This window comes from Asterias amurensis, chromosome 8 (genome assembly GCF_032118995.1).
Source record: "Asterias amurensis chromosome 8, ASM3211899v1".
Lineage (NCBI taxonomy): Eukaryota > Metazoa > Echinodermata > Asteroidea > Forcipulatida > Asteriidae > Asterias > Asterias amurensis.
In genome coordinates, this window is record NC_092655.1 from 21,856,725 (window position 1) to 22,000,903 (window position 144,179).

General features: G+C 37.8%; 2 protein-coding genes and 1 long non-coding RNA gene across 5 annotated transcripts in view; 2 read left to right on the top strand and 1 right to left on the bottom strand.

Moving 5' to 3' along the window:
• The first annotated feature begins 637 nt into the window (after window positions 1–637).
• Window positions 638–81,172, top strand: LOC139940511 (inositol polyphosphate-5-phosphatase A-like). 3 transcript variants are annotated; one of them, XM_071936804.1, is made up of 19 exons: window positions 639–838; window positions 11,868–12,343; window positions 12,697–12,738; window positions 31,940–32,040; window positions 36,766–36,853; window positions 61,536–61,599; window positions 61,927–62,024; window positions 62,859–62,911; window positions 64,426–64,489; window positions 65,440–65,495; window positions 65,688–65,772; window positions 66,415–66,504; window positions 67,343–67,417; window positions 68,214–68,287; window positions 68,619–68,730; window positions 69,550–69,612; window positions 70,554–70,590; window positions 73,771–73,826; window positions 75,759–81,172. In XM_071936804.1, exons 2-18 carry the CDS (start codon window positions 12,278–12,280, stop codon window positions 73,794–73,796), a joined length of 1,194 nt encoding a protein of 397 aa, XP_071792905.1. In that variant the 5' UTR covers window positions 639–838; window positions 11,868–12,277; the 3' UTR covers window positions 73,797–73,826; window positions 75,759–81,172. The 3 variants fall into 3 exon arrangements, 2 of the variants coding, with proteins under 2 accessions (XP_071792904.1, XP_071792905.1); XR_011786461.1 differs by having other exon boundaries at window positions 640–838; window positions 70,554–70,707; window positions 75,759–75,842; XM_071936803.1 differs by lacking the exon at window positions 73,771–73,826 and having other exon boundaries at window positions 638–838.
• A 6,413-nt stretch (window positions 81,173–87,585) lies between these two features.
• LOC139940832 (uncharacterized) lies at window positions 87,586–93,292 on the bottom strand. Its single transcript, XR_011786502.1, has 5 exons — window positions 92,951–93,292; window positions 91,798–92,063; window positions 90,653–90,861; window positions 88,888–89,077; window positions 87,586–88,452 (listed from the first exon to the last, which is right to left on the bottom strand). It is a non-coding gene; the product is annotated as an uncharacterized lncRNA (long non-coding RNA).
• Window positions 93,293–128,672: 35,380 nt separating this feature from the next.
• LOC139940985 (homeobox protein Nkx-6.2-like) overlaps window positions 128,673–144,179 on the top strand; it is a 19,442-nt gene continuing 3,935 nt past the window's right edge. The window contains exons 1-2 of the mRNA XM_071937391.1: window positions 128,673–129,446; window positions 135,509–135,693. Of these exons, the coding sequence (XP_071793492.1) occupies window positions 128,969–129,446; window positions 135,509–135,693 (663 nt within the window). The 5' untranslated portion in view covers window positions 128,673–128,968. The remainder of the gene's footprint in view (window positions 129,447–135,508; window positions 135,694–144,179) is intronic.

The following is a 144,179-nucleotide window of genomic DNA, read 5'->3' on the forward strand; positions in this document are numbered from 1 at the left end:
GTAATTACCAAGCGTGTACCTTTATTCCCTTTAATCAGAAATGTTTGCTTTAGCATTTATGTGCTCTGCTCAGAAAAAATTAGCCGACTATGACACACCGGACGGACATAGTCACTATGTTCTGAAAATGTTGTTGTGCTAAGGGGCCATTCAGAAAAGTCATTGTTAAAAAAAAAATAATAATAATAATTTGTTTTATTCACCATAAGGTAGGATTAAACACACACCCACCCGGCCCCAAATTGTTATGGTTTTTTTTTTATGACAGAAATAAACAACTTTGTAGTTAAATCACTAATGAAATTGATGATCTTGGCCAGCTTGGTATTTATCTTCTTCTTACATTTTGTCTTAATATTTAATTTCGATTTTCATTTGATTCCTTTGATTCATAGTCTCCCACCTTGCAAACCAAAAAATGGGACAAGAAAAAAAAAAACCTAGTCAAGAGAGGGCGCCGTTCAAGCTAACCGGTAGATATAAACAATAAACAGCCGTTCAGAATAACCTATTTAGTTTCATAAAACAGTTATCGACAGGTGCCTAAAACGGACGTATTGACGTCATAATCCTGTCCTATAAAAACACGTAATGAATGCGCAAGACATATACCCCGTCCCACCTGCAGAAAAGTCACATACTACAAGGTAAAGCAGCTTGAATGGTGAGGGCACCAATCTATCCCTGTGTGTGTGTTGTGTGTGTTGAATGTGTGCGGTTTGTGTACAGTCAACACTACGGAACGGATTCTAACTTCAGCTGACTGGGTAAGCCTGTAAGTGCCAGCCGTTTACATCGCTGGGTTGTTTCTGACATTCACTGTTTACCCCGGAAAAAGGTATGTACTTAATTGATTGATTCATGGTCTTAATTTACATGTAAACTTTCAAATCATGTTTTTTTTTGTGACTGAGTGGGAAAAGAATGCGAAACATGATTGGCGATTTTGTCGAGTGTCATTGGAATTTCGATACTGTTTACGTGCACGACCCTCATCAAAAAGTGCTGCCTGCCGTGTGACTCTGTGAGTGAATGTGGGTGAATGTTGTGAGTGATACAGTACACACTCTGCTCTAAAACTTTACATGTTGGTTTTGCCAGGTACATATTGCCGCTGTTTGTTTGATTGTTTGGACCGATTGTTTTTTGTTGTTGTCAATTATAATACTTGGCTGTCAAAACTACAATATTGTATTAATTAATGTTAGTTTAACTGAAATTCAATGTTATGTTACTGTTTCTGGAGTGTAGAAACATTGAAGTTGTACATGTACTTTCTTCTTGCTTGCAAATAAAGTGGTTACACTTTAATAACAATCTTTTTCTTATTACATTTTCAACAAACTACATTGGCTTTCGTAGCAGCAACTACTGGCTGCATTGGAAGTAGTTGCTATTGAAAGCTCGTGCAGTTTTATGTTGTTATTAAAAATATCAGACTAACACAGCTGTTTTCATTACATTTTTATAATTTTCTTGCAAATAAATACAGTTTGAAGGGGCTGTGTTGTCATCAGCAAAGCGGGCCTGTGGTTTGACTCTCAACCAGGTACTGCACTTCCTTTCATGCCCTCCATGATATGATATGGGAGGGCACACCCACACATGCATTAATTGGGTTGAGAGTTCGCAATGTTGAACCCGTTCAGCTACAGGCTTGTACTAATCACGACAACAGCCCTTTTAACAAATGAGGCTTTTAGTTTGCAGGCCTGTATGCTTTGTTTTTGAAAGGGTAAGGGCAAGGCATTTTCTAGTTGGTAAAAAAGGTACTGACTATACTATTACTACTCAAATGAGCAAATTTTCAATTTCTCCTGCGGCATTTCAAGGGCACCAAGGCAATGACCAGGGGGCGTCACAGAGGCCATCGCCTTTTGTCTCTACGGCCCTTTTCTAACTGACGGCTTCAGCTTTGGAATCGGCTCAGGCAAGCTTGGCCCCCGCCGGTTGATTTGACAATTGCGCGTGCTTTGCGTATACACGCTCAGGGCTTCAGATGAGAGAACGGAGTCTCAAGCCGAATCCACAGCCGAAGCCGTGGTTTTGAAAAGGGCCTACGTTCCGGATTTAGTTAGTTGCTCCGAGTGCTCATCACAGGAATGGTTGAATGATAGCAGGCTGGATGGCACCTGCTGGATTGATCTGGTTGAGATCATATAAAGCCTCATAGGTCATCAAAGAACAGCAAAAACTGGGTGGTTTAATTTTAAGCCATCAACTTCAGGGAGACTTAAAGGAGTCATAGATTGGTTTTTGACAACGTAATGCTGATTTATAGGCCAAAGAAAGTATAAAGAAAGACACAACTTCATGTATGTCACCTGTGAAAGGTTCAGCCTAGTAGGCCTACAGTATCCCACTTGTCGAGGAAAAAAAAAAAAAAAAAAAAAACAGCCAAAAAACGGTCACAGTATTTTCAGCAAGAACCTTGAATCCATCCACGTTTAGCGAGTGACAGCAGGTACCAACTGCATCTCTAGCTGCAGCATTATACGCTACAGACACCAATGGGAATGTTATTTATTATTTAATAATATTATTATTTATTCGGCATAAAAACACAAACAAAATACAAACATAATCAAAACAAAACAAAAGCCAGGGATGTATGCCTGGAATTAAAATAGTTTACCTAAAAACTGTAGCCCGAAGGCCTTCAATTCCAATTCCAATGAATACTTTCTGTTGAACCTCAGCAGAATTCTGGGAAAGGTTGAATGCAATTGCATTTATCTTTTCTCAAAATGAAATGTTTCGAGTTGAAAAATGATCCAAACCAAAAGGGAATACTTTCCCAGAAAGGTTTGTACTATCTACAGCTGCAGGGCTTTTTATAGAGCAAGTTTTTATAGTCAGTGAATTTTTTGAGTATTTACAAATGTATGACCTTACCTTGTAAGTTAAAGGGAAGGTACACGTTTGGGAATTGTCAACGACCAGTCTTCTCACTTGGTGAAAATTTGGGCCCAATTGGTCATCGAAGTTGCAAGAAAATGATGAAAGAAAAAACACCCTCTTTTTGGATGAATTTGTGTGCTTTCAGAATAGGAATAAAAGACTTCTAGCTAGAAGTCATTTGTTATTTTAGTGAGAAATAACCTCTCTCTCAAAAACTACGTTACTTTAGAGGGAGTTGTTTCCCACAATGTTTTATACTATCAACAGCTCTCCAATGCTCGTTACCAAGTCAGTTTTAAGTTAATATTTGATTTGAGTAACTACCAAATGTGTACATTTCCTAGAGTGTTGACACCTTATTTTTGGCAGTAGAGGTGATGCACCTGGGACAGTACTAAGCTTGGGCGATATCATGATAGTATCGTATATAGCGATATTAATTTGGACACAATTTCGATATCGGATGGATTTGGTTTTAATCGAAATATCGATATATCGCGATATATCGATTAAATATCGCGATGTATTTGCTAGCTGAGACATCTTGCACCCCATAGGTTTGGAGTAAAGCCAGAAGAATAGGTCATCATTAGAAAACCTCTCTTATGCTATGACTGTCTCTTCTACAACTTTCACTTGGAGTTTTAAGACTGATGATGTCAAATTTCATTTATCGCGATTATATCGAATATCGCAATATATTGTCGGCGATAAATCGTGAATAAAATAAATCGATATCGCCCAAGCTTAGACAGTAAAGCTGCAGTATGACACACAGTAGACTCAGAGCCAATGTCATGAAGCTGTCCCAATGTCATAAACCTGTTTAGCAGAAAATATTGCTTTTAGAAAACAAATTTCTCTGCCGTAACCCAATAGCAACTGCACGTATTAGGTACAATGGTCATTTACTCACTGACGGAATCCTATATAATATACTTGGAAACCACTCTCAACAAACATCTCAATATATTTGTTTATCATCTGTGAACAATCTTGTGTTGCAAGTTTTATTTATTTGATAGACCATAAGATACTTCTACTCACAGGAATTTTTCTCAATTTGACCTCCCATAATTGACCTTTGACCTCTTGAGTTTCCAACATTTTTGGAAAACGATAATGATTTGCAACATTCCTGCATGGTGATGCTTATTGTTTTTCCTCATCAGCTTTTTATGCTTTTCGATACTTGACCTTGCAATTGGTTGAGGATTTTGTAAATGTTTTCAACGGCAATTGTATACAGTAAATGAGAAAAAAAAAAAAATGATTGCTTATCATTATGGCTTTTAGTGTCGACATGTGAAGAGAAAAGTATGTGATTGTGAAGAAAAAAATTGTGTTCAAAAACCCTCATTATTACATCATTCAAATTGCACTATTTATTAATCACATTTGTGTTTTCTGGTGATTCTTGAAATAACTACACATTGGTATAATTTAGGGGGAAGAAACATGTTTTGTGGATGATAAAACTAGTCTAGCATGTTTATTACAAACATAAGAACATGGACATGACATCCCAAAACTTTGTTTTTACGATGAACGTACAACCATGACAACAAACTACACAACAGCGACGGTAACTTTTATTCATTCAAATCAAAGATGGAAAACACCGTCTTTAATCTTTCAAATTTTGAAGCTTTGAATATCACAAAATATAGTAGATGGTGGCAAAATATTTACTTGTAAAACTTCAATGTCACTTGAATCCAAATTCACCGTCGTCAGAATCATACACGCAAAGTTTCTTGCAGCGTTAGTGGACTCTGCTGTGTGTGTGAGCTTATGTACATGTAGGGTTTGTTGGGTTTCTGCACTTTATGCATTAGGCCGAGTAAATAAAAAACATGTTTCACGTCCGGGTTTTTCAAAAAAGGAGGAAGAGGGGCTTTTTATTTTTTTATTTTTTTTTTCAAGATGGCTGCCATTCTTTGTTAAAATGTCAAATATCCATTGTTTTTTCTACTGCTGAAAAGCACAAAACATAAATCAATTTAGTCGAGGCATTCAGACTAGACATTCAGATTGTTTTTGCTGAGATCATTTAAAATAACCCTATTTAAAAAAAAAAAAAAAAAAAAAATGTGCATAAAAAAATGTGCATAAAAAATAAAATAAAAAAGGAGGCGGCCTGTAAAAAGGAAGGGGGCGGGGATGCTTAACATGTTTCTTTTTATACTTGGCCTTATATCTGGGCCTTGTGCACTGTATTTAGTGTGTTCCTCAGTGCTTTTTGGCCAAGTAAAAACAAATACCAGTTGATGACCGGATGTTTCCAAAAAAGAGGAGGATGAGGGCCTTTTTATTTTTTGTTTCTTTCAAAGGTGGCTTTTTATTCAAATTGGCCACCAATTCTTCAGTTTAAGGTCACCTGCTTACTTTTTTGTACTATGTAGTAAGTTACAAGTTCTTAAAAGATAAGTAAGTATAATGAGAAATACACAGAATTTTATTTTTTTAAATTGCAAATTAAAAAAAAAGTAAAAAAAAGGGTGCAGTCTCAAAAAAGATGCGGGAGGGGATGATTAACTTGTAGGACTGTGGAGTCCCACTGTGCTATGCTTTTTCAGCCTAGTAGCACTTAATAATTTACATGTAGCAAATGGGGAGTCAAAAAAGCAACCTGGTTTTGTACAAATCCCATAATTCTTCAGTCACTCTTTGAAAAGAAATTTGATCAAAAATCCCTTAACCATCCAAAGTCACAAGGTTCAAAAGTTCACATCTGAGACAATTTCACAATAAAACCACATTATATAAATAAATTGAAATTTTCATTATATTTTTGACTATACAATTTTCTTGTGTCCATCATCTACTCTTGAAATGTTTGGCCAGAATTGGGAACATTTTCTCTAAACAATTAAAATAAAGAATTAGAATCCATCCTTCGTTCTTGGAAGTCCAAGTTTATTTAATAAAAAGGTGATTCATAAAATTATTTTAATTTTAATAACCAATAATGACAATCAATGTGGGATGTGAGGTTAATCGTGCAGATGTTTGAAATCATCCCACTTTTAAACCGGAATTGTTAAATGTTAATCTGTTTTTCAAGCACCATCCAACAGTATTACCTTTCAAATTTGCTATCAGTTCACTGAAGCATGACATACACTTGTGGGCGTACAGAACGAAATTCTATAAGCGCATTCCTCCCACTTGCAATATTCCTTTGAATTAAATTGTACTGTTTTGTATCATAATCTGTGATGGTTTTCAGGGTTTGCCCTTAAAGACACCGGACACTATTGGTAATATTGTCTAAGACCAGTCTTCTCACTTGGTGTATCTCAACATGCATAAAATAACAAACCTGTGAAATTTTGAGATCAATTGGTCGTCGTGAGATGGTAATGAAAGAAAAAACACCCTTGTCACACGAAGTTGTGTGCTTTCAGATGCTTGATTTCGAGACCTCAAGTTCTAAATCTGAGGTCTCAAAATCAAATTTGTGGAAAACTACTTCTTTCTCGAAAAATACTCCACTTCAGAGGGAGCCGTTTCTCACAATGTTTTATACTACCAACCTCTCCCCATTACTCATTACCAAGTAAGGTTTTATGATAACAATTATTTTGAGTAAATACCAATAGTGTCCACTGCCTTTAAATTATTTTTATACTAGCCATCTGGACCAGTTAATTTATTGTCATTTTACTAATACTAGCCAGTCAGGTTTTTCCACCGGTCCATATTCCATATTGAATAGGGTATGCTTCTCAACACTGAACTAGCCAGCCTGACCACTTGGATTGAATAGACCCTTCCCATGAAATAATTTATGTAAATTGCACGTAGCGCAGGCGCACTAACGTTTTGGTTGGCAAAATGAGGGAACATCGCGCTGTTTTGTACACGGCTAATGGGTGCGTGACGCAGACGCGATTGCGCCTCTGCTTAGTGCACAACTCTATGGCGTTTGCCAACCAACAGGGTCTGTACGCATGCGTGAATGTAATTAGCATATTTCATGGGAAGGGTCCATTGTGACGGGTCCTTGGGTGTTAAAGGAAAAGTTATACCTACAATGGTTTTTGCTTTTTTGGAACCGTTCAATTAATTTAATCTTACATGTATAGGCCCCCCCAAAGTAGTTGTACAATAAAATTAACCTGTCAACTTCTTTTGAGATTGCAGACTGTTGCAGCGAATATGTCCATGCAGGCAGAACAATCTCTAATTACACATCTGAGAACGTACCTCGAAGATTCAAACTTTTAGGTATAAAAACATATAAATTTACACGGAACCACATTACTTCGAAGTGAAATGTTTTTCAAAATGCTTTAGGTCTATACTATCCAATGCTGCTAAAGGCTTCTAACCAAAAGATTTTATTGCCATTTATTTTTAGAGTGATAACCAAACGTATACCTTCCCTTTAATCGGCATTTGGCCTGCAGTTTTCAGAATGCTGGTTTTCAAAGTTGATGAGGGAGGGATGGGTGGGGATATGTCAGTCTATGGTTATTTTGGTTTGTTGTTTGCTAATAAATGGATAAGACATACCAGTTCATTTTTTTAATTGAACATTACTTCTATAGAACTTGTTTGCATACGTGTGTACCACCATGATAATCGTGTACGTCATGAATCTACCGGCACAAAATACATCCTGTGTTTTTCACAGTAATTATACAAAAACAAACTTGATTACGTAAATTGCAGTTCACTGTTTGCGTTATGTGGAAATTTCATGCAGCAGTTTACCAGTTCCATTCAAGTGTACAAAATATCTGTATTTATTTATATTTATGATGTGTCAGTATTGTACAAATTGCCAGTGTTGTTGAGCTTCATTGCTTCATACTATTATAATGCCATGCCATTGCAAATCCTCAACTTTTGTTCACCAAGTACAATGTACGTTCGTTCACCCTTGTTGACAAAAAAGTGACCTTCTATTTTGTACATTCCATGGGCAAAATTCATCTTAGGGCTGCCCTTTGTAAATTAATCCCCCTTTTAAACGGTTTGCACACAAAGAAAAAAATTACTGATTTTTTTTTATTTTTGTATTTTTAAAAGAATACAAAAAACATATTTTGAGCTACACATACATCAAGATATTGCATCATTCAAATTATCTTCTTATTATTCATAAATAGTATTCAAAGTTTTGTAAAAATCACTAGTGAAGTACAATCTCCATTAAAACAAGCTTTTACTCACTGAGCCGTGCACAATTTGTGTCCGCAAGAAGTCAAGATCCTGTGACTCTCACAAATGTATGATGTCACAGGTCACATGGTTCATTAAAGGAAGTGTAAACTGTATTAGGCCTACATATGCATGATTTGTGTAATATGTAGCCTAATTTCAGTCAGTGCAATTTCAAATGCTAAAACTTGCGAAGCGCATTACAATATTGCTTACATGTAGCTGTAAACAGGTTAACAGCCAAAATTTCATGAGAGTTCACATACTGCCAGTGGCTATCAAGTCATTTGTTTGCTAAGCAGAGAAATCTGTATACAATGTACCGTATGCTATATTTATGCTTTAACTTAGGCCCAATACAATTTAGCTAAGCTGAGCTTTTCTAAAAGCACAAAAGCTAGCTACGTGTAACACAATTTTGCTTACCAAATTTAGATTACTTGCAAAACCATCATGTCATATGTAGGCCTATCCTGCTCATTTTTGCTCGGCAGGAAATATTGTTAAGCACTATTTTATACCTTTACCAGGGGTTGATTTCAAAAAGAGTTAGGACTATAGTCCTAACTTTGGACTAGTCCTAGGATATTAAATCGTAGTTAGGACGAGTTTAGGACGAGTAACTCGTCCTAACTCGAGATAAGACAAGTCATCCACTCCAGGTCATATACATGTAGGGTGTACACAGGTACATGTTGTAAAAATTCAGCTTTTTATACAATAATCCAATGGACATTCCTGTAATTCCATTTGAGTATATATAATTATTGTGTGTGTGTGTGTGTGTGAGTGGCTATTCCGTCAGTGTCAGTAATACCATCAATGAAGAGTCATTCCACTTCCTCGGTCAGATTACAGTGAGCAATTTTAGTCAAGGACCAATTGAATCAAATCCATTTAGTCCGACTATTAAGGTATCAATGTCCTGTGTATTGACTGCCACCTGCTGACTTTGTCTGAATTCCGGTACCTGATTTTGCTATTTCTGCATGTCATTGAATCACTTAAATCTTTTATCATCGATGTACATGTATAAAACCACAAGGGAAACTGACTGGGTAAATTTTAAAATGATTTTGGGGGTTGAACAAAGAATTGACTAAGGTGATCCCCTGGCTGCCGCTTCCCCGGTTGTATCGTAATTTGGGTGTGATGCCTGGCTACATGGCAGTTAACGGTTGTATATGTATGGCTTCTGACTGGTACCCAAAACAAAGAAATTGACAAAATAGGGACACCGCCAATATAGGGCTAGATAGCTCAGTTGGTAGAGCGCCGGCACGTTAATCCGGAGGTCTTGGGTTTGAATCCCACTCTTGTCAATTCTTTGTTCAACCTCATAAATCTTTTATTGACATTATTTACATAAAGCATTGTTTACAAGCATCTATCCTGGACCCATTTTCATACAGTTGCCTAAGCACAAAAACAAGCTAAGCACAACAAAATAATGCTTACCAGAAAAAGGTTACCAGCTAAAATACCATTTCATATCAACAAAATGTGACTGGTATACTGTTTTTTGTTGCTTAGCTGACAATTGGTTAACAATATTTTCTTCTTAGGCAGATCTATGAAATCAGGTCCTGCCCGGGACTGTTACACTCATTGTAAAATTTGCATGACCAGTAAAGCAATTATACAAATATATGCAAAAACAGAACAAAAACCTTAGTTCATTTTGTAATGAGCCACAACATTATACTAAAAAAATAATTGATATCTTCATGCTTTGATTGACATCCTCTTCTGTATGAAATGACAATATTCAGACCTTGCAGCATTGATTTAATCCCATCTGTAAATATTGAATTTAATAATGTCTTCATTGATAAAGCACTGACAGCAAAGTACATTAAGAGTGAGCCGTAAGTGTGATCACTGACAGCCTTTTAGTCTAGTCAAACAAAAAGCATTTTGTGCATTTGTTTGAAAGGCATTTAGTTGAAGAATGTCTGCACAAAATATTATTAATAAATAAACAAAAAATGAAAATAATAAACCACTTACACTCAATTTGTAATCATTTCCAGTGGGTAAATTTCAACTACCTTTTTGAAATGAAATTTTCAAAAGGTTTGTTTTATTCTACACATTACAGGAAAACAAAAACGCTTCAAAAAACCAAAGGTAGGCCTATACGTTCCCCTTTAAAGACAGTGTCAATTTTGATTATTGATATTTAATCACCGCTACTTTGAGAGGTCTATAATTATTGGTTTTAGAAAGGGAAGTCCTTCAGGTTTGTTCCTGAAGTTACAAGAGGGTTTATTTGACCCCAAGGTCACCTCAATGGGTGCGTTCGTTTAGCTGCCCTGGGTCTACCCCGGTGTGTGGCGTTTTTTTTTTCTTTCTAGGACGAACCGAACGTGGGTAATTTTCTGCACGTTCGTCCTGAAAAGAAAAAACGCCACACGACTGGGTCGACCCAGGGAAGCTAAACGAACGCACCCATTGACTATGATGGATTTACCACTTCCTATTACAAAGTTGTATAGTTCTATACAAAGGGCAACAGGGTTAGCGTAAAGGGCACCCAGGGCAATTTGATGTATTTGATGTATTAGACAATTTATAGCTTGGGCTGGAGGGGCGTGCAACCAACCTGTGGACATTTCATCAGATCAGGTGATCACGTTTTGGAGAAAATGGCCAGTAATGGTTGTTGTATTGAAAGTGATGCCCCCCTTATTTAATTTAGTTACATGTATCATGGCTCAATTGGTTTAGGGGTTGGGGGACACATTTTTTTATTCAAATAGAATGATTTGATTTTTTTTTCATCAAGAGAGTTGGTTTCACTTCCAGTACCAACTCTTGAGATACCTTTAAAGTCACCTGGAAGTGGTATTTTTTCAAAATAAAGCTTTTGTCACTAATATATGTGTTTTGATGAGTTGAATGTGAATAAACAGTTAACTAAGGTTTTAAAAGTGCTTATGTTATTTACAAATTTAAGAGTAGACCCCGACCCGAGAGGGCGCTGTTCGTGACGTCAATCGAGGCAGACTATGCCTGTAATGCGTATAGTAAACACAATTGCAAAGTACATGTACTTTTTTGTTTTTTTCCGGCAATGCCGACCAGGTGTATTGCTGCTGAATGCAGAAAAACACTTTTTGAAATGTACCAACTCACGACTTGGACGTACATGTACTTTGCACGTGTGTTTACTATACGCATTGCAGGAAAAGTCTGCCTTGAATGACGTCACAAAAGGGGTAGGCGGAGTCAGCCCCCAAACAACTTTATATATTTTTTAAACATATAAATCGTGACAAACAATTACTAAAAAAATTGTTTTATTGTTCGTAAGCATATACTCTTATGTTTGAAAGAAAAAAAAAATTATTTCCAGGTGACTTTAAGATTCAAATTTTTTGTTATAAAAATGATTTCTCATACTGTAGGTTTAGAAAAATTGTCATAGATTATTGGAATTAAAAAATTGAAAGTACATTCTATGATGGGATGTAGAATGCTTACTCTCCTTGCAGTGTTTATTCCTTCTACCCACTAGATAGACATCAAATTTAGCACAGGTGCTGGTTAGAATAAGTTGTACACAGTGGCATAACCAGTGATAAACCTCTCATAAACCATGCCCCGCCCTCGCCCCTCAGAAATGAGATTTACAACAATCCACAGATGAGTGGTTGATACAGTAAATAGCCCCTCAGATTATGCCTCAGCTTACCACCCCAAAATAAAAATATCTGGTTGCCCAACGGTTCCGAATATTTCTGAAGAAGTCACTTCATGTTTCCTTTTTTTTGTCTTTTTATTTCCACTAGACTTGTTGGTGATCTACAGACCGTGTGAAGTCACGTTTAGTAAGATGCAAGACTAATACGGAAAATCTCATCCTCGGGGCAAGATGATTGGACAACGGTTTACCTACTTCTTATGAGTTTATCATCTACGCTGATTCTCACCCAGACTTCCTTGGTACCCTGCTCTTGACTTGGTCACCAGTGCCAGTGACTCCCATTTGCCACCGGAGCCCAGTCTGGTTGGCAAGTCTACCTCTGATTTTGAGATTGTTACCGGCTGTCGCAGTATTATAGAACTGAAGTGTTGTGTGGAGTGTGGACTTGGTTGGTGAAGACAGTTCGTACCGGGGTATCATTCGGGCATCTTCTCACTAATTGCCCTGTCTTCTGGAGTTTCCTTTTTCTTGAACGGGGAAGAACAAGGCGTCGTCATGGCGTCTGAGAGCTTGCCATCCGTCATGCTGATCACTGCAAATGTAGGATCAATATTTGAAGATGTAAGTAGTTTTTTAATTTATATGTTTTTCTCAATATAAGAATTCATGTCGGGTAAAACTTATTTTATTGAGAAATAAATTGCACGCATTGAATATTCATCAGCTTGAATAGTTGAGATTTTTTTTTTTTTTTTCTTCAAGATTTTGTACTACGGTTGATTCATTCCAATCTAAGAGTAGAAACAGAATTCAGACATTTTAAAATTGTATTGATTTAAAGTTAAACGACTTTAATGTGTGCGCTTGATAAGAATGATCAAGTTTGTTTTGATTATATTATCTTCAGTTCATGTAATTAATAATTAAGACATTTTAATACAAGTTTGATTTATTTTACTGTCTTCCTCTTATAGCCTGAGAATATGTTACAGGGATGGCTACACAAGTTTTTTGAGGTGAGTACAAAAACAATTTGATACTAAGTTTAAAATTAATATTTTCACCTCACAATTTTTCAAGATTAAGAATATTTTGATAGCCAGCAGGGGTCGAAATTAAGTGTATTTCCATGGTAGTCAGCAGGGCTAGTGACCAATTATGTTTAGTAGCCCTGATTAGATTTTGGTAGCCCAAAAGCCACGTTATGTCTCGCGTCACGGCTCAAACTTTACAACACACCAATAACATAGTTCTTTATTGTTTGTGATGATGATTTTTGCATTATTATTCAACTAGCCCGTCGGGCTATCAAACTGGAAAAATCAGTAGCCCGGATGTTAATCTGGTAGTAGCGGGCTAGTGGCAATTTCGACCCCTGGTCAGTAGAAGTGACCCCTGTCTCATACTGTTCATTGTCTGCTGTGGCCGAGCGGTTATGCGCACCGGACTCGAGCTCTGTTTTTTCAGGTCAGCTGTGTCTGGACACTATTGGTATTTGTCAAAGACCAGTCTTCTGACTTGGTGTATCTCAACATATGCAAAAAATAACCTGTGAAAATTTGAACTCAATTGGTCGTCGAAGTTGCAAGGTAAAAATGGAAGAAAAAACGCCATTGACACACAAAGTTGCGTGCTTTCAGATGCTTGATTTTGGGACCTCAAAATCTGATTCTGAGGTCTCGAAATCAAAATCAAATATTATTTTAGTCAAAAATTATTGTTTTTCTTTTTTTTAACTACGTTACTTCAGAGGGAGTAGTTTCTCACATTGTTTTATACTATCAACAGCTCTCCATTGATTGTTACGCTGTAAGATTTTATTCTAACAATTATTGTGAGTAATTACCAATAGTGTCCAGCCTTTAAGCAAGATTTTTCCTTCAGATGGGACATAAAGCCATCGATTCTATGTACTTGGATCGGTAGTGGACGTATAACAACCCAGGGGTCGATTTCACAAAGAGTTAGGACTAGTCCTAGAAGATATACAAATTACATGGATAGTCCTAAGTTAGGAGAAGTAACTGGTCCTAACTCGAGATAAGACTAGTCCTTACTCTTTGTGAAATCCACCCCAGAACACTTATCAAGGAAGAGTGGGTTAACCCCTGTAGTTCACATAGCAAGCACTCTCGTTCACAAAGTTTTCCTCAGGCTTGAGAGCTACAGTGATTAAGTTCACTCATTAGGCATCCTTGATTTCATTACCAAAATTACATAATAATTATAAATACCATTATCCTTATCATCAATAGGGTCATTATCCATCCGTTTTGTATCTCGCTGATTGTTTCCGTAATCCCTCCAAATTATATTTAATTACTACAGGGAAATATCAAATGATTAGTATTAGATTGTATTATACTAATCAAGGGTACTGTGCACTTTTGATGTAGAATCATTACCATTAGTTTCTCTTGTTACCCCTTATCTTAGGCTCATTGAAACCTATTCAAGCATAAAATTGCACTTATGTAGAAGTCATGCTTGACTGAACAAAACGATTAAGAATGGAACAACTCTGAATAGATAGAAGCATTTTAATTGCATTCATGAATAAACCAAGAAGGGCACAGAACAAGACAATAATATGCAGACTTTTTTACAGTATTTTTGATTGATTAAAATTTCGGTTTAAAATTAAAACAACAAATACACAACTTGAAACAACAACAACACAAATAGCATTTAATTTTTGTTTAAAGGAACATTACAGAATTGGTAAGAAACAAAAATCGTGAAGCTCACAGATTTACATAAAACTTACACGGTCTGATGATGATGATAGTAGAAAACATCCCTTGAAATATTTCTGTCTGAAGTGTCATGTTTGATGAGAAATAAATAGTCTAGCTTCGCATTTGGAGTTTATCGCTCAGTGAGCGTTTTATTCATTGATGCAATGCAAAATTTTTAATCGTTTTTTCACTATTTTCTCCTGGACCCAGATGGCCGATCGATCCCAAACTTCTACAGGTTTGTCAGTTAATGTATATATGGTGGATTACATAAAGTGCTTACTCTGCCAGCAACCGTGTTGTTAGCAAGAACCAATTCTGTAATGTTCCTTTAAATATAGATAAATGAGAAATAAGGAAAACAATACATTTAAAAGAAATTAAATTTATCTGTGTTAATTTTCCCTTAAAGTTAGGGTCATACTTTGCAAATGAACCCCCCCCCCCCCAGCCCCAGTAAAACAAAAATGTGTGTTACGTAGTTCTCTCTCAAATCCTCCTTGATGGTCTTCTGAAATTACTGTGACAGTTATTTGCTGTTGTCTCAACAAGAAGACACTGTATTCAGCTGACATTTTCACAGGTGACTTTTATTGTTTTTTTCCTTGATTATTTTGCCCATATGCCTACATGTATGTCAGCAATACCTCAACAGAAGACCCAAAGTTTAAAATGATCAATAGCAAAAGAAAAATGTCAAAAGTTAAATTCCACAAACATTTGTACGAAATGATAGATTTTAAGACAGGAAAAGTATAAAGTTCTCAGGGCTCAAAATTGACACATGGACCACAGGCTGAGGCCAGTGATTTTAGCTTTGGGCCAGGAAACTCCTGACCGGAAAAGCCTGATGGTCTTGTGTTTTTTCAATTGAATAACATTAGGCTACCTCATTGTGTACTATCTTTGTGACCAAAATCTGATAATATCTTTCAATTCTCTTGAGTATCAAAGCGCCCTTACACATAAGACAAACAAGATCTACATGTATCTAGATCTTTTTCAACTCATTTTGATTCTGTTCTTGTCAAATAAATTCTGGTTTTGTAAACATTTTGAGGTACAAGCTGTGCAGTCTTGATCGTCATATGTTTTTCAATTGAATAATATAAGGCGACTTCATTGTACGGTATCTTTGTAAACAAGATCTGATAATATCTTTCAATTCTCCCGGGATTAAAATGCCCTTACACATAAGACAAATGAGATACATACATGTATCTAGATCTTCTTCTAGTGCTACACAACTCAATTTGATTCTGTTCTTGTCAAATAAACTCTGGTCTTCTTTTGAGATACAAGCCCTACAGTCTTGTGGTTTTTACCATCAAATTCAAGTCAAGATTCTCTTGATGCAGCTCTTAAAGGCAGTGGACACTATTGGTAATTACTCAAAATATTTATTAGCATAAAACCTTTCTTGGTGACGAGTAATAAGGAGAGGTTGATGGTATAAAACATTGTGAGAAACGGCTCCCTCTGAAGTGCCATAGTTTTCGAGAAAGAAGTAATTTTCCATGAATTTGTTTTTGAGACCTCAGATTTAGAACTTGAGGTCTCGAAATCAACCATCTTAACGCACACAACTTCGTGTGACAAGGGTGTTTTTTGTCTTTCATTATTATCTTGCTCGTTCGATGATCGATTGAGCTCAAATTTTCACAGATTCGTTATTTTATGCATATGTTGAGATACACCAACTGTGAAGGCTAGTCTTTGACAATTACCAATAGTGTTCACTGCCTTTATAGACAAGGACACTATTGGCAATTGTCAAAGACCAGTCTTCTCACTTGGTGTATCTCAAACATATGCATAATATAACAAACCTGTGAAAATTACAGCTCAATTGGTCATCGAAGTTGCGAGATAATAGTGAAAGAAAAAATACCCTTGTCACACGAAGTTGTGTGCTGTCAGATGCTTGATTTCGGGACCTCAAATTCTAAATCTGAGGTCTTGAAATCAAATTCATGGAAAATTACTTTATTTTCTCGATAACTACATGTACGTCACTTTAGAGGGAGCCGTTTCTCACAATGTTTTATACTATCAACCTCTCCCCATTACTGGTAACCAAGTAAGGTTTTATGCTAAAAATTATTTTGAGTCATTACCAATAGTGTCCACTGCCGTTAAACGCATGGAGAACAAAAAAACAACCGAGGCTGTATCCATGATACATATTTAAATGATAAACAAGTTGCAGGCTTGTATGCTTCGTTTTTTGAGTAGGGCAAAGGCACCAAGGCATTTTCTCCTTGTTAAAGGGCACCCTATGGGGAAATTGTAAATGTCTACTTGAGCATTTCAAGGGCACCAAGGCAATGACCAGAGGGCATGGAGGCAATCACTTGCGTTGCCTCCGTGATCAGGCCTGAGTTGATTCGGGCGTTAGTTGAAACTTCCCAGTTCCCAGTATATTGCTAAAGCATGAATGACTGATGTAGCTACTACTGCGTGTGTAAGATGTACATATGGGATTGCCTCGCCACTAGCTTTATATGTAAAAAGCAACTTACTACAGACTGCTGTCAAATTCCCTTTTGTATTGTAATGACTGACTGCCAGGCAAGCCCTAGCTATTATGAATTATTATAATACTCATTCATAGAAGGGAGAGACTAGCATGGTAATCTGTGGATAGGTTTATATGTCACGCTATTTGACAGTCGAGCCACTATGCATTAACATCAAGATGATGATAACAGTGTACTTTTATTCCTTGTGTATATAAGATTTACTATGGTGTGGTGACTCATGAGCGCATCTCAGTTTGTTTGGTTTTCTCTAATGAGGTTCTATATTTTTGTTACCATTTTTAAATAAAATAACCCCCGATTGCCCTTTTACGTTCATTCGTAAACTACTGAAATATTTGTGAATAACCCCTAATTGCTTTTTATTTCATGTCTAAATTGTCTATGTCCTGAAATATTTGTGAACCTATTGTATATAACACACACACATGAAGTTCATCATACTGTATACTTCAATAAAAGTTAAAATTTATTCAATTTATTGGATTTATTAATGGAGAGAAATGTTCTTCAATACATAACAACATTTAAACAAAATATGGTAAAATTTAAATTAATTCAGTTTTAGGTGAGCAAAGGATCTCATTAGCATTCCATCCGTCAAATTTAAAATAAAATCTCTCATTTATTTTACCTGACCATATCTACATGCCATTTAAAACCTGCGCAATCTTTAAGAAAGGCAGCCATTACAGTTGCGCATTAAAGGCGCACCTCTGGAGTTTAATCAAACCTAAGTATCCAAAAAGGAAACGCAGAGTGGTTGTTGAGCATCGACTCTTCCTTCCGCTGTGTGCAGTTTGCCTCTCTCAGCTTCAGACCCAATTTATCGCAAATGCTTTTAGTCCTGAATGTTACGTTTTTTTCCTGGTTTGTTTTAAGTGTACATCCTATGACTGTTCAATGCTTTGTGTCCATAAGTGAAATTGGTATGCCATTGTTTTTTTTTCTCAATTATGTTTAGCAATGGAGTTGAAAAGCTGTGACCATGCATTCTCTCAAGAAATTAAAAAAAAATTTGCTAGAAATAAAAAAAAATAAGACTAGAGATGTAATTAATAATAAAGAATAAGAAATCATTCTCATATAGCGCACATTACCGTGAGGTCCCTATGCCCTGTGCTGTCAGTATGTTCCCACAAGGGAAATATGTGAAGCTACATAAGCACCATGTAATGGTTTACAAGATGCTATGGCGCAATATGCTGCAAATCAAACCTGGAACGTCGGGGCGAACCCCTTCTCCTAAAATTCTTACTTGCAATTGCATTCACAACACACAGGACCAACAGCTTGACAATTGTACATCCCATCCGAAGGATGAAGCTGTGGTTAAATGTCTTTCTCAAGGACACAAGTGTCATGACTGGGATTGGAACCCAAACTCTGCTGATCAGAAACACAGAGCTTTTTTCTTGCTCTTTTCCGCTCGGCCACAACACGCTACACGAAAGAGATGAGCACACTTTTGTTTCATACCGGTTATAATAAGAAAAGCAGACATTCTAAGTACTTGGTGATTGTTTTGACTCTTAATCACATGGTGTGGCCACCTTGTGAATAACAAAAGATATGATGAACTTACAGAACACCTGACCAAATACAATAGAAAAGTGACCATTTCATCTGTATTAATAGCCCTGGCGGTCTTACACTTTCGTATTGTACTACAGTGACGTCCTGGACATCGGGGTACATTTCTGGGGCGGAAAATTTTCAAAGCTTCATAACTCAAATCTTACCTGCAAGAAACCACTAATTTTCAACAGATTCACATTCCATGGTAGCATATATTTTTCTGCGGTGGGTTTTGGTCGTCATATATTCTTCACGAATCCTAATCCGTCATTTTCATGAAATAATGCAGCTCCCAATGTTAAGGAATTCCCATTTTTGTTTGTACTCTCACAGTCTGCTGTGTGTACGCAAGACGCGCAAATCTTGCGTTGCGTTTGCGTGTTAATGCAGCTGTGCAGTCAAGATATGGTGACCAATAATTCATGCGTCTTGCATCTTGCGTCTTGCACGCGAATGTATACGCGTACGCACGGCAGCCGACAACACTGTGAGAAAACGATCAAAACGGGAATTTTTTAACGATGGGAGCTGCATTATTTCACGAAAATGATGGATTTGTGAAGAATATATGACGACCAAAACCCACCGCAGAAAAATGTATGCCGCCATAGAATGTGAATCTGTTGAAATTAGTGGCTTGTTGCAGGTAAGATTTGAGTTATGAAGCTTTGAAAAATTTTCGCCCCAGAAACGGGCCTTAAAGTCACCTGGAAGTGATATTTTGTCAAAATAAAACTTTTGTCACTAAAATATGTGTTTTGATGAGTGGAATATGAATAGACAATTAACTAAGGTTTAAAAAAATTAGTTTCCATGTTATTTACAAATTTGAAAAATTGTTTGTGACGTCAATCGAGGCGCGATGAATCGCATGCAGTGCCAACACAAGATAGTGACGCTTGGCGCAAGCTAAAAACATGCCCTCAAAGTTGAAACAATACCTGATTTTTTCACGTTAGGCAAATGCTCCTTTAGGTTCATTACGTTTGTCAGGTACCTTCGGGTAGGCGGAGTCACCCCCACACAACTTTATTTGTTTTTTTTAATCATATAAATCGTTAAAAACAATTACTCAAAAATTTATTTTATTGTTCACATACTCTAATGTTTGAAGAAAAACAAATTCTATTTCCAGGTGACTTTAATAAACTGCTCACAAAAAGTAAGGAAATTTTTTTTAATACAGTATATTTGTTATTATTTAATACTCTCTTTGTATATGGTATATATCAATGGAAAGCTGAACTGTTCCTCTTTAAAATGATACCACATTTGCAATGATTACATGTTGCTGGACTTGGCTACACGAATAACAATGAGGCAAAGTCACAAATCAAATGTGCCAAAATTACCATTGTCTGTGAATGGTCAATAGGTTATGCTCAATAATCGAAACGATCAAGCTTTTCAGAACCATTAATGGGTTACACGATGATTTGCACCAGTGAGCTCATGGACCCAATTAACCCTCATCTCATGAAAAACACCTTGTTTGATGGGTATTTGCAAAACGATATTCTACAGCCAAATGTAGTCCCATACTTGCAGACTCTTGGATCAAATGCCATATTTTAAGATGACAACGCTCGCCCCCATCGATCCCTACTGGTGACTGACTACCTGAAAAATGTTGGGGTGCACTGTGGAGCATCTGTGGGACCAGCTTGGCCTCGCTGTCCGTGCCAGAACCACCAAAACATCAACTGTGGCTGACCAAATCAGGTTCCTTAATAAAGAATGGAACGCCATCCCTCATCATAAGCGCATCACAAGACTTGTGTGCAGCATGAGAAGAAGGTGCCAGGCTGTCATCAACGCCTTCGGATCATCCACTCGTTACTGAACTTTTTGTATCAATAAAGTGTATTAAGATCAGTAAGTTGTCTTGCTCTATACCAAACTTCTTGTCTCAATAAAGTGGATTAAGATCAGTAAGTTGTCTTGCTTGTTTGAATTACAGTGTCAATTTGATTGTTCACACAGTAACACAAATTGCTAATTTTGGCACATTTGATTTGTGACTTTGTCTCATTCTCATTAACGTGGTCAAGTCCAGCAACATGTAATCATTGCAACTGTGGTATCATTTTAAAGAGGAACAGTTCAGCTTTGCATTGATATATACCATATACAAAGAGAGTATTAAATAATAACAAATATACTGGATTGAAAAAAGTTTCCTTACTTTTTGTGAGCAGTTTAGTTAGAACTCTGTATCTTTGTACAGAGAAAGAGTCCTATATAGGGCTACTGTACATGTATTTATAGTAAATTTATGCATTAACAGATGCTCAAATTAAGCATCTGTAGAGAATTCGTAGAAATTTATTGGCATACTCAACAGAATTGTACTTTTGAAACTCGTGATCGAGTGATTTACTTTTTGACAGTGCTGTCTCTGAACAATAAAAGGCAGTGACCTCTACATTTGAACACTTCTGATGGCTCATTTTGAAGTACATATTAACTTGGGTGTGGGTTGTCACATTCTGTTTTTTCATTAATCACTTAACGTCACTTCAGAGGGAGCCGTTTTTCACAATGTTGTATACTATCAACCTCTCCCAATTACTCGTTACCAAGTGAGGTTTATGATAATAATTATTTCGAGTAATTACCAATAGTGTCCACTGCCTTTAATGCTAGGTCCTAATTTTGGCTGATTTGTTCCCAAAATTTGCATTTAAATTTAAAATTGCTGTTTTTGACAGATTCAAGAAAAGATAAGTTTTAAAAAGAAAACCCTGCCAAACTAAAAATGAATTATTGTCCGGAGACCGACATTATCTCATTATCCATCATGCAGCATATCAAAAGTGTTTTTTTTTTTTCGTTTTTTTTTTTAAACAGCATCATCTGTCATTTATTTTAAGAGAACAAATTAATTATAAAAGAAAAAAGGGCAAGGCAACTGTTCTGTGGGGGAAAAAGAAAGATACTGAGATGGAAAAATTATAACTGTGTAATCATCAAACATTAATTACGATAATTACCAGTCTTGTCAACCTTACCTACAGTATAGGTAACATGATTGACTAACCCTCTAGTTAATTTGTATGATTGACAGACCTGCGATTGTCTGAGTGCTTTTGCAATTATTAAGCAATGTACAAAGACGGTTCAATCATGCAAAACCGTTGCTATGTTGTAGAGTCTGGACATATGCTTCATCTCCATAACGACCACAGAAAATACTAAACAGAGTTTCTAGGCAAGGCATATAGTATGGATAAATAAAGTTACTTTGTTCACAATTTTTTTACATGATCAATTTTGTTGATTTAAAAACTGGTAATGAAATTGATGTGAGTCTTATCTAAGAGTTTTTAAAGTTTGTTATTACCCTTAGGGAGAGCGTCTCAAAAGTCGGGCACGTTCCTAGCGCAAAAGAACGTTCCTGCGGGCATATGCCCGCAGGATCGCAACATCATGACAAAGTATACGCGGAGCGTTCCAAAAGACCGGTCCTGTGGAACGGACAAAAGCGGCGGGGATACTCTTCCGATCCAAAAAGAACATTCCTACCGTTCCGACTTTTGAGACGCTCCCTTAAAGGAAATTTATGCGCTTGGAAACCGCTCTAAAAAAAGATTAATTGCAATACAAACTTTCTGTTTGAAACCTATTGATATATTTTTTTCATATTAAAGCCATTGGACACTTTCGGTAGACAGTATTGTCCAAAGGCCCACACTTCGTGTATCACAACTTATGTATAAAATAAACAAACATGTGAAAATTTAGGCTCAATCGGTCATCGGAGTCGGGGGAATATAACGGGAAAACCCACCTTTGTTTCCGCACGTTTCGCCGTGTCATGACATGTGTTTACTATAATCCGTAATTTCGTTGTCCAGAATAGATAATTGTTTTAATGTTTTCTAAAAAAGTAAAGCATTTCATGGAATAATATTTCAAGAGAAGTCTTTCACCATTACCTTATGTAAACCCTGTAAGTTAATTGTAAATCTGTGAACTTTGTTTTGGTTTTCTGTTCCGAAAGTGTATAATGGCTTTGACCACTTTACTTCAAAGTGAAATGTTTCTCAAAATGTTTTCTATCTAAAGTTGATGTGTAGACTTATAACCAAAAGTTTTATTGCTATTGATTTTAAGAGTGATTACTAATTGTATTAACTTCCCTTTGAACGATCGTGTTTTTGTGATGAATAAAATGTCCCAGTGAGCTACCTCCTTGAAGATATGAAGAAGTTAACTGATCAATATATTTTATTTCAAAGTTTCACTTATATAAAATCTAGATCCTCCTACGATCATTTAATCAGATTTTAAGAACTGCGTAGGATCCTTGGGTCTTTGCATTTCAGAAGTAGAGCATCTTTCCGTAAACAAATCATTCGCTAGAACCCTCTGAAAGCATTTCTCAATTTGATTATCCGCCTTTCTGAATTGATTCACCTAGTTTTCGGTTTGCAATAACATCTTTCAACCTTGTAAATTTCTCTCAGCGTTGAGAAATGCTCTGAAGACTCAACATGAGATTGTATAAAATCTAGACTACCGTGGCTGCCCATTTACATGTACAATATGTGGCTCATTCTTATAATAAACTTAAAATAACATTTGTTTAACCTTGTGGTGTTTTCGTCTTCACTGAATGCGGGACGAAAGATATGAATTTGTCCTAAATTGGTATCATTCGTAATGGTTCATTGAAAACATTTTTTTTGCATTGAACAGAAGCCATGACATTAATTATTGATATTATTTATCGAGTAAGTGTCTTCTCTACTACTTACCAATGGCTAGTAATCCGTTGCCTTGCAAAGTTGATATCATATTTAGAGTGACAAAAATAATAGGAACTGCCCATTAAAGCCATTGGACCCTTTCGGTTCAGGAAAAAAAAAAAGTTCACAGATTTACAAATAACTTACAGGGTTTACAGAAGGCAATGGTGAAAGACTTCTCTTGAAATATTATTCCATGAAATGCTTTACTTTTTGAGAAAACAGCAAATAAATATAAATTCTCGTTAACGAGAATTACGGATTTGTTTTAAACACATGTCATGACACGGCGAAACGCGCGGAAACAAGGGTGGGTTTTTCCGTTGTTTTCTCCCGACTCCGATGACCCGATTGAGCCTAAATATTCACAGGTTTGTTATTTGATATAGAAGTTGTGGTACACAAAGTGTGGGCCTTGGACAACACTGTTTACCGAAAGGGTCCAATGGCTTTAAAGGGTCTATGTACTTTTTCCTAACACAAAACACAATGTCAACAGATTTACATGAAACTTACACAGTTTGAAGATTATGATAGTAGAAAGCTTCCCTTGAAATTTTACTTTCTGAGGTGCTGTAGTTTTTTGAGAAATGAGTAAAACAAATAATTTCCGTCTCAGTTTTAGCATGTAAAAAGGTACTAACCAGTTATGCTATGATTATGGTTTAAGTTCATAACTGGTTAATGGGATTTTACATGCTAAACTAATTTTCGTCTTCCTGAGACGAAAATTATTTTGTGACTTAATTTTCTCATTTCTCAAAAACTACAGAACTTCAGTCAGTAATATTTGAAGGGAAGCTTTCCACTATCAATATCTTCAAACCCTGTAAGTTTAATGTAAATCTGTGGACATTTTGAAAAAGTACCCAAATCCTTGAAGGGTGAGTAGTTGTTCTAAAAGTCTTTGTAATCAAAAGTAATAACTTTTAAGAATTGTAAACATCACTATACCCATGTTTAAAAATAGTAATAAAACGCTCCCTGTTGTGACATTCGAACACATCTATTATCAGTCGGCTCTTATTAGCAATTCAAGGGAACTAGAGTAGAAGAAAACTCATTACAAAAGATAGAATTGTCAATACGGCTCCCTACTCCTTCAAATACTATAAAACAAGTTATCATGATTGGAAAACCGTTTCCATGGTAGTGTATAAATAACACTGAAATGTCCCGCTGTGTGTCGGTTGCTTCCTTAGCAACCAGAACCAATATGAGATAGCATCTTAAAAACTTCATTCCAAGCAATGTATGTCAATAAGACTTTTCCCTGTTTGTGCCGGAAGGCACGTAAGAAAAGCTGATGATGAAGATAGAGATGGGGTCTATTGTCTGACAAAGAATCTGGGTAAACTATGAGAAGAACTGATTGCCTCGTTGCAGCTGAGCTCTCTTAAAGGAACACATTGCCTTGGATCGGACGAGTTGGTCTTTGAAAAGTGTTTGTTATGAAATGCATATGGGTAGAAAGATAATTTAAAAGTAGAATACAATGATCCACACAAGTTTGCCTCGAAATTGCGTGGTTTTCCTTTTACTTCGCGAACAAACACGGTCGGCCATTTGTATGGCCGACCGTGTTAGTCGACGAGGTAAAAGGAAAACCGTGCAATTTCGAGGCATGTTTGTGTGGATCATTGTATTCTACTTTTACAGCATCTTTCTACCCATATGCATATTATAACAGACGCTTTTCAAAGACCAACTCGACCGATCCAAGGCAACGTGTTCCTTTAAGAATCAGGGTTTCATGGTGAGGCAATTTAAAGGGTTTGGGTATTTTTGTGTTTGACACAAAACACAATGTCCACAGATTTACATTGAACTTACATGTGTTGAAGTAATGATGATAGAAAGCTTCCCTTAAAATATTACTTGCTGGGGTGCTGTAGTTTTTGGGGAAAAAAAAGAATAAAACAATGTAACAAAATAATTTTGGTCTCAGGAGACGAAAATTATTTAAGAACATATTTACGCGACTCTCCTGAAAACAATTATCTATGATTTTCACCTTTTTTTTCACAAAAAACTTAATGACTAATAAAGCTAAGCTGAAACTTCTACAGGTAAATTATATTAAATACATCTTCATTCACAGTCACAGCCAAAAACAAAAGGTATCAAAACCCTTTAAGCTCAGGGTTTCTTGGTTAGAAAGTTTAAGGGTTGCAGATTCAAAGATAAAGTCTGGCAAACAAGAGATCCCTATCTATTCAAACATGTAATGAGATTGGTGAGTACTAGACTAACATGGAGCTTGCGGGGACAAACTTTGTTTGAAAAAGGAAAGTTTGAAGTTATAATAACATTAGGTTCTTATGGGTGGGTTCGTTTAGCTTCCCTGGGTCGACCCCGGTCTGCCCCGTACGTTTGAATAGCTTTGACGGGGGCTCACCCGGGTCAGCCCCCAGTACCCTGCTTGTGGAGTGGGTCACTTGGGGGTGACCTGAGGTGCATGCCGTCACCACGAGAAGGCGAGTGTGATCGTTCGATTAGCTCTGTCAGGGGCTCACCTGAGTGAGCACTGCGGGGTCAACCCAGAGAAGCTAAACGAACGCACCCTATACAGCGCCTTATCACAACCTAGGTGCGAGTCAAAGAGCAAATTTGAGTGCGCACCGTGGTTAATAACTAAAGATTTACCATTTTTACCCAAACCTGGTCGACCAGCCAATGGTTGACTACTTTGGTCAACCATTTGAAATAAGCTTTTTGACCATAGCTTTTTCTGTGGTTTTGATAGCCTGTTTCATGCTAACATGAGTAAAGTACAGAGGGGAACCAGTGACTCTACATGCACATGTACATGTAAAGTGAAAAGATCGGAGGGCTTCCAAACAAGTTATTGATTGAGTGCGTAACTGCGCATGTATGGTACGCTGCTGGTCAGTAGTCGACCTATAATAACATGCGCACTCAAATGTGCTCAGTATTTTATCCTGCAGGGTACATGTGTATGTGAAGCTACGTTTTGAGACCTATTACTTTGCAGCTCCATGTTATTGTTTACAAGGTGCTGTGGCTCAATATGCCCTCTCCAAAACAAAACCCCAAAGTATCAAAAAAGTATGCCAATAAACAAATCAACAACATGGAATGTTGAGCTAGGTCTATAGTCTGGGAGGGCACATCTTTTTTGATGACAGTTTTTTTCACTTTTGCCGTTCCCTGGACGGCCTGTGCTTGTTTTATTGTTTTGCTTGTCCGAAGAATTAAAATAAATAAATAAAATAAAATAAATGTACACTATGTCGGAAACGGGGATTTTGGCTATACAGCTTCGACAAGTGTTTGTTCTGCCAGTGTTTGAAGATTAGGCAGACATGGGAGATGCAGCAGTAGCTGTAGCCGAAGTCGCTAAATCAGACTTGGCTAAAGACTAGACCGTGATAGGAGTTTGATTTTGTGAGGTGGGATGTATATTGGATTAAACTACATAAATAATTAAATGGGTTGTAAAAAACACACTTATATTCGCCACCACGTCACGCAGGGTAAAAAACACAGTAGACAGGTAGGGCTCGAGGGGACATACAAAAGAAAATTTAATATGAATATACGAGTCCTTTATTCAGTTTACCTTTGTGTATCCTTGGAGACCTATCCGTCAACTCACAGTTATAATCAACTTTTTTTCTTCATAATGGCATGTTTGGAAAGAACATTCATTTCTGTATATTCATCACAACAAGCCCAGACTATCCTATAAGTTATATTATTGTCCATTTCCTTAAAGGAACACGTTGCCTTGGATCGGTCGAGTTGGTCTTTGAAAAGCGTTCTGTAACCGTTTGTTGTAAAATGTATATGGTTAGAAAGATATTGTAAAGTAGAATACAATGATCCACACAAATATGCCTCGAAATTGCGTGGTTTTCTTTTTACCCTGTCGACTAACACGGTCGGCCATTTATGGGAGTCAAAATTTTGACTCCCATAAATGGCCGACTGTGATAGTTCGCGACGTAAAAGGAAAACCGTGCAGTTTCGAGTGATACTTGTGTGGATCATTGTATTTTACTTTTACAACATCTTTCTAACCATATATGCATTTCATAACAAACCGTTTCAAACGCTTTTAATATACCAACTCGTCCGATCCAAGGCAACGTGTTCCTTTAAAGGCACTGGACACCTTTTAAAATTGTCAAACACCAGTATTCTCCCTTGGTGTATACCAACATATGCATCAAATACAAAATATGTGAAAATTTGGGCTAAATTGGTCATCGAAGTTGCAAGAGAATAATGAAAGAAAAAACAACCCTTGTTGCACAAATTTGTATGCTTTCAGATGCCTAATAAACTAATATTTCAGTGAGAAATTACCTCTTTCTCAAAAACTATGTTACTTCAGAGGGAGCTGTTATAAAGTTGTATACTATCAACAACTTTCCATTGCTCATTACAAACTAATTTTGTTCTGCTAAAAATTATTTTGAGTATTTACCATCAAAGACTAACTACATGTAATTACATACAAAAACTGCACAAGCTTTCATAGCAAAAACTACGTAGTGTGTCTACTTATTTTTTCAATATAATTTATATATAGCCATTGGAAACACCATTTCTGTATTTTGAGGATGTGGAGAAATAAAACACTGATCGTATTTTCTTAACTTCACTGACTGAAATGTAAATGTTATCATATTTTAATTGTAAATATTAGTGTAGTCAGCTTAGTATGTGTACTTAGTTCTTACTTTTTAAGATAATTTATAGCCATTTGAAGTCACATTTCTGGGTTTTATTTCTGATGAGGAGAACACAACAAAACATCTATTTTCATAACTCCACTGTCTGATGGTAAATTTTATTGTATTAAAATTAATAAATAGTAGTGTATTCAACTTGGTATGTGTACTTACATGTAACTACCTAGTTATTACTTTTTAAGGTTATTTATAGCTAGCGGAAGCCACATTTCTGGGTTTTCATTTGATGCGGAAAAAATAAGTAAAACGTCTTATTATCATTACTCCACTGTCCGCGTGATAGGCTTTCTGGTCTGTTCTGCGAGGGCATCATTTGCTTCTCTCTGGGACTGTGACTGTAGCCTTTACCCGTCTGGGAACAGCAGTAGATGATTGATGGTAATGTCACTAACGGAATTATTTTCAGGAGTAAACAGCCACATTAGGCTTTGCTGATCCAATAAGAGGAGACTATAGAGGGAGGGCTGAATCTCTTGGATTCAACGAAGGAGTGAACAAGCCTCAAAAACGCCCACGGCACCCACAGCAATGGCTGTGGTGCCCTATGTTTTTGCCGTTAGGCCTGGGCGACTAGTTATTTTTACTACTCGACTATAGGATACATTTTAAAGATCTCGGACAAAAAAAATTAAAAATATGAAAAATAGCCCAACTGGTTGTCCTTTGTGTCATGCGGCCATTTTTGAAAAAAGGCCCTCGTCCTTCCTTTTTCATTAGGCCTTAGGTTTGTTTTTATGATGTATTTTTAAAGAAATATTTTTCCTATCAATAACCAGCAATGAATCTCTGTAAAAGGCAGTGGACACTATTGGTGATTACTCAAAATAACTGTTAGCATAAAAACTAGCATTTGCTTATTTCATGCATTAGTTTCTCTTATAATCTCTGAGTACAATTTGTCATTGTTTGGATTTCCATTTTGTCCAAATTTGCACTCAATTTATTTCTCCTTGGATCTCAGCCAGTTGAAATAACGGGAAATGTGAGTTCCTTGTGGCCTCGTTAGGTTGTCATGGCAACTGTGAGGTGGCAAATATATATCTTGAATGTAGTGACAATTTTACGTTGACGCATGTCAAAAATATGTCCGTGAAGTAAACTGACAAAAATACAGGATTGTAAAAATTCATAAAGTAAATAATTAAGTTAGACACTACTTCGGATAAATTGGTCAGTTTAGAAAACTAATACTTCGCTGGTTTTTAAGTTAAAGGTAAAGCATCATTTTAGGACAAGAAATCTTTGGTTTTAATTGAATTGCTCACTGTCTTTCACTTGTGAATGTCTGAAATAATATCCAAGATGTATTTAAGTTTATACAGAATCTTGAAATTTGATGAATTATGTAGAAACTATGGTTTTAAAACATGACTTTTTAAGTTGAAGACAAACTCTTAAAAAGCTTGTTTTCACGATTTTCAGACGTTTCTTTAATATCTTGAGACTTTACTTGACACTAACCCTTATATTGACTTTTAGGTCAGCACACAAAATCAAAAGAATGGAAAATGTTTTTTAGGCTTTATTTGTTAAACCCATAAACATAATTTTTGAACTTCGAAATTTAAAAGATAGTCAAAGTTATTCAGTTACAAACAAGACCTTAGCAATTAATGGAATGCATTGTGTTTTACTAACATTACGTTTTTTTAAGGGTTAGTTAATTATACTAGCTTGCACTTCTCATAGACTGCCAATCAAATTAGAGTATGCCTGAGCTTGCATAAAGTGTTCGTTTCCGAACAAAAAACATGTAGTGTTCATCAGCAATTTAATAAAGGGGAAAGAGTTGCATGCGATTGTGATGCTATTAGATTACAATTGAGGCTTTTAACTGGTCTTAGTCAAGTAGATCTCTGCCATGTTTTGGTTAGCTGGGTGATCGTGCGCTGCATTTTTCCTTCATCATAAAGGACAAATTATGGCGTGTTTTTGTGGTTCTCTGAGCTCCTAATGGATGCTTATGTGTTTTGTGCATGCACAGAATCAACGATTGTAAAGGATGCGTTTTTGTTACTTGTATATTACTCATGTGGCTGTCATGAATGGCACTGTAATTAATTTGATGCTGTGCTCATTTCAGACTATTCTCGTGTCTAAAGTACATGTATGTGTACATCATGTGTGCCAAATAATTTGCAAATTAACTGTGGAATTTTTGTCTCTTAGTTTGATGGGGAAAGTACCTGATAGCTCTTAATGACATTTCAAAACAGTGAAATATTAGTCTGAATAAATATTAGTCTGAATAAAGTCCATTGTACATCTTTAAAAGCACTGGACACATTTTGTAATTGTCAAAGACCAGCATAACAACTCTGTGAAAATTTGGACTCGATTGGTCATCAAAGTTGCAAGAGAATAATGAAAGAAAACACCCTTGTTTCACAAGTTTGTGTGTTTTCAGACGCCTAAAAAGGGCTATAATTGTAGGAGAAAGTATCTCTTTCCCAAAAACGTTGTTACTTCTGAGTGATCCGTTTCTTGTTTTATACATCAACAGCTCTCAGTTGCTCGTTACCAAGTAAGTTTTTATGCTCACAATTATTTTGAGTAATTACCAAAAGTGTCCAGTGCCTTTAGAGGGAAGGTCTGAATAAAGTCCATTATAATAATAATAATAATAATAAACTACATTTATATAGCGCATAATATGAATAAACATCTCTATGCGCTGTACAATACATCCTTTTGGTAATCATTTCTAAAAATAATGGCAATTGGCAATAACAACTTTAGATGTTTATGTACGCCAGCTTTCGATAGTTAACAGTTTTTGTGTGTGAAAATTTCACTTTGCCTTTAAGATAATTAAAAAAATTATTATCAAATACAGAAACTCATTAAAGAGAAGGTACACGTTTGGTAATTACTCAAAAACAAATATTAACTTAAAAACTGACTTGGTAATGAGCATTGGAGAGCTGTTGATAGTATAAAACATTGTGAGAAACGACTCCCTCTGAAGTAGCATAGATTTTGAGAAAGAGGTAACTTCTCACTAAAATAATAAAAGACTTCTAGCTAGAAGTCTTTTATTTCTATCTGAAAGCACACAAATTCGTCCAACAAGGGTGTTTTTCTTTCATCATTTTCTCCCAACTCCAATGACCAATTGAGCTCAAATTTTCACAGGGTTGTTATTTTGTGCATATGTTGAAATACACCAAGTGATCTTTGATAATTACCAATAGTGTACCTTCCCTTTAAGGAACTTTTCCTTTCAGTTTTCCCAATTCCACTGTTGATAAGGGTTAGATTCACCTCGACCTTCTTTCTTGTATTGTCATCCAAACTCTGTATTCTGAGCATGCCTATCGATTTTATCGTTGTTATCTTTGAGAATGTATTGGGAATTTTTTTGTTTTTCGTGTATGTTGGGAACTCTGTGTGTTTGCTCTTGTAAGGGCAAGGTTTTTTTCTCAAAGTATAAAAGGGAACTGGTATGGGAGAAATGTAAATGTGTGCAATATGCAACATTTCAAGAGGCACTAAGACAAGGGCAAGGGGTATGGTAGGTGGTCAACAAATATTATTATTAATTTTTATGTATTTATGGATTTAATAAAACAAAGGACGCCTCACTGTCTCACTCATGAACTTCATCACAACGGAGGACGATTCTAAACCATAAACATCAAGGTTAACATTTCTATGATTAGTGTTCTGGGTTCTTGGTGTTCCTGGTTTGATTGGCTGCATATTGCGCCACAGCACCTTGTAAACCAAATTCAACTTCGTCCCACATACCTTGCAGGAAAATACATACTGTTGAAGGGCCTTGAGCCTCACTGAGTGACGGAGATGAGTGCTATAATGAGAAGCCACTATTGTTATTATTATTACTATTATTTACTTTTTCTTTCTGTTTTTCTTGTTCTGTTTGCAGACTGTACAGACATTGAAACCTCAGCTCATTGCTCTCCATATGCAAGAAGTGGGTGGTAAAGATTATGAACTCTGCATGGGTAATGTCAACATTTTTATACAGTGAGTATTTTTCAATTATCAAATTATAAACCACAAGGGAAACTGAATGGGTAAATTTCACTGCTACTGCCGCTTCCCAGGTTATATTGTTATAAAACTTGGGTGTGATCCCTGGATACACAGAAACTACAGGTTGAATGGCTTCTGACTGGCACCCCTGAACAAAGATATTGACAAAATATGGAGACCACAAATATAGGGCTAGATACATTAGCTTAGTTGGTAGAGCATCAACAGGATAATCTTGAGGTCATTGGTTCAAGTCATAGCTCTAGTCAATTTTGTTTTTCAACATGAGAGTAAAGTTTTTTTCATGTTGAAGAATTCTTCTCATAAAAAAGTTTCTTGGGAAAAGGATGTTTCTTCTTTTTGAATGTAAAACCTCGGCAGTCCTAAACCTATTCTTAAGGTGCAGGCTACGTGTCTTAATTTTTTTTTTTTTAACAGTCAAAATTATTAATTTTTACAAAGGGCACTTGGAACATTTAGCTTAAAATATTTGTTTAATTTTTGTTTATAGAAAATCTTCCCGTCTTTGGAAATTTGCAAACTCCAACAAGGGGACATGAATGCCAAGTTGGCAATAACCAATCTCTCTCATACAAACAAACGTCTATGAGTATGAATCACACAATTGTGTTTAAATAACTAGACAACAAAACTTATTCCAGTCATTGTGAAATCAGCAGTTAGCTTGGGGATTCTGACCCATCACCACAACACGGTTTTTTCTACCTTTTTATGCCTAGTATACAGCCTCGCTACCATGGGCAGCGCGCCGTATCGATACCTCTCGTTAGTAACCCCTGGGAGGGATGTACTACGAAACAACGCTGATTGGCTCAGGAAATTGGTTATGCATTAGATGTCAAGTGCGTGCGCGCGTGTTTTTGAGATGTTTGCATGTTGATCACGCCCGCGTTTTTTATGACACGAACACGTTTTTAAAAAACAAAAACATAAGCATTCTTTAAGACGAAAGAAATGCGTGCGCGCATAGAAAGGATCGATTACATGCCTAATTTAAATGTGCTGGGATAGCACATTAAAATTTGCCAATTCCAGGGGTTATAATCGAGCAAGGCATGCTGGGAAAAAATGGCGCAGCGAGATCGATCACCCCTGGGAACGAGGTTGCCTAGTATAGTTTTCGGTAGGAAAATGGAGGACCTGCTCATGAAGGGGACACTTCCAAGAACTACCCTGTTTAATCTGTCACTTTCTTATTATTAATCTCACACCTTGAAGACATACACTGTCTGACATCCAATACCTCGGAAATTAACTGGTATCCTGCTCTCACCTGAACATGCTGTTACAATAGGCACGGAAACCAGTCACCGGCCAGGTGCAACTGGTTCTAAATAATGATGCGACAGCCAAGCAACATCACAATTAATATTTGCACTCATGCGAATGACTCGAGGCGTTTTTTTTTTTGCATCTTTTTTTTTATGCCGTCCGTAGTCCCTTGGAAGTCAGATATTGATTTTTATTTTCGGAGCGATTGTTTTTTTGTGCGTGGGATTGGTTCATCAAGGTTAGACTAGATAAAGTGGATATCTGATGGCCAGAAGATGGGAAGATGTGTAACTTAAGGCCCTGAGGACTTGACTTGAAGGAGTTTGGACATCCAAAATTAAACCCATGAAACCCACAGATGTGTTTAAAGAGGGACTCCAAGGTCATATAATCTTTGATGACATACATGGAGCTCCTGACGAAACATTGAGACCAATTTAAGAACTGAATCCAGGGTACTACAGTTAATCACGATCCTATAAGCTAAAGTAGTAGTCCCAGCCTATTTTCTATACCATCTGCCCGGGTAATAGTTAAAAAAGCAGGACAGTTCTTTTCAGAACTGAGAAGTCTCCCGAACCCCCGAACATCTACTCCGCGATAGTAGAATAAAGGAGATCTAGGAGACATACGCCTTTTGGCGACAGTTATTTTTTTAACTTTTATGCTCTCCTGGGCACCCCACTGTTGTCTTACTTTGTTTTCTTAAATATTTTTAATGTATGTATATGTGCTTGTAAATGTGATTGCCCGAATAAATATTATTAAATATTATTATAAAGCAAGACAGTTCTCTAAGAACAAACTCTACCTGGCGAGTAGATACACACATGGTGTTACCGCAAACCAAATATATATGAATGGAGCTGTTATTACTCCTTCATTAACCAGTAATCTTTACCAAGTTGAACCTTTACTGTCTTTAACCCTTTTCACACGACAGTCATTTAGCAAGGGTCCCGTGCTAAATCTTAGCAAGGTTGTAAAATTGCACCTCGTTTGAAAGGACAACAGGGTTTATACTGGCCATAAAGGACGCCAAATTTGAGGGTTCTTTAGGGACCTTGAACAGTCCAAACATTGTTGTCTTTTCATAACAAGTGTAATTTGTAAAACTTCACAACCATGCTAAAATTAAGAAAGGTACCCCTGCTAAATTACTGTCGAGTGAAAAGGGCTTTAGCTTCTTCCCTGGACTGTTTTACAGGGCATTCCTTCCTCCATGCACTCCATGCTCTGTTGTAATTGTTTTTTTTACTAAAAACTAATAATCGTTTTATTCTTGAAAATGCCAATGGAAACTAAATTTCTGTGTGTTTATAATACGGACAATAAAAAATTCTAATTCTAATTCTAATTCTAATTCTACAACCAACAACAAAAAACTGTTAGCTAAATTCGCTAGAACAGCATAGTAAGAAAATTGCTTATCAATGCAAACTTTTAAGTTGTTATTCCAAACCCCCAAGTTGATTACACCTTGCACAATACTGGGTAATACAAACAACCTGAATGAATTACTTGTCAGCTATTGAAAATAGGTTGTGTCAATTAGTTTTCCCTGAAACTACCTGGGCACCAAATCATTAACATATAATTGCAAGCGTAGATTCACAGAAAAGGTTGGTGTTTTATTGATAAATTGAAACCCCGCAGGGCAACCAACTATGTGTCATCACATTTTCTTTTGTCTAGGCATAGTTTTGAAAACAAAATAGTTAAAGGCCTGCCTCTTTGACCATAGCAGAGTCCATTCTTGAAGACTACTAAATGACAACACAAAGCACTTAAATGGGTATAACAGAAGCTATCGAGTGGAAAGAGATGAACAGAGAGAGAGAGTGAGAAGGAGAGTGAGAGGGACAGAAAGCGTAAAGCAAAGGATGAACAATGTAAACAGAGACAGGGGAGAGGGGGGTAGAGGGGTGGGGGGGGGGGTAGAGGGCTGTAAACAGAGACAGGGGGGAGGGTAGAGGGATTGGGGGGTAGAGGGATGGGGGGGTAGAGGGATGTAAACAGAGACAGGGGAGGGAGGGTAGAGGGATTGGGGGGTAGAGGGATGGAGGGGGGGTAGAGGGATGGGGGGGGGGGTAGAGGGCGGGGGGGGGGGGTAGAGGGATGTAAACAGAGACAGGGGAGGGAGGGTAGAGGGATTGGGGGTAGAGGGATGGGGGGGTAGAGGGATGTAAACAGAGACAGGGGAGGGAGGGTAGAGGGATTGGGGGTAGAGGGATGGGGGGGTAGAGGGATGTAAACAGAGACAGGGGAGGGAGGGTAGAGGGATTGGGGGTAGAGGGATGGGGGGGTAGAGGGATGTAAACAGAGACAGGGGAGGGAGGGTAGAGGGATTGGGGGGTAGAGGGATGGAGGGGGGGTAGAGGGATGGGGGGGGTAGAGGGCGGGGGGGGGGGGTAGAGGGATGTAAACAGAGACAGGGGAGGGAGGGTAGAGGGATTGGGGGTAGAGGGATGGGGGGGTAGAGGGCGGGGGGTAGAGGGATGTAAACAGAGGCAGGGGAGGGAGGGTAGAGGGATTGGGGGGTAGAGGGATTGGGGGGGTAGAGGGATGTAAACAGAGACAGGGGAGGGAGGGTAGAGGGATTGGGGGTAGAGGGATGGGGGGGGTAGAGGGCGGGGGGGGGGGGTAGAGGGATGTAAACAGAGACAGGGGAGGGAGGGTAGAGGGATTGGGGGGTAGAGGGATTGGGGGGGTAGAGGGATGTAAACAGAGACAGGGGAGGGAGGGTAGAGGGATTGGGGGTAGAGGGATGGGGGGGGGGTAGAGGGATGTAAACAGAGACAGTGGATGTGGCAGAGGGATGGGGGTCGAGGGATGGGGCTGGTTTGACCACAAGAAGTTGGAAATACTGAAAAAGGATAGTAATTAATTAGTGAATGAGACAGACTAAACAGGGCGGCATCCATGGAAAGAGGTTAAGGCAAAGACAAAACATCGTAAATCATTTTGTTCTTGGATATTTAGACCATGTCCTTTAAATATTGTTTGCATGTATAAACAAAATAATGTCCTTTTGGTGGGATGTCGTTTGAAACAACTAATTCCATTGCTCATTTAGAAAATATTCCTTTTACTTAAAATAAAATCAATTTTGTCAGCTTTACCAATCCAATTTAATACCTGTAAAGGTTTATCCTGTGCTTAATAACAAGAACACCCAAAAAACCATATAACAAGTGCAGGTCTTGAATTAACCCATGGCACCTTCAGCAATTGCCGTGGTGCCCTACCTGTGCTTTTGCCGTGGTGCCCTTTAGAAATTTAACATTCTCCTCATCGAAGTGCCTCTTACTACCAGAGGAAAGTTGATGTGCCCCTCCAAGAACAAATGCCCACACAAGTGAGAGGTGCACATGAATCGACTTAAGTCAGAATTTGAACTTTTTGTATTTTTTTTCTCCTCAGGAAACTTATTGAAAGTGACACACTGAAAGGTTACGACAGAGTATGCGTCTTACTCGACAAAGATTTCACAATTGTGGACCAGTTCACGGTGAGTACCAAATAAAGATATTTTTTTTTCTTGTCCGGTTATTGCTAGACGACACTATTTAATAATGTTGCCAGTTTTAGCATGATCAAATTAGCGACCAGTCTGTGGTGATGAATTACTTTCAATCAACCCTGGAACTTGGTTTCATTTAAAGGAACACGTTGTCTTGGATCAGACGAGTTGGTCTATAAAAAGCGTTGTAACCATATTTTTTTTTAAATGCATATGGTTGGAAAGATGTTTTAATACAATGATCCACAGTAGAATACAATGATCCACACAAGTTATTCTCGATATTGCGTGGTTTTCCTTTTACTGTGCAAACTAACACGGTCGGCCATAAATGGCCGACCGTGTTAGTCGACGAGGTAAAAAAAAAAAGGTGCAATTTCGAGGCATGTTTGTGTGGATCATTGTATTCTACTTTTACAACATCTTTCTACCCATATGCATTTTACAAAAAAACAGTTACAAACGCTTTTCAAAGACCAACTTGACCGTTCCAAGGCAACGTGTTCCTTTAAGTTTGTAACTCAAGGATTGGAAGTATTTCCAAATCGAGAGGTTGAAACTTAATTCATTCATGCAATCTCAAACCGACGTACTTTACATCCTTCCTTGAAAATGTAAAAAACATCACAATATATTATTAACAGCATTGACTGAGGTTAAAGGGTTCTACAAATGCCAGGGAGATCATTTGACTCCTTCCACACCGATCGGCAAGTTTACCATACACTGTAAACTGACATTACTAAGGACGTAATCTTAAGACTTACTCCGTCCAATCTTGGGTATTGCTTACTTCCCCAAGCTGATAGCTGCGATACAACCCGGGCCCAGTTTCACAGAGCTGCTTAAGCACAAAAATTCGCTAAGCACAGCAAAATAATGCTTACCAGAATAATTTACCAGCTTAACATATGTACAATTGTGACTGGTGTCCTGCTCATTTTTGCGTCGCAGAAAATTGCTAAGTATATTTGGAGCTGCTTGTAAGCAGAAATTGTTGCTTCTCAAAGTCAACTCAACTTTCCGTCACGTAGAGTCATAAGGTGACTTTAATAAGGAAGCCAAGAACAAGAAGGGCCAGAGTTGACGTTGAAAACCTCAAGATGACCTTAAGGAAGACACAGTTTAGAGAAAGCTCCTTCGGGCTGGGATTCTAATTGGCCTTTAATAACTTGGGTATCGTGTCCCATACTCGCAATCAAGTGGATTTGTCGTCCCTTTTATGTGTTTTTATCCCCGGGTGATTAGCCCATCAAAGGGCATCAGGGAGGGGGTTGTTAGTTTTCAGACCTCGCCTTAACCCTTCGGAAAGGTCACACAAGGCTGGGATTAATAGTTTGATGCAACCCCTTGGTAATCTGGACTCTGCAGGCGTTGTGTTTAGCGTCCATGGTCATCGGACGGATATAACTTTAAAATAGGCTTGAGTTTTTTCGTAAATGTATCTTATTGTTGTTATAGCAACTGATGGCGTGAGAAAAGTATCTAATTTAAATTATCATTTGATCAGTAGCAAACGTGACCCATGGTTGCCATTTCTGAAATATTACAACTATATTTAATGAAGTATACCTGACAGTGTGACACCACTGAGCATTTTTATTTCCCTGTATGAGTCCCTAACCTTCAGACAATGTAGCAGAATATAGGCGGGAAATTGAACCTCTATTGCCCCTGGTCATTGCCGTGGTGCCCCCTTTCAAAAGTTTCACTTACACTTGACAACATTTTCCATTGGCAAGTGCCCTTTGCAAAATGAAAATGGCCTTGCCCTCTCCCAAAGATGAAATGCTAGTAGGTCTGATACTTCACAAACTGAACTCGAGTGTTTTACTTGATGCATATTTACACTGATATCCAGCCGAGACGTGACTTGTGGCTTTCTTAATAACAGATTTATTGGATTGACGCGCTGATAATCTTACATCAGACTAATCTTTACACGAGCCAAATGACGTCAACACAACAAAGAGAAGTTGAAAGGAATAAGCTTGGTTGTAGTCCAAAATGCAAATCACGCACGACACCCAGATCACAAAATTAGAAGTATAAAAACAAACACAACATTACTGTCTGCTACAGTTCTGAGAGGAGTAGCATGTTGAATGTTTATAGCTTTGTTTTCGCCGTACAAATGATATATTATGGGCCTATAGTTATCCTGCAAATAGGTTAATTGAATGAAAGGGCAGGTGCTATTCATTTTTTTTTTAGCCCTTACACTGATGCACTGTCTACTCAGTATTTTTCAGAGTACTGTGAACAAATTATACATACAATTTCTTAGGTGGGATTTGAACCCATGATCTATGCCATTCAAGAGCAGATGTCTTACCACTAGACCACCAAGATTGCCCTGTAGCTCTCGGGTGAATCACACCTGAGATATGCCTGTTGGTCTTTTTTCAAAAAGTACTAAGTAAACAGTGCTTGATACTTATCGATATATGGGTAAAAAACAAATCGATTCTTTATCCCCAGTGCTTATTTACGAAATATTTTCCTTGGATTAATCTCAGCATTAGGCAATTTTTTTTTTTGAGATGTCAAAGAATGCCCAAAACTGCATTAACATTTCATGAAAGATCTAGTTGTCAAAGAAGCAAGGTATTTTATCTTACATCTTGCTTCGGGCGCTCTTTTTTGCGTCTTTATTTTGGCAAATTCCTTTAAAAACATTTTCCAAGAGTCATTTCATTCACCATGTTTTTCGTCCGTTCAATAAACGAGCAATACCATAAAAGGGCATTACTTGCAACAGCGCCCTCTGTTGTTCAATGGATTCCTTGTGAAATCGTGACGTCGGATAAACGGGCGTGTGGTTTGATACGTGTGTGAGGGGGAAATCGATCTCCGTTGCGCTTTTGTGAACGTTGAATAGCACGACTGTGTTGCACCATGATTGCACTGGATAATTATTGTTGTCGACCGTAAGTAGTCGGCCGAAAACAAATCTTTGTGTCAAATCTACCATTTTGAGAGCATAAAATATTCATGAAATCACAATTTTGAAGTAAAAAAAAAAGGGGAAAAAAACGAGAAAAAAAACGCGACCAAGATTTTCCTCATTTTACGGTCGGTCGGGATAGGGCAATCCAACACATTTTTTTAATAGGCCTTATTAAAAAATCTATTTAGATTGTTTTACTGGACACACTTATCACGGTTAAACTCTTTAAGTTTTCACCCATTTGTTTTAAGGTACCCAGTAAGTCATATCCTAAAGGGTAAAACGACACCCAGTTAAAGGTCATGACCTTTTCAAAGCTGACCTTTCTGAGCTGCCCACATGATTGGTCGGTTAATAATGTCAGGGCCTGATAAAGAATGGGGCTTTACAATCAATCCTTGTTACCGCGCCTTGAAAGCGTCATTTTCGGTCATTCGCCTGAAATAACCAATTGAGAATTGATTGAAGAGTGTGCTTAGGAAATGATTAACTATTTCAATTAGTGACGTTGTGCCTCGGACAATTAAAGTGTGCCAAATTGGCCGTGAGTGTTTGGATGAGATTAATTTGTGAAGCTGGGGCAAGGCGGAGCAGAATTGCATAAATTGGTGATTGTTAAATCATATGCTTTGGCATGTCCCCTTTATAATCCAGTGAGCAAGGTTACACGTAGCCTTGTATTTAGAGCTCAAATTTAGGCCTGATACTAAATGGAGGCAACGAAGGCAATTGCCTCCATGCCCCCTGGTCAATGCATTGGTCATTGCCATGGTGCCCTTGAAATGCTCCTGTAGAAATTTACAATTTCCTCATTGGGTGTCCTTTACCAAGGTGGAAATGCCCTGGTGCCCTTGCCCTTTCAAAAACAAAGCATACAGGCCTTTACTGTGACTCCATGTTAGTTTGCCAGCAGTGCACCAACGGGTGTGTTTACTTAAAAGGCACTGGACTTAAAAAAATTGTATACAAAAATAAGTATAAAAACTTACTTGGTACGGAGCAATGGAGAGCTGTTGTGAGAAATGGCTCCCTCTGAAGTAACATAGTTTTTGAGAAAGAGGTAATTTCATACTAAATTTTTTAAAGACTTCAGGCCTGAAGCCCTTTTTAAGCATCTGAAAGCACACAAACTTGTTCAAGAGGTTTTTTTTCTTTCTTTATTCTCTTGTAATTGCAAAGGCCAATTTATTCACTGGTTTAGGATATTGTTAGGATACATCAAGTGAAAAAAATGGTCTTTGACAATATTACCAAATATGTCTAGTGCCATAAACTGTGCCAGCAAAGGGTTCTCAGTTCCCATGACTTTATTACTAGCCCGGCTCAGCCATTACAGTTTTCATGACGTGTGTGTTGTCATAGCAATGACCTGAGCAGTACTGGTTGAATGGCTTTGTTAACCTTCAGTGAGCTGTCACTTTTGTGGTTCGCCCTGTTGGGGCTAACTCCTGCCCTCCCTCTCAGTCCCCCAAAGAAACTCCCTTAACCCCCTCCCCCTTTATCCCATCCTTAAACCCTGATGGAGTTGAAATGTTCATCAGCCATCCTTCCTCTTTGTTACCAATCATAGGTTTCTTAAGGTGGAAATCTTAAGGTGTCTTTGAAGACTTCATTCTTCAGTGACAGACTCAGACGCCCCAAGGAGCCCAGCTTGGCTTTTATATAATGAATGAGAGATGGGATTGATGTCCTTGTGATGTTCAATGCTGATCACTCATACACATGTACGTAGCATTGCATTGAGTATAAGACAAACATACAGTAGCACAAGTAGTTGGATTGTTTTGCACAGAAATGTGCTTAGCATGAAATTGTTGCCTTGATAAAAACAGCATTACAAACCAAATTTCCACATGATTTTCAGGATAAGTAAACAGCTGAATACCAGTAACAAGCAATATGCAACAAATGGAAATTTGGTTAGTAATCCTGTTTTTATCAAGGAAGAAATTTTGTGCTAAGCAAATTTTCATGCTTAGCAGCTCTATGAAATTTGGCCCAGGAACTGTCCCTCTAAATTTATCAGAGTTGATCTATTTAATATAGTACGTTTAATAGTATCTACAGTGTAAGAGCCTTCGGAAACACACAAATGTTAACACACAGGAAAAAATACTTGTGGGCAAATTTCTGATCCAAGAATGTTGTTTATACTTTCAAGAATTTGGCGTTCTATTTTAGTCCGCAGTAGAAGTATACAAATTGGCGCTTGAAAATGGAATGGAATTTTTGAATTTATTATGATAGAGAATGCACCGTTTCTACTGAAGGGTTTATTTCTTTTTCTTCTTCTTAGTTATTCTGAAATGTGATTAATGCGTGTAGACAATGTCTCTCTGCCTTCGAGATTTCAGTTGAGATAATTTGAACCAAATGACTCCAGCTACAATCACATACAGTAGATCCAAAAACACCTTTTACAAAATAAGGAAGGTGCATTGGGTTATTTTTATTTTTTGCACCCCCCGAACGAAGATATTGACAAAATAAGGAGACTGCCATCATAGTTCTGGCTAGCTCAGTGGCTGGAACATTTGCAAATCCCAATGCACTAAATTTTTCAACCCTAATCAAACTTGTTTCTTATTGCTTACTATACAAGGCATAATCTGGGTGATTACTATTATTGCTATGGTTTATGTCTTAGGCAATCGGGTAGCCTTAATGTGCAGCATATTTGCCATTTTTAAAGGCAGTGAATACTATAGGTAATTACTCAAAATAGTTATTAGCATAAAACCTCACTTAGTAACGAGTATTGTGGAGAGGTTGATAGTATAAAACATTCTGAGAAACAGCTCCCTCTGAAGTGGCTTAATTTAGTTTTCGAGAAAGAAGTAATTTTCCATAAATTTAATTTTGAGACCTCAGATTTAAAATTTGAGGTCTCAAAATCAAGCGTCTAAGCACACAACTCCATGTGACAAGGGTGTTTTTTTTCTTTAATATTATCTCGCAACTCGGACGACCAATCGAGCTCAAATTTTCACAAGTTTGTTATTTTATTAATATGTTAAGATACAGCAAGTGAGAATTCAAGACTGGTCTTTGACAATTACTAATAGTGTCCAGTATCTTTAAGTGTTCTTTTTCCGTTTTAATCATGGTTCTTGCTTTGACCCAGAACCCAACTCCAAAATAATGCCAGTGAATTTCTTGATCAGGAGTAAAACTACATGAAAATAAAAGACCACGGGTGGGTTTTATAAAGAGTTAATACTAGTCTTATCTCAATTTAGGTCGAGTTACTCTCCGGAGTCCTATTCGTTCCAACTTGGAACTTGCCTTGACTTTTTAATTTCTCCTAGAAATAGTCCCCAATTCTTTGTGGAAGTGACCCAACATCACCAACAAGTCTTGATTATTTGTAATTAAAAATGCGTCCATTCACGGACTCTTAATTATATCGACCTTTACTAATGATATTGACTTTTACTAATGATTAAATTAAGGTATACTAATTAGAGTTACTAATTAATGAAACCACCTATCATTAAACAACGGCCTGCTAAGTTGCAGAGCTCCTAATTGATTCTGGACTGAAGGCCCAAGGCTTGTGTTTTAAGTGCCTGACTGTCAGTAAACTCACAACTGAATTGATTTTGTGTGTTTCAATTGAATAACAATACCTCACTGTATACTGTTCAATGAAAAACAAATGTTTTCTAGTACTGTCTTTGATTCTGATATTGGCGGACAAAACGAGTGGTTTTCACTCTTTGACATAAAAAGAGTAGCACAGTTTGTCACGCAAAAAGGCCATCATTTTTTGTGTTTTTATTAGAACAAGCACAGAAAGATAGATTTACTTCACTCATTATTCCTCCATCGAAATGATTGGTTTCGGATCAACGTCACTGTGGGATATTTCATTTTGTGTGTGTGTGTGTGTGTGTGTGAGGTATTACATTAATAGTCTCCATTGCTGTTCAGTTAGAAAAACACAAGACTGCCGGACTTGTGCAGTCGTGAGTTTACTGTCCCAACACTCAAATTACTGACCTCAGCCCTGCAATCCAGTGTACAAAATTGGAGCCCTTGTTACATGCTTGAATAAGTCCATCAATAAATAGACATGATTTCACTCTTTGGACAATTGAGATGCTTTTATGATAATCACAGAGGTGGGGGGGGGGGGGAGGGGGTCAGACACCCCCATGACGTCAGACTATCTTTTGATGTCCTTTTATAGATTTCTTAGTCAAGTTAATGTAATGATTATGCAGGAAGACCAAGGACAAATCAAAAGAGGGAAACGAAAAGGTCTCCACACGCTCATTCTGAAGCTGGGGTTCTCCATAAGGAAATTTGTACAAAGTCTACGGAGAACTGTTTTACAATTTTTTGAGCGGTTTTGGTTGATCATCAATGTTATTGTTGTTGATGGTAGTTGTCATGGTGAGTTGCAGAGTGTTTATTGGTTGTGCTGCTAAATTTAGCATGATTGACGAACCCCATTGTGGATTTTTTTTTTACGACAAGCAGGACTTGGGAAAAGCACCTGGTGTACTGTGTTAAAAAAAAAAAAATAGTTATGATAATCAGAAAAATAATAATTATCATAATGTAATAAAAAAAATATTGATGTAGAAACAGCACTTAAAAAGTGACAGTACAGTGTATCTGAAAAAAATAAATAAAAAATATATAAAATATGACATTCAAGGGCATTGGTTTGCAAAGAGAAAAGTCCAGTATTGAAAAAGCCTGTTTGATGAGACGAGTCTTGAGTTGTTGTTTGAAGATTGAAGGATTATTCTGTGTTCTTAGGTCAAGCAGAAATGAAATCCATAGATGAGGTGCAGAAAAATTATAAACAGCTATTCCTGATGCATTATAACAAACTTTGAACAATGTCTTATAAATCTAATTGTTTGGTTGTCACGCTTAGTGTTTGTAATCTGGGCGCTGCTTAGCACTTAAGGTTTCGCTTCAATCTAAATTTTATGCAAGGTGGGTGTAGGCTCGGTAGAGTGTGAACCTTATGCTGGTCGACCTATTAAACTATGCTACACTTGGCCAATGAAGCACAGACCTCTAGTGCTGAAGTGTCAAGCTGCCTCCTAAGACGCGATATCAGTTTGTGTTTACCCTTCACCCTATGGCGTTGTTCACCGGTAACCGACTCTCAATGAGACATAACGATGATAGAGAATGACGTTATTGATTAAGAGGGCACCGGTTTCCTGATTAAAAGCGAGAGCCGAAACAGACGGATGCATTTTTAATATTCGGCGGGGCCTGCGTACAATTAACATTCAATTGAAGGCTCCTTGTTGTGAGACAGCTGCAGTGCTGCGACATATTTTTTAATTTGGATGGAATCATGTTGTTTTGCTTGGAGGGATGAAGGAATGTTTAGCCCCCTGGTTATACTGGGATGTTTATTTATATACGACGAGTTTGTGTTGGGCTAACCTATGGAGATCGGCGTTCAATTTAACATGATGGGAATCGGATCAATACAAACGTTGAGGACGGCAAAAGGAAACTCAATTTAAGGCATTAGGGAGTAGATCGAGACTTGTTTGGAGCAAATTGAAGGCTTTGAATTTGCCTTTTTTTCCATTAACTTGATGGCAATGTGCGTTTGGCACAGTGGTTAGTTTACTTCCCTGGGGAAATAATGCATTTCGGATTTTGGTTTGATATTTTGTGTTGAACATTAAAAATGGGTAGTTCAGATGTTTACAAAATTGTATGTAAAAAAAAAGCAATCAATGTGTTTAAAACAAGATTATCTTTAAAAATGAATTTTGAAATGAAGCGCAGGCATTCCAGTCTCATCAAGACAGAAATAATAATAACAATAATAATGAACGGCACTTATATATAGCGTTTCACACAACAGTCCCGAAGCGCTTTACAAAAATTAATGAGTAAACAGGTACATGTTTAATTGTAAGTTTTCAGCAGATGTTTGAAAATATTCTCGTTTGGAGCAGTTCTGATGTTGCCCAGCAAGTTGTTCCAGAGTGAGGGTGAAGAATATAAGACTTCGTGCGAGTAATGTATGGGACCAGTTGAGAGGTAGAGCTGGAGCAGAGGGTACGATGAGGTACATATGGATGAAGGAGTTCTTGAAGATAATGAGGTGCGAATTGGTGGAGAGATTTGTATTAAACTGAAGCTTCTCGACCAAAATTAGGAATGGACTCGGGTTCCAAAGATTTAATAAGATTTAATTTGATTAGATTGATAAGATGTGGCATTTTGACCTTGTCCAGTTGTTGGGTTATATCATGGATTGATTTTTAAAGCCAGTGGACACTATTGGTTATTGTCAAAGACCAGTCTTCTCACTTGGTGTGTCTCAACATATGCATAAGATAATAAACCTGTGAAAATTTGAGCTCGAATGGTCGTCGGAGTTGCGAGATAACTATGAAAGAAAGAAACACCCTTGTCACACAACGTTTGTGCTTTATTGTAGATGCTTGATTTCGAGACCTCAAATTCTAAATCTGAGGTCTCGAAATCAAATTCGTGGAAAATTACTTCTTTCTCGAAAACTACGTCACTCCAGAGGGAGCCGTTTCTCACAATGTGTTATAATATCAACAGCTCCCCATTACTCGTTTCCAAGTAAGGTTTTATGCTGATAATTATTTTGAGTAATTACCAATAGTGTCCACTGCCTTTAAACACAGGCTGGGATTGAGTTCATAGGCTGCAAAGTGGGAAATGTCCTTTTTTATCAATACATTTTTTTTTATAAACAAAATTCATCAAAAAGGAATAAATACATGAAAATAATTTCATCAGGGAATTAGGTTTATGGTAATAAAAGTTGAATTAAATATACATGATTTGGCTCTTAGACATGTTTAGACTGCCCTTTGTGCACAGCAACAATCATGGTACATTTTTTGTTACAGACACCAAATGAACAACAGCTAAATATTGAGTTACTCTTTGCAGATCTTGTATTCGACAAACTCAGGCCTGTGTGCTTCGTTTTTGAAAGGGCAAGGGCACCAAGGCATTTTCTCTTTGGCAAAGGGCACCCTATGAGGATTGTAAATTTATACTGGAGCATTTCAAGGGCACCAAGGCAATGATCAGGGATATGGAGGCAATCAGACAGCAAGTATAAGGCCTGCAAACTCATGCACTTTTTCTTCACCCGTGACACACCGATTATTATTTTGATGTCACGTACACAGTCAATGATTTCCCTTGTATAACTGATCAAAATGCTACGCAAAATGTGTCATTTACTATTATATTAACATTCACCGTGCTACTCAATATTAGCATTCACAAAAATAATAATAATAATAATAATAATAATAATAATAATAATAATAATAATAATAATAATAAACAACGCTTACATGACTGGACCCCAAGGCGCTGTACACATTAAAAATAGCTGCAAACAAGAGCAAAAAAACCCAAAGAGCATAAAAGATTTCTAAAAATATAAACCACAAAATGGACCAGCCAATAGTTAAAACCACAAACCGCGAAATTAAAAAAAGTTATGGAAAAGCACTACTATAAAAAGATTAGTGGTACAAAACTGTTCAGTCAAAATATTTTGCTTTGCAAAATTACTTGATGAAATCATTCCCGGGTATAAATAAAATTGAGATATTAACTGTTTGCTGCTACATGTACATCAATGGTTTTAAAACTGTTGTTCAAAAAAATGGGACGCAAAAAGGTTTTTATGCATGGCTGTGGCTATTGGCACCTATACATCAGGCCTGTATGCTTCGTTTTTAAAAGGGCAAGGGCACCAAAGCATTTACTCCTTATAGTAAAGAGCACCCTATCAGGCAAGTGTAAACTTCTTTGGGAGCATTTCAAGGGCACCGAGGCAATCACCAGGGGGCATGGAGGCAATCGCCTTCGCTACCTTTGTGAAGTATCAGGCCTGCATAATATCTTCCTCTTTAGTATTATGACCAGGCACTTTAATAGCCACGTAACATTTTGACATCTGCAATACCTCAACATGTGCGTAGATTCAAACATCTGTTTCCATTTACGTTACATTCATCTCCCTTACATGTAAACCCAGTTGTTGTCATTTTTACTACAGCATAGCATTGGTGTATTATTTTACTGGTTGAATTATTGTGTGACGTTACTATTGGCCCAACATGTAGGTGTCAACAGTGTTTATGTGGATACATAACATGGTCATAAAATTTGGTTTTTATCGTAACATATTAAAGGGACACGTTGCCATGGATCGGATGAGTTGGTCTATAAAAAGCGTTTGTAACCGTTGGTTATAAAATGCATGGTTAGAAAGATGTTGTAAAATGAAAAAAACAATGGTCCACACAAATATGCCTCGAAAATGCATGGTTTTACTTTTACTTTGCGAATTAACACGGTCAGCCATTTATGGGAATGTCAAAAATTTGTTAGTCGGCGAGGTAAAAGGAAAACCATGCATTTTCGAGGCATATTTGTGTGACATATCATTGTATTCTACTTTACAACATCTTTCTACCCATATACATTTTATAACAAACGATTACTAATGCTTTTCAAAGACCAACTCGACTAATCCAAGGCAACGTGTTCCTTTAATGTATGCTGGACTTATTTATATGTTTTTCACTTTCTGGTTTCTAGTTGCGTTCTGCACATGTAAAGGCCTACAGTTTTAATTTTTGCTGTACTTTAATTGTAAATTCACTTAAAAAAAAAACCCCACTATGTTAGGAATGATTGTGACACCCATCAGCCAATCTGCATTGCAGAAGATTCAAAGCTCAGGGAGTATTTTTGCTCAAAAAACAAACAAACAAACAAACACGACTTATGACTAACAATACAGAAGTCTCATACCGTCATCAATAAATCATGACGAAGGTTTAGTGCCCCAAGCTTTGCCTCGCATCTCCTGAAATCAGCATTTGGAGCTCAAGAAACACTATCCTCCGTGTTGTCTGAAATCAGACCCTTAAAGAGTTCAACTCAGAGCGAATCCGAGACTCAAGTTGAATGCTTCTCTCAACCCCCCCCCCCCCTCTCCAAAGGATCTGACAGAGACAAAGTTGTTTGCGCATATTTACGGTCTTGCTTCAGACTGCGTAATAAAGTAAGTTGGTCAAGCTACGGTTTACGGTCGTGGCTTGTTTTGTCAAATAGGCGTTAGGCTTGGCTGGGATTGATAAGAGCTGGATCCTTAGAGTTGAGTCAATATTTGTACGCGGCTGGTTGTTAACCGTTCGCGTACAATTTTGCTAGACACAGATTTTCAATTTATTCCGATGCTTTATAGATCGGAAACAAAAAAGTGGATCAGACAAAATGAGTTATATTGTAATATGTATCTCAACAGCAGAGTTGAGTAGAATCAGGTTACATATATGTGTATACATGTGTAAGTGTCCATTAAATCATCACTGTGCATGTTATGCATACTGCTGCAAATTATGGGTACATGTTATATTATTCTGTACCTACCGCCCAAAAAGCAGGACAGTTCTTTTCAGAACTGAGAAGTCTCCTGAACAATATTATAAATCTACTCCGGGGTAGTAGAATAATAGAAAGACAGTTCTCTAAGAACAAACTCTACCTGGCAAGTAGATACACACATGGTGTTACCGCAAACCAAATATATATTGGTACCTCACCATGCAATGCCTCAAATGTTGTTTTGGTGTATTAAAGGAACACAATGCCTTGGATCGGACGAGTTGGTATATTAAAAGCGTTTGAAACCGTTTGTTATGAAATGCATATATGGTTAGAAAGATGTTGTAAAAGTAAAATATAATGATCCACACAAGTATCACTCGAAATTGCACGGTTTTCCTTTTACGTCGCGAACTATCACGGTCGGCCATTTATGGGAGTCAAAAGTTTGACTCCCATAAATGGCCGACCGTGTTAGTCGACAGGGTAAAAAGAAAACCACGCAATTACGAGGCATATTTGTGTGGATCATTGTATTCTACTTTTACAATATCTTTCTAACCATATACATTTTACAACAAACGGTTACAGAACGCTTTTCAAAGACCAACTCGTCCGATCCAAGGCAACGTGTTCCTTTAAAGAACAAAAAAAATCTCTTGGCCCTAGGGTCGTATTCAATGTGTACTTTATGTATGCTATTAAAACAAAAGACACTTAAAGGTACTTGTAGGGTCATAGATTGGTAGTTACACCAAAAATTAATGACCATAAAAAGTAACTCGGTGTGAAGCTCTGCAGCTGGTGATAAGTATTTACTATTTTGTGAAAGGATTCCTTCAAAATAACACATTTTGGATAATTGTTCACCCCAAAACATTTGGTTCCGAAAAAAAGAAAAAAAAAATTCATTCATGAATAATTTCTCAGACTTCAAAGGGTTAGTGTTCGCTCACGAATGCTGGGTCATGAGATGTGTTTCTTCCTTGCTATCACCTCGCTGAATCAATGTTCTTGTGAAAAAAAATACTGTGACAAGTTTTTGCTGTTTTCTTGGCAACCAGATGCAGTGTTCAGCTGAAACGTTTAGTTGTGACTTTTATTGTATCTTTCTTTAAAGCCATTTGACACTTTTGGTAAACAGTATTGTCCAAAGGCCCACACTTCCTGTATCACAACTTATATATCAAATAACAAACCTGTGAAAATTAAGGCTCAATCGGTCATCGGAGTCGGGAGAAAATAACAGGGAAAACCCACCCTTGTTTCCGCACGCTTCACGTGTCATGACATGTGTTTAAAATAAATCCGTGATTCTCGATATCGAAAACTGATATTGTTTTTATGTTTTTTCAAAAAGGAAAGCATTTCATGAAATAATATTTCAAAAGAAGTCTTTCACCATTACCTTATGTAAACCCTGTAAGTTATTTGTAAATCTGTGAACTTTATTTTTTTCTGTACCGAAAGTGTCCAATGGCTTTAAATAAGCTTTACAAGAACGAAAAGCAAAAAACAAATCCCATACCCTACTTTTAGCACTACACATTACAAGATCTCTGAAACATGTAGCTCTCAACACACATTATGTTAAACATTATGTTTGTCCAACGCATCAGAAGAAAAACAGCAAAAATATTTCTGAAATTCCGTCAGAAATAATGTAATCATCAAGCTATCCATATGATTTTAAATCGTTTGTAATTATATATCCTACCCAAACCACCGTGGTAACTCAATAATGGCTGCCACTATGGTAACTCATATCTGGAGACCACAGCTGGTTGGAGCGGCATACTATGGATTGATTCTACTAAAGTAATTATAGCTATGTCTTAGAATTTCATATCGTAAAATAACTCGAGCACATTTTATTCCTTCAAGTATTAAATTACATGTACATGTATGTATTATTTGGTTTTACCCATAAAGTGACATGTGTAAAGCACTGTGTACATGATTCTTGTGTCCCGTGAAAAATATCCACAGATAAATTGTTTGAGTCGGATTCGAACCCACGACCTTCGCCATTTTATGAAGCAGGTGTCTTAACACTAGACCACCAAGATTGCCCGGTAGCTAGAGGCAGTTCCAATTGTATATTTTAACATCTAGAAAAATGTACATTTCAAATCTGAATCTGATAGTGAAAATTCATAAGCAAAAGATATGGTAGATTATTTGCAAGTTAAATTGTTGAAATAATATTCAGCATCCTGAAGACCATCAGAGCATATTGATCGAAACGTTGAGTTGTCAACCACTGGCCCTTCTCAGAACCATCACATTACTTGAAACCACCTCCCCCACCCAAAAAAAAATAAAACAAATTATGGTCCAATCCATGGTTGTTATCTGATTATTTTTTTTCGCTGCGTCATCTCTTACTGTATGAAGGTGTCTTGATTTGCAAACATGATGTTTTTTTTCTCTCTTGCCTTTGTGTATTTCTAAATAAAGTAACAAAAAGTGATTTGTCAGTTTCTTAAAAAAACCTCATGTAGGCATTGTGGAAAACAATGACTGTCTTGTCTTGATTTAAAGGTAGTGGACATTATTGGTAATTGCTCAAAATAATTCTTAGCATTGAAGTTGTTTGCTTTTAGATGATTGATTTTGAGACCTCAAATTTTTAAGCTGAGCTCTTGAAATCAAATTCGTGGAAAAATACTTCTTTCTCCAAACTATGTCACTTCAGAGGAAGCTGTTTCTCACAATGTTTTATATTATTTGAGTAATTACCAATAGTGTCCACTGCCTTTAAGTAAGCCTTGCAAACATGGTGTATATTTGTTCTCTTCTTGCCTTTGGGTATTTCAAAAAAAAGTAACAACAAGTGACTATCCGTAAAATTCTGTTCAGTATCATCATAACAAAAACAGCATTTGAAGAGGTAACTTAAAAAATGGACCATTTCTAGGCATTGTAGAAAACAATGACTGAAATTAAGTAATGAATGGCTGCGATATCCAGCTGCACATTCTCACCCAAGACTCTCGACGTCCGTTTAATAAAACAAGCTTTCATGTTTCAAGTGCAATTCTAACTGCAGGCCATGCATCTTCAAATGGCACTTTCAGGTCAGTGAAATAGACAGAGGAAGACATCACCTCTTGCAGTTTATAGTGTAAACAAACGACTACTGGACTCCTGAAGTCATGTCACCGTTTTTTCGTTTGAGGCTGTTTACTCATAGGGTTGTTGAAATCCAGATGCGAGTTTTCTCTAGATAGATTCATCGGTTCCCTGTGCCATCTTTTGCTCTAGATTCACATCCAACATGAATGTGAGAGTTCAAGATGCAGGGCACCGTGGAGATTTAAAGTGTAATTGTTGAACGTTTAGAGCAATATTTTGTGGTCAAACAGTATGGACGATAGAAAGAAAGTACAGACTCTGGTTAGTCTTACTGTATTAAGAGTAAAACAACTCATGCAGGGGAAACAAAATCCACAAGAATTCTACTTGGAAGGGTACAACCCAAAGTAAGATCAGTGGGAATGTGATGTTTTTTTCCCATCTAATTTTCCCCTTTTGTGTTTCCTTTGCATAAAACTGAGGTTTAAAGTCACCTGGAAATAGAATTTTTTCTTTCAAACATAAGAGTATATGTTTACCAACAATAAAACAATTTTTTTAGTAATTGCTTGTCACGATGTATATGTTTAAAAAATATATAAAGTTGTTTGGGGGCTGACTCCGCGTTCCCCTTTTGTGACGTCAATTGAGGCAGACTTTGCCTGCAATACGTATAGTAAACACACGTGCAAAGTACATGTACATCCAAGTCGTGAGTTGGTACATTTCAAAAAGTGTTTTTCTGCATTCAGCAGCAATACACCTGGTCGGCATTGCCGGAAAAAAACACATTTTTTTTTTTTTTTGTAAACGTACAAACTCACGACTTGGTCCGTACATGTACTTTGCAATTGTGTTTACTCTACGCATTACAGGCAAAGTCTGCCTCGATTGACGCCACGAACAGCGCCCTCTCGGGTCGGGGTCTACTCTTAAATTTGTAAATAACATAAGAACTGATTTGTTAAAACCTTAGTTAACTGTTTATTCACATTCCACTCATCAAAACACAAATATTAGTGACAAAAGCTTTATTTTGTAAAAATACCTCTTCCAGGTGACTTTAAGATATTTGCCAAATTATTCATGTATAAATGGTGAGGTCAAGGTGCTCTTATAGATTGTAGATAAGACATTGAAACCGATTCCTTGTTAAATAAAAAACACCCAAAGGTCACATTCTTATAATATAAGTTTGACTTTCCTATAAAAATAGTCTTGTCCAGGGTGTGTTTATATTAAGGACAAAAGTAGATGGTTTCCGTCAGGGGAAAGATGGCCTTTTCAGGTAGGAAATTGTTGCTTGCTGGAAAAAAATATTGACCCTTGCTGTTTTGGGAGATAATTGACAGTGTAAGGGTGTTTCCAAGTTAGTGCCTGTGGCTGCAGTTGGCTCATCATGCGAATGGTCGATGATTTGGTGCCCTTGAAATGCACAGTAGAAATTTACAGTTTCCTGATACATGTGCATGTAGGATGCCCTTTACCAAGGAGATCATGCCTTGGTGCCCTTATTCTTCAAAGGGCATACAGTCATGTCATACCCAAGTCAATCCATACCCTTTTAGACTTGAACCGAAGTCAACCTGACCTGAGTCAACTCGTACCCAGTTCTACTCTAACAATTATGTACATGTAGACTCTTTAAGTTGAACCATCTACGTACCACAAACAGCTCTTTTTAGAGCTACACATTTTCAGAAAATTTTCAGAAATATTTTGATTATAGTCTCTCTTCAGGAATTCTTTTGAATGGCTTATAAAAGGAAGTCTAAATTCAATTAATTATTATGATAGAAACACAAATTCAATTTGAGATATTCTGCTATTAAAAAAAAACAAATCCACCAATAGACTGGAAATTTACTTCAAGAGAAAAAGAAATTGGATCTAAAAATACCGTAGATTAATCAACCTTGTTTGATGATCTACCATTTTATTGGACCTACACGTATTGACTTGACTTCCAGCACAAGAATACTTCAGGAAAGGAATGTGTATTATGTGTATACAATCGAAGAAACCAATAAAGAAAGACATTTGACGGACCAAACCAACTGTTTATACAGGTTGACAATTAACGTGGGTACAAATTGACTCGGGTGCAAGACAACAAGAGTATGTGATGGCCCAAGAACATGGGAACCCCGAGTTAAAAACGTCTGAGGAAAATGTTTGTAACCACTTCCTTATCCCGTATGTGTATGAAAACTAATTCAATTGTAGATTAAATTTCTGTGAAAAAATTTAAAAAAAATGTGAATCACAAAATTTGCTTGAAAAAAAAAGGAAAACAAATTGAGAAAAGTTTGAGGTATGACAAAATACTCCAATGAACTAACACACACTACCAAATCACTAAAGAAAAAAAACTGTTATGACAGCGAAGCAATCTAAAATCTGTCCCCTTTTGGTGCATGAACTAATTGCAGAATTGAGACATGATAGCACACTTTTGCTCATGAATATGACAGTTTTTATTTGCCTAAACTGCCAAAGGCATCATTCATAAAGTCAATTTGAAGAGAAGCACTTACAGTTAAGTATAAGTGTCATAACCAGGATTCGACCCACAGCATGATGACTAAGCCACCAAGTGGCATGTCATGGCCAAGCGGTTAAGAGCACCAGATTCAAGCTCTGGTGTTTGATCAGCAGAGTGTGGGTTTGAATCTCGGACGTGACACTTACTGTGTAATATTGGGGATGTAGTGCTTTCTGCTCTGCCAGCCAGGCTTCGGGTTGATGATACCCAAGCCTAAATCCAGATGGACTGTAAAAGGGGTAACCTAAATGTAGGAGCAGGCGGTAGCCCCCACCTTGAAGTGGCCTTTAGGCTTTGTGTGTTTGCGACTTACATGAAAAAAAAAAAAAAAAAAAGCGGAAAAAAGACTTGAATTTTATGCTCTCAACCACCCGGACATGATACCCCGTTACGTGTCATCTGAAAGATGTTAATTTAGAGTGGTCATCAGTTCATTCACTGACCAGTCACTGACCAGTCACTGACCACTATTCCATGCACTGACCAATTAATGCTGCTTACGTTTGCAATTACTCCATTCGCTATTCTATTGAGCTAATTGGCATGGAGTTTGAGTCCTGAGACACAATTCATCTTAATGTGATAATCTTACAAGAGAAGTCAAGGACCATGTCATCCTTGAGAGGAATGCCTGAAAATGTTGAGATTTCTCAACGAAACATTTAGACTGACTGTGCCCGAATTGGTGGCTAAAGCTACGGCTATGGTTAGATATATAGTGTTGAAGTATATTGTTTCCTTAGCAACACCCTTAAGCCCGGTTCATACTTCCTACGAATGCGAATGCGAAGCAAATTTATGTGACGCAATAATATTCCCTTCGCACGAAGAATTCGCAGGAAGTATGAACCAGGCTTCAGCACATCCAGTCTTGCCATTTTAGTGATATGGATTCAGGCTTCCACATGTTTACTTGTCTGTTAGTTTTGAGTTTTCAAATAACTTTGTGTTGAAAAAAGAAAAATTGACCAGAGTGGGAGTTGAACCTGTCACCTTTGGGTTAACATGCTGGCACTCTACCAACTGAACACGCTAAGCCTAGCCCTGTTGGCGGATGCACTACTTTGTCGATATCTTTCTTTGGTGTGTCAGCCAGAGGTCATGCAACCTTTAAAGGCAGTGGACACTAATGGTTATTTACTCAAAATAATTATTAGCATAAAACCTTACTTGGTAACGAGCAACGGAGAGCTGTTGATAGTACAAAACATTGTGAGAAACAGTTCCCTCTGGAGTGAAGCAGTTTTCGAGAAAGAAGTATTTTTCCACGAATTTGATTTCGAGACCTCAGAATTAGATTTTGAGGTCTCGGAATCAAGCATCTGAAAGCATGCAACTTCGTGTGACAAGGGTGTTTTATCTTCCACTATTATCTCGCAACCTTCAAAGACCAATTGAGTTCAATTTTTCACAGGTTTGTTATTTTGTGCACGAGATACACCACCAGAGAAGAATGGTCTTTGACAATATACCAATAGTGTCCAGTGTCTTTAACTGCTGTGTAGCCAGGGATCACAACCAAGTTTTTGATACAACCTAGGTAGCAGGTTTGACAACCTTTACCCTTTTTTTAAAGTATCAATAATACAACTGCTCTCTACCTCAAAAGCCATTATGGTTTCAATATTTAATAATGAGTGAATAGAAAAAGCTCTCGCAAAAGGCTCACCAACCAAAAAGGACCTTCAAATAGTAGTATGGTATTTATGCAAATAATAGTTAATGGTCTAAAACGTCAGGCCATTAACTATTCTTTTGCAAGATAATCATGTCTAGTTCTTACGGTGTATGAACGCTGAATCTCTATTTCAAAGACAGTTTTATAATGTGTCTTAGCAAAGAGTTGCCAAAACAATCCAAATAAACTACATGAAATCTTTTGCAGTTTGCAACTGGTTTAAGACTCTAAAATAATTACTGGTAAGTGGTACATGTAGTTGGCTTCTTTTGAACAACAGAGGGCAGTATGACACATTAGCAGTGGATCCCTTTCTGATCTGATAATACATTTTTATCCTTATATTATAGTTCCACGTGCAATCATGTAGCAGATACATACTGTGGCAGCATGGTTGTTTTAACTTACTAAACACTCAGTAGCCTTTACTAAATTTATTTATTAAAATAAGAATCAAATAATTCAGGAGAACAAATCTACAGATTGCACCAAGTTTCCTTCCCAAATGTTTTTATTTTATTTTAAAGTTGACTTGTTCTTAAGTTGAATCGATTTTGTTTAAAGTGAAGCCGTCTGTCAATTCAATAGTCATTGCTTTATCTCCTCTCACAGTGTTGAATTATCCTGCGTAACCTCAGTTAAATCCTCTGTAAATTGACATTGGTCTGTGGCGGATCTTTTCTAGTAGAATGACTCGGACTTGCGGCAGTTCATTGGAAAACAGAAATGATTGATTCCGACATTCATTATGCATTGAAAAGATTGCACATCCATCAATAACCGTAAAGGAATGGTGTTAGATTGTTTTCTTGATATAAGGTGTTAAGCAATATACAGGAATAAGAATTACAAGATGTTAGTTTAACAGTTACATGTACATCCAAGTTGTTTGCTTCTAACATGTCATTATGTAAATAGTAAAGTAAAACGGTCTGTTTAGATTAAAGAGAGAGGCACCCAGTGAACTGAACTTAATACCCCCTCAAAGAAAACATTAAATAAATAAGTAAGTAAATAAAACTAGCATACAAACACATCATTCAACACCCAAACATTACCAAAAAGAAATAAGCTACCTGTCTGAGGCGGATACAAAATCCACCAAGCAGTACTAACCCTGTTAACATTAACCTGTAAGGTCAGATTTAAGATATCAATTACACTTGGAAATGTATTCCTATCGAACTTGCGAGATAATAGTGAAAGAAAAAAACACATGAAGTTGTATGCGTTTAGATGGTTGATTTCGAGACCTCAAGTTCTAAATCTGAGGTCTCGAAATCAAATTCGTGGAAAATTACTTCTTTCTCGTAAACTATGGCACTTCAGAGGGAGCCGTTTCTCACAATGTTTTATACCATCAACCTCTCCCAATTACTCGTCACCAAGACAGGTTTTATGCTAATAATTATTTTGAGTAATTACTAATAGTGTCCACTGCCTTTAAGCAGGAAAAAAATGGGCTTTTTCTAAAAAGGTAGAGTAGATGAACCCTTCTGAAATCCCAGCTTTATGTTCTAAGTTAAACCATTGTGTTTTCAAAGGATTTGAACCTTTTTTTGAAAGTAGAAATGCTACAGTTTCCTAGGTATTACAGGGTTCTCCCTCGAGGGTTTATCAAAACTCTTGGGCACTCTTGACCAAAATATTTTAAGTTTGGCCGAAGCACGCTGATTTGAAACAAGGAAGGTCCTCAGAATGTTTTCTAGTTGGTTTTTATCTTAATTTGTGAGACTTGATAAATTTAGGCTTTAAAGTTGGTCCTATTTGGCTTGGGAAGTGGAGAAGTACTTCATAAAAACTGGCAGCAATTCAGTCAGGCCAAAGGCACATTTTATCAGGGGTGTTTTTTTCTTGGGTAATTAGCAAAAATATTGATTGACTGACCTGCCAAAAAAATGAAAAGAAATCAAAGTTGAGTTGTCTAATAATTAAACAGTTTGATTGGTTTTCATGAGTGTGAAAGACTTTAATATTTTGGTGTATTTTAAAATATTTTTGGCATTAAGCATTGGTTGCTACATGTATGGGAGTCTATTAGTGTGGCCAGTGCAACTTGATGTAGACCTTTGAATTGATATAGCGCCCTCTAGTGCTATTATTCACACATTCAGTATCTCTCTTGGCAACCAACATGACAGGGACTTGACGCTATTAGCGCATTAACTTAACATTGTTCGAGATAACCACCGCATTTCATTTATGACAGGCGCTCAATGAGTGATTTCAACTGTCGATAGTTCACTGTCGATGACTTCAAGGGACAAAGTGTACTGGCCGATAAGTTGCCACAGTTCCGAATGCTTAATCATTTTTCAAATGACATTTTCAATGACTTAATCAGGTTCTTGAATCTTAGTTTACTCTTTACTTAGCAATCATTTATTGGTACTGGGAGGTATATGATAACCTTTAACCTCTCAGGTGGGGGTGTTTAAAAAATAGGGTGAAGTATCATGTTCTTTTTGTCAATCACCCGAGGGCGCTATTCTGAGACAGGTGCAAGTTGTGACTTAGGTTTGAAAAAAAATGTTCCTTTGTTTTGGGCATTTTATGGTTTCTGGTTTATTTATTTAAAAACTTCATCACAGCATACTGCTTAATTTCAACATAATTCACAATCATTAAAAATGTTGCAATAATTGTTATAAGTACATTACTATAGAAAATACATTATGAAAATATCATGAAATCCCAAAATAAAGGCCTGACAGAATATGTGGTTGTAAGACATTATGAATACATCTTTGTTTCAATCGAGGCTTAATCATTTTTTAATGTTTACTCGATTGGAATCCTAAATCTCACGCTTTCATGAAATGCTTTTATGGTATTCACTCTTCCGTAAAAGTCATGCAATCTGCTTCTTGACACAACAAGATATCAGTGATCTAAGCTTAGGGCACATGAGCACAACGCCATGAATACTAAACCACAGTAATTTTTGACATTCAGGTACAGTAAAATAACTTATCTTTTCTTATCGCCTCTAGCTACCGGGTAATCTTGGTAGTCTACGTAGTTGGTAAGACACTGCTCTAGAATTGCAAGGATCGGGGGTTCAAATCTCGCCTGAGTAATATACCTGTGATATTTTTTCACAGGACTCAGGAAAGTACTGAGTATACAGTGCTAACACACATCGGTGTATGGGTAAAAACCAAAATTAATATCTTTTCTCATAAAGAAGGCTTCGGCAGACTGATATGAAAATTTACATTTCTACCTCAGTCTTACCTTCTCCATATTTTGTGTAATTTATTGAACTTGTGGAGAGAAATAAAATAATAAGAAGAAGCATTCTCAGCACCAGTTAGTTTGGTGTCTGTGTCGGGCATTGATTTTAGCCTAAAAGTCGAGAGCTTTCAAATTTAGTTAATGCTCGTTTTGTTGATAAATATATACTGTAGGGGAAGTTATTAAAAAGACACATTAAGCAAATCTGAAGTGAGTTCAGTGATTTTAGCCTAAAACTGAAGAGCTTGCAAATCGTAAACCATTAAGATTAGTTAGTGCTCGTTTTGTACATTAATAGATCCAGTTTACAGGGGAAACAAAACATAAGAAAGACACATTAAACAAATCTGAAGTGAGCGTTGAATAAACTTGGATAAATAAGTGCAGAGGTTGATGCTCATTTTGCATTCATTCTTAACTTTTTAAAAACCTTGTTAGATCATCAAAAAGGTGTTAATGACGTCCACATCGGCACCTGTGTCTACAGGTCCTCTACCATGGTACGCCTGGAGGGTGAACATCGCAATCACATCAAGCCCTTTGTCCCCCACATGTAATCTTTTTCAAATCGCTCACCGCCGTTTAAACAGCAATTACACACCAGCCAGACTTTGCACACTCTGACAAAACAGGGTGTCGAACAACTTCTTAATTGTTTACTTATTTATAAAAAAAAACACCGCTGTTTGGACTCCCCACTAGCAATACGATTGAAGTGTTTTCGGTAGTCCTTTTCGGTAAAAATGTTATCGGCAATTATTATGATTGCCAACCGGGCGTAGTTATCTTTCTGATCAATCATAGGTTGGGTTTAATGGGTCGTTTGCTCGTTGGCGTAGACCCTGGCAGATTATTGACACAAGAGGTGTGAAGTGAGCTATTAAGTGTTGACTCCAGCTGAATCAGAAATATGTCTTTGGGTATAAATAGTGAGAGATATTGCAACAATTGATTGACCTACCGAGTTATCATTTCAGTTTTTGTTTTTGATAAGTTGACACGAACAAGAGGGGGATTTGTTTCTATAAGGAGCATTTGGTCTCAGTATTGTTGCTTGGTGAGCAATTTATATCAATCCGCCTTGACAGGCGATGCTGGGAAACATTGTATGTGGAGTATTAGTCACTGTCATATTTCCGATTACGGTTATTCTCCAAAGTTGTTTGACATTGTTCAAAAGTGTTTTAGATAACGACAACAAAAAAAGCCACCCCCCAAAACACCATATTTTTTTCAAAGGGTTTTGTTGTATTCATATTTTGTGACAAATATAAAGAATGGCTGTTACAAACTGCTTACCAACCAAAATGACCGAAGGTATAAACACAAATAAAATTACGTTCAAACCGAAGCAGACTCTTTAAAATGTTTAATTTACAGAAGTTCTGCCTAACTTTTTTAACTCACTAAAACTTTTGTACATCACATGTCAATGTTAGAGAAGAATACAAAACTAAACATGTCATACTTTTGTGTGTGGGACTTTGTTTTTACGTCAGGGTTTTCCCCAAGATAAACTTGGTTACGTGATCACCCTTTAGTTACAATTTGTTCAACTTTGCTTTAACTATTAATAAATTAAATACGAATGAAAGTGTATTTTTCCAACAGTTGTGAATCCTCACAAAAACATAATGTGTCTTTTTGGTTTAGTTTCAGGACCATGGATACAAATGGAGATTTGTATTAATAAACAACTACTATGTTGTATTTTGTATGTTGTTGTTGTTGTTGTTATTGTCATGGATAAGTTGGAGTATAATGTTAACATCATCTTGTTCTTGATATTTTGCAGGCACTCGGGAATATTTACTTCGTTCATGAATCCCTTCAGAATGTTCAGATGTACGATTTCAAAGGTAAATATACAACTCACTCCTTTGTCTTCTTGTGGTCCTTTTTCGTTTGTCTTCTGTCTTAGGTTTTCTCGCTTATTGACCTTGAGGCCCTTTTGTTTGGTTTTGTTGGATGTTAATTCTGTGATTTGTGGTCTTTGTATGTTCTTTGTTGCATATTGAAAACAAATATTATACATATAAAATACAACTGATGAAACAACCAGTAACAGCCAAAGATCTAAAACATCGTTAGAAGAAAAAACACATTATGCTAAAACAACAACAACATTTGAACTCCTTGATGTGAATTGATATTTTGTATTTGATTGTTTTTGTTTGATCACACAGCTTGCAGATTCAGCACACTCCAAGGCAAACACATGGACTTAATTAGTAATAAAACAATGTTTGAAAAAGCAAAGTTTCCTCAGAACTTCTTCCCAGGAGTAAGTATTCTCAAATCAGACTCTCTATATCTACGGCTAGGCCTGATACTTCACATTGCCTTGGTGCCCTTGAAATGCTACAGTAGAAATTTAAAATTTTCTCTTAGGGTGCCCTTTACCAAGAAGCAAATGCCTTAATGCCCTTGCTGTTACAAAAATGAAGCATACAGGCCAGAGCCTCTACCATTATACTAGCCTGAACATCTGACGTCACACTGCGAGGCTTGTGAATGACGCCAGAGACCGGCATCAAAACCGGCATGTTATTTGACCTTTGACCCCATACATTTCAGATAGAGATACGCAGTCAAATTCTATTGCAGACGTGACAGGAATGACTGTTTGGGCATCTATGGAAAGCTCATGTCACTGTGCACGTTTATCCAATATTATTGTATCCAATGGAATCACTGGATCTGAGAAGCTGTCTTACAGGGGCCCAGTCTACCATTAAACAAGTTTACTCTACAACCTCTTTCCCACGTCTGTAAATTCCTGTGAAGGAGCCTGTGAGGGAACGATACCATTCACTATTCACAATCTTGTGAATTGTAAAGAGGTAGAAGTTCAACTGAGAAATTGCATTGAGACATATTTTGTCTACACAGGTGTAGAGGAGCATTTATGGTTATGTGACTCGCAATGGTTTACACTGACTAAAACTAAAACCTACACTGAAACATATGGAGTAATGTCTAGTTCCTAATACCACTGGGCCCAACATAGCTAACTGATCAGCACTTCTAAAGAAAATACTTTATTGTTGAGATTAAGATCTCCTTGATACGTCTTAGAAATAAACAAAACATTTGTTCAACTTATTTTTGACAACAGACAGTTTGGTCAAGGAAAGGTTTCTTGAGAACAAGATGGAACATAGAAAACAGGTAATAACAAAATTATAATAAAGGTGTTTAAAATTTCAAATTATCTTTAGTAAAAAATAACGAATAAAGATATTGACTAACAGGGAGACTGCCAAACGTATAGACGATGTGACCTCTGACGTCACACGAAAACCATAACATGATTCGCGCGCATACCGCCGGGCAAAACCTTTGTGTTTTGGCAGCCAGCTAGAAAGTGTACGCAATCTTACTATGACTACGCAACTCAGTGCCCGGCGAAACATGACGTATCTAGTGTTTTGTCAGCAGAGGGCGGTTTGAATGTAAATATAGGTCACATCGTCTATAGCTTGATGGTTGAGTTGGTAGAGCGCTGGTATTTTATACCGGAGTTCATTGGTTCAAGTCCCACTCTAGTCAATTTGTCTTTGTTCAAACCAAAACTAACTATACAAATTTAAATATAATTACATTCATAAATACCTCAGACAGTTTCGCTATGCCTATTGGTGGAGAGCGCGTCACGTGGGTGTGTATAAACCTTTGTTTATGACCAGAAAAAAGTGTTGAAACATGGGCGTGACACGCCAGCTTGCACCTGTGCTTTTAAGACAGTTTCTTCATTCCTATTGGTCGAGAGCAACGGCTGAAACAGTTGAGCCACATCACGCGATACGCGCGACGCGCACAGCATTCCCTTATAAGGAGTTGTTTACCCGAGGGCCTTGACTGGGCCTTACCGTTTTATAGCTGGAGGGGTGTTGTGTTGAAAGAAATCATTGAAAAATTAAAAAAAATTGCAATTATTTTACTTTTTGACCAAAAAGTGTTGATGTTTTTTGACCGAAAAGGTATTTATGAATGGGAATCAAAGTGTGTTGAATCGGTTTTCAACTAGTGGTTTAAACCCGCGAGGCCTGGTTCTTGATAATTTACCTCGATTTTGTCTCAGTAAATTATCAAGAACCAGGCCTCATTGGGTTTAAGCCACTAGTTGAAAACCTCTTCACCACACATTGATTCCCTTATTTACATGTGTCTTTACCCTTCCCACCCTTCTACAGGCATGATATTCTTTCTATTTTTTGCCCATGGATGTATCAGAATTGTTTTTATTAATAAGGCCTGAAAAGTCCATTAACGCCTACACCATATATACATGTACATGTAGGTCAGCCCTTATACTCAATAAAATGTTCCTACTTGTTTCCCAAAGGACAAATATCATCCCTGCTTCCACCAAACTCCCTCAAAAATATTATCAACTTAACTTAACCAAGTAGTGTACAAGCTGACATGGCTATACTCTAGTATTGTTCAAAGTCAAATGACCAGTTCATATCCTTTATCAAAATGTCAAAATATAATGGCTTAAATCAACACTAAAAAAGTACAAAGACTTCCAACCAACGTCTGAATCCGAGCCGTTATACTTATCGGTCCTTCAGTAGTCCCTAGAACGTTTGTTTTCATACATATGTAAAATTTATTTGTGTAGCAATGCCCGGTGGCTAAAGCAAACAGTTTCAATTCTCCGTCTTCGTTTGTCACAGGATATTTGACTTAGTTAATATACATCTGTTTCATGATGCAAGCAACATGGTCGCTATGGAAACGGTGAGTCGCCGAGTTTGTTTTTTTGTGAAGTGTTTGTTTGGTTTTGCGCGCCCCACACCAAAGTCCGTCAAAGTTTTACCGAGATCAGCTCCGTGGCTCTCATGTTTACACAAAACTAAACATGTTTGTGTTTCCATACGATGGATTTGTGTTTGCTATTACTTACTGAAATTCCCCGCAATGACATTGTTTCAGATGAAAAATAGAAGAGAGGATAGAGTCATATTTCGTTGAGAATTATGACTTTTTTATCAAATTTAATTCATTGGATTGATTAAGTCTTGACAGTTTGAGCTGCTAGGTTTTTAATGTTTGCAAAGTCGCTGTGTGGAATGTATAGTCAAAGGTTACAGGGATGACAATTTTCAGACTTTTTCCAAAATCAGATTTCGTTTTTACGTTTGCCTGGTGAAATGAAATTTAACTTTCTCCAGATAAATAAATCATGCTCTTTGATCTACTTCACTTGCACTAAGGAAGGTTTCCAAACGATCCTTGAAATTGTTAACTCTGGAAGTTAGCAAAGATGGAAATGCCGTCATTTCTACGTACTTGCTAAGATCTGAATTCAAGTTTCCTTTTTTTCAGCATGAATTCTTACAGTGTGAGAAATGGCTCCCTATTAAGTGTAACATAGTTTTGAGAAAGGGGTAATTTCTCACTCAAATATTAAAAGATTTCAGACCTAAAGCCTTTTTGGGCATCTGAAAGCACACAAATTTGTGCAACAAGGGTTTTTTCTTCTTTCATTATTCTCTTGTAACTTCGATAAACAATTGGGTCAAAATTTTCAAGGATTTGTGATTTGATGCATATGTTGGGATACACCAAGTGTGAATATACTGGTTTTTGACAATAACCAAGTGTGTCTAGTGCCGTTAACCATAGAGCAAGGAATGTAACTGTCTTTGTATATTATTTAGTTTGCTGTGGGTATTTTGTTGTTACAGTTCCCATCAACGTACAGTAAAAACAGGAGAAGAACGTTGGAGTATGTTTTACAAAGGTGAGTTGAACCAAACATTGGATTTTTAATTACTTCAAGTTGTGATTTTGTCTCCTCAGTTTACAGGTTTTGTTTAAAAGATTTGTTTGTTTTAAAGCTTTTAGTTTGTTAGAATGAAATTAAATAAATGTTAAATAATTACTCTTTACAAAACATTCTTGTTACTGGTAAATTTTTTGTTAATCCTGACAGATTATCAAAGGATAAGCACGACAAGGTTCCGCTATTTCTCTTTGGTGATTTTAACTTCAGGTTGGATGCCCAAGGAGTTATTCAGGTGAACAAGAAATTTCCACTATTATTCATCACAAACTATTTTATCAAAGTTTTTGATTCGACAAATGATTTTGAGGTTTTTCAAATACTTTTCGGGTTCTGTAAAATCTCTGAACTTGAATTGTGTCGGTCACTTAGAAATTATTTGTTATTGTTAAAACAGGTTACTTCACTGCAGGATAGAATTTCTTTTATGTTTTGTATTTTTTGTTATCTGCCTGTCAACTTTTTAAGAACGACCCAGAAATATGAAGAAGTTGTAAGTGGTTGTAAGTGGTTGTAATCTTCATAGATAATCCATTTAAAAAAGTTTCTGTAGCCTAGGTAACTAGGCAAGAGAGTAATACGACCCATGACCTCTCGAATTAAGGAATCCTCCATTATTTTGAAGGGGTGGTTGTAGAACTTTTGATTTACATGATATTAGAGTTAGCTTCTACAAGTTAACTATATTTGTTATATTAACACACTGAAAGTTAGTCTTTGTCCAAGACTTCAGTGGATTTGTGCCTACTCGTAGTCTATCATAATAGCATGCCCTTTATACACTATTACGATTTATTAAGAGTATGTATGCCATCCTCTATCCACTGACGTCTTGGGCCAAGACTAATTTCAAGAATGATGTCCATTCTTCCACTAGTCTTTGGTAGCTGAGGCAACACCCGAGTACACAAAGGAAGATAAGAACGTGACGAGGATAACGTATAAAGATGGCGATGCAAGCAAGAAGGTAAGTAGACTTGTCCTGGGATCCCCCAAATTCCTTTCCCTGGTCTTGCGTGAATGTTGTTAGAACTGTACAGCCAACCTTAGGGTTCTGAATCTTCAATGATTTTGGTTTCAAGTTAAATAATGTACACTGAAAAAGTCCACTAGAATATCTATATAGGGACCGGTTATTATTATTATTATTGTTTTTAACCTCCTCTTACTGTAAGTTTTATCTAATTTTTAAAATTTTTATACTATTATTTTTGTTTGTATTGCTTTTAACTTCCCGTAACATTCTTAAATATTTACGTAATTTTTATATCGTAATTTTTTTCGCATGATTTTATGTTTACTTTTAATATGTTTGTTTGTTTGCAGGGCCCAAATGGAAACCAGTTATTTTTTACTGATTTGGCTTACCTTGGGTAAATAAAGGAAATAAATAAATAAATAAATAAGAGAAAGTTCCAGACAACAAATAAAAATGACAATGTGAAGAAACGATGGGCTCGAGGCTGGTTCCAAACGGCCGACCACAGTAGTCAACCAATGGTCGACCAGCCTGGGTTTGAGTCAAAATGGTCAACCTTTAGTTAACCATTGTGCACACTCGAACTTGCTCTAAGCTACAGCATGGCGTCCATCTTGGCAGCTTGATTTCAATTGTAACTTCACTCAGTTTCCCATTTGAGTGAGACACTACATGTATATAAGCACAGTTCATTCGATAATGAATAAAGAATGGTTTGCTTCAGTAAAGAATTAGCGGAAAGTCTTAAGATGCCCTGGGCTGTAGATAAAAGACTTCTGCATTGAATAAAATGATCTTGTATATCTTGTCTTATTTTCTGTCTTAGGCAATACTGATTCTGGAGAAGAAGAGATTTGAAATTGACGATCCCAGCAGGTTACACAGAGATAATCCAAAATGGGTGAGATGTTTTTTTTTTTTTTTTTCCCTAAACTCAGGAAAGTACTGAGTATACCATGCTTAATACACATCGGTGTAAAAGAATAAAACAAATTATAATTATATGCAAAATTAAGATTTATGAAATTGTTGCAGGACCTGCTGCTTACATGTAGGGTTCAGACTGCCTCTAGCCCCCGGGCTAGCTCGCTGGTCTAGTGGTAAGACATCTGCTCTAGCAATGCAAAGGTTGTGGGTTGGAATCCCAACTGAGTGACTTGCCTGATGTTTTTTATTTTTTCCACAGAACTCGGTCTACAGGTCTTTACACACATTTGTGTAAGGGTACAAACAAACGATTGAGTCTAATGTGGGTTTTCAGTTCAAGTTTACAACTTTTACTTTTTAAAGGGAGGGTACACGTTTGGTAATTGTCAAAGACCAGTCTTCTCACATGGTGTATCCCATCATAACCATAAGATAACAAGCCTGTGAAAATTTGGGCTCAATTGGTGGTCAAAGGTGCGAGAAAATGATAAAAAACACCCTTGTTGGACGAATTTGTGTGCTTTCAGATAAGAATAAAAGACTTCTAGCTAGAAGTCTTTTATTAATTTAGTGAGAAATTACCTCTTTCTCAAAAACTACTTTACTTCAGAGGGAGTCGTTTCCCACAATATTTTATATTATCAACAGCTCTCCAATGCTCGTTACCAAGTCGGTTTTTAAGTTAATATTTGTTTTGAGTAATTACCAAACGTGTACCTTCCCTTTAATATGTAACCATGATATGTCTATCTTTATCCTTTCTTCAACAGCTTCTTCAGTTTGATAAGGAACTCTTGTGCTTCACAAATCAGCTTCATGAATTCGACAGAGAGTTTCCACCAAGGTGGGTAATTTCAACTTTCAATAACTAACGTCTGTTTAGGACATTTTACTCTGAATCTTTGCCCAAGTTAACATTTTTGTTTTGTATAATTGTAGGAGTGATGATCAAGAATGAAAAAATTGTTGTTATTCGTTGGATGTTTTATATCGTTTACAGGATTTTGTCATGTAAAGTTTTAACTTGCATAAGGCTTATTTGCATTATAAGTCCTTCTTTCAGACGGAAATTTAACTCTTAAATTTAGTACCTATCCTGTGTCAATTATGATATTTGAACTCTGAACCTTGACCTATGAATGTCATTAACCCCCCTTTCCCTCTCTTAAATATAGTTATCCCTACAGTGAAGATGTTACAGATGGGCGGAGCTATATGAAGACTCGAGTCCCAGCGTGGTGTGATCGTATTCTACTCTCAACGTCTGCCAAACCTCTTATCAAGGAGGTAAAAATGACTCTCAAATTATTATTATTTATTTATTTCTTATTTTTTTTACTCTAGGAAACATTTTAGTGAGAACACTGATTTTCGAAGGTGCCCAGCATTTAAACAAATTTATAAATATAGTTACAATAAAAACACTAGAAAAAATGACCTTTTATATTGGTTAAAAACAAGTAACTCTAAAAACCAACTTGATATAAAAAAAAAAAAAAAAAAAAAAAAAAAAAGGAATTTGTTGACATTGACGTTCATTATCAATCTATGGTAACAAAGAGGGAGGGTTAAGTTCGGCTGCTAGAGTGTTTTTAGAAGCAAATTGGCAACAATCTTTGGAAAGTTTTAGTCCATGGTTTGTAGATAAAGAATGTTTCAGATCCTTCAGTATTGAATTGTCAAAGTCGATTGTTTATGTACTCATAAAAAATCAAACACCTACATCAGATGTTGGGTTTGAATCCTGACTTTGCAAGTAAATCCGCCAATTTTGTTGAGCATTGTTTTTAATTAAGAACTCACTCAGCGGTAGTGAAGTTAATAACGATCCACTGTAAGCTAATTTTATACCTTCCGCCCAGGTAGTAGTTAAAAAGCACGACAGTTCTTTTCAAAACTGAGAAGTCTCCCGAACACCTGAACAATCTATTCCGCGGTAGTAGAATTAAGCAAGACAGTTCTCCAAGAACAAAAGTCGACATAGAAAGTAGATACGCTCATGGTATTACTGCAAACCAAATATATATTGATACCTTACCATGGATTGCCTCAAATCCTATACATTGTTTATTAAATAACCATTTTGATTGTGTCTTTTCCTAACAGGATCTGTATCACAAGGCAATGTATAATGTAATTGGGCAAGACGTATGTATGGGTGACCATAAGGTAAGAATACTGGTTCCCTGTTTCTCTTCTAAACAACATGTGATAGATATCAAGGCAACCAGGGATATAGGCTGGTACCCCATAATAACCTATCATGAGTGCTATGTGGATACTGGGTACCAAACTAAAATAATGCCATGACGATAACAAAATAAATTTTAAAAAAGATCTTGTGGCAGATATTTATAACAACAATAATCATTTATAATACACCGATATCTGTCTTAAGATGTTCATGGTGCAGCAACGGATCAATAACAAAAAGGGAACAATGAATACAACCGGTAACAACAATGTAGATGGAATAATCTTCTGACTTTTTCCCAAGGACCAAACACTAGGCCTGGTTGTCTCGGTCAATGCATCTAATCTATCAATTCAGTTCAACTCGATATTTGTTTTCGTACTGCCAAATGTACATACATGTACAAGTAAATATAAAGAAGGTCTATTAAACACCTGCATACATTAACTTCATACGATTGTACATTGTTGTTATCATTGTGGGTTGACATGGCCTAGCGTTTAAGAGCACCGGATTCAAGCTTTTGTGCTTCTGAGTGTGGGTTGGAGTCCCAGTCGTGACACTTAACGCAAGACACTTTACCATGATTGCTTCCTAAATGTTAGGAAGGTGGTGCGCGCTTTCTGCTCTACCAACCAGGCTTCTGATGGATGATACCCAAGCCTAGATCTGTTTGGACTGTAAAGGGGCTAACCCTGTTGCAGCCCTGGAAGTAATGGCAACAGCCCCTAGAAAAAAGTTGACTGTAGTCCACACCTTAAAGTGGCCTTCAGGCGACTTGCATAATAAAATTCAATACCAAATAAACAAAATGTTTACCAACACATTGAATCAGACCCTTGGTTGACTATTACATAATCCATTCTTCTTGCCTACTTCTCCCCCCCCCCCCCCCCCCCCCGCCTCCTCTTTACAGCCAATCTTTTTAAGCTTCAGATTAGCCACATCTCAAGGTATGCCAGTTCCCTATAAACGTTCCCCTGCTCGTAAGTGTTGTGTGATACTGTAGGAACACCCCTCCACCCCATGGGTGTCTTCACCCAACTAGCTGCACTGTATGTCTGTTTGCTGTAAGTGGTATGCTTTCAATTGCATGCATTTTCTTTGAATTTTCTCTCAGTTTTCTAATGTCTCTCTTCAGCTCGGTTCATACTTCCTGCGAATGCGAATTCAAAGCAAGTCGAAGCGAAGCGAATCTTGAGTCTTTGCTCAACTCTCTTGCGAGTATCGCAGCGAAAACAGAGTTGTGATGTCAAATTCACGTCAAATTCGCATCGCATGCGCATTCGCAGGAAGAATGAACCGTGCTTTATAGACTCTATTCACAATGCGCAGCGCACATAGGCGTGGTCTCCTGTCCCCCATTTTGTGTGTGAAAACATGCACAAAAGGATGGTACACAAGTTTACGCACCTCGGAACAATGCACATGTACCGTCTTCTTCCATTTGGGGGAGTTCATTCCTTTTGTGCATGTTTTTTAAACACAAAATGGCGGTTGGATACATGCATGTATGTGCGCTATGCGCTGCGAATAGGTTCTATTCCTTCTTTATAATATTTAGAGTTTCATGTTTTTTAATCTCTGTTTTTTATTTTTTATTCGTATTGTTTAGGTTTATGTCAGTCTTACATTTTTGTTATATTTTCTCTAGAGTTTGTGACTTCTTTCCATTCGGTCCTTTCTTTATAATTTTGAGAGTTTCATGTCTTTTAATTTCTGGTTTTTATTCTGTTTTCATGCGTACAGTTTGGGTTCATATCAGTCTAATATTTTAATCAAAATAAAATACATCCCATTATTGGTTGCTTCGTTTCCAACAAACTCAACACTGTTTTTGAATATTTGTATATTATTACAAACTGTGGCTATCTGGGTTTTTTTTTTCTTTGCGTATACAGCTTTTTATACTTTTCAAACCTTGATTGGCTAAAACTCAGGCTGTGACATTGCAATGGAAATGTCTTTACTCCTAAACCAGACAGTGCACTTTAATGGCGTTCACCATCTCACCAAGGCCACTGAATACCCCCTTTCTGGATTTTTTAAATATATTTTTTTATATATATAAATCCTCGGACATAAGTACATACCCACAGTTAATATTGTCCGCGTCAAGACAAAACTTAAAAAAATTGTGGCCAGAAAAATCTATGATAGGCCTATAGGTCAAATAAATAGTTACAAAAAAAGAAAGTGTGAAACAAACATAATTGTGGCTGATATTATTTTCTGTGTTCGTCACAACTTGACTGCAAATACCTTTCGCTAGATGTAAATGGGCAAAGCAATTAATTCTTCATATATTCATTTACATTCTATTCATGTGTTAATGTCATGTTTATTCATGAGTTGATCATCATGTAGTTTAGCCAATCATTGACAGGCTGACCTTTGATTTGATGATGTTGGGCTGGTCTTGATTTCACTAAACAAATTAGTCCCCATTCTAGATACTAAGAAATTACTTTACATTCTGACGGTCGTTTTGTTATTTATTAACAACAGTGCAGCTTCTGTGTTATACTGACATTTACAGTAACATACACTTATTCTACATGATTTTTTTTACCTACATGTAAAATTGAGGGGGGGGGGGTCGAGTTGGTGTAGTGGTATCTGTCCTCGCCTTCCACCTCTAGGACCCTGGTTCAAATCCCACCGGGGCAGTATGTGGATTGGGTTTTCAATTCCTACCTAACTGCATGGGTTTTCCCAGGAATATATAATTCTTTTGGGTTTCCCTCCCACATCTAAAACTGAAGTGGTGGTCGAGTTGGCGTAGTGGTATCTTTCCTTGTCTTCCACCTCTAGGACCCCGGTTCGAATCACTACTATGTGGATTGGGTTTTTCAGTCCCTACCTAACTGCATGGGTTTTCCACGGAATATAAAATTCTTTGGGGTTTCCCTCCCACATCTAAAACTGAAGTGGTGGTCGGGTTGGCGTAGTGGTATCCTTCTTCGCCTTCCACCTCTAGGACCCGGCTTCGAATCACACCGGGGGCACTACGTGAATTGGGTTTTCAGTCCCTACCTACATGTAACTGCCAGGGTTTTCCCTGGAATAATTCTCTTTGGGTTTCCTCCTAAATCTAAAACTAAAACTTTCTTCTTAGTAGTCTCTTGGCTAGTACAGTGATTAAAGGCAGTTGACACTATTGGTAACTAAAAATAAGTATTATCATAAAACCTTACTTGATTACAAGTAATAGGGAGAGGTTGGTAGTATAAAACATTGTGAGAAACGGCTCCCTCTGAAGTAATGTAGTTTTCGAGAAAGAGGTAATTTTCCACAAATTTGATTTCCGAGACCCTCAGATTTAGAATTTGAGGTCCCGAAATCTAGCATCTGAAAGCACACAACTTGGTGTAACAAGGGTGTTTTTGTTTCTTTAATTATTATCTCGCAACTTCGACGACCGATTGAGCTAAAATTTACACAGGTTTGTTATTTTATGCATATGTTGAGATACACCAAGGTAGAAGACTGGTCTTTGACAATTACCAATAGTGTCCAGTGTTTTTAAGTTTGCTTTACTGAGGATCCTTTGCTTCACAACTTTGCACAATCAAAACTATCTGATAAGCAATTCCAGGTTTGAAAAGAATCTTTTTACCTTAAGGACAATGTAGGCCTTAAAATTATTACATTTTTATGTTTGTGATGTTTTTGAATATAATTGTTCCTTGTTTGTCTACTATTGAATTTGTTTTGCTGTTTGTATGCGCGATTTGTTTTATCCGCTTGTCCAGTTGTTTGTTTGCCTGTTTGTGTATGTGAACAATGTAATCACAAATTACCGTCAATTTGGACCAATACGTGTCACAGAATACATGTATGTCCCTGTTTCTGTCAGTGTAATTGTCAGTGTGATTGTCACTGTGATCGTCACTGTGATCGTAACTGTGATTGTCAATCTGATTGTCACTATGATTGTCACTGTTATTGTCACTGTAATCGTCACTGTGATCATCACTGATTGTCACTGTGATCGTCACTGTGATCGTAACTGTGATTGCCAATCTGATTGTCACTATGATTGTCACTGTTATTGTCACTGTGATAATCACTGTGATTGTCACACCATGTATGCACTATCAGACACAGCATTCTCTTCTTTCCAAGCACAGTGAATGAGGACACCCAACGACCCTGATTTAGTCTCAGTACACCACGTGCAGTTCATGTAAGTCCCTCACTCAGTGTGATGTATGTTTGTCCTGCTCATTTCTCCACTTTTGTATCTATTGGTTTATCGTTCCACTAAATTTTAATAACTCCTTAAACGCAGGGGGAGATTTCACAAAGAGTTAAGACTAGTCTTATCTTGAGTTAGGACGAGTTACTTGTCCTAACTTAGGACTAAGTCTTTAATATCTTCTAGGACTAGTCCTAAGTTAGGACTAGTCCTAAGTTAGGACTAGTCCTAAGTTAGGACTAGTCCTAAGTTAGGACTAGTCCTAAGTTAGGGCTAGTCCTAACTCTTTGTGAAATCCACCCTGGTCTACATGTATGATGTATGCAGCAAATTTTTATGTTTTTTGGGGGTTTATTGTGGTTGAGAAATTATTTCCAAAAGAGGTTAAAGTAGAATGGAAATGATGGTGTTGGCAGAGCTGCCAGCTACCCCTAATTCTGCTAAAAGTTCCCTAATAATGAAACCTATCAATCCATGAGCAAATTTGTAAATCTCCCTAAAACGGATTTTCCCTGGTCATGCCAAATGCAATTCTAAATTTCCCTGGTTGTTATACAAAGTCTCCCTGATTGCAAGATGCAAATGTTGGCGGGCTGGGTAGGTGTTTTTTTTTTTTTTTTTTTTTTTTTTGGGGGGGGGGGTGGGTTTTGGGGGGATCTGGGCAGGCGAGAGGGGAGTTTGTGTCAGCTCTTGTTAAGTTATACAACCTTTTGTTGATAAAAGAACAGGTGACTAAAACAACATTTGAATCATTTGGTAGTTGTCAATTTAGATAAGTAGCCCAGAGTAAAAATTGAGACAACCCCATGCTGAGATGTTTAGATAGTCAATCCAATAATGGCCCTAATGATGCCAAGATAATGACCCGCAAAAATTCAATACTAATGGCCCTGATACCAAGGCCATTACTCCCACGATATTGTCCGATTGCTCGGCCACTGTTTATGACTCTTTATCAAAGGCATATATTAATTTTTTTCAGTCTGGGTTTAATTGTGGGTTAATCGTTGGTAATAAAATATTCCAGGCGATCATTGGGCTGATAAGCTATGGGACAAGGAGGGCAAAGTTTCAGGGTAGTAGATTGACAGCGAGGGGGGTTGTGGATTTTATGACGATGGTGGAACGGATGGTAAATAGTTGGACTTGTCAACACTGGAATCATGAAATAATGGGGTTTTGTTAGTATTTGGAGAGTACAATGGTCTTTATTACCAGTCTGATCATAGTAATAGGCTGCATTAAGGGGTTTTATATTGTTGGGTTTTGGAGTGGTCAAATAACTCCTTCAGAACCACAACAGTCGTGAGGTGAGTTCATTGGGCTATAGGTTGAACTGGAATGAAACTTGAAATTTTGGATTGGGGTTAATTTTGCCAACTCAAAACCAGTTAACGTTTGAACTCTAAAGGTATTTCATCTAATTATATCGCGTTTTTTAAAACAAGCCTAAGTAAAGCAATGATGAAGTAACTACCAAAGTCTTAGTCGAATTGAAGATGAACTTATGGTTGTATTCTCAACCTTTTTTCTGGCATTGTGATTCGAACTGCTTCTAACTACCGGGCAATCTCGGTGATCTAGTTGGTAAGACATTGCTCTTGAATTGCAAAGGTCGTGGGCTCGAATCCCACCCAAGTAATATGCCTGTGATTTACTTCACAGAGCTTGGGAAAAGTACCGAGTTTACAGTGCTAACACATCGCAAAACCAAAATTACTAAAATTTTGGTATTCTTTATCCCCGATGCAAATTTCCATCCGTTGAATTATAATTGCGCTTCAAACATGTCAAATATAATAGCTAATTAGCTTTTTGTTTCCCCTTCCACTTTGTATATCTGTTCCTTCATATCTTTGTCCCTCATCTCATACTGTCACCCCATCCTCTTTCTTTCTCGACGCCATCTTTCCACTCCAGTCACTCCATACTACAAGGCAGCAGGAGCATTAGTCTACTACCCACTCATCTACCGAGAAACATCAGTATAGCACAGGCCAACAGTCAGGGCACCAGACTATAAAGTTCGATGACCTCACTGCAAGGCCAGTCTTCAGATGCAATATTATGTAAAGAGGTATTATTAACTAGTCAAGGTCACGCTCCTTTCAAGGTGCTACTCTTTCAGCATTATTGTTTTTTTCTCATGGAGGGCTTAGAAGTGTGCCCTGTGGAACCACAACTTGAACTTTACTGGAACTTATACTAGCATCATGCTGATAGGTTTGTATTTGATAGTACCTGGAAATGGCACCAAATGAAAAAAAAAAACTTTTTAATTCCCAAAAATAGTGACTCTGGGAACCACACTTGCATTAGAAATCATTAAATGTAGATCCTGATGGGTCATTGTATGATTATATGGGCCAAGAACTATTCCTTGAGGAACAATGCATATAGTCAACTAAGCCACCCTTCCAGGATCATATCCTAAATGACAATCATCAAATCATTGGAATTCATAATTTCAATTTTTCCTGCACAGTCAAATTTTTTTTTTGTAAGCACCATGAATATCACACTTAGGGGCCAAGTATGGTGTCTTGAGGAACCACCTCCATACTTTCCATACTTTATGCTCTTATTGCCTTCCTGACCACAGATGCAATATATACACAAGATGTTAAGGTGTTGCTTGCACCTCAGTGACTACATTGTGATATGACCTAGACTAGTTTCATGTCGTATATCAATTTTATTTTGTACATGTAATTTTAATGTGTTTACGGGTTGAGTAGGAAGGATTGGGCGTTGGTAGTCCAAGATGGAGCATTTATAATATTGCCAAGCAATTTTCTTTTTTAAAAGAGATTTTAATTAAAGATGTTTTTAGAAATTTTAGTTTTTTCCTGTTTCGATTATTTATCCACTTACCTGTAGTTATTGTAAATGTCTGTGTTTTTAACAAGTATTATTAACTAAATTGTGGTTTTACTCATCCTTTTTGCTGATCTTCTCAATTCTTGAAACTAAAATCTAATAATGTCATAGGAAAACAAAATCTTGTTCATGCAGAATTCTTTTCTAGCTAGACCTTTTTGATGGTGCAGTCATTTTTCTTTTTCTTCTGTCCAACTTAATCATTATATAATGGCTCAAGGCTTTGGCTTAAGATATGACATAAGCTGCGGCCTAGGCTATGGCTTGGGTTCTGGCTTAGGATCTGGCTTTGGCTCTGGCTTGGGCTCTAGCTTCGTCTCTAGCTTAGGATCTGGCTTGCCCTCCATCTATAGCTTTGGTTGTAGCTTGGGATCTGGCTTACGCTCCGGCTCTGGCTTGTGCTCCGGCTATAGCTTTGGCTCTGGCTTTGGATCTGGCTTGTGCTCCGGCTCTGGCTTGTGCTCCGGCTATAGCTTTGGTTCTTGCTTGGGATCTGGCTTGTGCTCTGGCTATAGCTTTGGTTCTTGCTTGGGCTCTGGCTTACGCTCCGGCTATAGCTTTGGTTCTTGCTTGGGATCTGGCTTACGCTTGGGATCTGGCTTACGCTCCGTCTCTGGCTTGTGCTCAGGCTATAGCTTTGGCTCTGGCTTTGGATCTGGCTTGCGCTCCAGCTATAGCTTTGGCTCTGGCTTTGGATCTGGCTTGCAGGCTGGCTCGGGCTTTGGCTTTTGCTTTAGCTTTAGCTCTGGCTTGCTTATTTGACACATCTTACAGGCCAAGATTTCATGTCATATACATTGCTTGTGACTGTATTTAGCTGTTGTTTACTTAGCATAACAATTGAGTGGAGTCTTGGCGGTAATCTGATTTTACTAAGCATGGATTGTTTTGCTTAAGCAGAATTTTGTGCTTAAGCAGCTCTATGTAATTGGGCCCTGGTTTGGTCTCTATCTTGGTCTTGGGCTTTGTTAGTAATTTTGTTTGGTAGTGACTTCAAACAGCGGGACAGTACTTAAGCCAAAGCCGAACCCATGGTTTTGAACATGGAAAGAGAAAATAGTCTGGTTCCCTTATACTCAAATGAAATAAAGTATTCAAACTCATTACTGAGTATACAGGGAACATGTTGAATATAGTCTCTGGATGCTCAAGATCTTCTAAGGTTGTGCATCAATCAAATTAAAATTGTCTTATTATGCAATGAACAGCAAAGAGGCTGCCTGTTTTTTACATTACCAATATTTTTCAAGTCGTGCTTGAATTTTGTTTCTCTGCAATGGTTTGTGATAAGCCTACAATAGTTTGCAACAAAACTCTCTTTGTCATTCGCCCTTTAATATGTAAATTAATATCTCATGTATTCATCATTAATGATTAATATTAACCATATACTCTAAGTGGGAGTGTAAATATACATTTCTTAATATAATAACTGCATGCTGTGGTAGATTTCATGATTTTATTTCAATTTTCGGATACCATCGTTGAAAGATAAAAAGTTAAAAATTAGTTGTTTACCAGTAAACCAAAATGACTTCCACCATTTGGAAAGATTATGTAGCTGCCTGAGACATTGAGCAATTATACAAAAATGCAGCCAAATGATTAATAGACCCTTCCCATGAAATATGTAAATTGCACGTAGCGCGTGCGCACTAACGTTTTGGTTGGCAAAATGAGGGAACATCATGCTGTGTTACACGGCTAATGGGTGCGTGACGCAGACGCGATTGCGCGTCTGCTTAGTGCACAACTTTATGGCGTTTTCCAACCAACAGGGTCTGTACGCATGCGTGAATGTAATTAGCATATTTCATGGGAAGGGTCCATTACTCAACCTGGTAACAGTTGACATTATTCCATATGGGCTCGGAGCAGTGACATAACTAGACATTTTCATGTGGTGGGCAAACAAATATTTAAGGGGGCTTTAAATTAATCAAAAATGTTTTTTTTTTTAAATCGCACTTGAGGGGGGGGGGCAAGGGTACTGAGTTGGTTATACCACTTTCTGGGAGAGAGAGGGAGAGCCGACTTTGCAAAAGTCTAGCGTGCCTGGGTTTAGGGTACAAACTTTAAATAAAGGATAACAAGCCTTGTCTTAAAGGGGTTAAATCAAAATATTCTAAATCATTGATGCAATTATTTACATCAATAAAGCTCTTGCTAATGTTAAAATGTGAATTTGTTAGTGACTTGATACTATTCTATTACTTTACCACTAGTCGCTAGGCTACCTCTTTGTAAGCTAAAATAGTTGGCACAAGTTATTGAAAGTTGTTTGCCATCCACCAGTTACATAAACCACCGTATCTTAGCACAGTTAAGGAAAAAACACCAGTCTAAAGTAGAATCTAACCTCACTTTGAGTCTTGCTAGGTTGTGTATAAAGAAAAACCAAGATGGCATCTTACTCTAGCTGGTTTTTTTTTAGTCAATAAAATGAATTGTACTTAAATTATTAATAATTATTATGAATTCGCATCATACTTGTGGTAGGCCACCTGTGGCTAAACTTTACATCTTAAGTTATTTAAATTGAAGTTTATGGTTTCTTATTAGTGCTACAACTGACGTTTTATCCACCAACATTTACAACTGCCCATTTTTAATTTAAATTTTTCTTCATTCTGATTAAAATAGCTCCAATATTGTATTCTTAATTAAATATTTGATGATTTATAGTATAGATTTATATTTTATTGAAACAAGTGTGATTACTATTGTTTTATTAATTTAGTTGAATCGAATTTGATTGGTTATTGGTTTTGTTATTGATTGGTCATTGGGTTACAGCAGTCAAAGCTGTTAGAAATTAACCATGATTTATTTTCCAATTTCAAGGAGTGTAAGAATAAATGCAGTCAACATAATGTAAGCTAATGATTTACACTGCGTTTACTAAATTCTTTTTAAAGTAAACAGTATAGTAAAATCACTTTACTCATGAAATTACAAAAAAGATATGACATTTTGAAGGACCAAACATGTTTAACAAATTAAGGCAAGTTAATTTTGAATATTGTTATTATGTAAAGATCTCATAATTATGTTCTTTTTTAGAGCACAAACAAAAATGTCACCTCTGATAGTTGAATGCCAAGACACTATTATGAAACGTTGACATTTTTGTTAAACTCAGGTCTTCATTATCACATTTTAATCTTTGTAATTGATATTATTGACGCACCTTTAACTCATACACATTTTATTATTGACACCACGCTGTACACTGTGTGTTTTTTTTTTAAGGGCTATCGATTTGGAACTCAGATAGCCCTAAAGGTTCGGACCCCTTTAGTTTTATTTTGTAAAAATAATGTTACCCCCGTCTAAAATAACAACCATTTGAGTCTTGTATTTTTTAATGGCTAGACATACGAATCATGGTTTTCCAACAAATGCTTGCATTGATTGTTAATTTCAAATATTATATTTGAAATAAACCAATCAGAGGAAAGAGTTTCAACACTTTGATTTTCATCTGAGTAACAACCGTGACGTGAACGAATACCGCCCTCTTTGGGTCCTTTTGAGAAATTCCTCAAAATGTCGTCTTTATGTAATTAAGACACAGCAATGTTAACAGTATGAGGATAACCATTGACTTGCAAATGCAGAAAAAAAGTTAGTCTGAAATAACTCTATGCGATTTGATGTTTGTTAAGCGCTTCCTTTTTTTACCTTAAGTCAGAAAGTGGAATTCGGAAGTAAACGTGATGACAAGTTCAGCTTCTTAAGGAGTTTGGAAAATCCCAGAACTGCGAATTTGTTACTAATAGTTTGCGTAAAGGATGGAAACAAACCGCAATGGTTCGTCTTTTATAAAATTGTTTGAAGGGAATTCAACCTAAAAACAAACGAACAGTATTTTGTAAGTTTACTGTTTTACTGTCCCAAACGAAGACATCGTGCTGTCTTGACAAGTTCGTTAACTCGCTAAACAACCCTAAACCATAAAAGATGCTGCGCTTTATCGATTGACCAAAACTAAACCTGGTTACGTTGGGGTTCGAATAAACCAGTTAAGTTACTCATTTAACTTAAAATGTGTGCACTATTTAATCGGTTAATTCGGTCATTATATGTTCACTTGGATTATATATATATTTAAAGAAAGCCATAGTTTGAAAGCCATAGATTTGATTGGTGTTTTTCCACCCCTCTAGATACTGTGTATATTTTAGCTGTAGCTTATTTTATTGTACATACATATTTGGATCTTAGCTATTATTGTAAATTACATACAAAATGTTTGTATTATTTATGTATTATCGACCACAAAGATTTACTAATTATTATTGTTATTATGTTTTAGTGACAGTGCACAGGACGTAGTTTTAACAAATTCAGACGATGTATTTTTCCATTTTGAGGCAGTTCTTAAGGGGTGACTATACTCATTTTGTGGCAATACCCTCACTAAAGGTGAATTAAAGACTACATTATTGTCAGGAATGTTTCCTTCGTCTTTGATTGACCCCCTCCTCCCCTCCCAAATTGGATGTTGAGTGGTCTCTGTATTTCAGAGGGCCTTGCCTCACGTTTACGGGCAACTTGGAGGCAACCATGTTACATATACAGTGCAACAGGACCACTTTGGTGGCACATGGGTCATATTCCAAACAATGTCTTACGGTCCCCCAGTGACGGTATGAGAACACTCAAATGTGAATGGATTCTCTTCCTGAAACTGGTTGCCTGTAAATTGGCTCAGGTAAATATTGTTTGATCAAACACAAAACAAACGTCAATTTGATCTTGGCGAGACTGTTATTCATGGGAATAAATGAAGTCATTTCAAATTACAGTTATTCGTCTATAGGATACAGATAACCAGACTCGGAAGTATCGCTCCCGTAACCTGAACAACCGACTGGGACCGCCGGGGGCTGGCTTTTATGTTTGAAGCCCGATTGAAACGCAAGGCGAAAAGGGGGAATGGTATGTTCCCGACTGAGCAACGAAGTTTCAGAAGCAATTTTTGAGAGACAAATTTTGAGTAATATGAGTATTAGACAATGAGTAAAAGGCCTACAATGTGAGCGCAGATCGCAACTGTGGTAACATGTGGTATTTCCCTTATCGCAAAATGGCAGCATTGTATACATAGGCTACTCTGAGATTCCATACTGAATTGGAACGAGATTCAAGTTCAAGTACGAACAAAATATCCAGTCAAAAGTGAATTTTTCCCCATTTTAATTTAGCTGGAAGCCTTTCATTTGATTGAAAATAGCATAGTCATTGTGTGTTCGTATTATGAAAAATGTACAACGTGTACAAAAAACACCGCCAAACTTTCCCGCTCTCTCTCAATGATCAATAGCGCCCTCTATCTACTTTTTAAATCTCGCAAAGTAAATTTAGCGGTTTACGAAAACGCGTGTTTTCTTACACCACGCACAGCGTTTAATTACCGTAATTAAACCAAAACGGCTGCATTATTTCTCGCGGGATATCGACTAAGGACTTGTGAATGCAAGAAACTTCATCCGTGTATTTCACGAATCAGAAATGAAAGATTTGCATAAAATACCCGATATCAAGAAATCAAAGAGTTTGTCATTTTCTGATCAAAAGCCCTCTAGGGAAGGACGATAATATTCCATACTTTGTTTTCTGAAATACCCCCCTCGTCAAAATAATCATTCCCATATAAATTGGAGTGAATCCCGATGACCCAACGCGAGTCGTCTTTCCTCTGCCGTTATCTCTTCACTTTTCCCCCTAAAGGTGATCATCAGGAGAGTGCTGGCACGCTCCCGGCTCCTGTAACCCGAGCCGGTGTTTTCACGTATTCTATCTCAGAAGCTGTTAACGTGGTAATGTCCAAGAAAAAAGCAAAGTGCGAAATTACATAGCAATAGGTTGTACCTCGCGTATCATTGCGGCCAATGTTTATCTAATGTTTCCCATGCCGCGAGTGCAGTTTGATAATTTTTTCTTACCCTTTTCCGTTTTTGCTGTTCGGACATAACCACTATCGTACCCTACTGATTTGTTGGACCAGTAGCTATTTCTAAAACCACGAAACACCCCTCGGCATTCGGGCCAAATTCTCCGTAGAGTTAGAGAGCTCACGACAAAGTTTAGAGATAAGTATTTTCCTGACTACAACAAGAGTTGAAAGAAAATCACTCACTAACCTCTATGGCCTTTCATCTTTAGTATTGCTCTACGTTCGCAAACCATGGTGCCCTTGCTGTAACCTGCCTTTATCTTGCTGGCTTAAACAACTGAAAGAAAAGGACAGAATATTTCATTGTTGAGCTACTTTCCTCAGCTAACTTCACGAGTTCAAAAGAGTATTGTTAACATTATTTGTGGCAAACGGAGCTTCAGTTTCTGAACAGTTCTGAATCAGAAATATTGTTTAAATATCAAAACAGCAAATGTCATGAATTAACCTGAAAAGGTTGGAGCACCCACGCAAATACAATTACTATTTTAGCCATTTTGAGACATGGCGAATACATTACCCGATCACGACTAGGTTTGGGTAAATTTATCTGTTTGTCATCCCAACAAAATTATGCACTCCTATTGTGTACACGATCTCAAAAATGGCAAAATAAAATCATACACAAATTGCGTTATCATCACTCCATTTTGCGCTACGAAACCTTTACGTGCTCTGAGCAGCTCATCGTGTCCTTCAACTTTCACTTTTCGTTTTTGATATGCATATTGATTATGATATTTACCTGTTATTTAATTATTTGCTTTTTTGGCTGCAAGACAATAATGACATGTTAATGAACAATTCAATTTCGATTTTGTCAGCAGTACGTTCACCGGCCTATTTTGGACATGGATATTTTGCAAGCTTAGTACCATTTTCGATTTTAAACGACGGACGAACTTCATAACAATGTCGCAGGGTGGTTTTGCCTAGTCACGCCGGATATTCATTCCGCAGTGTTACTATTAAAACTTCTAGAAGCATTAGTGAGGGGGAAAATATCAAAAAAGTTACACTGAATTTAAAGGCAGTGGACACTATTGGTAATTACTCAAAATATTATTTATTTGCTTAAAAACCTTACTTGGTAACGAGTAATGGGGAGAGGTTGATAGTATAAAACATTGTGAGAAACGGCTCCCTCTGACGTGATGTAATTTTCGAGAAAGAAGTAATTTTCCACGAATTTGATTTCGAGGCCTTAGATTTAGAATTTGAGGTCTCGAAATCAAGCATCAGAAAGCACACAACTTCGTATGACAAGGGTGTTTTTTTCTTTCATTTTTAACTCGCAACTTCGACGACCAAATGAACCAGATTTTCATAGGTTTGTTATTTTATGCATATGTTGAGTTACACCAAGTGAGAAGACTGGTCTTTGACAATTATCAGCAGTGTTCACTGCCTTTAAAAGGCATAGGCCTACTACACCAAGGTTAATAACTTGATACATTATGATTTGCTTTTTTGGAATTTTAATCCTTTTTTGTTTCATTTTATTTTCTGAATCCGGAACACTATTTTCTATCAAATCATCCAATGCCATGAAAATAAATATAGGAACGATTAGACCAACCCACACAAATATAACACGTACTCAGAGACTTTAATAAAGATGCTTTGTCAGATTTTTGGCCGATTTGACCCAAACATTTTGATTTAAAATTCAATAGGTATTTTGATGGTGGTCGAGAAAGTTACAAGCTTTCATTTGAGCCATTGCTCGAAAAAGTCCGCCAATTATTAGTAGCAGTGAAATAAAGTGCTCAAAATTTTTGTCGGGATCCCGACAATATATTATATCACGTTACCAATTCTCATGTGTATTATAAACATCATTGGAAACATTTCAACAAAATTGGAAATGGGTGTTTCCAGTTTTTAATTTTGAATTTTTTCAAAACGGTTTAACTATGCTCATATTTTCGGTTTTATTCATGTTAAAAACCATGCATTTTACTCAAATATCTCACAGTCAAAAAGTTTAACAGAAATTGTTAACTTCCTTTAAAAGTGTGCATTGTTTTTTCATAAATAACTGTGTATAACACAATTGACCATACAAATACAAGAAACAGCAAGTCCAAAATACTGATCACACAACTATTTTGCTTCAAATGTAAACACAAATTGTTTATTATTTTCATAAATAAAAACGTTTGTCATGTACAAATTAAACTTGTTCTTAACTTACAACTATATGCTGTAAAAATATCCAGTTGACACAAACAATGCTTCATAGAAGCCTTTTCCACAAATAAAATACAACAATACTGCAAATCAACAGAAAAATGACAACAAACCCAAATAAAATCTTGTTACTGTGATTCACATGAACAATTTTCACAAGATCATTTTTTTTGTGGGTAAAAGTTGCCATTTTAAACACCTTGGCCTCTTAACATTGAAATGTGTGATATTTATCCATCACTTCAGTCCTGGAGTATGAAGGGAGCGTTTTTCCCCTAAAAAAACCCCATACTCAGCTCTGTTGCTGTAGGGGACATAAATTGGCGTCCCTTACTCAACCAACCTCTATGTTACACTATACATCAGAAGGCAATGGTAGGGGACATAAATTGGCGTCCCTTACTCAACCAACCCCTATGTTACACTATACATCAGATGGCAATGGTAGGGGACATAAATTGGCGTCCCTTACTCAACCAACCCCTATGTTACACTATACATCAGAAGGCAATGGTAGGGGACATAAATTGGCGTCCCTTACTCAACCAACCCCTATGTTACACTATACATCAGATGGCAATGGTAGGGGACATAAATTGGCGTCCCTTACTCAACCAACCTCTATGTTACACTATACATCAGAAGGCAATGGTAGGGGACATAAATTGGCGTCCCTTACTCAACCAACCCCTATGTTACACTATACATCAGATGGCAATGGTAGGGGACATAAATTGGCGTCCCTTACTCAACCAACCCCTATGTTACACTATACATCAGAAGGCAATGGTAGGGGACATAAATTGGCGTCCCTTACTCAACCAACCCCTATGTTACACTATACATCAGATGGCAATGGTAGGGGACATAAATTGGCGTCCCTTACTCAACCAACCCCTATGTTACACTATACATCAGAAGGCAATGGTAGGGGAAATAAATTGGCGTCCCTTACTCAACCAACCCCTATGTTACACTATACATCAGAAGGCAATGGTAGGGGACATAAATTGGCGTCCCTTACTCAACCAACCTCTATGTTACACTATACATCAGATGGCAATGGTAGGGGACATAAATTGGCGTCCCTTACTCAACCAACCCCTATGTTACACTATACATCAGAAGGCAATGGTAGGGGACATAAATTGGCGTCCCTTACTCAACCAACCCCTATGTTACACTCTACATCAGAAGGCAATGGTAGGGGACATAAATTGGCGTCCCTTACTCAACCAACCTCTATGTTACACTATACATCAGATGGCAATGGTAGGGGACATAAATTGGCGTCCCTTACTCAACCAACCCCAATGTTACACTATACATCAGAAACCAATGGTAGGGGACATAAATTGGCGTCCCTTACTCAACCAACCCCTATGTTACACTATACATCAGATGGCAATGGTAGGGGACATAAATTGGCGTCCCTTACTCAACCAACCCCTATGTTACACTCTACATCAGAAGGCAATGGTAGGGGACATAAATTGGCGTCCCTTACTCAACCAACCTCTATGTTACACTATACATCAGATGGCAATGGTAGGGGACATAAATTGGCGTCCCTTACTCAACCAACCCCAATGTTACACTATACATCAGAAACCAATGGTAGGGGACATAAATTGGCGTCCCTTACTCAACCAACCCCTATGTTACACTATACATCAGATGGCAATGGTAGGGGACATAAATTGGCGTCCCTTACTCAACCAACCTCTATGTTACACTATACATCAGATGGCAATGGTAGGGGACATAAATTGGCGTCCCTTACTCAACCAACCCCAATGTTACACTATACATCAGAAACCAATGGTAGGGGACATAAATTGGCGTCCCTTACTCAACCAACCCCTATGTTACACTATACATCAGATGGCAATGGTAGGGGACATAAATTGGCGTCCCTTACTCAACCAACCCCAATGTTACACTTTACATCAGAAACCAATGGTAGGGGACATAAATTGGCGTCCCTTACTCAACCAACCCCTATGTTACACTATACATCAGAAGGCAATGGTAGGGGACATAAATTGGCGTCCCTTACTCAACCAACCTCTATGTTACACTATACATCAGATGGCAATGGTAGGGGACATAAATTGGCGTCCCTTACTCAACCAACCTCTATGTTACACTATACATCAGATGGCAATGGTAGGGGACATAAATTGGCGTCCCTTACTCAACCAACCCGTGTGTTACACTATTCATCAGAAGGCAATGGTAGGGGACATAAATTGGCGTCCCTTACTCAACCAACCCCAATGTTACACTATACATCAGATGGCAATGGTAGGGGACATAAATTGGCGTCCCTTACACAACCAACCTCTATGTTACACTATACATCAGAAGGCAATGGTAGGGGACATAAATTGGCGTCCCTTACTCAACCAACCCCAATGTTACACTTTACATCAGAAACCAATGGTAGGGGACATAAATTGGCGTCCCTTACTCAACCAACCCCATATTACACTATACATCAGAAGGCAATGGTAGGGGACATAAATTGGCGTCCCTTACTCAACCAACCCCAATGTTACACTATACATCAGAAGGCAATGGTAGGGGACATAAATTGGCGTCCCTTACTCAACCAACCCCAATGTTACACTATACATCAGATGGCAATGGTAGGGGACATAAATTGGCGTCCCTTACTCAACCAACCCCTATGTTACACTATACATCAGAAGGCAATGGTAGGGGACATAAATTGGCGTCCCTTACTCAACCAACCCCAATGTTACACTATACATCAGAAGGCAATGGTAGGGGACATAAATTGGCGTCCCTTACTCAACCAACCCCTCTGTTACACTATACATCAGAAAGCAATGGTAGGGGACATAAATTGGCGTCCCTTACTCAACCAACCCCAATGTTACACTTTACATCAGAGAGGAAAGGTAGGGGACATAAATTGGCGTCCCTTACTCAACCAACCCCTATGTTACACTATACATCAGAGAGGAAAGGTAGGGGACATAAATTGGCGTCCCTTACTCAACCAACCCCATGTTACACTATACATCAGAAGGCAATGGTAGGGGACATGAATTGGCGTCCCTTACCCAACCAACCCCATGTTACACTTTACATCAGAGAGCAAAGGTAGGTGACATATTTTGGCATCCCTTACTCGACCAACCCCCATGTTACACTTTACATCAGAGAGCAAAGATAGGGAACATAAATTGGGGTACCCTCAGGGGGGGGGGGGCCTCAGGGGCTTGTCTATGCTGCAATATACTATATTATACTGTTTGAAAGCTTTTTTAAAGAACATACTAGAAAATTGAGAAAATGGGTTTAGCTAGGATAAAAAGGGCCACAAGTAATTATCTAATTCACAAAGATTGATCCTGTGACTCAAATCACAAAGCTTCAATCTCACCGTCAGTGACTTAATAGTCAATCGAGCTTGCATCTTGGTGACTTATCCCTCCTGTCTTCCCTTCCAGCTCAGTGTGGCATCTTGCCTTCAGGTGCTGCAGCATCACTATATTGCTGTCCATGGCAAAACAAGTATTCCGTGCCTCCTTGCAATGAGCCTAATTCCTACAATAAAGAAACAAAGTATTATTTTGTCACTTTCTTTAAACAATAGTGATGGAAGAAAAGACATTGGTAAAAAATAAAAACCCAGGCTTGGACCCATTCATTAGTTGCTCGCTGTGATGGTGTCCATGGGTTTTGTACACGCAATGAGCGAGAGGAATCTGAGGTAAAACAGATGGTGCTATTTGTCCCAGAGTGTGTGAAAAACCCATGGACACTATCACAGCATTTTGTTATGCCATGATAACAGTCTAACAGATTACAGTCAAAAAAAAAATAAAATAAAAAATTGTGCTTGGGTTACAGCATGCACTTTTGTTCATCTGAACCATGTATTCACCTTGGTAAAGCATCATGTGATTGTTATTCTACCAATAACAATTCGCCTTGGCATTACATAAACTGAAGTTCATAGATTTGTTCAAACAAAAGTACCTGTGCCTCAGCATATGTCTTAAGTCCCTGTAGATATGAAGGGGCATTTGTTCCACAACTTCCCCATCAGCCTGAAACCTTTTGCTGAAGTTGTCGTGTGTCACACTCAGAGCCCAGGTGACTTTCTTTTGCCTCCTTGAGTCCTTGTCAAGGCCAACACCAGACATAAACTGAAGGAGTAGAGGCTCCTCTGCAGAAAAAAAAGTAAACAAACATATTGAGTAATTAACCTTATTTCACTCTCCAGCTGTGATGATCGCCGAGATCCAATTTCTTCCTAGTGAAACATTAACATGGTTTGTACAAACCGCCATGACCACATATTCAAGCCATGTGGTCAATTGTTGAGCTGATTTAAAAAAATATATTTTGGTTGCTTTTTTTGGTTGGAGAGGGGATCTGACGCCCTGCCCCCCCCCCCCCCTAGCTACAAGCTTGGTGGTTTTAAAGCCAATACATGAACAAACTATTGGCATTACCAAGCAGATTAAAAAAAGTAGGCCTAAACTGAGTATGACAATCAAAATATTCATTTTCTGTTCTGGTTTGTCTTTTATTCTCACAATTACTGGTAATTACTCAAAATAATTGTTAGCATAAAAACTTACTTGGTAACAAGCAATTGAGAGGTTGGTAGTATAGCACATTGTAAGAAATGGCTCCCTCTGAAGTAATGTAGTTTTCGAGAAAGAAGTAATTTTCCACTAAAATATTTTAATTTCATATCAAGACCTCAGAATTAGATTTTGAGGTCCCGAAATCAAGCACTTTACACAACTTTGTGCGACAAGGGTGTTTTTTCATCCATTATTATCTCGCAATTTTGACGACCAATTGAGTTTAAATTTTCACAGGTTTTTTATTTGGTGCATATGTTAAGATACACTAAATGAGAAGACTGGTCTTTGACAATTACCAATAGTGTCCAGTGTCTTTAGATGCATGCACAGAAACTACCATACATACAATAGATGTTAAAGGAACACGTTGCCTTGGATCGGACGAGTTGGTCAAAACAAAAGCGTTTGTAACCGTTTTTTATAAAATGCATATGGTTGGAAAGATGTTATAAAAGTAGAATACAATGATCCACACAAGTTTGCCTCGAAATTGCGTGGTTTTCCTTCTACTGTGCGAACTAACATGGTCGGCCATTTATGGGAGTCAAAATTTTGACCCCCATAAATGGCCGACGTGTTAGTCGACGAGGTAAAAGGAAAACCACGCAATTTCGAGGCATGTTTGTGTGGATCATTGTATTCTACTTTTACAACATCTTTCTACCCATATGCATTTTATAAAAAACGGTTACAAACGCTTTTCAAAGACCAACTCGACCGATCCAAGGCAACGTGTTCCTTTAAATTTGCATCGAGGATAAAGAATATTATTATTATTTTTTTACCCATACACCGATGTGTGTTTGCACTGTATACTCAGTACTTTCCCTGAGTCCTGTGAAAAACTATCATAGGCATGTTACTCGGGTGGGATTCGAACCCACGACCCTTGCAATTCTAGAGCAGTGTCTTACCAACTAGACTACCGAGGTTGCCCGGTAGCTAGAGGCAGTTCGAATCCTATGTTTTGGCAGTGGGTACCGCAACGATATAATAGATGTTAAATACATACCAAACTTCATTATAAGAATCAGTAATAATCAATGCTTTACAACAAAAACAATGTCAATTTCAATTTTTTAAAGGGATTGTGTAGATTAGCTAAGCTAATTTTGATGCTGCTGTCATTGCAAAAAGTTACTTACCAGATTTTTTGTTTTGTTTTTAACATGGAAGAAGCTTTAACACCTGTACTGTAACTGCTCAAGTCTCATGCATTCTGTGCCTCTTTCTTGAACTGTTCGGCCTGAGAGCTGTTTTGCTTATGGTAATGGGGTCCGTCTCTTTTTTATGAGTGCAAGGGGGGTGTGTGATATCTCCTCTCCTATGCTTCTTGGGATGGCCAGTCAAGATACTGGAAAATTAAACATAAAGAATGAACAATTTCAATGTTTAAATGAAAAATGTTAAATTTTTCATGAATGCAGATTTTATTAAAGGCCAAGGAAAATGTCAAATTCATCCTCATTTTCCAATAGACATAGAGTCTTCATGTGACTGTGAATTTTTTTTTTAACCTCACGTTAAAATGGTGTAAATAGCCATTGTATTTGATAACCTTTTTCAACATCCAAAACATCCAATGACATCACTCTGAGAAAAATGGGTTTGTACACCTTAGTGGGAAAAACAAAAATTCTTGTTTGTTTTTGTTCATTTGTTAATTGTTAGTGTTTTTTCCATGAGCCAGCCAACACATTGGACACGTTGCCTTGTGTCGGAAGAGTTGGTATATAAAAAGCGTTTGTAACCGTTCGATATATAATGTATGATTAGAAAGATGTTGTAAAAGTATAATACAATGATCTACACAAACATGCCTCGAAATTGCGTGGTTTTCCTTTTACCTTATTGACAAACACGGTTGGCCATTTATGGGAGTCAAATTTTGGACTCCCATAAATGGCTGACCGTGTTTTTTCGCAAAGTAAAAAGGAAACATGCAATTTCGATGCAAATTTGTGTGGATCATTATATTCTACTTTTGAATTATCTATCTAACCATATGTGTAATTAATAACAAACGGTTTCAAATGCTTTTTCAACGACCAACTCGTCCAATCCAAGGCAATGTGTTCCTTTAAATGAAGTTCACAAACATTGAAATAACCTTTGTTTTATGCTTTTTTATTTATTTATATTAAATTATACATCTTTGTTGTTGTTGGGGGGAGGGGTTCTCGAATTATTGTTAAACCTAATGGATCATTACAGTCAAAGGTTTCATTATGGGTAAAAAACAAAGATTCTGAAATTTCATTTTGATGTAGAGAACAAAATGTAAGTTTACCTTTGACTGGGTAATTGTGTCTGTGACTCATCATTGATATCAGCATCATTACTGTCAAAGTCATCCTTTGGTGTGGACAATACATGCAACTGTTACCAACACCACCTGTATGAAAACCTTGTACATATCTCCTCAAAGTCATGAATGGGAGAATGTGATCTTAGTTTGTGGTCAGAACAGCTTGCAAAAGATGTTCATGTTCCACAAAAACTGACGGGTTGATAGTAGGCGTGCCGTGGCTTTTCACCGAGGTTTATGATGGTAACCTACATAAAAATGTACATAAATAAAATAGTTTTTAATTTGTTTAGATTGTTTTAAAACAGGCTTAAAATTTTACACTGGAACCCAGGCCCGAGGCAAGTGGTTATAATTGAAATCAATCTTCTCTTACACAAACTTGTGTAAGAGAAGATTGATGTGCTTGTTCTAATAAAATACAAACAGATGCACGTAAACTGGGTTAGGATTATTTGTCTTGTTTTTATCCTGGCTTTGTAAAATTCTGATCCAGTAAATATTCTGAGCCGCGAGAGTGAACTTCTGCATGCACACAGAAATTCATGTGGATCCCCCCCCCCCAACCAAAAAAGGCCTTTTCAATTTTTAATCTTTAGAGTAAACAAAATAGTAGTAATTCAAAAATAGTCAAACAAAATAGTGGTTCTTCTCAACCATGCATGTCAAAACTAAGTCTGATGCCGGAAGGCTACTATGCTGGGATTTCGGTTTTATTTCAGAATAAGAAGATTATTTTTTAAATATGTATGTACATTATGCACTGGTAATTGCATGGATAATCATGGAGGTAGAATAATCAGGTACATGGGACGGGTACATGTTCAACTACAAGTGCCTCCAGTCCTGGCCCACATGAGCAGACAGTGTGGCCGGCTAATAACTACGTATATGATGTAAAATAGCCCATGCAGCACGATGGACTAAACCATGGAGGTAGAAATTATACAATCATGGAGGCTATTTCTACCTCCATTGTACAATTAATGTAAAATATTGACAGCTTCGCAATTTAAGCATACATTACAATAAACATGATTTACTGTAGGCTTCCGCTGCTGATTCCCGGAGGATCCCTCCCTGAACGAAAACAGCAACACTAAATAAAACAGTGACAAATAATTATAAGGTTTACCTGCATTAGCTAATGGCTTAACCAAACGCCCACGCGTTCAGATAACTTAAAAATCATTCCACAATACTTTCGTATTCAACTACAAAAACACACGCCGGCGTTCTCCACTCCTCCGGGCTGGGCAACCAGCTCTGTAGGAGCTCCATGCAACAACAACCACGGGTATTAAAACACCAAGACATGTATATGTAGCACACACACACACCCACACACATTGGCCATTTTGCCATGCGTTATGATGCCACGCATCGCGCACATGCTGGAAATCTCTTATCAGCGTCTACGATCTTTGCTTATCACACAGCTTGTTATACAACATTCTTAGACAAAATACGCGCGGCAATTTTGTCCATTAATACATACACAGTTCACAATGAAGTTTTACAGATTTAGCTCCATGGTTGGTGCTGACATCCAGCCATCCACATCTGAAGAATGACCAGTGTTACTATAATTATAAATGTAGTAAGTGACAGTCCACACGCGCAGATAGATACCACTTTCAATGCCCAAAACTGACCCCCCCCCCCAATTCAAACTTTATTAATCCAATATTTTTTGTATATATAAATACAATTCAAAACCTATTATGGTGCTTACAAAATTATGATCCAGCAACCTATCAACAAAGAGCATCTGGGATGTGAAAATGGGATGATAGCTTACCTTCGATAGCGACGCAACAGTGTGGTTGGCACTCAACTTATTGTGCCTGAAACGTAGAGCTCTAGTAGAGTACATCGAATTCTACCTCCATGATCGAACCATTGAGGTAGATTCCAATTGGGGCGCTGACCTTCCTGATTTTTAATTGGGTGTGTCCGACCATACCGACTGATAATTGTTCCTGTAATAAGCACTTTAGCGAGTTCTGTTCGTCAATTTTTGAAATCTTACCCGAATTCTGTTGATAATAATATTAAAAGGTATGACCACTCAAACGGTGAGAAAATTGGGAACTACAAAAACGGTAGCCTAGGCCTCAATCGATAACAATAGGCCCTACATGTTTTTAATTTAATTATAACAGAACAATGGAAATGAGTTTTGCATGCTTCCGATTATTTTCTGAGTTTTAAGGGACAGGTAAACGTTGATGAGCACGCGAGTGCGGCCGGCAGATTCAAACATGAGATTTCTGGACAGTTTTTTTTTTTCACATGGAATCAAGACTCCTTTAGAATGCATAGAAAAGCACCACTGTTGATTTGTTATGTACGTGTAGTACTTATTATGTTTTTTTTTGTTTTTTTTTAAGCTGCCTGCGCAGTCATCCAAATCAGATTTCCTTGTTGTATCAACGAAAATAGAAAAAAAACATACGAGTTTCAACTGCTACTCTGTCATTTACTAGTTAAAAATTAAATAAGATAGGCTAGGGAAACAAGTCTAGTACTAGTTGTAATGAATACCATTTTAAATAGTATTATTATAGTGTATTAATATAATTATATTTTGGTATTATCATGATATTCAACTTTCATAATAGTTATTATTTTATTAAAAATTGTTTATTTACAGGCAAATTGAAGAAGAATTGATCGAACACCATGTCAATGGCCACATTAATTTTGTTTGGAGCAGCTTATAGTTAATTGTTATATACTTATAGGTTCAATAGTTGAAAATCACTTGACCACGTGATGAAAATCACTTGACCACGTGATGGCGTTTCTCGAGTCGGTCCATAATAATGTACAATAAACATGTACTGTGTATAAGTATGTACATCATGTACATGTATGTTCAGTGCGTGGTTAACGGCTGTGCGTGGTTAACGGTTGTGCGTTTATATGCGATGCATGCGACATACTTATAAAGTTATAGTTTAAAATCGGTGGAGGAAGAAATCATCGGCGCAAAAATCACCAGCTTATTGCTGGTTGCCCCGGGCTATCCTGCTGGTTTTGTGTTTGTGATCGAGCCCTACGCCACGTGCCGGTGGTGGACTAATTAGCAAAGGAGTTGGATCTCATCTTGTATATTAACATGCGAGTGCGATGCATGCAGATATCTCTCGAGGCTGACATTGACGGCGACAGCGCCATGGCGCAGCCTGACCCAGCATGACCAGTGTGGCTGGTGGGAGGTAGGTACACTAGTACTAGTAGTAGCGTACAGGCCGCCTGTCATGCCTGTAATACTAATAATAGTGTTTAGTGTGGGACCAAGGATGGAGGAATTCCTCCATGGTTGGACAGAGCAGAGTCAGTGTTCCTTGCATTTCACTTTTTCGTTTGGTAGAACTATAAGATAGGCGTACTTTATTTACTTATTAATAATTAATTATAATAATTGTAATATTAATTATTATAACACCCCTTCCTTTGATTCTATCTGTTGATTGGCCGAGAGCGTGTCACATCATGTTGTGTATTTTTACGTACTCTTGTACATGTTCACCGACCAAAGTAACTACTCAATGGACTATTCAACGACAGCCTAGCAACCGATGTACTAGTGCATGGATACCCTGGTACCCAGACTACGTTTGACTACCATTGATTTAAACGAGCTGCTTGACAACCTAATGTACAACATAATGTGCATTTTAAATACGATTTAGAGAACGAACGTAACAGCACTAGTCTGGTACTCTCTTATTTTGTCAAAACTTGGTGTTTCAACGTAAGATTTTACAGTTCTTGTTTGACGATTGATTGTGCGCGAGGCATGTAAAGTTTTTTTGACGATTCTACCAGGAAAATGGAGGACAATGAGGCCCGTCCGCGATTTGTTTTACTTACTGAAGATGAATTACGAGATTTTATAGACTCAGCAGATTCAAAGAAAGAATTGTTCAACAGTACTGTTCTGTACGCAACACAACGTTGGCGATAGTGGATCACATGAATAAAGGTGTTGTGTGAATTAATTTTTATTAAGATATACAGATAGAATCAAAGCAAGGGGTGTTATAAAACAAACAATTATTTACTGCTTTGTCTGCTTTGACTGCTCTCGGTGATCCCCGGAGCAGCCTATCTTCCCTCATCGGCTGCTCCGGGGATCACCTCGAGTGACTAGTTTTACTATGCCACTCAACGCAGTCAATATTTGTATACTACGGCCTGACGGCCTACTGTAGTGTAGTAGATAAACAGAAAAATTGTTCACAATCTAAAACTGAATGATCTTTTTTGAAATCAACTATTAATTGTGTGTTGATTCTTAAAAGTTTTGGTTTTACGTTGAGAGAGTTAGTTAGTTTATTTTAATATTGAATATTCAGGACCTAGTATTTGATTGTTGGCATAATAATGCACTAGTAATTTATACCAAAAATTCATCATTTTATTGTTTGAGCATAATTAAACCTATGACAAGAAACATTATTCTTAGGATGATTAAGCCTGAAAAAAATACAGACGGTGACTCCCGTGAGTAAACTGCAAAGTTTCTGTCACCAGTGGAGCTTTCACAGTCTCACATGGTATTAAGGCATGTAAGGAGAATCGAAGCTGGGGTTCGAAAACATGATGAGGGACGATAAAAAATGACCCTACAATACTACTAATTAAGTACAGAGGTTGAGGTCAAACAAACTAATGAGATGGGAAATCACAATCTTGCAGTGGAGTTAGAACATTGTTTTTAATTCTTCTGCCATGATGAAATTATCAGAGACACTATGTTTTACTTTAATAGTCAACACAAACCTCAATATGATAATGATATAGGTTTTTTGACCCCATTTAAAGGCAGTAGACTCTGTTGGTAATTACTCAAAATAATTATTAGCAGAAAAACCTCACTTGGTGACGAGTAATGGGGAGAGGTTGATAGTATACAAATATTGACTGCTTCGAGTGCTATGGTTAAAACTATGACTCCCGAGGTGATCCCCGGAGCGTTCTATTTTCCCGAGGCGAAGCCGAGGGAAAATAGAACGCTCCGGGGATCACCGAGGGAGTCATAGTTTTTAACCATTGCACGAGTAAAAGCAGTCAATATTTGTTTTATAACACCCCAAACATTTCTAAATACTGTACTATTATTATTAAGTTACAGACCTGAATGCTACAATCCACGGACGACGCGAATACAGATTGCAAACACTTTTACTTACTGTGTTGCATGTAGTGTCGTGCAATCCGAAATGGTTACAGACTATTAATTTATCATCCTCGTACACGCAACGGACGTCTGGGTACTGCACGCCGTGTGCTAGTCTGTCGGACTAGCGCACGGCGCCGTGTGCTAGTCTTCGGACTAGCGCATGGCAAACCGACGCACTATCACACGGCCGTCGTCTAGCAAAACTAAGACATGTCATGTGACGCGCTCTAAACCAATGAGCAGGCAGAATACTTGCAAGGGGTGTTATAATATAAAACATTGTGAGAAACGGCTCCCTCTGAAGTAACGTAATTTTAGAGAAAGAAGTAGTCTTCCATGAATTTGATTTCAAGACCTCAGATTTATATTATTTGACGTCTCGAAATCAAGTTTCTGAATACACACAACTTCGTGTAACAAGGGTGTTTTTTCTTTCATTGTCTCGCAACTTCGGCGACCAATTGAGCTCAAATTTACACAGGTTTGTTATTTTATTAGGCATCTGTTCAAAAACATACACCAAGTGAGAAGACTGGTCTTTGATTAATACTAATTAGTGTCCAGTGTCATTAATATTCCTTCACAAAGTGAATGGTTTTTACATGCAAAATTGGGCAAGTCAAAGATATATGTTATATATATTTTTTTTTAGGAAGGAGCGTAGGGGGAGTACCATACAGGAGCAAGGAGACAGCAGTAGGACCTGTCTGTCATCATATTCGATGGTATGGATCAGGCAAAAATGGATGTCCCACATTAATTCACTAAGAGTGATAAAGCTTCGTGCAATTTTGTCAAAATTGCATGTCCACCTGATGACAGGTAAGGGAGTTCACTAATTATATAATTATGGGGTCTTTTTACATGCACACCATGTTTTGTTATGTGGCTGTAAGAATTATCAAAGTGTACCATGTATTTACACTTCTCAATACAGGTGTTACAACTTAGAAATTAGAAACAGCCACATGCCTTAGTCAGTTTGCCAAGTGCTACTTGAAGAAAAAGGTTCAGGGTTTTTGGTTTAAATCCCATCCCAGCTGAGTGTGTCCACTCCTTTTTTTCACCTAAGGCCACATAAAAAAAAAATTGTTGATACATGTAGTCACTTTTTTCTTGAGGATGGGGGAGGGGGGAGGAAGGGAGGTTGAAGAAAAAAATTCTAATTAAGTTTTGTTAACATGCCAAATATTAAATCAAGAATAAAGAAATCATCACAATCACTATAAAACAGGGTTTGTGTGTTTTTGATGTTTTCAATAGTTTTGTCAAACAAATTTAACTCCTAGATGACATTTTTTTTAATATTTTTCAAACAACTAAACACTGTGTAGCCCAAGTAAATATTTGAAGAATTGTTCTTACTTTGCCAACATGAATAAAAACTTTCGTAAAACATCTTTTGAAACCTGTACATTTTGAAAAAAGGCTGGGTTTTTTTATGGTGAAAAAAAACAAAATTGGGGTCGGGGAGTTTTGATCGCTCGGGCGGGATGATCAACAATTTTTTTTATGTGGCCTAAGCATGGCAAGCTGCTGTATGCCAAGTAGATTAAAAAATGCAATTTATGTTATATTTGTGATGGTATGTCTTTGGTTTTGTTTACAAACATAACTTAAATTTACAAGCCTGTAAGTAATATTTTTCAATCTTCACTTTTCATACATAAAGGTGTTCTAGTAGTAGACGCACAGCAGTGCCAGGAGGGAAATTGGACTTCATGTATTGGACACATAACATAACATTGACTTGTCTGCTGATCACCCTCAGCAGCTGCAATGATAAGCTTGAAGGCGTTTCCTACTCCTGCCATCTTTACATTGTTTTTGTGAGAACAAAAACACATCTGCTAGCTTTTGTTTGCTCTCCTCATCGGGATTGACACCTTTGAGGAGGTTACAACTTAGGAGGTTAGTTTTTAATTTCTACCTCCATGGTTACACAGATAGAGGTTTTAAATGTAACGTTTTCCTTATTCAAATAAATTATTCCTTGTGAGATGGGATGAGGCGGTAAACAATAATGTTTAGATCCATTTTTAGATCATGCTGTTACTGTTAAACCGACTGTGCTTTAAATATTACTAATGCTGCTAACCGGGTCGACAGTCAATCCTGACACTTTATACTTAATTTGGAGTACAGTATTATGCAGCAGCACCAAAAAGATACACTCTGAAAGAGCTTCTAAAAATGCACTTTTTAAAAAGTCATTCACCCCTTGTTAATGCTGGTTACCCATGTTTAGTCCAGAGGTGCTTGGTTTGAGTCCTAGTTTGCTTAAAGTTTAATTGCTAAAAGTTTACAGAAGTTTCGTATTATGCCAGTCAGATTTTCCTCTTTGTCAACTTTCAGTACCAAGGGGAGCTAATAAAGACTGGTCACCCCCAAACCGTGTTATATATATTTTTTACTATACCTCATACATATATAAATTTTTTGTGTGGAGAAGACATCTTTACTGCCAACGATATTCTCTAGTTCCGCAATCGTAATGCACATGACAAGTAGACTGTCACATGCGTACTAACCATGTGCATGAATACTCGCATGCGCACTTGAGTAACAATAAATTAATGGCATGCTGTCTGATTCAATCTGTACTGAGTCCCTATTCAATCAAACAAAAGCTGTGGAAAATTTACTTCATTTCAAGTACAAAATTGGTTTTCTTTTATTCACAGTGACTTGTGGGGAGTTTTGAAGCCACAGCCACCTCAGTGGTTTAAGTTGTCTAAGGTGGATGTGGGTGACCTTACCAGGAGCCACAGCTAAAGCACAAAGTCACCAACTCAGTTAAAGACTACTCCAAGGGACTGCGCTACTTAAAGGTTTGAAGCTTGCTGTCTTATACCCATGTCAAAGTTCGCACAAACTAAAGAAGAAACAAGTACAATTGCACAAAGTTATCTCCTTTCCTGTTTTTTTTTCAAACTGATAAACTATCATACAATAATTGTTTTTTTAGCAGTTAAGATGATGTGTGTGTAGGTTGCTGTCCTTAGACTATAGACATGGGTTTGCCCTGTTATACAACAGCAGCACAGGGCAGAGCTGAGTGTTGAATGCTTGGACCATCCATGCTAAGCAGATATGAAACAGCATCACAACGGAGCGGGGGGAGGGAGGGTCTCTAATTGGCTTACAAATATTCACTGTTACATCGAGTACAACCGTCTCTGATGGAGTTGCTTTCTCACTATTACCTCAAGTACAGTATTGATGCAAAGTACATACAGTGGCAAAAGTTTTTAATTCTTATAGAGTTTTGATATAAAGTGTGTACTTGAGTAAGTTTCTTTTAACTATACTGTCTGATAATTGTTACTTCTTATTCGTTGTATAAAACCAAGGTTTCACAAGAGGTTAGTTCTTGGCCACTTCATCAGCTGAAAGGATTGGCATGTTCCAGAGAAACAGCAGTGGAGCTTGTCCAAGGAGACAACCAAATGCAAAATGATCAAGGATAAAGTTGCTTTTGCTGTGAATTGTCTACCTGTGAGTATTGTATAATTGTTTTTATAGAGAAGTTTGGTGAAAGAATTGTAAAACTGTTATACCTAATCTACAATGGCAGAAAAAGGCCAGCAACAGTCAAACTGAATCAATTATTAAATAAAGTAAAAGAAAAGGAAAAAATTATTAACACCAGGTTATCATCGTCCATAATCTGAAACTATGAAGTCAGTTACAAAGTACAGAAAAACACTAACCTAAAAACCACTGCTATTACCCAAAAAGCTTCCCTCAATTATTTACTTGAAAAGCATCACAATCTTTAACTCAACATTATTTCCTAATGCGTTTCTAAATTTAGGTATGTATTGGTGACCATGGGAAGCAAGAGGTCTCAGTAGCAACCAGCAGGCTTAAGATTGCAGTATTGACCTTGTTGCAGTTCATCTGGAAGAAAGCAAGGGCAGAGCGGACATTGCCACTATAATGGAGAAGAATGAATCAACTGTTCAGGTGCATTGGAGGAAAGATCATCGCTTTACGAATGGAGAACAAGGAACACCGGTACTGGCAGGAATGCTAAATCATATACAGAAAAATATATTGATTGCTTTTTATTGATATCTGAAACAAAAAGTCGCATCTTAATAAGGTGATCCCCTGGCTGTGTGATCCCTAGCTACACGGCAGTTAACAGTTGTATGGCTTTTGACTGGCACCCCGTACAAACCTACTTAAAAAATTGGGAGAACGCCAAGATAGCTCAGTTGGTAGAGCACTGGCACATAAATCCGAAGGTTGTTGGTTTGAATCCCACTGTAGTCAGTTCACTGTTCAACTCCAAAAATATAGATAAATTATAGAATGGATTTATGTTTTAAAAGTAGGACAGGCACTTTAAGAGCTGAAACGCAGATAAATTTGATATAAATAACCACTTTTAGACAAGTAATTTTTCCAGTTCCTTTTCAGACAGAGATACAATTTGTGACCTTTGTTGACCTTTGCTTTAAAGTAAAGTTTAGCATACAGGTAGGTTGAGTAAGGGATGCCAGTTTGCCTTTATGATGACCTTGGAAAATTGCAGCATAGACAAGCCCCTTAGGGGATGCCAATTTATGTCCCCTACCTTTGCTTTCTGATGTATAGTGTATCATGGGGTTGGTTGGGTAAGGGACGCCAATTTATGTCCCCTACCTTTCCTCTCTGATGTATAGTGTAACATTGGGGTTGGTTAAGTAAGGGACGCCAATTTATGTCCCCTACCTTTCCTCTCTGATGTATAGTGTAACATTGGGGTTGGTTAAGTAAGGGACGCCAATTTATGTCCCCTACCTTTCATCTCTGATGTATAGTGTAACATTGGGGTTGGTTGAGTAAGGGACGCCAATTTATGTCCCCTACCTTTCCTCTCTGATGTATAGTGTAATATGGGTTTGTTGAGTAAGGGACGCCAATTATGTCCCCTACCTTTCCTCTCTGATGTATAGTGTAGCACACGAGTTGGTTGAGTAAGGGACGCCAATTTATGTCCCCTACCATTGCCTTCTGATGTATAGTGTAACATTAGGGTTGGTTGAGTAAGGGACGCCAATTTATGTCCCCTACCATTGCCTTCTGATGTATAGTGTAACATTGGGGTTGGTTGAGTAAGGGACGCCAATTTATGTCCCCTACCATTGCCTTCTGATGAATAGTGTAACACACGGGTTGGTTGAGTAAGGGACGCCAATTTATGTCCCCTACCTTTCCTCTCTGATGTAAAGTGTAACATTGGGGTTGGTTGAGTAAGGGACGCCAATTTATGTCCCCTACCATTGCCTTCTGATGTATAGTGTAACATAGGGGTTGGTTGAGTAAGGGACGCCAATTTATGTCCCCTACCATTGCCTTCTGATGTATAGTGTAACATTGGGGTTGGTTGAGTAAGGGACGCCAATTTATGTCCCCTACCATTGCCTTCTGATGTATAGTGTAACATTGGGGTTGGTTGAGTAAGGGACGCCAATTTATGTCCCCTACCATTGCCTTCTGATGTATAGTGTAACAGAGGGGTTGGTTGAGTAAGGGACGCCAATTTATGTCCCCTACCATTGCCTTCTGATGTATAGTGTAACAGAGGGGTTGGTTGAGTAAGGGACGCCAATTTATGTCCCCTACCATTGCCTTCTGATGTATAGTGTAACACGGGTTGGTTGAGTAAGGGACGCCAATTTATGTCCCCTACCATTGCCTTCTGATGTATAGTGTAACATTGGGGTTGGTTGAGTAAGGGACGCCAATTTATGTCCCCTACCATTGCCTTCTGATGTATAGTGTAACATAGGGGTTGGTTGAGTAAGGGACGCCAATTTATGTCCCCTACCATTGCCTTCTGATGAATAGTGTAACGCATGGGTTGGTTGAGTAAGGGACGCCAATTTATGTCCCCTACCATTGCCTTCTGATGTATAGTGTAACATTGGGGTTGGTTGAGTAAGGGACGCCAATTTATGTCCCCTACCATTGCCTTCTGATGTATAGTGTAACATAGAGGTTGGTTGAGTAAGGGACGCCAATTTATGTCCCCTACCATTGCCATCTGATGTATAGTGTAACATAGGGGTTGGTTGAATAAGGGACGCCAATTTATGTCCCCTACCATTGCCATCTGATGTATAGTGTAACATAGGGGTTGGTTGAGTAAGGGACGCCAATTTATGTCCCCTACCATTGCCTTCTGATGAATAGTGTAACATAGGGGTTGGTTGAGTAAGGGACGCCAATTTATGTCCCCTACCATTGCCATCTGATGTATAGAGTAACATAGGGGTTGGTTGAGTAAGGGACGCCAATTTATGTCCCCTACCATTGCCATCTGATGTATAGTGTAACATTGGGGTTGGTTGAGTAAGGGACGCCAATTTATGTCCCCTACCATTGCCTTCTGATGTATAGTGTAACATAGAGGTTGGTTGAGTAAGGGACGCCAATTTATGTCCCCTACCATTGCCTTCTGATGTAGAGTGTAACATAGAGGTTGGTTGAGTAAGGGACGCCAATTTATGTCCCCTACCATTGCCTTCTGATGAATAGTGTAACACACGGGTTGGTTGAGTAAGGGACGCCAATTTATGTCCCCTACCATTGCCATCTGATGTATAGTGTAACATTGGGGTTGGTTGAGTAAGGGACGCCAATTTATGTCCCCTACCATTGCCTTCTGATGTATAGTGTAACATAGAGGTTGGTTGAGTAAGGGACGCCAATTTATGTCCCCTACCATTGCCTTCTGATGTATAGTGTAACATAGGGGTTGGTTGAGTAAGGGACGCCAATTTATGTCCCCTACCATTGCCTTCTGATGAATAGTGTAACACACGGGTTGGTTGAGTAAGGGACGCCAATTTATGTCCCCTACCATTGGTTTCTGATGTATAGTGTAACATTGGGGTTGGTTGAGTAAGGGACGCCAATTTATGTCCCCTACCATTGCCTTCTGATGTAGAGTGTAACATAGGGGTTGGTTGAGTAAGGGACGCCAATTTATGTCCCCTACCATTGCCTTCTGATGAATAGTGTAACACACGGGTTGGTTGAGTAAGGGACGCCAATTTATGTCCCCTACCATTCCTCTCTGATGTATAGTGTAACATTGGGGTTGGTTGAGTAAGGGACGCCAATTTATGTCCCCTACCATTGCCATCTGATGTATAGTGTAACTTTGGGGTTGGTTGAGTAAGGGACGCCAATTTATGTCCCCTACCATTGCCTTCTGATGTATAGTGTAACATAGAGGTTGGTTGAGTAAGGGACGCCAATTTATGTCCCCTACCATTGCCTTCTGATGTAGAGTGTAACATAGGGGTTGGTTGAGTAAGGGACGCCAATTTATGTCCCCTACCATTGCCTTCTGATGAATAGTGTAACACACGGGTTGGTTGAGTAAGGGACGCCAATTTATGTCCCCTACCATTGCCTTCTGATGTATAGTGTAACATTGGGGTTGGTTGAGTAAGGGACGCCAATTTATGTCCCCTACCGTTGCTTTCAGATGTTAGGGTAGAGTGTATTCATACAGGTCGGTTGAGTATGAAGGGGAGGCTATTTTGTCTTCTTTGCCATGTATGCCTTGACTATACTGATGTTTAGTTCAACCTGTTCTGAGTAAGCTTGTATATACATAGGTGTTCAATAAAAAATTGAGTCATGTAATGACTTTGTCTCATTTTGTTAAATAAAGATATTTACTGATTAAATTTAAGAACAATTGTTGAGATTTGTTTATTTTGTGTTTTACTCAAAGAAGTTCATCATCTATTCAAAAATAAATAGGAATCACCACTTTTCTGACAAAAAATTGCATCTTGAGATAGGAACTAATACAAAGAGCTAGATTTAGATTTTATACATGAACAAAACAATTCGTATAACTTGTTTTATTATTTAAGAGGAAAAAAATTAAATCTAACCGTTTCCAATAATGCGAAAATGTTTCCAATACTGTTTATAAGAAACGTTTCAATTTTTTGTCACGGTTCCTGACCATTCAAAGTAAAAGTGAAACTTTTTTTCGTTAGAGCGGGTGATACTCTTTGAAATACCATTCACTCAAAAAAATCTATTTTTTATGTTTGGGGCCAAAAATCTAACAGCAAGGTTTAATCACAGTTTTGAGAGGGAATTGCTTCCATTCTCGGGACGATGTTGACGAAAACTCTTGGACTTGAATAGATCACATCATTACGTCTCATAAAAATCATTGATGTCCTTTTCTGGTGGGACATTTATTCTAGTGTATAGTCGGGTACTTATAGAATTGTAAATGCCCACTTGAGATACCCTGGGAGACTCTGCAAACGCCGCAGGGAAATTTGTTAGAAAGAAATTAATGTGAAAATAAGTCTTGACAAAAGTGTTTTGACGACTGACAGACATTTTGCCATCAAGACGGGTAAAAAATAAATTCTATATTCGTCCCTTTCCATCTACAAATGTCAAATTAGGACAAAATTTACTCAAACTTTGTTTTCATCGGCTTCCTGTCACATAATAACAAACTTTAAATGAAATTTGTAATAAAACCGCTTTTGTTGAAAGAGAAGGAAAAAAGTCAAATCACTTGCGAGAGCCCGGACCGAAAAATGATACCTACAAAAATAACAAGGGCGTATCAAGAATCTGTTCACCGTGAACTGCGGCCCGAGTTGGCACGAGTTCCCCCGTGAATCGTGTCGAGTGACCGGCAGATGACCACCGCCATCTCCCGCTCGGTCTGTCCGGTGAAAGTGGCTTTGTAAAAAAATAAGAAAAGGACTGGATATGTTATTAGCTAAGTGACCGTCAAATGTCAATGACCGAGAAGTTTCAACAGCAAGGCGTGTGTCGTTAAAGTAGAGCCTAATCTAGTCCCACAACATGTGGTGTATTTTCTTCGTATATTATCTATAGACACTTAAATACAAATTCTTTGTCTGTTTAGACCAGTAGAGTGACCATTAGTCCGTACTCTTAGACGAGTTTTACTTGATATTAAATCCCAGGAGACTGTTAATTATTAGGCTAGTTTTTGCAACTATTGGAAAGTCCAAGGGAAAGACTATTCCTCAAAAATAAAACCACAGACGAGAATGTGTTTGTAGCCTTGTTCACTAATTGTTCCTTATATTCGTGTACTTTTCAATGGTGTAGTTATTTTTTATAGCACACTGTATGGAATTTCATGTGTTTAAAGGGAAGGTACACGTTTGGTATTAAATACTCATGGCATTGGAGAGCTGTTGGTAGCTTAAAACATTGTGAGAAGCGGCTCCCTCTGAAGTAGTATAGATTTTGAGAAAGAGGTAATTTCTCACTCAAATAATAAAGACTTCTAGCCAGAAGTCTTTTATTCCTATCTGAAAGCACACAAATTCGTCCAACAAGGGTGTTTTTTTCTCTCATCAATTTTGTTCGCAACTTCGATGACCAATTGAGCTCAAATGTTCACATGCTTGTTGTTTTATGCTTATGTTGGGATACACCAAGTGAGAAGACTGGTCTTTGACAATTACAATTTTAGATGCTTGAGTTCGAGACCTCAAGTTCTAAATCTGAGGTCTCGAAATCAAATTCGTGGAAAATTACTTTTTTTCTCGAAAACTATGTCACTTCAGAAGGAGCCGTTTCTCACAATGTTTTATACTATCAATCTCTCCCCATTACTCGTTACCAAGTAAGATTTTATGCTAATAATTTTTTTGAGTAATTACCAATAGTGTCCACAGCCTTTAAGTTCAGCTTGTTGGTAAAAACCAGCCATGGTCCAACTCTCCAACATGACACAAAACTTGTGTGATGATGTTCTGACCATAAGAACTTGTTGGCGATTTATAAAGTATTGAAGTTGTTTTCCCGCAGACGTGGGGCGGCGGGGCGGGGTGGCGGGAGGGGGGGGGGGGGGGGGTGGGGTGAGTTCATTATCCCTGTAAGTGAAAAGCTTTATTTGCTTTACTTGTTGCTAACTAATTTAATAAATTGGTTTCGTGAGGGGGGGGGGGGGGGTTGGAGAGGGCGTTTCCAATTTAATTGAAACATTACACACAATTATTACTCAGTAGGCAGTGAGAGGTGCCCAATCCAAAATCACAGTAGTTGAATTTAGACTAGCTGGTTAACACAATCAGCAGCTTTTACATGTCGGGCATTCCCAACTGGTTACGGGGAAAGCTTTTGAATCAGTACTCAGCTCGTCTCAATACTAAGCCTAAAGGCTTTATCAACCAATACAGGAAATCAACTTATATGATTTCTCTCCCTTCTCACTTTATCATAACGATGAAAAAGAGCCCAGGTTGACATTTTAATTTCTGTCTGATTAATGTAGGTAATCCCTCGAGATCGCTTGATGCAAAGCTATACGTGTTTATCAGGCACAAGCCCCTCGGAGAATGCTTGCTCCCGGACCAGAGCGCAATCTGTTCGTCGCCCGGGCCGTTACACGTCCGTGCTCAGCCCGTTGACATCTCCCGGTTGATTGATGATGCGTCGGGCCGCCCTGGACCGCTCGATGGAGATGTGACCGGGGTCCGGGGTTCCTTACACACACGGAGAGAGAGACAGAGGGGCAGAGAGTACCGCGCGGTCCCGGGACAATCTAGCCACTAGCACCGCTCATCATTACGCGGGCACTATAGTGATTCTATTAATTTCACGAATGGATAGGTCTGGCCTCGTTACAGTGTCTAGTACAAATAGAAGCAAGTTTGTCCCGTAGAAAAATGCCTGTAGGGCTGGCCACGCTGTTAAATTTGGGGCGTTGTTGTTGTAAGAAACACACAACAAGTTAGCTCGGATGAGATGTGAGTGACCTTAAAATTTAGAAAGAGTGTGAAAAGAAACAGTTAAAGAAGCACGGATGGGTTTGGTGGAGTCAGTCAGGTTAGAAGTGGAAGAAAGAGTCAAGAAATCTTGAGATGAGATTGCACATCCGGGGGAAGCCGGAGGACTGGGGAAGTAGGAAGCGATCTCAAGATGAGAGAGGATGCAGATTAGTAAGAGGTCTAGAGACGAGAGGGTTGGGGTGGGGGTACAAGACAGGAGGAAGGGATCTCATGATGAGAGGTTGAAGGGATCGAACATCCAGGCTGGGGATAAGGAATAAAGGAAGATATCTAAAGACGAGAGGGATGGGGTGGGGTACAAGGCAGGAGGAAGGGATCTCAAGATGAGAGGATGACGGTTTGACATCCAGGCTGGGGATTAGGAATAAGGAAGAGCTCTAGAGACGAGAGGGGTGGGTGGGGGTACAAGACAGGAGGAAGGGATCTCAAGATGAGAGGTTGAAGGGTCGTACATCCAGGCTGGGGATTATGAATAAGGAAGAGGTGTAAAGACGAGAGGGGTGGGTGGGTGGGGTTCAAGACAGGAGGAAGGGATCTCAAGATGAGAAGATGAATGGTCGTACATCCAGGCTGTGGATAAGAAATAAGGGTTCCATAAGACGGGGGTAACATCTTGAGTGAGACAGCGAGAGATGTCTTTTAGCAGATGAGCAGTCAAAAATGCATGTTGGAATAGAAGAAAACGGAAGTGGTCTGAAGATCACGTGATAGAGGTTTACATCAAGGGTTCAGTTGTCAAAAAGGAGGCGGAGGATTTGAAAGTGGGAGTGGGTTGAACATGTTGGATATATCAGAAAGAAATAATTTGGAAAGAGGTTTGACATGTGGTTGAAAGGGGGTTCGATGGTTTAGTCGAAAGAAATGGGAATATGATCTTATGGGATTAGTGGGAGGAATGGTGGCCGATGTGTTGGCTAAATGGTTTGAAGAAGATACAGATTAACTATCAATAGAACACTTTCGGGTACAACTATGTGTAAAATCTTAAAAGACCCGATGTGGTCTCGACGTTTCGAGCTGTATACTCTGCTCGTCTTCAGGAGAAAGATGAATATGTGAAAAGATATTAGAGATGTAATAGCAGGAGAGCTATAGTTGGAAACCAATGCTGTTTTCAAAGCACATTGGAAACTAGTATATGTAAAAGGAGTAGGTCTTATAATTCAAACGTAGTCCCACATACCTTGCAGGAAAAATACTGAATGAGTTAAAGGGAGGTACACGTTTGGTAGTATTACTCAAAACAAATAAAAACTTAAAAACTGACTTGATAACGAACATTGGAGAGCTGTTGATAGTATAAAACATTGTGAGAAACGGCTCCCTATGAAGTAACATAGATTTTGAAATAGAGGTAATTTCTCACTAAAATAATAAAAGACTTCTATGCTAGAAGTCTGTTTCCCTATCTGAAAGCACACAAATTCGTACAACAAGGGTGTTTTTTCTTTCATCATTTTCTCCCAACTCTGATGACCAATTGAGCTCAAATTCACAGGTTTGTTATTTTATGCATATGTTATGATACACCAAGTGAAAAGACTGATCTTTGGCAATTACCAATAGTGTACCTTCCCTTTAAAGCGCCTCGAGCGTCACTGAGTGACGGATAGTGACGAGTAGTTACGGATAGGTGCGCTATTATAAGAAGTCACTGTTACTATTAGTATTAAAGAGGGGGGGGGGGGGGGGGTCAACAAGAAGATACAGTAATGCTGAGAGAATATACAGTTTTTCGTATTTGATACTTCTTTTACTCATTGATTGTATTATGTTGACTGTTGAAGTGAGAGCTTTAGATGAAACACAATTGATACAACTTCTTCGACTCTGGCCAAAATATGAAATAGACATGATGAATTAATATAGCACTTTCTCTAAAATGAGTGAAGTATCCAATCAGCTACAACAAATGAAAAAGTCAAATGGGAATAGAATTTAATCCTAAATCTTTTCGCTCAAGTTTCTTTAGAATCTTTCTCGGTGAGCCAAGATGAAATTTCACTGTGAGATTTAACATTAGGCCTGCATTGTATTAACTTCAAATTCAGTCTTCATCACTTGTTCTACTTCTTTTTTCTTACAAAAAAAAAAAAAAATGCTTGCCATCCATCAATGTTTAGAGAGTTGACGGTTACCGAGAAAATCCTTGTTGCGTCAGGCTGGATTTCCCGGGGTTTCAGCGGCAAGTAATCGGCATGATTGGCTAGTCCTTACACAGATAAAGCCGCTCTGACATCGGACTTAATTTAATTTGCTACTGTGTTTTCGCGAGCATCCTTTGTTCGTCCGTATGCCCGACTACCTTAAATTTGTTTCCAATTTGTTAACACATTCTTGGCCGAAGATTGGCCGGTATTGCAAGTGGTGGTGGGTTATCATAAACACCACACGGGGCAAAAAATAGCTCAATATTAAAACCGTTAATGCGATCATTTCATTATGGCGTAGTTTCAATCCGTCAAGTCCGACTGGTATTAAAGCATTCAGATTGTGTTGCCGGAGGGGGGAAGCAGGGTTTGGACCCGTAAGGGGCTAACTCCAGCGCCGGCTCTCGACCTGTTTTTCCTTGTGTGCTGATTGCAATCTCCTCTTGCCTTGGGGGTAGGCGAACTTGAGACGTTTAGACCCAGGGGGACTAGACGGGGGAAGCTTGGACTGGCAAAGTCCCGCTTCGGGTTGGGCACCTGAGCCGGAGTGATGGGTAACCAGTTTGACTGGCTGGTTAAATGACTGGTGATGCTTCTTCACTGATGAGCAGAATACAAAGCAATTCAATCGTTACTTTAAGTCTTATCCTGAACGACTTTGACGAGTTACTTTTTTAAACAAATTTATTTCTGTTTTTCTCTAATCAGAATTGACAAAAAGACACTGACCCATCGGTTTAAATTTATTTCGATCGTTTGCAATTTTGTTTGAAGTGTAAAGCATTTATGCACGCTTTCCATTGTTTTCAAATGAAACTTTAATCCATAAAATGTTTCTCGATATAACGTTGACCAAACTCTAGTCGTCATTTATTCTCGTGTTTGCTTTTCAAGCTTTACATCTTATTCAACAAAATGTTACGCGTTCATCGCATGTTTGAATTGATACTGCGAGGGGAACTATGGCATAGCTTTGGCTCCGGCTTGCGTTCCAGCTTGGGATCCGGCTTGGGGGTTTGGCTTTGGCTCCGCTTTGGGCTTATGTTTGGGCTCATGTTTGCTATTGGGTTCCGACTAAGGCTCAAGCGGGTTAGGCTCGGGTTTGGGACCAGGTTTGGACTCCGGCTTGGGATCCGGCTAGGCACTGGCTTGGGATCCGGCTAGCACTGGCTTGGGATCCGGCTAGCACTGGCTTGGGATCCGGCTAGGCACTGGCTTGGGATCCGGCTAGGCACTGGCTTTGGATCCGGCTAGGCACTGGCTTGGGATCCGGCTAGCACTGGCTTGGGATCCGGCTAGGCACTGGGTTGGGATCCGGCTAGCACTGGCTTGGGATACGGCTAGCAATGGCTTGGGATCCGGCTAGGCACTGGCTTGGGATCCGGCTAGGCACTGGCTTGGTATCCGGCTTAGGCTCTTACTTAGGCTCTTGCTTGGGTTCCGGCTCAGGTTTGGCTGGGGCTACGGGTTGCGTTTTTGGCTCCTTCGGCATTTTTGAAAACGTACCTTTAAAGACACTGGACACTATTGGTAATTGTCAAAGATCAGTCTTCTTATTTGGTGTATCTCAACATATGCATAAAATAACAAACCTGTGAAAATTGCGCCCAATCGGTCGTCGAAGTTCCGTGATAATAATAAAAGAAAAAACACCCTTGTCACATCACGAAATTGCTTTCAGATGCTCGATTTCGAGACCTCAAATTCTAAATCTGATGAGGTCTCGAAATCAAATTCGTGGAAATTACTTCTTTCTCGAAAACTACGTCACTTCAGAGGGAGCTGTTTCTCACAATGTTTTATACTATCAACCTCTCCTCATTACTCGTTACCAAGTAAAGTTTTATGCTAATCGTTATTTTGAGTAATTACCAATAGTATCCACTTACTTTATGTACTCATAAATAATGTATAGCTGTAAAGCTTTACTTCAAGAACCACAATGATTCAAACGATGTATGGATTCAAAACGTGACTTCAAACGGGACTTCATACAGGGGCTGGTGTTTGAGCCTGAGCCACGGCGGCCGAAGCTAAACCATGGTTTCGAAAAATAATCCCTATAATGTCACGAGTGACGTAGGGGCTGTTCGCAGCGCTTTGACCAATCAGAGAGTACAAGCTCATAAATATGTGTAACTGTAAAAGCTTCAGTATTCAAGAACCTATAATGATTGAAACGATGTATAGATGGTTAGTAGATGGATCCAAAACGCGACTCATTATTGTTATTATCATCAATGAAAAGGTCTTTCTGAGTGCTGTGACCATGGTTAACGTATGATTACCGCAGAGTGTCAGTAGCAAATCCAGCTAATGGCTGGAGTCGACCTGTGATTGGGACATTTTCTTCCTGATTAGACGGACTCCAGATGATCATCTCTCAAGACATCCACGCTACATCTATTGTTAAGACTACATCACTTTCCTTAATAACAGTATCATCTTTTCTTTCGAATTAAATCCGCTCACACTAAAAGATGAGCCGGTCATTTGGGACAATAGGGGAAGCCTTTACAACCGGAAAACATTCGATATACAAGAACGTTGTACTTAAAAGCCCTTCAAAACCTATACTGCACCATCAGAGCAGAGACATTGTGCGTTCGTCCGTACGCAACAATTGACAGTGATTCTTCATTATATTAAAAACGGCCCCCAGTCACTCGATAATATGAAATAACCTAAGCGTCATATAACGTAGACCTATTATATGGATTGTAGCTTCCATTGATATGAAATGGAGAATTATAAAATGACACTCGATGTACTGTAATGGAGCGTACCATGTCGCTGGATTGTCCCGCTCATTTTTTTTCTAGACTGCTATCCAGACACTCAGCCTAACATGAGGAAAGACAACTGAATTTAAATTATGGGATTTGAGGCATTGCAAATATACATTAATACCTCACCATGCAATGCCTCAAATCCCATAATTTAAATTCAGTTGTCTTTCCTCATGTTAGGATAATACCTTCTGACTTTTGAACCATTAATTGTTGTTATCATTTGTAGCTGTTAAATTAAAACTTACCTGTGAACATTTCATTTCAAGGGGCGGTATAGTGTTTTAGAGATACCGCCGAAAGTTAAAAGTGGATATTTACGCATGAAGAATAAACCGTAACTGGAATACACATTCTGAAAAACGTTTAATGCGGAAACGTTTCATGCAGAAACGTTTCATGCAGAAACGTTTTTGAATTCTGTTCTCTAAAACCACATTACCTTAAAGGGAAAGTACACTATTGGTAATTGTCAAAGACCAGTCTTCTCACTTGGTGTATCCCATCATAAGCATAAAATAACACGCCTGTGAAAATTTGGGCTAAATCGGTCATCGAAGTTGGGAAAAAAATGATGAAAGAAAAAACACCCTTGTTGGACGAATTTGTGTGCTTTCAGATAGGAATAAAAGACTTCTAAGTTCTAGCTAGAAGTATTTTATTATTTTAGTGAGAAATTACCTCTTTCTCAAAAACTACGTTACTTCAGAGGGAGTCGTTTCACACAATGTTTATATTATCAACAGCTCTCCAATGCGTGTTACCAAGTCATTTTTTAAGTTAATATTTGTTTTGAGTAATTACCAAACGTGTACCTTCCCTTTAAAAGGAAATCATTTCAATAACTAGGGTCAACAGCCGCAGTACTTGGGAAAGTACTGAGTATACAGTTCTTACACACATCGGTGTTAGGGTAAAACTAAATAATATTTTTATATCCCCGATGCAAATTTAACATAGGTTTATGTCACTACTTTGGAATAATTACCAATTGGCCCATTCTCCTACTTTAAACCCTGTAAAAATATCAAAAAAACTGGCTATAACAGAAGTAGAGGATTCTTGGTTATACTTGGTAAAATAACAACAGTCAAGTTTAACTTAAACATTTTCAACTCTTACACGTCATAGAAGTTTGAATAATCAAATCTGTATACAAAAATATCCACACTATACAAAAACATATTTTCGTGCTTCCAGAACTATAGACCAACAAGCAACAGTACTGATGATGACGTCACAGTTTGTTTACCACTTTGCAGAAGAATTAAAAACCACTGCGTCTCTGCTTGACAACTGTCGGAAATTAAGAAACACAGTTACACAGCACTTAAGCAATCCAGTAAACAAACCGTGACGTCACCAGTAGGATACAGGGGTCCAATCCATTGAGCGTTTCTTTTTAATGCACTAAAATAATGTAGAATGTCACTAAAAGAGTCCGCAACCAGACTGCATGACCCTTGACCCTTGACCCGGATGTTGTTCACAAAACCCTGCCCTCTCTGAGAATGCTCAGGTGTCTGGACGCTGAGCGATTTAAGGGATAGACAAGTAGCTACTTAATACAACCATAAAATGAATTCATTTGAAATTCAATCATCTGGCTAATATCTGATTCGCATGATATGAAATCAACACTGAGACTAAAAAAAAGAAGAGAAAAAAGGTTTGAGCGATGAGGTCCGATCGCAGTTCTACCGGTAGCTTCAAGAAATGACTTGATGAGTTGGCCGCAAAGTGATGCCTATCCAATCAGGCCACCCAGTGTCGAAATACCTCCCCAGCTAACCTACGATAAATCACCGACTTTTAATCAACTTTATCGCCGATGAATCGAAAATATCTCCCGCGAAAAACGACGGCTTGATTTATCGCTCTCGGAAAATTAACTTACAAGGATAGACTTGCTGAGGAGGGGAGAGGAGAGATGATTGTGAACAATAAAAAAGGGTCCCGGCGTCATAATCACGCACTGAGGCTGTCGGTCTTTTCGGCTCTCGTGACTGTGGTTGACTACGGGTACCTGAGCGCGATCTAACGGGCCCGTCTGGCCTGACTGCATCTCGCTCCGTCATCTCGTTACTATACAAGTCGTGAAACTATAAAGCTAATCATATAAAACCTGAGGTTTAATCACTGGAGGCATCCGAGAGCTGGAGTTGATGCTCCGTGTGTAATGAGGCCGAGTCCCATGTAATTACTATAAATGTCTTTATTGTGATGTACTCCGGTCGGTACCTTTGGTTCACAAAGCCCCGCATCGTCACGATTATCCCTCTTGAATAAACATCTCAACTACTTAAGATGTTTATTCAAGGATTTGGTCAATTATATCAAGGAAGGAATACAACTGTAATATATCTCATGATTCGTGAAAGCTTCCTTTACTTGAAATTTGAAAGGTAGTAAAATAGAAAACTAATCGTTAAGATGGACAATTATAGACCGGGTATTGTTGGCGTTGTTCGAGCTGCATGTTGAGCACATTGTGCTTTTGTTAATGTTGATGGCTGAGATGATTTATTAACTGTACAGCTTGACTTATTATTTGCACAGGCACGTAATGACAAATGAAGGGCGGATGAGGACAATTACACAGACAGTCCAAAGTAATGACAACAGTGGCAATTGCGAACATTTGGTAGCACGACGATGACAATGCCAACAACGACCACGACAACAAAAACGACAACGACCAAGACAGTGAGAGGGTGAAAACAACGTCGATTGCAACGATCGCGACAATCTACGGGTATTGCGTTGACAACGACAAGAGAGTCTCTGTCACCATGGACTGACGGCACAGTCACAGTGTAGTCTTCTTGTCACAATGTCACTACGAGAACTGACAAATTGCTAGTTTTTTTCAGAATGCTCACTGTAGTTTTAAAACAAATAAACAACATCAAATTGGCGATAAACCACAAAGAAAGTTTAGTGGGTACGTTAATCAAGAGGTCACGGGTTCAAGTCCCGCTCTAGTCACGTTGTCTTTGTTTCATCCAAAATTGCAATGGCACTACCAGAACTGATAAAATGCTAGCCTTTTAAAGGCAGTGGACACTATTGGTAATTACTCAAAATAATTATTAGCATAAAACCTTCCTTAGTAACGAGTAGTGGGTCGAGGATGATGGTACAAAACATTGTGAGAAACGGCTCCCCCTGAAGTGACATAGTTTTCGAGAAAGAAGTAATTTTCCACGAATTTGATTTCGAGACCTCAAGTTTAGAATTTGTGGTCTCGAAATCAAGTATCTGAAAGCACACTACTTCGTGTGACAAGGTGTTTTTTCTTTCATATAGTTATCTCGCAACTCCGACGACCAATCAAGCTCAAATGTTCACAGGTATGTTATTTCATGCATATATGTTGAGATACAGCAAGTGAGAAGACTGGTTTTTGACAATTACCAATAGTGTCCACTGGCTTTAAGAATGCTTTCATTATACTATAAAACAAAAGTACAACATCAAGTAATAAACTACACGGGGACCTGATTGGGTTCGTTACCCGGATGTGACAAGTTCAAGTTCAAGTTCGACTTTAGTCACTTTGTCTTTGTTCAGTCCAAAATTATGCATGATGAAACTAGTATGACAAAGTCTGACTATGCTTTGAACTACCACCAACTTAATTTTCCAACTACGTCACATTTTTGGTAAGTATGTTTGAACAATCCAATGATGATGCTATCTGATGCTATCAACAATAATAATGACCCTAAACCACAATAGAGCATAATTAACGCACAAACACACCGCTTCCTTATCATAACCAATAACCCAATATCGACATCCTTATAATCAGTATAGGGTCATAAAATAGGTATCAACACAGTTATTTCATATCTCGGATCAATTTGTTTTAATGCTTGTGGGATAGATTTGTTCCCGAACAACGGAACATTGGCTTAGTAGACTGGATTGTCTATAAGTTTAACTGTTAAATGATGTTGACCCATCGCTATTAAAGCAACAGCAATTTATCTTGAAATCAAAAAAGGATGGAACATGAAGGGTTATAAAAGAGACGACTATCATTGCGGATCAGTTTTGTTCAAACAAATTGACGGGGTTTTGGTTGAGATCAAAGAGGGTTTGTTCGGAACGCGGTCGCCCCATATACAAGATAAGGGATGCTAAGCCTATGTATTAAAGCATAACGTGGAAAAAAAAAATGCAGTATATAATGACTTGGGTCAATTTCAGCGCACGGACTGTCAGGCATACACGTTATCCTAATATTAGTTTTGTAATGTGAGACTTGATTCAGCTTGGTTAATTCCGATATTGGCGATTTGTGATTACAAACTACAACCAGAGAGCGTAGAGTAGGCCTACGTTGTAAAATGATACCGTAACATGGGCGGGCTAGAGTATAGCGGTATCTCACAATGCTTTGTTGTGTTCTATTGTTATGTTGATTGTTGTTGAACACAATGGATTCTTTTGTTTTTAAAGTTTAATTTAAGATGTATCAAGACTAGGGATAATTCGTTGTTTTATTTTATATAACACAGAACAAGATATAGTTTGTACGTTTTGAAACAAATTTTAAATAATTTATGTGAATGAATTCAATGGGAGCATTTTTGGTTTCTATTGTTATGTTTGAGTGTTGTTCAATACAATTGATTATATTGTTTTTAAACTTTAATTCAAGCTGCATCGAGACTTGGGATAACTCGTTGTTCTATTCAAAACAAAACAGAGCAAGATGTACATTAAAAAAAAAAATTACTATATAAAATTACTAATTAATATATATATTTTTTGTAATTAATGTTTTGTTATAACTTATTCCTGGGTTTGATAAGACAAAGTGTCCTTTGCAATAAAACCAATCTACCTATGCCCTATATACACGGCTCATCTTCACATATATATGACCAATATCAAAAACCTCGCAAGCTCAAATGCTTCTCACATGCGATATCACACAATCTGTTTGGTCCTTAATTCATAACCAAATCCTATATGAAGATTTTTTATAAGGGTTCCAAGTACATGTAATTTCCAACCCGGCTTTCAAACCGACGCGAAAGTTTTTCCTCGTCTTTACAATTCGGCTTTTATTCCAAAATAATCAATTCTCAGTCCGCCGGTAGGCAAGAATACACATCTTAGATTAGTTCTCTCCATTTATAAAAGCCCAAAACACTTCAATAAATAGAAGCAAAACACTTCTGCGGTACAAACATTCTGTTCTCTTGTGGTATCTTCACTTTCCGCCTGTGGATATCCCGTCTTTATTTCGAACGGACTCAATTCGAGACGATATCATGAAGCATTTTTGATCAAGTTGCTGCAACTCTCTAGCGTGTTTCTTTCTCATTTTTTTCTTCCTTTTCTTTCTCTGTAGCCGTTTTTTAATCTGCCGCGACAAACTGCCGTATGGATTCAGCGATGTCAAATTTGACTCTGGTTAATTTTCAGCGTGTACTAAAACTCCATGGGAATTGGGTTCTTTTATACTCACAACTCCCGCCTGAGCTTTGGCTCTCATTACGGCGTTAGTTTGAAGCCGTATTCGGCATCAGATACCGAAATGAGTCGCGAACTAACTGGTTCTAATTTGGCCCATGGCAACTTTCCTTCATGACCATCTCAACAAAATGAAGAAAGTCTTAGAGAGAAAAACCGCGTTTGATCAAGGGTATTTTGATATTTTTGAATATTGTGGCTACAATCCATTCAAGAAGAAAATCAGCCGGAGACTAAATCAAATTGCCCGCGTGGCTTGTCGTGTCAGACGCGCTTCAAAACAAACAAGAAATCACAGGGAAAGAAATATTTCGAGAGCGACTGTATTTTGACCTAAGTTATAATGCGTGCATTTGTATATAGAGGGAAAGGTAGCCATGTTGTTTTCTTCCATTTACGCAGTGTTAGCAAATCGAGGCTAGGGGGGGAAGCAAGACAAGCCCCACCTCTCCCGCCCCCCTGAGTACAAGATCGGAGATACATGGAAAATGATGTCATCATTATAAAGGTCGACCATACACACGCGCTATCTGGAAAGTGGTTGTACAAAACGAGTGGCGTGTACTTCTCATAAAGGCCCGACGTAACAGAGCTTCTTAAAGGCAGTGGACACTATTGGTAATTGCTCAAAATAATTATTAGCATTGAAGAGGTTGATAGTATAAAACATTGTGAGAAACAGCTTCTTCTGAAGTAATGTAGTTTTCGAGAAAGAAAAAAAAGAAGTAATTTTCCACGAATTTGATTTCGAGACCTCAAAGGTCTCGAAATCAAGCATCTGAAAGCACACATCTTCGTGTGATAAGGGTGTTTTTTCTTTCATTATTATCTGCAACTTCGACGACCGATTGAGCTTAATTTTCACAGGTTTGTATTTTACGCATATGTTGAGATACACTAATTGTGAAGGCTAGTCTTTGACAATTACCAATAGTGTCCAGAGTCTTTAAGCACACAAAGTAGCTAAGCATAACAAAACTGCGCTTACCAGAATACAGTTACCAGCCAGACTATTCTCAAGTACAATTTATGACTGGTTTCCTACTCATTATTGTTAAGCAATATGTTTTCAATAAAAGTTTGCTTTTAATACGCATTTCTTTGAAATTGTTCCTATCTTGGAACACTATCAATGAAATGTACAACATTGAAATTTGGTCCGGGCTTGAACTGACGTAACATAGATATCACAAGACCCCTTTCTATCTAGGCCCAATTTCATAAAGCTTGTAAGCACAAATATTTGCTTAGCATGAAATTTCTTCCTCAATAAAAACAGGATTACCAACCAAATTTCCACGTGATTTTCAGGATAAGCAAACAACAGCTGAATACCAGTAAAAAACAAGCAATATGCAACAAATTAAGATTTGGTTGGTAATCTTGTTTTTAGGAAGAAATTTCATGCTGAGCAAATTTTTGTGCTTACAGGCTTTATGAAATTGGGCCCTGTTGGTTTGTCGTTGCCTTTATTATTAGTGATTGTATATCATTACATGTGGTGTGTTTTCGCGGTCGTAACAGATAACTGTTTCGGTTGAGTTGGTCATTGGCTAATCACTGGCCAATAAATGAAACAGTTATTGTTTTAAAGCCGTGAAAACGCACCCTACCGTTCACGACCCTCTTTTGCAGTATTTCATCGTCTTTTCCTGGGTACCTTATACTCTAGCCCCCCCCCCCCACCCACACCCATCCATCTATTACAGGTTTTCCTTGATTTCACTATGCATAGTGAAATGAAGATCCTAAAATAAAAAGGCAAAATGAAAATCTTAGCTATGGTTTTCATTTTGTCATTTTAGGATTAGGATAAGGATCGTTTTATTTAGCAACAAAAATCTGACTGGATTCGTTATAAACTCCATCAGAAATTAGAAAATGCATCACATAAACCATAGAGTAAGTCTCTGTCCTTACTCTATGCATAAACTATAAACCAATGAAATTAACTTATTTGAAGAAAGAAAAAAAAATTGTCTCTCTTTCTCTCTTCAGCACCAGATCCTGATAGATATATTTATTTGGTTTCTTAAGTTGCTGATCATCATATTTGATATTAAAAATACATCTTGGTGTAATCCACAAGCAATGTGTGAACAGACCCTAATCACAAGCAACCTTTGTGAAAATCTCGCGCGTCCAACCAATTATTATGATTGTGATTGGAGGAGCTTTAATCAATGATGACCGCTCGAGGCAGTATGTTTAATACCAACTACAAACCGGTACAATGACAAATCACTGCTCGACACACGTCTATATAATTTGATTAACGCTCCAAGTGCATATCGTGTCATTTTGGACACCGACACACGTGGGTACCAGTGCGCAACGGGCACAGGTCATAAGGGTAGGTTTAAGAAAGCAAGGGGGCCCGATGAGCGCAAATACACACACGATCTCCCCCGTGAGATTGCTCCAATACACGGGGGAGTTGACCGCAGTGAAAGCCAGCGCTTCTCGGTCTATTGTTCCTTCTCAAGTCATCAAGCTTCAATCAGAATAGTATTCAGATATTCTCGGCTGTTGTTTTGATTCATGCAGTCTGGTAATTTTCTCGTATCCTTGAAACTGTTCTATTATGGTATTCGGTTACGCTTTTGACGGTCCGAAGCGAGGGAATTTTGGCTTTATTTGAAAACAATACGAACAGACTCACGGGCTTTTTGTGTCTGATTTTTTTTTTTCAGAGAACAATTTGCCGCAATGGCAGAGCTATTTCAGCAGGTTTCCACTCATTTTTTTAAACAAATCATAAAGAAAATTGATGAACATTTTATCTTAATGCACAGACATTGGGCATATATACATTACCTGAAATTGAGGGGCCTGGTATTGTACACGCTACATCAATACGGCAAATTATTTATTGAACTGTCACCAGTTTCTGGTTTAGGCGCTGGTTTTAATCTTCAATTTAGTCAAATTGCTCTAAAGTTGATCGTTTTCTAAATTAAATTGTTTTTAGGACAAGTATTAATCAGTGAAATTATTTCTGGTAACAGACGCAAAACAATGTTAAAAATGTCGTTAAAATGTTGTAAACCGTTGCACGCAACAACATGGTGTTCTTGTTTTGCTAGCAGACGAACAAATACTATAAGTTAAATCATAGATAAAGAACCATATAATATAGGACCTTTATCCATGACTGAACGTTGAGTACATAATTAAAAATTGTTTGCAATTTTGGAGTTCATCAGTTCGCCAGTATGAAGTATGAATATTATTACCAAGGTTTAGTTTTGCCTCGTAGCGCGCTGTACTAAGTGCCGATTATCATACTGTATAAATATTAAAGTATAAGTAAACAATGTGAAGATGAAATTATTATTAGTCCTTTATTTCAACGAGAAAATGAACAAAAAGTGGACTCAACAGAATTGTTTGTTTGTTAATTTCCTACAGTATTACTCTAATTCAATGCATGCACACTGCCAAGTCCATTTTGTAAAACGAACATCGTAAGAGCTGTTGTAACTTTGTTTATACACCTAGGGGCAGAGAAGCAAACATAGTGAAGCCAAAAGAAGCCGTCACAATTACGAATTTCTTGCAGGATTTCATACGATGGAAAAAATTGGTCCTCTTAAGTAATGTAGTTTTCGAGAAAAAGGTTATTCCTCTGTTAAATTTTTAAAAGACTGCAGGCCTTATTTTGTTTTATTAAGCACACAAATTTTTGTAACAACGGTGTTTTTCTTCCACTTTTTTCTTGCAACTTCGATGACGAGTTGATTCCAAAATATTTACAGATTTGTTATTTTACATTTGTTATTTTAAATTTGTGTAACAACGGTGTTTTTCTTTCACTATTTTCTTGCAACTTCGATGACGAATTGATTCAAAATATTCACAGATTTGTTATTTTACATTTGGATACATCAAGTGAAAATACTGGTCTTTGACAATTACCGAACGTGCCCAGTGCCTTTAAAGGAACACATTTGCCCTCAATTATCTCAACATGTTGTAGTTTGGAATTGCTCCTTCATCCTTCTTGAAGAGTCGTTCATGCACCAAAAACACCTGCAGTGTATATCTACCTGCAGTGTAGAATCTCTCTTTTAACGATTTTGTATTTTTAATGCCCATTGGTGCTTTTATAGTTTTAACTGCTTGTATAGTTCTATATTTTTATACTGTGTGCCATGTTTTAATAATGTCCATCTGTAATGTCCCTTTTTGTCTCTTCGTAAATTGTGGCATCAGGAGATTAACTCGATAGTAATTTAGTTTACTTTTTTAAAATCTTTCAGGGGGTGCTGCTTTTTTTGTTATTGTATTGTATGTTCTTGTTTTTGTTTTCTTACTGTTCTTATTGTCTGTGCTTGAATTTGTGCCTGTGAAATTAATAAAAGGAAATGAAATGAAAATGAAATGTATATAGTGCATAGTGAGCAGTGATGACAACAACTCAACATCAAGCCTCTTGGCGGAACACATGGTCCACCATCTTGTGGAGTCAACAATTTGGTTCAACAAAAATAAAATAGCGATATGTGTTTGTCATGACAACGACACTACAAAAAAACAAATTCAGAGGGATATTATGTATATCATTACATAATTTTCCAACATTCAGCACTAACGCTTTATTAGCACAAACAGCCAAAATCCGAAGGCAGTGTGCCCCTTTAAGTCTCCCAAACAATTACTTCAGTTTATACTTCAAATTCTCCAACTTCCCACCATCATCTGATCAATTTCATCATCTCTGAGCGAAGTTTTGTTGCGATGAAAAACACGCGCGTGTCATTTCGTTCAACTTAAGATATTGCTTTTGAAATGTGACCTTCTCAACGTGTGAAGCATTTCTATTCAAATGCTCAGCCATAATAATAACCATTTGCGCTTCTAAAAATATTTCCTCTACCCAAAACTAATATTTCGAAAACCATTTACAATTTCATTTGAGTGGAAAAAATAACTAGAAGATGTTGAGTTTGTTCGCCCACAGCCTCGCCCGGCCTTCCTCTGGATTGTTCCCTCACACTCTGGCATTTTTAAGAATAAATCTTCAATTCATGGTAGAGGGTTGTTACAGAGTAGCGTTGACAAGCTGACAATACCCGGACAACTGGTAACCCGAACTCATGCATTATGTATACCACAAAAGTAGCACACTTTAGGGATTGTAAAGGCACAAAGGAAATATGAATTTCACACCTTGATAATCTGCAGCACGTCCTTAAGTGCCGTTTCTCATCAGTGTCGCCGAACAGTGGGATTGGTCAATTCAACTACCCCCACCGCTAGTGACCGTTATATCTCGCAGCTCAGATAATTGTGTTGAGTCCTTGAAGTTGAGGAAGAAAGCCAAGATACTGGGAGGGTAGACGATGAATAGAAAGAGAAGAAAGGATAGGAATGGAGGAGGGGAAGAACCCTGCTCATGACCGAGTAGACTGTTTTCTTTAAGGAGGGTGTAACAGTGAGGAGTGATACTGCGCTAGGGCTATGGCACGAGGCAAGCCAGCTAGTAGGATTGATAATCTACGAATGATGCGTTTTCATGACGGTATATCAACGCCAAAATCCACTTTACTACCACAGTGATTCGATTAGTGTCCCCCACCGAGACACACCATCCTTCGCCCATCCCTTTCACGTCGCTACCCCGTACCATTATAAAATCACTCAATGAAATTGGTTGGGCTCGACGTGAATACAACCAGCCGCTATCTCTTTCTCAGGCCTGTGGTCCCTCGGGCAGATTTTCAATAAAGCCCCCGGGACCCTCCCTGCACACATAACGCCGCGTACACAACCAAAAACCCATAACAACATAAGAATTCACCAACAACATCAAACAGAAACCAGCTCGACAAATTCGGCTTTTGTTAGGGGGTGGATTTCACAGTTTCTACCCGTCTCAATTCTTTCTTGGGACACTAATTCGGTTCGGGATGAGCATCTCAAGCTATTAGATGAAAATGAACACTGAGCTAGAACGCAGCTTCAGGCCCCGGCTGAAAAGAAGTAATTTTGTCTAAAGGAATTCCATGGCGTTAGGATTGCACTTCAATCATCGTCAAAGCAATTTTGTTTGTCACCGCTGCTGATATCATACTCAGCTTCTTCCATAATGGCCCTTTGATGGTGTTATACTCTTACATTTAGGAGGAAAAATGTGCTACAATTCATCATGTTGAAAGTCAACTATTGTTGAAGTGTGAACGGACTGAAAAATGTAGGTTTTACACCCATAATATTTGTATTCCAAACTACCCAATGGTGTACTGTCACAATCTTTAATAGAAACCATTTTCGCGGCCATCTTTGTTAAGTTTCCCATGCCTAATAGGAGTTACAGCGTTGATATAATAAAAGGAGCCAGACTATTAGTCACCATGCATCCGCGGCCGTTTTGGTTAAGTTTCCCACACCAAATAGGAGTTATAACGTTGATATAATAAAAGGAACCAGACTATTTAGTCACCATCTGCGGCCATGTTGGTTCAGTTTCCCTCACATAATAGGAGTTATAGCGTTGACATAATAAAAGGAGCCAGACTATTTAAACTCGACTCAGTTTGGTCGAGGTGGACAAATACCATGACAAATACAAACAGTAAATCTGCAACTTGGCAAAGTTCTAGGGGACATTTAAACAAAAAAATATTAATCGGTATCCATTTCGTATTAAAATTACAAATCATTTTTACTTAAATACACTGACATTATTGGTAATTGTCAAAGGCCAGTCTTCTCACTTGGTGTATCTCAACATAATGCATAAAATAACAAACCTGTGAAAACTTGAGCTCAATTGGTCGTAGTTGTCATACGAAGTTGTGTGCTTTCAGGTGCAAGTTGATTTCGATACCTCATCTAGTTCTGAGGTCTCGAAATCAAATTCGTGGAAAATTACTTCTTTCTCGAAAACTACGTCACTTCAGAGGGAGCCGTTTCTCACAATGTTGTATACTATCAACTCCCCATTACTCGTTACCAAGTAAGGTTTTATGCTAATAACTATTTTGAGTAATTACCAATAGTGTCCACTGCCTGTAAGTAATGGCCAGACGTTTCGACCTCAGCAGAGACTTTTCAATAGGGAAATAAATGCATTTTATATCATATTGAAAGTAAATTTTCTTTCAATCTAAAAAGTAACTGCAAATAATATGAATTGTCAAGTCATACAACCACAAGAGAAAGTGGCTCAGTAATTGTTGATTATTAATAATTAATAACTAGTTTATTCTTGTGCACATGAGTAAACAGTGACCGTCATTAAAAAGTGTCAAAAGAGACTGCATTGCACGTTGTTTAAAATTAATTTAATCTCTATATGCAATTTAACATTACGCTGTTCAGTACTTACAAGACATATTTTTTACTAATTACGGCGAAAAAAAATAATTCAAAATATTACAGAATTTTGGAATTTTTATTCAGGACTATTTATACGACATTGTGTAAAACAAGTTGCGTTTATTAAGGACTACATTTTGAAATTTATATTTACGGAACTTTCAAAAGATTACAGTTCTTATAGGCCTACATCATTGTGTCTTTACGATCAGTTCTGAATCGATTCCGAAATACACGAGACTCAAATTTAAACCATGCTAGTTTATTGCTCCATGATTAAACACAAAGCTATTTTTGTTTGTTTTCCCGCAGTTTTTTTGATGTAAAATAAACAAGTTGCACTCCAGCCAAGCCAGCCATGCGGCGAATATTCAATATCAAAAGGCCGTACACTCTAAAACAAGTAAAATTTTACGGTGTTTTGTAACAGCATAAAAAATGAAAGCTTCCTGTCTCGATGTTACACTGTTTGTGGTTACTCCTGTCATCGGGGCTGGATCAGGAAGTCCAACTGGAAAAGCAACTTTTTACCGTGTACCGCCGCCTTAGGGTTGCCGTCTAAGAGTGCTATGCTCCCCCCATTGGTGTGGTGCGAACAACAAGGGCCTTGCTCGCACCCTCGTTAAGCCCTGAGCTCACCATGTTAAAGAAACCATTATCCACGGTATCAAGTCAGCTGATAGAAGGCGATGTTGAGGCCACCGGGCGGGCTTCCACAACAGGCTATGGGTCAGGAAAGTCTAAACTCAGGATAGCTTGAAGGGGGGGGGGGGTCTTAAATGATCAGAAGAAGAAATGCCCCAAACCAAAGAAAGAGAAAGGAACAAGACATAATACACCTTGAGTTTGTTTGTTTGTGACTGATATAAATGATATTATTTTGTAAAGTATGAGGTTTTAATTGTATTTTATATTAAGACACCCTTACTTATTTACAAAGAATTAAAATATTTTTTATTTTTTTTTACTTCTATTCTGTCTGCGTTAAGTCTTTCAAACCCGGTGAGCAAGACGGTGGAGGGCGCTCTCCATAGTGCCATCTTTAAATTCCCTTCAACTATAAAACAAAAGGGATTGCCCCTTATTGCTATAGATCATAATCGCAATACATTGTAACTCATTAACAACAATATAATATTAAATAGTGTCTGCTGAAGCATCAAAAACGTTTCAAGTATAAGCGCTTTGATATACAAGTAGTCCTGTTCTGTTTGGCAACACAACATGCTTGTGTATGCGTCTATTTCCATTATAAACACAATAATTTTAGTAGTTGTTAACAGCCGGGTCCAGTTTCATGGAGCTGCTTGAGCACATAAGAAGCTTAGCACAACAACGCTTGCCAGAACAAGGTTGCCAACCAAACTATCATGTCACATGTACAATTTGTAACTGGCATCATGCTTTTTCTGCTTAGAGACAATCGTTAAGCATTATTTTCTGCTTAAAGGCAGTGTACACGATTGGTTATTACTCAAAATAATTATTAGCATAAACCTTACTTGGTAACAGGTAATGGGGAGCTGTTGATGGTATAACACATTGTGAGAAACGGCTCCCTCTGAAGTAACGTAGTTATCGAGAAAGAAGTAATTTTCCACGAATTTGATTTCGAAACCCCAGAATTAGATTTTGAGGTCTCGAAATCAAGCATCTGAAAGCACACAACTCTGTGTGACAAGGGTGTTTTACTTCCATTATTATCTCGCAACTCCGTGACCAATTGAGCTCAAATTTTCACAGGTTTGTTATTTTATACATGTTGAGAAGACTGTTCAATTACCAACAGTGTCCAGTGTCTTTAAGTGACTCAATTGAATAGGACCCTGAACAACCAGTATCTTTTTAAAACCAACCAAGGGCGTCGATGGGTGGGGGACGGGGGGGGGGGGGGACATGTCCCCCTCCACTTTTCATACTGGGGGGGGGGGGGGCAGCATATCAGATGTCCCCCCACTTTTTGATTGACTGTCATTAGAAAATATGCAACAAAGTAACAAACACTACTAAAAAGAGACGTACACATGGTGCTCACCGCAAACCTGATCCGTGCACATTTTTCAAATCCTACACATTATGATATCTTTATGACATCAGGACAGCCAGATAATTAACCCCATCCTTATTTTCATTTCCGGCACATTAATAAAGACATTGGGCACTATTGGTAATTGTCAAAGACCAGTCTTCTCACTTGGTGTATCTCAACATATGCATAAAATAACAAACCTGAATTTGAGCTCAATCGATGTTCGAAGTTGCGAGATAATAAGGAAAGAAAAAACACCCTTGTTACACAAAGTCGTGTGCTTTCAGATGTTGATTTCGAGACCTCAAATTCTAAATCTGAGGTCTCGAAATCAAATTCGTGGAAAATTACTTATTTCACTACGTTACTTCAGAGGGAGCCGTTTCTCACAGTGTTTTATATTATCAACCTCTCCCCATTACCCATTACCAAGTAAAGTTTCATGCTAAAAATTATTTTGAGAAATTACCATTTGTGTCCACTGCCTTATAAACAATGTCAGCGTAATTTATGCACAGTATCAAACTGTAAACATCTGATCCAGTGATTCATTTCTGAGGTCACCATTCAGAGATTTACCGACAACGCTCAGAGGAAAGAAAGCACGTGTCCATATAAAATTAATTTTATTTCAATATTAAACACACCTCACTGCAACTCGCATTCAAGTAGAACAAAATTGCAATTACTGAACCGAAAAAAAAAATAGCTTAGATAAAGTTGGTCTTTTGATCAGTCATTTAGATTACAAGTGTTACATTTTGTGTGTGTTTTCCCCCCTTAATAGCATCAACCACTGATCAAGTATCAACTCACAGGGTGGTCCCAGACTCGTGAGTTAACCAATGAAAGAGGTTTTAATAGGTCACGTGTACCACCCCTTCCCCTCACACCCAACCAATCAGAGCGCGATCGGTGAGTACTATCAACTTGTAGGTATTACGCCGATATGAATTAATAGCTCAATCTCTAGTGCATGATTGATGTATTGTTAAATTGCGCCCGCCCAACTACGCATGCAGCATCACTGCCAGTGCAGCACCGTTGGAATAGGGCCTAGTTAAACAGATAAACAAGGCTGGTTTGGACACACAACCAATTGGTGTACGCTTGGACGGTAGTCAGATAAATGATACCAAAAGCTGACGGAGTGTCACACAACCGCCCGCATCTTCTTATTATTCCATATTTTGCATCGGGGTGTACAGTAAGTGCTGGAAGAGTAACCACACCATGCGTTGAGAAACCGGTGAGCTGTCAGTTTTAGTTTAAATAGGTGAGCAGAAAACCAAGTTGTGATTTGAGGTTTTATTTTTGTGGTGTGAAACGGTGACTTTCTAGCGAGTCCGGTTTATCTACGGATGTACGTATCACCAAGCATGGCAGATTCCATGCTATCCCTTCAAAACCTGATGGAGGCTACAAGATCCAGTGCTTTCATCATGAGCAATCCACCGTTAGCGGCACTCCACAGTATGACGGAGAAAACACCGGCTTTCCCGTACCCAACTCAGCCTTGTTTCACGTCTACGGGAACCTACAAACCAATGGCTATGGCGTACCACCCGGTGAGCCTAGCGAACGCCACCCCGCACGGTATCACGGACATTCTGAGCAGGCCGGAGAACTGTAATGCTGCCGCGGCTGCGGGGTTTTTGACGGGTGTCTCCCGGTTCGGTTCGCCGTTCAGTACGGCAGCTAATATGTACTTAAGTCGGCTCGGTAAACCAGTGACAGACTTGCATGTACCGACAACCGGACCGGCTGCTTTATATTGGCCGGCAAATCTCTTACATTCCCCGGCAGCATGGAGGGATCCAAGACTACCGTGTCCGCCAGGTAAGTTATAAACAACGAAATCATGAAATAAAAACCAAGCAAAATGCGCCAAATAATGTCAATTTGTTGTATTTAAAATGGTGGAATTAAACACATAAAGTTTGGGGTGTGGATTTGGGTCTTCGTCTTATTAGGAAAATATCTCATGAATGGAAATCTCTAAGTCGAACAAAAGAACAAAAGAGAAACTTTGATTTAACAATGCTGCGAAACAGACAACATTGACAAAGAAGTAGACACCCCAAAGAAACTATAATGGGATCAATATCTTAAATAATGTAAGTGAACTGTGTCATAATTAAATTAACCTTAAAATTTCTCAATTTAGAACTGTCACACATTACTAACCATACGTTTTTCTCTATAAAACAACTCAGGAAGGTTTTGTTTAAAATAAGTCACAGTAAACAACCGTTCAACTTTGTATTATAGGCCAACTGTCAAAAAAATATACTTTTCTTTTCTTTACAGTGTGTTTGCGAATAAATTGTTTGCGTTTAAAAATATTTAACAAATGAAGCATTTTTTGACATGTTTTGTGTGCCATATTCACAAGCGAACACTTTTAGGTCTACAGTGTTTTTTGTTTGTTCATTATATAGTGATTAAAATTTCCTAAGAGCCGGTTCGGTTGTAGTTTAAGACAGTTTAGAATCGGAGCTGTTATAAGTTGTGCAATCTGTGTTTACTTTATTAAAAAAAATTCACTTAATTTTTGAGGTTATTTGTGAATATTATACCCTACACCGATGTGTGATGGATACATATTGAATAATTTGTGCTTTCCCGAGACCTATAGCAACAAACTACACACTCATGTATTCGGTGGGACTTGAACCGACCCGTCAATTTTTAGCAGATTTCTTATAACCACTATCACGCAGCTCTGCCCGGTTACAAGTTGTATTACTGTACTAATAATGTACTAAATTACTTGGGTAGCTGTGTGTCTGTCACATCGTTGCCAGACAGGGGGGGGGGGGGGGGGGGGGGGGGCTAAACAGGTATCAAGACACTCTGTTTGATTTCCTAAGCTTAAACACACCGTTTCCAACAATTTATTTGCCTAATACTTCTGGTGTAGGCAAAAATAATGTTATTTGATCGGGCAACCGCAGGTAGTGAAAATAACAAATGACAAACAATTCCAAACAGAGTGGAATTGTTAACCAGGTTTGGTACAGGATGGGCAAAGCATTAACAACAGGGCCGAATTTCATAAAGCCTGTAAGCACAAACATGTGCTTAGCAAGAAATTTCTTCCTTAATAAAAACAAGTTTTTTTTTTGCGTATTACTTATGACTGACACTCAGCTGTTGTTTGCATATCCTGAAAATCACGTGGAAATTTGGTTTGGTAATCCTGTTTTTATTAAGGAAGAATTTTCATGCTAAGCAATTTGTGCTTACAGGCTTTATGAAATTGGGCCCAGGACCCAACTTCATGGTTGTGCGTATAGGGTGCTGTATAAATGCATAATTTCGCGGCTGAGCCATCAAACTGGGCCTGGTTGACTTTAAAACATGTTTTTTGATACACGTAAAAACTAAAACTCAAAATTCAACAAAATGGTATTTACAAATGTTCGATGGGAAATAAATGTAGTTTCCCAGTTATATTAAGTAATATTGAGCAATTCTATAAATTGTTGATATTAGTCAACATTGGTTGATAATTCCCATTGGTTTAAACAAAACATAGTGTGAATACTGTCACAATGCTTTTGCCTCGAGAATTTCACTAATTTTCATTCTGCATTAAAAATGTTTCTCGTTTTCCTTTGCTCATCAGATTTTTAAAAACTTATCACGACTCAATAATGACGCCTGTTTTTGTTGATCGTTTTTTGTTTTCATATTTTTTTCTGGTTATGCCATTATAATTCAAATTCTCCTCGATACTGTTCTTTGTTATTGTTATTATCTGTTAACATGAAAATAAATGTCTTGAAATGAAAGTAGGCCAAATATAACTTAGTAAACGTCCGGCTACAAATACGAGTAAACATTCTTTGGGAGTCCTTTGAAAGAGCAGTGTGGTCTCGATGTTTCGACCAGTAAACCCTAGTCGTCTTCAGGAGAATAGACCATTCTTAACTTTGTTAAATAAAGGCAGTGGACACTATTGGTAATTACTCAAAATAATTATTAGCATAAAACCTTACTTGGTAACGAGTAATTTGGAGAGGTTGATTGCATAAAACACTGTGAGAAACGACTCCCTCTGAAGTAACGTAGTTTTCGAGTAGGAAGTAATTTTCCACGAATTTGATTTCGAGACCACAGAATTAGATTTTGAGGTCTCGAAATCAAGCATCTAAAAGCACACAACTTTGTGTGACAAGGGTGTTTTTTCTTTCATTATTATCTCTCAACTTCGACGACCAATTGAGCTCAAATTTTCACAGGTTTGTTATTTTGTGCATGTTGAGATGCACCAAGTGAGAAGACTGGTCTTTGACAATTACTAATAGTGTCCAGTGTCTTTAATGTTAATTGAAAACTAATCCCGTAGGCATAGCACAGATCTTCTAGGGTGATACTTTGGTTTGGGAACCATCAATATTAATTTATTCAAAAACTCAATTCTTCAGAGTTGTTGTTTTCAACAACGAAAAAAGAACCGGGCATTACTTTTTTCAATGCAAATTCGAACCGAAAAGGTCCCTCCGGGTCACTCAACACAGAGTACAACAGAAAAACAAGTCGAGAAGACAAAGGAAAATAGTTTTTTGAAATTCGTTCGTCTAGAATTATAGACTAGAGTATAAGATGAAAAGAAGACGCATGCACAAAGAATTTCAATTTATAGAATTGCAGCATGTGGAGAAAGGGTGCACGGACCAGCCTTACCCTCTGGCTAATGGCTTTTAGCGTGAGAACAAGCCAGAAGCCCAAGCCCAAAATACACATCTAAAGGTGGCAGACAGACTTTAACACTTGTTAAATTCCACATACCAATTTACATAAATTTATAGAAATTCATATCAAAAGCATTGCGTCTCTAACAAAAAAATGAGAGCAAATAAATAAAGCAATAATAACATTAATAGACAAATTAATGAAAAAATGGAGTACTTCACTCATTAAGGAAGTACAAAATGTTTGAATTAAAAATCGTGTTAATAATAATAATAATTATTATAATAAATGTGGCTTCTTATATAGCGCACATGTCCGTCACTCAGTGACGCTCCTGGCGCTGTAACATACATTATTTCCTGCAAGATGTGGGACTACGTTTGAATTATGAGATCTAATTCTTACAGCACCATGTAATGCTTTACAAGGTGCTGTGGCGCAATTTGCTGTTGAACTTACAGTTTTGATAAATTTCAATAACAAATCTTTGAGTTTTAGTGCCATTCGAAAATTTGTACAAATATATAAACATGAATATTCAGTGATATCTTAAATTGAATTCTCTATTTATGCTAAACAAAAGTATGTTTATTATTCGTGTAACCACAATTGTCGACCATCTTTTCCAGGAAAACAAAAACAAAATAATTGTAAGAAAAATGCATTTTTTATTATTATTTTTTATTAGGAATTATTACGATTATAGAACTTTTTTAGATGCCCGTTTTTTAAAGTACAAAGCAAAGTAAAAACTAGGAATTACAAAATTTAAATTTAATTACAAGTTTGATTTCCCGGCAGTATTGTTTAATACGTCCCGCAAGAATCAACAGCAATCCAAACTGTAATACACTTCAACGACTTAATTACAATTCCAAATAAGAACTGCAATCTTCCCTCGTAAAAGTTATTTTTATAAACTTGTATTCCCCGTTAATCAAGACAAGGATAGACAAAAGTCAGTTGATTACCGTTTCAAGGGAACCAAACCAGTCAATAAATCTCCAAATGAGAATAAAACCCAATAGGCACTCATTTGATTTCATTAGCGAGAGCGCCAATAAAAAACGCTAGGAATACAATCGCGGCTTGAGGAAGCGTCTATATGTCGTGTCTGGTTTTCCGCACTTAGCCAGGGATTTTGGATAATCAAATAGAGACATGTAATAATCTCAAAAACTTCCAATTAAGGAAAAGTGTCATAAATGTCAGAGTGTTAGATGATTTATGTCGTATTTACAACGGGTTAGGAGTGGAGTTTTCAACAGAACGTTTGTGTTTCGAGTCGTTTAGAAACGGCTTCGCTTACTGGACGGAAGTGATTATTGGAAATTCGCAGAATTTAATTTTTGTATTGATTGGAAATGACATTGGTGTCTTGGTACCTATTTGGAAATATGGAAGAGTTACAAAGTATAACAATCGATTTAATATTTGAGTACTTGGTGGCATTATTGATGACGACCCTACAACTAATATATTTATTTTAAATTCAAGGAAAATTGATTATTGATTCAAGTTACACGCGACTAATAGATTGTGTAAACAAATTCTTTCTGGAAAAACTACATTACTTCAGAGGAAGCCGTTTCTCACAATGTTTTATACTATCAACCTGTCCCCATTACTCGTTACCAAGTGAGGTTTATGCTAATAAATATTTTGAGTAAAAATCACCAATGGTGTCCACTGCCTTTAATACATTGATGACTTTTTCGGATCATGACTTTATTAGTTGTCCGTAATATTCATCTTCCTTTCTGACGCAAAAAGATCGTAATAAAGACAACAAACAAACAATCAGTAAAATAATGTGAGGGAAATTCCAAATATTAAGTCAGAATATTTGATGATGACAAATCGATGAAGTTCTTACCCATGAACATGTTGTTGTTGTTGATAACATACCACTAGGATTGTGGTATGTTGGTAAACAATCAGATCGCTATATTTATCAAATATTTTACCACGATATTAGATAGCAGAACAAGTTTGTGGTGTGTAAGTAACTATTAATGCTTTGGTGACGCACACGGTGAATTCCGGATAAAAGATAATGGTTTCTGAGTAAATTCGTCGAAACTAAAGACATTTAAGGCACTATTGTTAATTACTCAAAATAAATGTTAGCATAAAACGTTTCTTGAGTACGAGTAATGGGGAGAGGTTGGTAGCATAAAACAAAGTGAGAAACGGCTCCCTCTAATGTAGTTTTTGAGAAAGAGATAATTTCTCACTTTAAACACACAAAGTTGTGCTTTTTCTATCATTATTCTCTTGCAACTTCAAAAACCAATTAAGTCAAAATTTTCACAGATTTGTTATTTATGCATATGTTGGGATAAAACCAAGTGAGAATACTGAGCTTTAACCAAACATGTCCGGTGCCTTTAAGGAAACAATTTATTACATAAAATAGTGATGACATTTATTTGTGAAACTGTTAGGGAGTTTCATGGGTCCCTATTTCCCGATGGAGTTAGGTAGTCTTCCCCCAAGGACGTACAATGGTCCAATGGAAAGCGTTTAAATCAAGCTCTAAAGCCAATCCATATATCAATTATTTCTCGCATCTATATGAGAGGGATGTGTGTACCACTTGTTCCCTATGGAGTCAATTCTCGAAGACACAATGATTGAAACGTCGATTGGTTTTGGGTGATCGTAAAATACCGATGGAAACAATGGATCGATTCTCAGTTATAGCAATGATTTAAAAGAAATACATGACAGTGAATAAACTTCCCAAGAGCGCCGGCACTTTAATCCGGAGGTCGTGGGTTCAAGTTTCTTTTTAGTTAATATTATTTGTCTTTGATCAACCACAAATATTTTAAAATGTGCACTATCTAGTCAGTTTCCCGTGTGGTTAATTACTTGATAAAATGAACTTCATGGAAAATCGATTTGCCAAGTCAACCAATTGCATGTCAACAACACAATGATAGAACATTAGAAAATAATCAAACAACGATAATTAAACAATAGACAATAATTAAGTTTACTTTTTGTTTGTGCAATCCTTCAGACGTGCCTTGATTCTGACTTCGGAATGTATTGTGTTATCTACGGTTCTTTTTATATCTCTTGCCTTTTGTATTGCATATATATTTTTGTAATTTGTTTTTATCTGTGAAATAAATAAATAAAACGAATGAAGAAAATTATTTATATTGTCTGTCCCTTTTTGACCCAAACAGTTCAGTCGGCCTCACAGAGCTGTAGCCCCGTCGACAAAGACGGCAAGAAGAAACACACCAGGCCCACCTTCTCGGGCCAACAAATCTTTGCTTTAGAGAAGACATTCGAGCAGACCAAATATCTTGCCGGACCTGAGAGAGCTAGACTAGCTTATGCACTCGGCATGACAGAAAGCCAAGTCAAGGTAAGATTCTTATTGATGTGCAAAGTCAGTTAATATTATTCCTTTGTTCAAAAATATTACCCCCTTTCTCTGTCTTTTATTCAATAACCAAAACCAAAAACAATTTTCTTATTGATGCCTAAAGTCAATGATTACTCCTTATTTTGTTCAAAATAATATCCTATTTTTTCTTTGCTCTGTATAATATATTGTACTCTTCATGAGCCAAAATTATAAGTAAAATTTGAAACTTTCCAGTGGAAGTATAACTAAGCCACCGGTTCTTTTCAGAACCAACACTACTCAAAAAGAGATTTGTACATTGTGTGTTACAGCATACCTCTCTTAGAAACCGGGAAAATGGCTTTTAAAATACAGTTACGTCTCCTGTTTGGAAAGTATCAGAAAGTTCAAGTACTGACCATCCGAACAAACATTAAAAGTTCACAGATTTACAAATAACTTACAGGGTTTACAGAAGGTAATGGTGAAAGACTTCCCTTGAAATATTATTTCATGAAATACTTTACTTTTTGAGAAAACAATAAAACAATTATCAATTCTCGATATCAAGAATAACGGATTTATTTTAAACACATGTCATGACACGGCGAAACGTGCGGAAACAACGGTGGATTTCCCCCGTTATTTTCTCCCTACTCCGATGACCGATTGAGCCTAAATTTTCACAGGTTTGTTATTTTATATATACGTTGTGATACACGAAGTGTGGGCATTTGGACAATACTGTTTACCGATGTTGTGCGATTGCTTTAAAACGGCTCACTGTTTGCTTTCTGAGAAAATATGCGAGTATTTAAGAATGGAAGCTAGCGTGTATTTGTTCAGACCCATTTAAGGAGAATACCTTCTCAGGAAAGAAGGATTCATTGTCCTGAAGGTGCAGTCTTTTCTTCGATTTCCTTCCAGAGAGACTTCACAATAGTATTGGGAAATACCCCAAAATTATTCGCCGAAATCCGTCGTCTCAAGACAAAATGTACAACTCTCAGCAGAATCATTCTGAACTTAACATAAATAATCTAATTTGCTTCCCACAGTATAAAAAAAAACCCAAAACAAATAAAACAAAACAAACTGACAAAACAACAACAATGAAAATCACATTCCACTGAGGTTGGATACCTCCAACAAACTGAGTAAACACTTATCTATCTCGTCTGTATATTAAAGTGTTTCATCGTAACCTGAAGAAGCTGAGATCTCAAATAATTTCACAACTCTACAATGGGTCACTAAACGACTTGAGGAGATAATGTCCGAAGTGTGTACCGTGTAATTTGCGGTGTAGCCCCGGGGCCCAGCGTGTCAGTTTCCGGTATAATTGCAAATCGGTTTACCGTAAGGGACAAGTTTGATTGCATGAATCAAAATGCCATCATATTTACTCAGATATTAATATAATGGTGTTGGAAAGCTGAAATTACTGACACATGTTTAAAGGAATTCCGATTGATGGTTTTGATGATGGTTAGGCCTATACATAGTTTATTTGTTAACTTAATTTAGTTTCAATTTTCTGTAGGCTTACATAAGCAAATGCACAAAACAACAGCACCATCAATATCAACCGCAGCATCATCACCAGTAACCACATCAACACAATACAACAACATAGACAATGACAGCAATGACAACAAAACCAAAAAAAAGAAAGAATACAAACAAACAATAACATCATAACAGTTAAGCGTAAATTTGTTATGCTTAGCTATTTTTGTGTGCTTATGGAGCTCTGTGAAAATGGCAATAGACCAGCGCAATATTTGGTGAACTTGACACAGAATTAATGCCCTGAATCGTATCCTTGCAATTGACCGAGTTGAGCGTAATACTCAATTCCCATCCTCATTCGTCAAGCCATTAGTCTATCACACGTGTTACTAAACCACACACCTCATCAAAATACAACCCTAACCCAAAGTGCAGACCGACCAGCTTGCGGTAAACAAGGCACGGGTGAAATTGAGCGATTAGCCCCGTCGATGATTGGGCTGTGCACGGCGGCCGCGGCGCCCACACCTGCGATCAAGTCTGAGGGCTCCCGTGGTTTCATCACACCGCCGTGTGTCAAGTAGAAACTCTGGCCGATAGATACGCCTTATTTCCCCGTGGGCGATCCATCGCGGAATAAGAAACGTTCCTGTTGTTTGTCGGCAACGTTTGAAGTTGGACCATAAGGAAAGACCAAAACAAAAACGTATGAGAGTCACAGAGAGTGTATTAATTCCAATGGATTGGGATATATGGAAGTTCTATCATAATCTCGTTTAAGTAGCAAGGTATTCTAGTACCCTCAGGTGATTTCAACTGATACCTTTAATGTGAATTCCTTCCTTGGTAGAAACAGGCATTTTTTCTTTGCCTCATTCCCCAAGAAGTCAAAGGTTAATGTAGTGAAGAAGTTCTTTAAGTATTGATAAATAGATATACCTTGAGAATATTTTCAAGACACCAGAGACATAAATGTCATTATAAGTTCAAAACCTTCCCTTTTATTTCTTCTTGTATTTTGTTTATTCCAAAATGTCATCATCGTTTGTTTGGGAACCAAAAAACAAACACGTGACAAACGCCACCAACGACGAAAATCTAATTGGATATCTGGGCGCAGCTCAGCAGCAAATGCCAAAGAAAACTCGACTAAAATGTCGTTATGAGGTATTGCGAGTAAATAAAATGATGAGGGATTACTGGTTTGGCCAGCCTGAAGGCAATGGGGGCTTAGGCATAATTTGCTTGGATCAGTCTTTATTACTTCAGTGTGTTTAGAATGATAGAAATGCCACCGCAATAACATCCCAGCTGAGGTTTGAGGCGACTCTCGGGTCTGGATACATACACAATGGTCTGGTTCCGGTATTACATCTTCAAAGGGGATCAGTAGCAAGACATCATTGACTGATGTACTGCGCCCAGGTGTATGGAACCCCCCCCCCCCCCCCTCCCCTTTCCTTCCTACCACAAGTTCACGCACAACACTCTTGAAGCGAAGTCTCACACAGCCGCAGCGCAAAGTTAAGCCAGGTCAACACGGGTCGCCTATTGGCTCTTACGGATGTGTCGTCATCACCGCGCGCTGCTTGTGAGCAAGTGGCGCTAAGTGACGACAGAATACCCAATGAGGCCGACACTTTGTGCAATAACAGAGACGACGGAGTCTCCATCACTATGGGTCCCGTAGGGATACCATCGACAGTACAGGGTACCAATGGAAAGCTATACTGTGTCGGCTTTATACGATGGGGTTTTCCACAAATCGTTTAAATGAATGAAAGGTCTGTTCTTGCTCTTGCAAAACTGCTGTTTTGAACTTTGGAAGTCACACTTGTGTTTTCTTGTTGTTCAGTTGATAATGACAACAACATTTCCCTAAATATTCTAATTCTTCGCAAAAAACAACAACTTAAGACATATGGCACTACAAACCAATTAACCGTTGCATAAAAATAATTTAGATGTCAAACTTTCTCAGCGGTGGATAATAATATTATGTTGGTTAATGTATTTAACATGCGCTAGTGTCATAAAGGTTTGGTCGTGTCTCCAAATTTGCATTCAACTAATCGCAAGAGCGTCTTGGGACCAAACACTGACTATGTGAGCGCTATATCTTGTCCACAAGTATCTATCTAATATGCGCATGACTGATTCCCCAGATAGTTCAGGGGTCGAAATTGCCACTAGCCCGCTAGCCCGGGACTACCAGATTTACAGCCGGGCTACTCATTTTTCCAGTTTGATAGCCCGACGGGCTAGTGGAAAAATAATGCAAAAATCATCATCACAAACAATAAAGAACTATGTTATTGGTGTATTGTAAAGTTTGAGCCGTGACGCGAGACATAATGTGTCTTTCGGGCTACCAAAATCTAATCAGGGCTACTAAAAATTATTGGTCACTAGCCCTGCTGACTACCATGGAAATACACTTAATTTCGACCCCTGTAGTTGAGGTTAAATTTTGCCTGTTTTTTTTTTTTTTAAACTATATTATTTTATTTTTGTTCAACCTATAAATGTCCCTAGTTTGTTTCGAGTGAGGCTGAGCCTTCCAAAGCAAATGGGGTATCCCGTGGATTCGAAAAATCTTAATCAAACTCTTGTTATAGAATAGTTTTCAATCAAAATTCATTCTTCCTTCACCAATAACCAATATTCCCTTGAAGGGTTTGTCAATCTTTAACCCAAGGATGATTACTAAGCGATTGAAGCAAATTGCCCTTATCCATTCCCAAGAAAGAACCCTTCATTCAGAGTTAAAACAAAAAATATCTTCGGGACCCCCAAAAAAATCATCGTAGGTGGTCATCATGCCTGAAAGCCCCTCTATCAAATTGAAATTATCCGGACAGGTGTAGAGTATGGTGTCAGGGGCCGCGGGGCGAGCGGCACCGTCCCACAAAGGGGGAGCGATGAGCTTGGCAACGGCGTCATTTACACCTTGGTGGTGCACGGTGATGTAAACGCGGTCAACAAGCCGTGGTGAATGCAGCGCTACTGATGTGATGGGATTCCGGTGCACTGAAGGAACACACTTTGTTAAGTGGTTGCACTTTCTGCGTGCTTTACTCATTAGCGCTTTTAGTCATGTATTGGTTGATTTGGCTGGACTAATGTGAGCAATGTGCGGGGATATTATGAGGTCGAGGTTGTATCCCATGGCGGAGAGGCGGCTGCATTAAGGCAATGTAAATGTTGCCGTTGTATAACAACAACCAAATAAATATTGATGAAGCAAACAATATGAACTGAAACGCCTCTTTGTGTAAACCGAAAAACTCACTCGTTCTCCCTTTTGTTTCTTGTGATGGCAAAACATGTCCCGTATAATATTTTCAGACAATCAAAAGGCATAAGAACAAAGAACAGACACAGAACTGAGAACATACGGAACCGAGACCAGACACAAAACTAGACACACACAGAAAAAAAGGAAAGACACAGAACCGAGCGGAGTCGAGAACAGACACAGAACCACAAAGACAGACACAGAACTGAGACCAGGCACACAAAACAGAACCCAGGACAGACACGGAACTGAGAACAGACACAGTACTGAGAACAGACACCGAATCGAGTACAGACACAGAACCGAGAACAGACACAGAACTGAGAACAGACACCGAACCGAGTACAGACACAGAACTGAGACAGACACCGAACCGAGTACAGACACAGAACTGAGAACAGACACCGAACCGAGTACAGACACAGAACTGAGAACAGACACCGAACCGAGTACAGACACAGAACCGAGTACAGACAAGTTTCCGGTTGTAGGCGACAGAAAACCGATTCAATCCTTTGTTAGGTCATAAATCTATACAAATGTAAAATTGTGGCTCAATTAATAGTGACTAATCAGCCTTCATATTTAAATTTTTTTTTCTTTTTTTTTGGTAAATGTTGTAATTCATCCTTTGTGCTGCGAGGACAGTTTTTTTCAATCAACCCTTTTAGCTATCTATCAAACACGGACTGCATGTGGCACTTGTTTTGGTGATTATGTGATCTGTGTTTCGTTTAAAAGCAAAAACACTTAATGCAGACACTTCACACTTTACTTCCAAAAAAGTAGACGTATTGGCAATGGGCTCGTGTTGGTAGTCATTTCAAAAGTGGACTTTTCAGTGGGTCTAAAATAGTTAAGTTTAATTGCCACAAAGTATGGAAAGGGAGTGATGTTTTGGGTTTTCACGAGACTCTTGTTAATAAATTGCTGTATATTGAATGACATCAATCAGCGTAAACTATCAAACAAACTCCAAGGAAAATACGTGATAATGACGTAATTGATCTATTTAATTGGTGTTTGTTGAACACTCGTTTACACGACTGGTACGAACTGTCCACTTCATGACAAACTCAAAACACAATCCGAGAAGAATTTCTTTTTCGACTAGTGTGCACACATTGTTAAGAGTCATTTATCACTTTCTTACACACATACAAGCGTTCAGAAAGTACACAAATTTATTGTGACTAATGTGGGGACTCCTATAAAAGATCAGTCTACTAAAGATACACGATGTTTGCGAAGTCGAAAAAAGGCGAGAGAATTTTACTCTGATCGTCTGCGTAGACACGTGCACCAGTGCAATTATACTTAAACGGTCAGCAATAGTTATTTAGGCGTGGATCATTACAACAGTTAAGGAGGTTGTTGGCTCGGTATCGAGACAGCCATGATGACAATGCGGTCTCTTCAACGTATTTCATTAATCAATCTATTTTCAAAACAATCAATTTTTTCCTCTCGTAAATGCAATGTCATATTATTTGTACTGGATACAACAAGAGGTGTACAAATATTCAGTGACTAAAACCTCAAGGCCTCGTTTCGTGTAATATCGAAGGATTGATTTACAGAGTGTGCACGGGAATAACTTATGAAATAATTCAACACTTTAGGAGTTTGCCGTTTTCCCGCTTAAAGCCATTGGACCCTTTTGGTACAGAACAAAACAAAATCACAGATTTACAAATAACTTACAGGGTTTACAGAATGTAGTGGTGAAAGACTTCTCATGAAATGCTTTACTTTTTGAGAGAACAGCAAAACAATATCAATTCTCGTTAACGAGAATTACGGATTTATTTTAAACACATGCCACGACACGGCGAAACGCGCGGATACAAGGGTGGGTTTTCCCGTTATTTTCTCCCGACTCCGATGACCGATTAAGCCTAAATTTTCACAGATAAAGAAGTTGTGATACACAAAGTGTGGGCCTTGGACAATACTGTTTACCGATAGGGTCCAATGGCTTTAAACTAAATTATAATTTATTCACTCGATCTATATCTGTAAAATCGAAAGAAGGAAAAAACCGACAAAATCGGCACACAAATCTAAACTTGTCTGTCATTGTATAAATGTTTTTCAACTTAGATATGTAGAGACATGTTAAGGAAACCGGTCCCCTAATTAGTAACGGATTGAGCATTTGCCATTATTAATACTAAATAATTGTTTGCCATTTTACTAATATTAAATAATTGTTGATATTTTTTTTCTACTGTCTACGCCGTGTCTCTACGGATATATTCAGATTAGAAAAGTGTAGGTTCATTTTGAAGTAGAAAAAATTACTCATCCTTTGTCTATCCTGATTAGCTAAGTCGGCGATGCTTAGAAACATAATTCTGACTTTCGTCGTGATAAATGATTTATATCATTGTTTCAGGTGTATTATCAATTGTGTTTATCATTATCAAGCACTTTAACCGCTCCATGGTGAACCAAACAATGCGACATCAAAGTCATAAAACCGAATAAATGATTCAGAAAACAAGACGAGAGATTCTGTTAATCTGGACAACAATCTAGCAAGCTCCGAGAAAACACTCTTAAGTTACCTGCCATCGCAGCAGGTTGCCGGAAGTTACTAACGATTCTACGGCATCGTCAATGATGTCAGACACGCTGCTCGTCCCATTCCCGTACTTCACCAACCGGTCGTTTAGCATCTGTTCTCATATCCGGTTAGCTTTATAGCCGCACAAAACCACCCTCCTCTCCCATCACACAACCCACGCAGCGCTGTTTGAATAGACAACGCCTGTACAACTAACGGGGTAAATCAAGTACCACCGAGTCACTTTGAAACAACCCGGTCCGGTGATTTGGACCATTACACGGCAACGCTTTGACTAGCAGTAGCTAACGTGGATCCAGCTACCCGGACTTAAGTTCAGTGTAGAAAGAAACATCCATTACGCTAACATTTGTCACGTTTAAAAATCCTAATCTGGCTTTGTATGTCAGCTATAAATTACTCGGCCATCATGGATAAATTGGAAGGGGTTTTACTCGGTTTTAATTGGTTGGACATGTAGTTGTAATCATAAAATGAGACAGACGGTGTTATGAGGCAGTAGGCTTGAACTTGCCCGTCGGTAAATGACTGTAAATTACACTTCATCTTTTTGGCACTTGGTTTCTCAGACGATTTTGTGGGCGTGGTTGGTCGTTGGCGGCGCTTTATTGATACAGCTTTTTGCTTTGATCATCACATTGGTCATTAGGTTCTCTTGTAATGAGTTCGTTTTTCCAATGAATACATTAAAGACATTAAAGTGTGGACACAACTGAAACTGGTGTCGTATCAGCTTTGGTGGAGAATGCAATATCTGTTACCATGATGCTATAACGATCTTGACTTAGAAGTATTAAAAAAGGAAATTCCCTCAACCAATTATCTCAATCATTGATACTTTAATCCCAACAAATCTGCGAGTGGAATACCGATTAAGTAAAACGGTGAACGACTATATCTTTAGTTCTGAACCAGTATAAATAATTGATTTATATATTTCAAGGTCTTTATGCAGGTTACAATAATCCGCACGTCAGCTGTTTTACATCATGATCCTGTATGTAAAAGATGACAATAATGGAAAAAAATACTTAAAAATGTACTTATAAAAGTTTGTGACGTATCACTCTCTTTACTTTTATGGACTAAATTAAAAACCTACAT

Excerpts from the sequence above, each read along its gene's own strand:
- LOC139940511 (XM_071936803.1), top strand. The coding sequence starts at position 12,278 with ATGGCGTCTGAGAGCTTGCCATCCGTCATGCTGATCACTGCAAATGTA. Across the intron at positions 65,773-66,414 it reads ATGCCCAAGGAGTTATTCAG|TCTTTGGTAGCTGAGGCAAC; the intron begins GTGAACAAGAAA and ends TTCTTCCACTAG. Across the intron at positions 68,288-68,618 it reads GACAGAGAGTTTCCACCAAG|TTATCCCTACAGTGAAGATG; the intron begins GTGGGTAATTTC and ends TCTTAAATATAG.